The 144,179-nt window shown below is 41.6% G+C and overlaps 2 protein-coding genes across 2 annotated transcripts; one reads left to right on the plus strand and one right to left on the minus strand.

The window, feature by feature from the left end:
• Positions 1-13,004: 13,004 nt before the first annotated feature.
• On the minus strand, positions 13,005-83,735 carry LOC138820467 (lebercilin-like). Its single transcript, XM_070012153.1, has 12 exons — positions 83,618-83,735; positions 81,610-81,708; positions 79,504-79,621; positions 71,149-71,295; positions 70,099-70,253; positions 69,730-69,879; positions 68,817-68,898; positions 52,105-52,186; positions 42,874-42,933; positions 40,890-41,061; positions 13,636-13,690; positions 13,005-13,218 (listed from the first exon to the last, which is right to left on the minus strand). Exons 1-4 carry the CDS (start codon positions 83,705-83,707, stop codon positions 71,246-71,248), a joined length of 357 nt encoding a protein of 118 aa, XP_069868254.1. The 5' UTR covers positions 83,708-83,735; the 3' UTR covers positions 13,005-13,218; positions 13,636-13,690; positions 40,890-41,061; positions 42,874-42,933; positions 52,105-52,186; positions 68,817-68,898; positions 69,730-69,879; positions 70,099-70,253; positions 71,149-71,245.
• On the plus strand, positions 27,594-29,481 carry LOC138820483 (KH homology domain-containing protein 1-like). The gene is made up of 3 exons (XM_070012161.1): positions 27,594-27,678; positions 27,836-28,018; positions 29,369-29,481. The coding sequence occupies exons 1-3, from the start codon at positions 27,594-27,596 to the stop codon at positions 29,479-29,481; spliced, it is 381 nt and encodes a 126-aa protein (XP_069868262.1).
• Positions 83,736-144,179: the final 60,444 nt, after the last annotated feature.

Genomic DNA, 144,179 nt, shown 5'->3' on the forward strand with positions numbered 1-144,179 from the left:
ACAAGCCAATGGCCCCCCAGAGTCAAGTGATTTAATATTGCAATTATTAGTAGAAAGTAGGTATTGGAAACTTAATTTTCCCACATAACCCTATTCACTTCTCTGCTATTTCTTCTACTCACTCACAAGTTACCGTGAGGCTCATACACACTATGTTAGACCCAGAGGGTGAGTTGTTGAGCAGTCCCCAGATACATGTGCTGACAAGAAGAAAAACTAATCTGTGACTATCATTACCTGATAAAACTAGAATTGAATTCTGAACTTGGGCTCCGAAGAAAAAGTCTTAAGAGACCATATAATGCTCTGTAGGTGTAGACCTGGTAGTAGAAAAATACCAAACATATTTTCATTCTTTATTGTGATGACTGTAACTCTGCTGGGTTCATTGATATCTGGAGTTAACAATCACCTGGATTCATACACCTGTTATGGCTCTAAGGTAGACATTCATTGCAAAGACTCAGGTGTAATAATAATGTAAGATTATTATTTACACCCAGAAGTCTTGAAACAAGATCAGTTTTTGGATGTTTCTTCATATTGTCCAAAGTGGAGCGAGGGACAATATAAGAAGAAGCCTACAATTAGAGAGAAATCCATGATGTTTCCAATCTCTTTGCTTCTCCTGTGCATCAGCCACACTGCCGTGCCTTTCCTCTTCCAGCTCTGCTGCTTCACTACCTTCTCATAGCACAGGTTTCTGGCCTTTTTCTTGGCCAATAGCTGGCAAGGCTTTCCCCATACTCAGTTCTACACAATTTTCCTTTAAGGTTGCACATTTTAGCAATATACTTAGACTGGCTTCTGGCTTTCCCTTCTTTCAGAAATGACATGTCTCTTCTTCTATTCAGAGATCATCACTTTTCCCTTTCCAGGAACTTCCCATGGGAAGGTGGTGTTTCATAGTGAACAGAAGCAACAAGAGCTAAAATGGTTCTATTGAATAGATATCCATCATATAATTGGTACAGAAAGCTCCAAGTGACTATTAGAGCTCATGTGAATTCCTTTTGTGACTATGCTAACCTGAATTCCTCTTGTAATTTTGAATTTGTCAGTTACAATTACATAGCATTTTTGGCAGAATAACTACTGAATTAAAACAGAATATTGAACAGAACACACATAGAGCGCACTGTGGATGCTTCTGAAAACCTTCCTTCATGTTTCTTTGGTAAACTTGGCTGATGTTGACACCTTCATTGTTACAAATCCCAGTAGAAAGGTAGAATGATCAGTATGAGCAATTCTCTGCTTTGAAAAGATTGTCTATATACAGAATATGTTGATTGTGTGATGACAATACACAATCAATGCAATACACATAATTCTATATTTTGGAATGTGAGATAATTCTTTCACTTCTGAAAATTCCCCACTGTGAATATCATTCTGTAAATCTGACACAAAATTCAGATTCACCCATTGAGTCTTTTTTCTTTTTCTTTTTTTTTGGGGGGGGGTCTGGTCATGGGGCCTGAACTCTGGGCCTGAGCGCAGTCCCTCAGCTCTTCAGCTCAAGGCTAGCGCTCTACCACTTGAGCCACAGCGCCACTTTTGGCTTTTTTGTTTTTGCTTACGTGGTGCTGAGGTATCAAACCCAGGGCCTCATGCCTGCAAGGCAAGTGCTCTACCACTGAGCCACCTTCCCAGCCCCTCAGTCTTTTTTCTTTACAAAGACTATAGAAATTACTCTTATTTGATAAATGGATAACAAATATGAGGGGAACTCTATTTGTTTTAAGTTAGATATTCCTTAAGGTCTGGAGATTTCTTCAAAATTTTTGTGTTAAAATGATGGTTTCCTGAAAGGAAAGCGTCTAAGCAGGGAAAGCGTCTAAGCCTGGAGTTCAAGCCCCATGACGGTCAAAAAAACCCAAGAAAAACTAAAAAACAACAACAAAAAAGCCCCAAAACGATAGTTTCATGGACTCTATTCATTTAAGGAAATCTTACAAGTGACAGAATTTTTTCTTTTTACTTGATCACTACTAGAGGTGAATGCTTAGAAGTTATCCCTCTGCATTTGCTCTCAAACTTCACAACAATCAGCAGTCCAAACACTGCAAAGGTCAGAAACGTAATATTGTAGATGTACACACATCCACACTAAGAGCTACCAATATCAGAGATACTAATTTAGCATGAGTCTCATATGAAAATTTCTAACCAGATTGCCAAAATTCTGGATTAAAAAATGTAGTAATCTCACCAGTTCATTATAGATAATAAGTTAGAATTTTATTCATACACAAACAATTTTGAAATGGGTAGATTTCCATTATCTAAAAAGTTGGTACTTTGTTCTTCTATTCTTCACAGAATAGAATCACTCTCACTCCCTGTCCTCAAATTTTTCTCTCAATAATCGAAGCTACCATACAATGACTCCACTTACTATTTTCTGGACCTAAATTCTGTTGCATTCTTGCATCTAGTGTCTTCCGTTGGAATGCATGGACCAACACAAACTCAAATTCCCCTCTGTCTCCACCCTTCAAACAGCATTTCAATGCTACTGACTCAACTGAGTGTCCATCAGAAACTCCCTGTGGTAGGTCTCTTCCTCACTCTCAACCTGGGGCTGCAGTTACTGTGGTAAAGTCCCTGTGTCACCATTACTGTGTATCCTGAACTGTCAACACCCTGGATGAGCAGAACTGCAGCAAGATGACTTTAACAGCTTGGCTCATGGAGAGTGATCTAAGGAAGGACTTCCTGGACCACAGCCTGATGAGGCTGGGTGTCCCTTAAATGGACACATCAGTACCAGGCTTCCCATCTTCAGACCAGCAGGTCACTGACCACTACAGCCATACATGACAGGAGCATCATCTCCTCGCATTTGGAGATCCACTGTGCTGGTGTGGACACTGGACCTCTAGTAGGCCATGATTTGTATCATTTTATTTCCCCAGGGCAAACGGGGTGACACATGGAGAGGGCTCCCTGCCTCCCCAAGCAGTTGCACTGAGCTGCCCTGCCACACCAGTCCCCTCCCACCCTGTAATGAGCAGCTGCAGGGCCACCACCAAGGGCGCCAGGCTCCATCTGTGGAGGAGTCAGTGACAGTGGGTTTGTGTGCAGCTCGAGACACAAGCGAACACAGGTGAAATTCCTATGTGCTCAGGTTCATCATTCACAGTCCACCGCAATCCATGTGGAGAAGCTCAGTAATCATCATGGATTTGGACTTCTTACATAGATTCAAGATCTTCCCGAACATATCCCTGTCTTTAATGATGCATTTTCCCACAAATTGGAAACAGCCTTGGGATCCGGATATGTAGGGACCTCTACATGCCATTTCCTTCTTCCCACCCAGGAAGGCTGCTGTCCAATTTCACAGAGAGAACCTGGGGCGCAAGTAGGAACCTCCTGTAGTACAGCAATCTGTCTGAAAATAGCAACTGTGTCTCTAAGCAATGGGGCCCTGCTTCAGACACAGCTGCATCCACACATATTCTGGATCTCCTCCCACTTGCTTGGCCTTTGGTTTTCCCTCTACACCAGGAACTCTCCTCCTCCTTTCTCCTCCTTCTTCCTATAAGCATCTTCCCCCAGAACCATGTGCTCTGCATGCAGCTTCAGTCCGCAGGTGTCTTCCATGGGTGAGTGTAGAGCATGCTATGAGCTTAGTGGCCCTGAAATAAGCTACTGAAATGAACGAACACTGAACTTTTATTAAAACCAATACTTCAAGTTACATACCAAAAACTGAAAGAAGAGACTCAATGGAAGAAACATTGGTATTTTCCCAGATGGATGAAGGAAGGTTTTGGCATTACAGCTGGTGCTCTGGAGCTCTTAGGACATTTTTAGGAAAGGTGAGAACTGTGTTTACAGCAGCAGCAGAATTTGTCCTTCCAGACATGGGCTGGGGCCTGGCTGGGCTATGTCTGCAGGAGCTCAGCTCTCCTCTAAGGTAGCGGTGGTCTAATGTAGCTGAAGTGGGCAGAGCCCTACAGATCTCCAGAGCAGCCAGGGCAGCAGAGGCAAGTTCAGTCGGCCTCAGTGACATGGGCAAATCTACCTGGAGATGCAGATCGGCTGGAAACTGTGCAGCCTCCTCTTCATCCACAGCAGAGCATGCTGCTTCTCCACCAAGGTCAGCACAGCCAGCTCCAGATCCAGAGGTTCCCTCAGCTCCTCCCACAGGTGGAAGTTGCTCTATTAGAGGAGACAGAAGCATTGCCAGCTCAAGATCCACAGCAAGCATGTGATCTGGAGGCTCTTAAGCTGCTGTCACAGCTGGAGGTTGCTCTGTCACAGCCAATGTCAGCTCAAGATCCCCAGCAGCTGAACCACAGAGTGGAGGTTGTTTACTTCAGGACACAGGCAGAGCCTGCTCAGAATCCAGAGCAGCCCATATCACCTGCTGGTTCTTCTTCCACTGCCACATAAGGAGATTGCCCTGTCACTGCCAATGTCAGTGACAGATCCACAGCAGCTGAACCACAGTGTGGTTCTTCACCTGCCACACTTGGAGTTGGTCTCTCTCACTCGATGTGTGTTCACTGAGCTTCAGATCCATAGCATTAGAGGTCTGGAGTAGTGGGAGCCCAAAGCTGACCATTTTGTGGCTTGAAATCAATAAGGATGGAAAATGGAGTGGGAAGGTACTCAAGGGAGGGATGGCCTGGGGTGAGCCCCTACCCCATACCTCCATGTCCGCAAAGCCATTTTAGCTGTGTTCATAGCTCTATTTCATCTTTCCTTCTCCTTAGCCAGGACTCAAAATGTTGCAGTATGTCCAGAACCAGACCCTAACCAGGGAGGCCTTGGCTTTTCTTTCGCTGCTTGCCTGATACCATGCTCCTGTCTTGGGCAACCATGATGAATGATCCCTTCTCTCCTGATGGTGCTCAGGCTTCTTCAAGACAAGTGCTTGATGCTCCTAGTGTTCCATGCAGTCAGTTTTGTCATGAAGATTGACATACCTGGGAAACTGAGAAAGACATGAAATAATGTGGTTGATTTAAGGTATATTAAATAGGTCGTTTTCATTAGGTAGCCAATGAAGAGAACACTAAGTGCTATTCAGGCAGGAGAAGAAGTTTATTTACCGAACGGCTGCCCCCAACAATGCATGGTGGAGAGGCATGGCTGAAAAGGAAAGGGGTGGGGGACAACCCACCTCTGGGCCAGGACTTATCTAGGCCAGGGACAGGAAGAGGTGTGGCCAGGTGGGGGAAAGATGTGGCCACATTGGATCTGGATGTGACCTCAGGGTCTGGGACCCTCCTAAGGTCAGATGGGAGGCATGTGACCAGAGGTGGCCCATGATGTGACCTAGCAGGAGGGGAAGGTGACTGCTTCCAAGTCTGCCAGTTACCTAGGTAACAGATACTGGGTGGAAACTTAGCCAAGAAGGAGGGAGGTGACCCTGTTCAGACCTTACAGTTGAAGGTTGAATCTGTGGCCAGTTTAGTTCCCTCACGCCTTCTAGGCTTATGTGTGAGGAGATCATAAGAAAGTGTTCCACAGCTAAACCTAATCCAATACCACAAGCTCAGTAATCCCCAATTCCTCTGTGTTGGTCTGTGTTGTTTTGGCAAGCTTGTCCACCTGTTCATTATGTCTGTAATGCCATTTAACTTCCAGGAAAGTGCCACCTCTGAAGAAATCTCAGATTGTCACTCACATGAAAAACACTTCTAAACCACTTAACCTGGTAAACCAGTTCAAAACCACTTCATGTGGTAAACAACTTCAACTAAGCACTTGTGTTCTTATTAGCTTGCTGGGATTTCCATAACTATATCTTGCTTTTGTGGTATCATTTGTTTTTTTGGGAGGAATATTTTCATAAAAGGAAGGACACAGTACATTCATAAACTTTTATTCCTAGCTTGACTTCAAACTAGGATTCTCAGATCTCAGCTTCCTGAGGAGCTAGGATTACAAACTTAAACCACCAGCACCAAGTTTGTGCCAATAATGAGTACGAACTGAAGCCTGGGTTTCTTTACCCAAATTTGGCAATGTACCATTTGAGCCACACCTCCACTGCTTATCTCCATTCAACTCTATTTAACTACTTTTTGGTGGTTAAGTGGAGATAAGAACCAGATAGAGGCTTGAGAATGTGGCTTAGTGGTAGAGCTTGCCTACACAGAAAAAGACAGAAGTGGCACTGTGGCTCAAGAGGTAGAATGCTAGCCTTGAGCAAAAGAAGCTCAAGGACAGTGCTCAGGCCCTCAGTCCAAGCCTCAGGACTGACAAAAACAAAAAAAAGAACCAGATATACTTTACTTCCCAGGCTGATTTTGAATCTTGATCTTTACCTCTCAGTCTCTTGAGTACCTATGATTAGAGCTGAGAGCCACTCATCCTGTTTCTATAGATCTTAACTTTGCTGTGTAGCAGGAATTTCCCCATCCCCAATGTCTGACTATGTAGATAGCCCAGTCACAGGGACACCTTCTAATTTCCTGATGTAGTCTAACCTCTGCTTCTTCATGGGTTTTGTCCCCTGAGACAGGGGGTGTCTGTGCATTCAAGTTAGGGCCAGAAAGCCCATGGTGGTTATAACAAAAGAGTGAATATAGAAAAAAGTTAGCAGAAAAGATTGTAGTCTACCAATTTACAGCTTATGTATTTAACACTTGAGCTTCTTTTGTGACTTCACACTATTGAAGTTTACTAGCAGATTGTGCCAACTTCCACTTTCATGGTGCATTGAATCAATGAAAATGTTCTGGCTCATTGACCATACTGGGGTACATTTCCTTTCTATGGCAGTAAATAGTGAGAAGTACAAAGACAGAATTTTCCTTTGTTCTCAAATCTCTCCGTGATCATATAGGTGAGGAGGGAGGGCATTTGATTCCACATTAACTTGTGGATAATCAGGAGGCTGAGATCTGAGGATCACAGTTCAAAGCCAGCCTAGGCAGGAAAGTCCGCGAGACTCTTATTGTTAGGTTTTTAAAAAGAGGCACCAAGAAAGAACCATACCATGCATGTGGTATTCATGTAAGGGGTAGGTTTATTCATCATTCCGGCTGGCACCAGGCCCGGTTGGCACTCTACACGGCTGGGAAAGGCCTGGGAAAGAGCTGGGAAAGAACTGGGAAAAGAGAGCTGGGAGAGAGCTGGGAAAGAGAGAGCGCTGGGAAAGAGAGTGTCTGGGCCTGTGCTAGGCCTTATCTAGGGTATGGGCGGAGAAAGGTGTGGTCACAGCAAATTCAGATGTGACCTCTTCCAGGTGTGCCAGTTGCCTAGGTAACGCAGGTACTGGGTGGAGACTTTGCTGCGAGGAGGGTGGAGTCTGCTCACCATCCAGGAGCAGACCTTACACTTATCTCCAATAAACTACTCAAAAACCAGAAGTGGTGCTGTGGCTCAAGCCGTTGAGCGCTCGCCTTGAGCTGAAGAGTGCAGGGACAGTGCCACCCCCCAAAAAAGGAAAGCATCAATTTAGACTCCAAATAGAATTTGCTGTTTCCTATAATTTTACATAATCTTCCCTAGTTATAGTAAAGGCAAAATTCTCTCAAACTTAAATAGATAAAAGAATTACTTGGGCGGTGGGAAGGTGGCTCTGTGGTAGATTGCTTGCCTTGTGTGCATGAGGCCCTGGGTTCAATTCCTCAGCACCATATAAGCAGAAAAAGCCGGAAGCGCCACTGTGGCTCAAGTGGTAGAATGCTAGCCTTGAGCTGAAGAGCTGAGGGACAGCGCCCAGGCCCAGAGTTCAGGCCCAATGACCTGCAAAAAAAAAAAAAAAGAATAACTTGGCAGGAGAGTGCCAGTGCTCGCACCTCTAATCCTAGCTACTCAGTTGACTAAGACCTAAGAATCAACATGAAGCCAGCCCAGGTAGATAAATCAAGAAATTGTCATAATCAGTCAACCAACAAAAAGTAAGACACAGAGGTATGGCTCAAATGATAGAGCAACAGCAGGAGCTATAGCTCTGCTTCTGGCTTTTTGATGATAAATGGAGATAAGAATCTCACAGATTTTTCATTGCTGGCTGGTTTTGAACCTTAATCCTCAGATCTCAGCCTCCTGAGTAGCTATTATGATAGAAGTGAGCCATGTTACCAGACTAAATTTAAAGTTTTATAACAACAAACATGATTCTCCATAAATGTAGTGTGAAGATCATGATCAAAGGGACACGAGTGAGGGATTCATAATTGATACCATATTCTGAGGCTGGCATTTCAATGGAGACTTGAAGAGGAAATGTCACTAAAATTGTCCAGGCACAGCAGACCAGCAGTAGAGGATTTGCCTAGTAGGCAGAAGACAAGTATAGAGTCGGAAATGTACGGTCTGCCCCAGGCCATGCAGGCCCTGTGCAGACACCTTCCTACCTCTTGGCTAGGTTTCTGTGTTCCCTCGGTAATTGGCTTACCTAGAAGCAGTCACCTGCCCCTCCTGCTAGTTCACATCCTGGGTTGCCCCTGGTCACACTCCCACCTGACCACAGGAGAGTCCAAGGCCCTGAGGTCACATCCAGATCTAGTGTGGCCACACCTTTTCCCCACCTGGCCACACCTCTTCCTGTCCCTGGCCTACATAAGTCCATGCTTCTCCCATGCATCAGCAGTTTGGTAAACAAGCTTTTTTTCTTGCCTGAAAACTGTGGTATTCTTTTCATCTGGCTACCTAATGAAACCTACTTACAGGAACAGGGACATGGGGCCCTAAATTCGTGGTATTCACTACAAAAACTTATTATCTATTCATGGCATTCACTTCAAAGACTTACTACCTACCTATCAACAGCCATAGATCTAAATCATGATTATCCATGTCAATTCTCCTAAACAATTAAACATTTTGGCACTTGAAATAGTAAAGCATTAGAGACTACATTCAATTGGGGTGGGGTGGAGATGGAACACAGGGCCTCTGGCATTCTGGCCAAGAATTCTGAGCCACACCTCTACCCACTGGATGAGTATTCTAATTTGGTTTATTACGCAGAAAGTGCCCTCCATCAATGCCTTTCATGTTCCACAAAAATCAGCTCACCCCCACACCCAAGTGTCCTCCCTGCTCCTGCTGACCCCACCTGAGGGGACTCTGCAGATCTGTGAAGATGACCTACAGCTTAGGGACTGGTGTGGGCTGCAACACAACTAGAGCCAGCTGAGAGCTCCAAGTCCTACCACCACCACACCTTCTGCCACCACTTTCTGCAGGTGAAATTTATCTGGAGCTCACCCTGTTGGAGCCTAAGAGCTTTGTGGATGGTCTCTTATGAAAATGGTAGCATAGGCCTGCAATCCCAGCCCTAGGGAGACTGAGGTAGGAAGATTTAGAATTTAGAAAATTTACAATTCCAGGCAAGCCTGGACTATGAAATGGGACTCTGTCTCAAGAGACAAAGAGAAAAAGAGAGAAACTGACAAATAGAGAAAAATACTCCATGCTACCTAAAGTATTTTATTTTAAACTTAAAGAAAGAAAAAAATATATATATAAAAATAGCTGTGTCAGTAGACACCTTTGGCTCCCACTTATAATCCACTAATAAGGAGGCTGAGATCTAAGAATCTTGGTTGGAAGCCAGCCTGGGCTGAAAAAAATCAGTGAGACTCTTATCCCCAATTATGTGAAAAACCTGGAAGTGGAGCTCTGGCTCAAGTGGTAGTGCTAGCCTTGGGCAGAAATACTCTAGAAAACCAATCAGGCCCTGCACTCCAGCCCCAGGCCCTGAATCCACACACACAATAGTTGTGTAACTAGGCACCAGTGGCTCATGCCTTAATTCTATCTACTCAGAACACTGAGATCTGAAGACTGTGGGTTGATGACAGCCTGGGCAAGAAAAAATTGTGAAATTCTTATCTCTAATTAAGCAGCAAAAAGCTGGAAGTGCACCCTGAATTCAATCCCCAGTAACACACACACACACACACACACACACACACACACACACACACACACACACACACACACACACACACACACACACACACACACACACACACACACACGTCTAGAGCAATGGAGGGCAGTGTAAAAGCTCATTGGTGACACTTCTACAGGATAGCATCAAGGTGAGGTCATCCCCACTCAGCTCCTCTGGGTTCACCTTAGGTTTCTGCTCAGACACCAGGCCCAGAACCTGCTCATGGTTGCTATCTGCCAGACTCCAGCTCCAGGGCCAATTATAATATGGCCATATCTGAAGGATTGACCCCCACCCTATGTCCCAGGCCCATACAGACACCAGGCAAAATCTCAGGTATGTGTGAACTTGTTTGATATGTTGGCAGGGCAATCCACCTAAGCCCAGATGTAAACATTCCACTGTGGGCCCAACTGAAAACCCCCCACCCCTTGACCTGGTGGCTTTTTCATTCACCTCTGCCTCCTTGCTCAGACCTCCTATAAAAACCCAGCTCCTGTCCCAACTCTCAGGCACAACCTCCAAACCCACGGGAAAGTCTGTGTTGCTCACTGTATCTCAATAAATGGATCTTACCTGTTGATGATCGAGTCTGGTCTATTCCTTTTCCATTCTCCATTTTCCCAACAATGTCCTCTGATAGCACCTCCTCTCTATGAAGGAAACACAGGAGAAAAGCTGCGCAATTTCTTCCCATGTGGACACCAGCCACCTAAAGCACATGCTAAGACTTGGAGCAGCAGGCCAGATGGACCCTGGGTGAGGAAGACTGATGGGAGATCCAGGCTGGGACTCAGTTCCTTCCCTCTCCTCCCTCCCCTCCCCTCCCAGGATCAGGAGCTGCCCTTACTCCCTTCCCTCTCCCAAGGCTGCCTGGGACATTATGCCAAGTTCATGGTGGCCAGTCTCTGCAGCCTGTCTCCATGAAGACCTGGAGAATGGCCTGGGATGTCTGCAGCACATATATCTCAGTGCCAGCATGGAGGGCACAGACCACCCCCAGGGGAGAGAAGAGACTCAGTTCACACTTCCTAAAGGAGATGGCCTCAAAAAGGAACACCAGTGGCTGGGAATGTGGCTTAGTGATAGAGTGTTTGCTTCGCATGCATGAGGCCCTGGGTTTGATTCCTCAGAACCACATATACACATACACAGAAAAAGCCGGAAGTAGAGCTGTGGCTCAAGTGGTAGAGTGCTAGCCTTGAGCAAAAGAAGCTCAGTGACAGTACACAGGCCCAGAGTTCAAGCCCCAGGACTCCTCACCCCCCATGCTCCCCCCCAAAAAAAGAACACTGAGGAGGAAGATTAAGAGTACTGTACCTGGGGCTGGGAAGGTGGCTCAGTGGTAGAGTGCTTGCCTTCATGCATGAGGCCCTGGGTTCGATTCTTCAGCACCACATAAGCAAAAAGAAAAAAGCCAGAAGTGGCGCTGTGGCTCAAGTGGTAGAGTGCTAGCCTTGAGCTGAAGAGCTGAGAGACAGCGCCCAGGCCCAGAGTTCAGGCCCCACGACCGGACCCCCCCCCCCAAAAAAAAATAAAGAGTACTGCACCTAAATTCCACAGTACATCTTTCAGTGAGTGGAGAGCAACACATTCTGGCATGCTTCTAAGTGGACTTTAATTCTCAGGACTAGAGGGACGAAAATGGGCTAAGTCTAGCAGGCCAGCTTTGAGGGGGCAAGGTGGGCACTGCAGCTTGAAAGTCAACATCTAGCACTTGCTAGGCAGGCGCTCCTCAACTTGAGCATGTTGCTAGACCTAGGCCATTTTTGTGTATGCCGTACTGGGGAATGAACTCAGGACCACAGACTCTCAGTTGGCTTTCTCATTCAAAGCAAGTGCTCCACCACTTGACACTCAGATCCACTCCTAGCTTTTGGTAGTGAGTTGGGGATAAGAATATACGGCTCTTTCTCTATTTGTCTCTTCTTCCTTCCCCTCTGTCTCTACATACTTCCATCTCTTGAGGGCTCACCGTTTGCCCCCCATCCCCATAAACTCTTTTTCTGCCTGGAAAAAAAAAAGTATCCAGAATGTTCCTGCACAGTCTGGCCAGGAACCAGGATTCTCACATCTCAGCCTACTGAGTGGAAAAATCACAGGTGTGAGCCACCAGCGCCAGCATCAATCTATGGTTTCGACTCGCTAAATGTTTCTAAGGCCTTTTAGTGAGTTAAACTTTTTTTTTTCTCTCTCTTCTCATAAACACACACTCACCTCTTTGATATTTCCTTATACCAACTAAGGAACAATGGTATCTATGGGAGTCAAAAAATCCAAGCTATGAGACCCAAAAGGATTGGGAGTTTGGAATGCCTTCTCCCAACATACTCTCAGAACACTGAGTTTCCTGGAAAGGTCAATTAATCCCTGAATAATGGGGATTTGAATTTCTATCCTGGGTATGAGCTAACTCCCAAACTATGTGGGAGTCTGGGGACAGACTTAGGTTTATCCAAATTGTAAGCTGTTTACTGTTTAGCTCTCTTTCCCAGAAAAAGGATGTTATGTGCCACTTGAATACCAAATATTGTCATATGTTGAAGTTTATACCTTACTTTCTGCACATGCTTCCCTCTACAAGATCAGTCAAAACCTTGGTGAACAGAACCTTGGGATCTGAAGCTGGCAGATGGCTACAGGTCCCCTGATACCACAAACCTCAATTCCATAGTTACTGCCTTGCTCCCACTCATGGCGGGATGCGGCAGGTTGCAACAGCTATCACTTTAGCATAAGAAACAGATTTCAACTTTGAGTGGATATATCAATGACAGCACAATTTCCAGATGAAAGTTATGTAGTCCAGAACTTTGACCTTCAGTTCCATCCATAACTAATTGTTCTGCTGGGATCCCCTAAATGGGCTTTCTTGGGCTTTTTGTTTAGCTGGTACTGGGGCTTGAACTCAGCCTCTGATATCATAACTCAGCTTTTTTGTTCAAGGATGGTGACCTACAACTTAAGCCACAGCTCTGTCTCTGGGTATTTGATAGGTAAATGGAGAAAGGTTCATAGACTTTCCTGCTCAGTCTGCTTCAACCGTTGGTCCTCAGAACTTAGTCTCCTATGTAGCTGAAATGACAGGTGTATACTACCAGAGCTCAGCTTCTGTTTGATTCTTTATTCATATTCTGCTCAGGTCTCAAGACCTCTGGTGCTGTTAAGTTTCTGCAATTTCTCCCACACTTCCTTGGCCTCAAGAGTTCCCAGAAGGAGCAAGAAGGAGTGGGACTAAATTCTGAGAGATTGCTTCTGGCTTGGTCAGGCATTATGCTCCAACTACCAATACTGGGCAGAGTTATAGCTTCCCATTCTAAGTAGTGTTCATAGATGGTGCCCTGAGTGAAAAAGAAAAATAAAGAGAGTCATTGTGTAAGGTTTGGAGAACAGAAATTGAAAGTGTTCCATAAGATTCCCTCTGATATCTAAAACAATATTGCTAAAGTCTCTAGTGTTATATGGGCAGGACACACCTGTAATTCTAGCTTGTCAGGAGTAAAAGAAGCCCAGGTGGGCATAAGTGGGGAAGAGAGGAAGAGGAGGAGGAAGAGGAGGAGCCAATAGAAGGGCACAGGTGGGAGGGGGCTGGGCAGGAGCCCTTAAATGAAGGCACAGCGGAAGCTCCAGCTCAGGGTTCATCTTGCCAAAGCCTGCTGATACATGGCTACTCCCAAGAAGTTTAACACTCTTGTGCCTCTGCAGCAGGGAGAAGGGACTCCATTCCAGGTGCTCAGAAGCCCCTCCAAGGTGCCCACCTGGTTCCATTCCGAGTTCCTGAAGTGTCCCAGAACAGTTCGCCTGGAGGCCTGGCTGGTAGAAAGGATATTTGGTAAGCAAGGGAATGAATGGAGCTTGGGAGGCCCTCCTACTTACACCCCTCTGGCCTGGGCACGTAGCAGAGCCAGCCTCTCCTGCGCGCAGGGCCCTGGGATGTGTTCCCTGGTTACCTTACTTCCACCTTTCCCTCCACACTCTCCACTTCCTTTCTCCCCATGCAGGCAAGGATGGAGATCTTATCCCCCATGTCGAGTGTATAACCCACACCCTGCTCCATGTGAGTCGCTGGGCCCCTGAAGGTGATGCTGAGATCCTGGTGTTTGGGCGGCCTTATTACCAACATGATGTAGCTGAGATGATCATGAAATTGGCCAACCACTTCCACCAGCTCTCCTTGCAAAGTAAGCTGTCCTCAGGGACAGTGTCCCAGGCAAACTCCAGTCCCTGGGGGATGGGGGAGAGATCTGAGGCTTCCTGGCAGTCAGGGCAGTCGTCTGGCCTCCCAGCCAGTCTGCAAAAGGCTTTCTGGAATTCAAGGGATCTAGAAAGTCTTATCACCCTACCCTAGGTTCCAGCTGGGGTCCTGTACTGGGGTGGAGAGAGTTCAGGACACAGGTGCGGCCTCCTCACAGGGCTGTTCTTACAGGTCCAGAGGAGGCCTCAGCCTAGGAGAGTGAGGCTCAGCAAGTTCTGGAGGCTGACTTTGAGGCCAGGAGCCAGCCATCTCTGAATGTGGAGCAGGAGTAGGGGAGCTGAAGTCTTTGGAGGCTGCTTGGTTGTGCAGACACATCTCCAACCCCAGTGAGAGCCCCCAAGCAGGATCAAGTGGAAGTCTCTGAAGACTCATTCCCTCTGGTCCTCACAGCTGGGGGAAGAATGGTGTGTGGGCTGCTTTCCTTTCTCTGTGTTAAATGTTGGCAAGCAGGAATGTAAACAGTTCTAATAAACATAAGGGCATTTCTGAAGGTGTGTTCATGGGAAGGCATAAGGAAAGGGGAAGGGCTTCCTCCAGCACTGAGGGTTGTGTGAGCATCTCCTGAGACAGGTGGCATCTGTTCCCTACTGATAGCAAGTCACTGGCTGTCAGGTGCTTCCTCCATGCCCTTAACCAACAGCACCTGGCTTTGCCCTTGCTAGGTCTTTACAGACCTAGCAAGTCAGTCCTTACCTGGAAAGCTTCCCAAGCTGCCATGACTCTACAGAGGGTGAAGGGATGCAAAACCTGTTTACAGTTCTTCTTTTGGCTGTGGTCACCCTGGGTTTGCAAAGTCCCATGGAGTATATGGCAACAGAGCCGCCAGAATCTTCTATTTATTCTAGTACTGGGTTTGAACTCAGGGCCTGGGTGCTCCCCTTAGCTTTCCCATTCAAGTCTGGGACACTACTACTTGAGCCATAATTTCAACTTGAACACACCTGTACTTTTGAGTTTTCACTGGCTAATTGGAGATAAAAGCCATGAGGTCTTTTTTGCCTCAGGTGGCTTCAATCTGTGATCCTCAGATCTCAGCCTCCTGAGTAGTTAGGATCATATGTGGGAGCCACTGGGCATCAGGCTGCTACCACACACTTGCCAGAGGAGGGAACTGTAGGAGAGCTGGGCTGCACTGCAGTGATCCTCAAGTCTCACCCAGGTCACCTGAGGTCCTATGGGGCTTAAGATGAGTGAAACCTGGGCAGTGCAGGTGAGTCCTTTTGGGCACTGCAGCAAGTGATGAGGGACTTGTTGGGATGAGGCAGATTGGGGTCTACTGGGAGCACTTCTGTTCACCACAGTAATCTAGAAGCAGCAAACAATGGCCGATCTAAATTGTGATAGGAAATTTTGCATTAAAAAATCAAGGAGTCAAAGATACATAGCAGACAAAAAGAGAGCCCCTTCAATAACTTGTGTTGGGAAAACTAGGCATCTAGTGGATCTGTTATACACAAATACAACTCAAAGTGAATCAAAGTCCTCAATGTCAGACCTGAAACTTTGAAATTACTGCAAGAGGGAGTAGGAGAAACATAACTCTCAGAGGCACGGGCAGAAACTTTTTGAAAAGCCCAGGGGCACAGAAGATAGAGATTTGACATATGGGATTACATCAAACTAAAAAGTTTCTGCAGAACAAAGGACATAGTTACTAAATTAGCTAAACAGGAAAGAGAAAAGATCTTTACCAGCTAAACAGGAAAGAGAAAAGATCTTTACCAGCAATACATCTGGCAAAGGCCTAATACCCAAAATATACAGGGAGCCCCAGAAACTAACCCCCCCCCCAAAAAAGCTAATAATCATTCATGGGCAAAGGAGCTAGAAGAAGTAAGAATGACAAACACATGAGGAAATTCTCATCCCTCCCCGTAAAGGAAATGCAAATCAAAACAACTATGAGATTCCATCTTACCCCAGGCAGACTGGCCAACATTGTGAATTCAAATAACAAATGTAGGCTTTAGGCAGGGATGTGGGGGAAAAATGAACCTTATTGCACTGTTGGTGGGAATGTAAACTAGTACAACTACTCTGGACAGCAATTCGGGAGTTCCTCAAAAAACTAAACATAGATCTTCCCTATGAACCAGCCATACCACTCCTGGGCATCTACCCAGAACATCACAAACCAGGGTACCATAAAGACATTTGCACACTCACGTTCATTGCTACTTTATTCACAATAGCCAAGCTATGTGAACAGCCCAGATGCCTTACATTAGATGGATGAATTAAAAAAATAAATACCTATGCACAATGGAATTTCACACAGCAATTAGAATATGTCATTAGGGAAATGGATGGACCTAGAACAAATGTTAAGTAAGGTAAGCCAAGCTCAGAGACAAATGGCATAGGTTTTCTTTCATATGTGGAAGACCAATCTAAAGTACACCAGGATATAATCAATTATACAGGTCTCTAGGCATTCATATACACTGAGGCCAAAGGAAGATACTCTTAGGAGAGAAACAGAAAGGCAGAATGCCTATGTGTATCTGATGACATAGTATTTCTCAAAATGAGTTCCAGGAAGTAAAAACAGGAGTTTTTGCACTCTTTTTGTTTTGTTTGTTCATTTGTGTGTCTTTGGGAGGGTAAGGGAAGGAAATGGAAGGAAAAAAGGATGAAAAATGCAAAAATGGTACTCACTAGACACAATATTGAAAATAAACTATACAACTTCTGGATGGGGATGGAAGGGAAAAACTGAGAGTGAGGGAAGCGGTGACATTGTCAAAAAAGAAATGTACTCTTTAGGAGACATATGCAACTGTAATCCCTCTACACATCACCTTTATAATAACAAAAATTTAAAATAATAAAGGAGGCAGGGTGCTGGTGGCTCATGCCTGTAATCCTAGCTACTCAGGAGGCTGAGACCTGAGGATCACAGTTCAAAGCCAGCCTGGGCAGGAAAGTTCATGAGATTCTTATCTCTGATTAACCACAAGAAAGTAGAAGTGGCACTATAGCTTAGGTGGTAAAGCACTCATCTTGAGTTGAAGAGCGCAGAGACAGAGTTCAAGACCCATAACAACAATAATAATAACAACAACAAAGGAAAGCCAGGTGCCAGAAGCTTACACCTCTAATCCCAGCTACTCAGGCTGTTGATCTGAGAATGTCAGTTTGGAGGCAGCATGGGCAAGCATATGCATGAGACTCTTACATATAAATAACCACCAAATACAAGTGGAGTAGTGGCTCAAGTAGTCAAGTGCTAGACTTGAGGAAAGAAGCAGAGGGGAGTGCCACCCAGGCCCTAAGTTCAAACCCCCTACAAGCCCATGGAAGGACAGATGAATATATGATGGAAGAGGAGGTGATCACTGAGAAAGGGAGGGAAGAATGCAGTGGCTAGAAGCTGGGGGGAGAACCCTAATGCAGTGGATGCTGAGTGTGCGGAAAACATGGACACATGTCTGCAGATGCCATCTCAGGCTACTTCCTCACTACGGGGCCTGCTACAAATCATTCTTTTTTTAATGCCAGTTTGGGGGCATGAACTCGGGGCCTTGCACTCACACTTGGTTTTCTTATTCAAGCCTGGCACTCTATCACTTGAGCCACCACACCTCCACTTGTGGCATCTGGCTGTTTAACTGGAAATAAGTGTCTTTTGGATTTGTTGACCCAAATGGGATTTGAGCCATGATCCTCACATCCAAACTCCTGAGTTTCTAGGATTACAGGTGAGAACTTTTGAGAGAAATTAGATGATAAAGGCTGACACTGCTCAATCATGTTATGAGAAATGTAGCTTATAGCTGTGCCTCCTATCTAACAATGACTAGGCCTGGAGGAGTATGAGAGTCTGATAGAAAGGGAAATTCTCTAGTTGTTGGGTTTGTGATGTTTGTAGCACAGTGGGGAACAGCAGGCTTACAATGCATGAGGAACCAGAATGGATTTCTACTTCTAAGAATAGGGAAAATAACCCCCAAACCCATATTTTATATATATATATATATATATATATATATATATATATATATATAACTTTATAGCAAAAATATAATATTATTTGGGCTTTGTGTGTGTGTTCGTGTGTGTGTGTGTGTGTGTGTGTGTGTGTGTGTGTGTGTGTGTGTGTGTGTACATACATTCTGATACTGGGGCTCAAATTCAGGGCCTTCTGCTCTTCCTTGCTTTTTTCACTCAAGGATAGTGCTCTATGACTTGAGCCATATTCTCACTTCAGATTTTGGGAGGATAGTTGGAAATAAGACTCATATGGACTTTTCTGTCTAGGCTGGCTTCGAACCATGGTCTTCACATGTCAGTTTCCTAAGTAGCTAGAATTGCCCTGCTAGAATCAAATTTTCTTTTTTCTTTTTCTTTTCTTTCTTTCTTTCTTTTTTTTTTTAGTCAGTTGTGGGGCTTGAACTCTGGGTTTGGATGCTGTCCCTGAGCTCTTTAGCTCAAGGCAAGCACTCTATCACTTGAACCACAGCTCCATTTCTGGTTTTCTATTTAGAATCAAATGTTCAAGTACTGTTACATCAGAGGAGAACCAGAATAGTTACATGGGTTTTGTTTTCCTCTTAGCAGCACCTACAGGACCAGATTGTCAGATTTCCTTTTTAGAAGTTGAAAAACATCCCTGTCTGATCTGCAATGAAAATAAACAGCCCTGTGCACACAGCTGCATGCATCTGAGCATTATTATGTAGGAAGAGTATGGCAGAATACCACATTAAATATGAAAAATGATGGGGCTGGGAAGGTGGCTCAGTGGTAGAGTGCTTGCCTTGCATGCCTGAGGCCCTGGGTTCGATTCCTCAGCATCACATAAGCAAAAAGAAAAAAATCGGAAGTGGCATTGACTCAAGTGGTAGAGCGCTAGTCTTGAGCTGAAGAGCTGAGGGACAGCGCCCAGGCCCAGAGTTCAGGCCCCATGACCCATGACAGGACCCCCCCCCCCAAAAAAAAAGTCTCACAAACTTTCCTGCCTGGGCTGCCTTTGAATGGTGATCCTCAGATATCAGCATCCTGAGTAGCTAGAATTACAGGCATGAGCCACTGGTGCCCGGCAGAAATGATTTTTATCAAAAGCTCCTGACTAACACAGCAACTCAGTTCAGCTGGTGATAAGCCTCAAGGTTCTCAGTGGCTTTAGCAAAATTTGTGGTAATCTGCAAAACTGCCAGCTTGGTTGGTAAATTTAAGAGAGGGAGAGATGCTCTATTGCTTTTTAGCAAGAATATAAAGGGGTTAGAGCTGACTGCTGGTCAACCTTAGTGTGGAGTTTTCCTTTAGCAAAAGGTTTTGTCCTTTATCAGTAACTTTGTTCTGTTTTCTGATTTCACATTTTGTTCTCATGGATATCCTTCTTTTCCAAGGGAAAGGGGGCTCAAGGGAGAGAGTAAATTTCCAATAGCAAGAGAGATTGAGGCCAGACAATAGAGAACATTCTGCCGGTGAATAGCAACTTAGATATCACAGCTAGCACTGTCTACTCCCGGACTTTCTGTGGTTAGTGGAGATGAGACATGTAGAAGTAAATGCATCGTGGTTGTACGTCAAGTGTACACAAAGGTATTAATAGAAGGATGGTATTTGCAGGGGAGAATTCAGAAGGTGTAATTCCTCAGACCCCGGGCCTGGAAAGAGCTATCAGTGCCAGGCCAGTCCTTCACCCTGACAGCTGGAAGGGGAGGAGTCTGGAGGGTAGAGCCAAGGACTGCTCTCTGTTAGGGGGCCTGCTGCTCCGAATCTGCCCTCAGAGGACCCTATCTTTGTATACTATAAAATAAGATTATATGCATACATATGATACATATATTGCCTGGTTTTGTATCTTTTTCAGCTATTTCCTGTGAAAGTTGTCCACAAGACTCAAAAATCCAGAAGAAAAAAATAAAAAGAAAAGAGCAACTAACCCACAGTTAAACAAGACTGGGAAACTGGTACTTGGAGAGGTGAAGGGGAGGAGGCTATCAAATGAAGACAAGAGGAGAGAGAATGCACTCTTAATCCAAGAAAACTGAGCAGAGGCGATGGTTTGGAAGGAAAAGGGGAGAATGATTAAAGTGGTGACATTGATCAAAATGCATTGTTCTTATGAACAGATTGGTCAAATGGAAATCACTTTGTATACTTAAAGACAATAAAAATGTAATTTAAAATGTAGATTTGCCAGAAGTTAACTTCTTGTGTTCAAAATCCTCTGTGGATCAGCTCCTGAATTCTTTATTTTTTTTTTAATTTAATTTAATTTTATTTGTGAACATACTGTAGAGAGGAGTTACAATTACATGGGCAGGATAATGCGTACATTTCTTACCAAGCATTGGAGCCTCCTCCTTTGTTTACCCTTCACATCCCTTCCCAGCCTCCCCCCTCCCCCCCATCCCAATCCTATTCCTTCCCCCCCCCACCCCCCCGCCACCGCACCGATGTTGTAAAGCTCGTTTTGGACATGACAACTTGTGCTTCTCATTGTTGCAACAGGTCCACCTGTATCCTTAAACAATTGGGTTTTCCCCATCTCCTCCACTAGTTATACTGACATCAAATATAGTGAAAGCAGGGGTTATACTGTGGGGGAGGGACATACAAAGCAACAAAGAGATAATCTTATAAATGCGTTAGAAACACATGCATGAAAGAAAAAAACATTAAAATACACATCTAAGGGTTCATTTTCCTGACATCACATTATCTGACCTTTTCCGCTTGACTCATACATATGCTAGATATTACAAATAAGGGAAACCATGGGACCTATGTTTCTTTGGGCCTGGCTTACTTCACTTAATATAATTTTTTCCAAGTTTTTCCATTTCTTAACAAATGGGGTAATGTCATTCTTTCTGATGGAGGAATAGAATTCCATTGTGTATATATACCACATTTTCTTGATCCATTCATCTACTGAGGGGCATCTGGGTTGGTTCCATATCTTAGCTATGGTAAATATTGCTGCAATAAACATAGTTGTGCTGGTAGCTTTAGTGTGGTCTTGTTTGTAAACATTTGGGTAAATGCCCAAAAGTGGGATTGCTGGGTCATAGGGGAGTTCTATGTGAAGTCTTTTGAGGAACCTCCATACTGCTTTCCAAAGTGGTTGAACAAGTTTACATTCCCACCAACAATGAAGTAAGGTTCCTTTCTGTCCATATCAAGCACTGAAATAGAAACAGCAATAAGAGACCTCCCAGCTAAGAAAAGTCCAGGACCAGATGGTTTTACAGCGGAATTTTACAAGGCCTTCAAAGCAGAGCTCACACCAATACTCCTCCAACTCTTCAATGAAATTGAAAGAGAAAGCTCACTACCCAACACATTCTATGAAGCCATCATAACCCTCATCCCAAAACCAGGCAGGGACTTATCAAAGAAAGAGAACTATAGACCCATTTCTTTGATGAACATTGATGCAAAACTTCTCAACAAAATTTTGGCCAATCGACTTCAACAATTCATCCAAAAAATCATACACCACAATCAAACAGGATTCATTTCAGGGATGCAAAGCTGGTTCAATATACGCAAATCAATTAATATTATTCATCACATCAACAGGAGCAAGAATAAGAACCACATGGTTATCTCAATAGATGCAGAAAAAGCATTCGACAAGATCCAACACCCCTTTATGATGAAGGTTTTGGAAAAATTAGGAATCCATGGAACATTCCTCAATATAATAAAGGCTGTATATGACAAACCTACAGCCAGCATTATACTCAATGGTGAAAAACTAAAGCCATTTCCTCTTAACTCAGGAACAAGACAAGGATGCCCACTCTCTCCACTTCTCTTCAATCTAGTATTAGAATGCCTAGCTACAGCAATAAGACAAGATGCAGACATAAAGGGGATCCAAATAGGGAAAGAAAAAATAAAACTCTCCCTCTTTGCAGATGACATGATCTTGTATCTAAAGAATCCCATAGACTCCACTCCCAAATTACTCAAGCTGATTCAAAACTTTGGCAAAGTAGCAGGTTATAAAATTAACCCCCAAAAATCAATGGCTTTTCTGTATGCCAACAATGAGAAAAGTGTGGCTGAAATTAGGAAAGCAACTCCATTTGTAATAGCCCCACAAAAAATAAAATACCTAGGAATTAACTTAACTAAAGAAGTGAAGGACCTCTATGATGAAAACTTTAAAATCTTAAAAAAGGAAATCAACACAGAACTTAAAAAATGGCAAAACCTCCCATGCTCCTGGATTGGAAAGATTAACATCGTGAAAATGGCAATTCTTCCCAAGGTTATCTACAAATTCAACGTGATACCTATCAAAATTCCAACCTCATTCTTCAAGGAAATAGAAGAGGCAATCCAAAAATTCATATGGAAAAATAAAAGACCCCGAATAGCAAAAACGCTCCTCAACGGAAAGAACACTGCTGGAGGAATATCAATACCAAACTTCAAACTCTACTATAAAGCCATAGTAATCAAAACAGCTTGGTATTGGCATAAGAACAGACCTCAGGACCAATGGAATAGAATTGAAAACCCAGAAATGAACCTACAGACCTATAGCCATCTAATCTTCGATAAGGGAGCTAAAACAATAGAATGGAAGAAAGACAACCTCTTCAGTAAATGGTGCTGGCAAAATTGGTTAACTACATGTAGAAAATTAAAGCTAGATCCTTATATATCACCCTGCACCAGAATCAACTCCAAATGGATCAAAGACCTTGAAGTCAAAGCAGACACTCTGAAAACATTACAGGATGGAATAGGAGAAACCCTAGGTCTCCTTGGCTCAGGCCGAAATTTTCTGAATAGAGACCCGGAAGCACAACAAATCAAAGAAAGGTTGGACAAATGGGATTGCATAAGGTTGCAGAGCTTCTGCATGGCAAAGGACATAGCTAGCAAGATCAATAGAAAACCCACGGATTGGGAGAAGATCTTTACTAGCCATACAACGGACAAGGGTCTCTTATCTAAAATATACTTGGAACTCAAAAAACTAAACCCCCCAACAACAAATCCTCAAAGAAACAACTGCCCAATAAATAAGTGGGCGAAAGACTTAAAGAGAAACTTCTCTGAAGAAGAAAGGATGGTCAATAGACACATGAAGAAATGTTCAACATCCCTAGCCATAAAAGAAATGCAAATCAAAACAACATTGAGATATCACCTCACTCCAGTTAGAATGGCAAAAATCAAGAACTCTAACAACAACAGATGCTGGAGGGGATGTGGACAGAAAGGAACTTTACTTCATTGTTGGTGGGAATGTAAACTTGTTCAACCACTTTGGAAAGCAGTATGGAGGTTCCTCAAAAGACTTCACATAGAACTCCCCTATGACCTAGCTCCTGAATTCTTCTCTCAGTAAGACCAAGAACTTCCCATTTGTCTCCCCCATAGGGAGATGCATCTTAGAAAAATGGACTTTTATCTGTGTTTTTGTTTTGGTGTGACTATCATTAGTAAAACTGACACCTTTCTTCTTATAAGTAAAGATTTTAGCAACACTTGAGTTTGCTTGACATTCTCAGTGATTTCAGTAACAAATATATATATAATTACCAAAATAAATTACATTTATATTTACCAAAAATAGAATTTAAAAAGTGACAAACAATATTGGATGTTAATTGTCCCTTTGTGTGTATCTGTGCTAGTACTGGAGTTGAACTGGTGGTTTCTCTCTCACACCTTCTTTTCTCCCTTCCTTCCTGTTTGTGGACACACTGGAGCCTGAACTCTTGCTTGACTGTTTTTCTCAAGGCTGCCGTTTTACCAATGAGTCTCTGACCCACTTCCAGCCTTTTCCCTGTCAATTTATGGTAAGACTGGTCTGCTCAGACTCAGATCTCAGCCTCTTGAGTAGTAGGACTTAGATTTGTGAGTCACTAGCATCTAGGTATTTTTCTATTAATTTTACTTATTTATTTTGTGTTTATGTGGTACCAAGGAATCGAACCCAGGGCCTTATGCATGTTAGGTAAGCACTCCATCACTAAGCCACATTCCCATCCTCAGCATCTGGTATTAATTATACTTCTCAAGGGAAATAAGAAACCTCTTGTTTATTGAATGGACTGAAAGAACAAAATGGCAATACAGTGCTTGTGCAAGTGCCAATATTCCTCAGATATAATCTCGTGGTAGACTTGACTGGGGCATGAATTCTACCACTGGCCACACCCCAATCTATGGTGGTTTTGTTTTATTTTTATTTTTCAAAAGAGGAAGAGACTTTATTATTTCAGTAAAGGTTTTGTTTTACCAAAACCATAAAAGGTAGGTCCAGGTATTTCTCATATATCTCCTGCCCTCCACTCCCTTCATATACTTATAATCAATGCCTTCCAGCTCAGGGGAATATCTGTTGTAACTGATGAACCTACACTGACAACAGTTGCTAAAAATCCATGGCCTACATTTTGTACCTTTTGTACATAATATCGGTCTTGACAAGTATCATGACAGTATTAATGGACATTTTTGTTGTCCTACAAATTCTGAATTGTGTCTATTCATCTTTCCAAACCCTAAATCTTCGCAGCCCTGATCTTTTTATTTTATCCATAATTTTACCTTTTTTAAAATAGTTGGAAACATACAGAACTGACCCTCTTCCGGTGAATTTTCTTTCACATAGAAATAGGCATTTAAGGCTCTTCCATGTCTTTTATTGGTGAGACAGCTCATTTCAATGGCAAATATTATTGTCTGGTTATATCCATTCACTGATACCTTGCTTTCTTTTAGTTTCTGACAATTGAAAATAAAGTTACGGGGCTGGGAAGGCAGCTCAGTGGTAGAGTGCTTGCCTTGCATGCACATGAGGTCCTGGGTTTGATTCCTCAGCACCACATAAGCAGAAGAAAGTTGCATCACACATTGATGTGAAAATGCTTATGTAAATATACATTTCTGAGTCCTGTAGGCAAATATCCACATCTACAATTGCTGGATAGTATGGTCAGAATATTCTTGGATGTGGTGCAGTCATAGAGCTATAGAAGCTTCAGAATTGACACATTCAATCCAGGATAGGATATGACCAGATAGTGGAGAAAGAAGAGAGAAGAGAAAACAGAACAGGACAACAGGACAGGACAAGACACGCAGGACAGGACAAGATGGGAGAGCATGGGAGAGGATAGTATGGTCAGCACAGAAATGAGGGACAAAGGGGGAACAAATGCAGCAGTGACACAAATAACTATTGAAAATGGGTGGGGACTCATGGGTGGGTACAGGAAGGAAAAACAGGGCGAGAGTTAGAAAATGGGTGACACTGATCAAAAAGAAATGTTAATTGGACATATGTAACACTAACCCCTCTCTACAGCACATTTATAAACAAACAAGTAAATAAATAAGTAGAAAAATCCTAAGAAATTCACAACAGTAAGGTAACAAACAGAACACCAAATATGAGCAAGGATATGGAGCATTAGCAACTCTTATTCCTTGCTGGTGGGAATGCAAAATGGGACAGCCACTTTGGAAAATGGAAATTAAAATAAGGCAAAGAATATTAGTAACATCAAATGCCAACGAGTAGGGTAAAGTACTAGAAAGTCAGTTTGGCCACTTTTTACAAAACTAAAAAGTATTCAGCATATAAACCTTCATGTTTTGAGGCAGAATTTGAGACTAGCTTCAAGCTCACCATCTTCCTTCCTCTGTCTCCTACAACAGGGATTGAAGGTATTAAAGGCATGCAAGCCCATGTCTGGAAACAACTTTGCTTTTTTCCCTACCACCATGGATTATCAGGCATTCAGACTTGCTCTACTTGCTTGCTAAGCTGTCACTCTACCACTAGAAATGTGACTTCTCCAGCTCAGCTGTTACTGATTATTTTGGAGATGTAGGCTCCCTAAGTTTTCTGACAGCACTATTTTGATGATCTTTCTTTCAGGTCTCAGGCTCCTAAGTAGATAAGATTTCCTGGCTGAGTTAGTGGTCAGGTTCAAAAGTCGTTTCAGCAGGGTGGGCTATATTTCACTCTATTACTGAAGAATTACTGGCATTTTTACTGTCCTTAGAAAAGCTATTAAATTCCTGTCATCAGTGAATAATTAGAATCAACAGAAAGAAAAAATATCAATTCCAAAAATAAATTCAGATACTCTTCAAAACTCAGCTATACCCAAGCACCTCTTCATTTGCATATAAAATAGTATGCATACTGAAGATAAGAAAACAAAGAACCTCTTCTTAATTGGTTTGATCGTTTTAGATGACTCTGTATTCTTTACCTCATCTATGGTGTATACACTTGCACATCTGAGGAAAGGTAGGACCAGAGCACAGAATCAGTGGAAAGCAGGTGAAAAAATACAGCAGAAGGGCCCCATCAACGGCACTGGACATTGGTGACAGTGAACTAATCAATGCAAGGGTGGAGATGGGATGGAGGGAATGAGAGAGAATAAGGGAATAGGTGATATGAAGCAAAAGGAAAGAAATGTACATGCAACCCTGTTTGTAAAGAAAAAAGTGTCATTGTTAAAAGTAATAGGGTTCATAAGCAATATAAATTAAGATAATGATGACTATCATTGTGAAGATTAAAAAGTGTTTGAGACTGTAAAGTAAATAAATAATTCAGCGTTCAACTGCCTGAAAATTGCTGTATTAGCCTTTGCATTGGTAGAACCTAAGGAATTAATCTTTTAGAAGAGACCAATGATTAAAGCAGAGGAAAAGCTATCTAGACCTTGATCAAAAGGACCCCACTTGGAAACCACGAACTGACCTTTCTCAGTGAGGTAGAGAAACAAATCAACCATGGAAAGAGACCTGAAGCTCAAACCTTCAGGTAAAGAAACAGAAGCAATTTCCCCTTTCCCTTGTCCTCTCCCGTCCTCTCTGCTTTCCCATCATGTCCGGTCCTGTTGTCTTGTCTTGTGCCATCCCCACTTTTCTTCTTCCCATATCCTCCCTTATCCTATTCTATTCTATCCTGGATTGAATGCTCAGTGCTGACACTTCTCTAGCTCTAGGACTGCACCACATCCCAAACCATTTGCTTTTATTAACTCTTAATTTGAGATAGTTTATAGATAATTGTGCCCCAGCTCTCTCCATTCTCAATCACCTCTGTTCCATATTCTGTGTGGTTGGGATAGAAAACTCAATGAGGCCCATTCTGACCCCATTTTTGTTCTAGCATATGCACCCCCCAAACCTCAGTCATGCTCACTCTGTCGGAGTGAAGACAAGCTTGCATTCCTAGGCACCAGATACATGGGTTGTGTTAACTAGTTTATCATGAAGGTTTGGATCTAGACTGGTGGAATCCAGGGTTGGATTAATCTGTGATTGAGTGGATTATCTTTGAAGGTTTTAAGGGCTGGTTCAGCCTCTCTAGGGTGAGTCCAGGGTAGGGAAGGGTGGATTATCTGAGTGAGGATATAAAACCCAGAGCTTCAGAACTTCTTCATCTCTACAACCAGCTTCTTGGACTTGCTCTTTGCTGAGTAAAGTCAGGACATGAGCTTTCTCGGCATGAGAGAGTGGTGGACCAAGCCTGAAAATTTCAATGCCCCATTGGTCTTTTACTTGGAAGAGGAGCTGGAGCAGATAATATTCGGTAGGTGGCCCTTATGTCATCTCCTGTCTCTTCACATTCATCAGTCTCTCCCCATGTTTCCTCTTGGATCTGTGCCAAGCCTCCACCCTCACATTCACCTGACTCCCAGTTCTGTGGGTGGTTTTCCTGATCTTCCTCTCTCCTTTTCTGTTCCTAGGGCAGGGGGACAGATACCTCCGCTGCATAGAGGAGCACAGCCACACCCTCATTCAGCTGGAGTCCTGGTTCACAGTCACAGGCCACACTCGAGTCACTGTGGTGGGCCCACCTCTGGCCAGGCAGTGGCTGATGGGCATAATATGGCTTTTGGAGCACAGGAACTTTCACTATCAAGCTGGAGGTAAGTGTCTGTGGTCAAATTCCAGTTGAGGCCTTGAGGCCAAGCTTGTTGCGCATACATGCCATCTTTTTTTTCCCTTAATTTTTTATACAGAGGGTTACAGTTACATGAGTAAGGTAATGAGTACACTTCCTATTGAGCATTGTTACACCCTCCATTCTTTTCCCCCTACCATCCATTCCCTCCCTATCTTCCCCAGGTTTTTTTTTTAAATTGTGATTAAGTGATTACATAATTTCCCAAATTTCATAGTATTGTGGAATAATGATGCTCATTTAAAGTCATTCTAACTTTCCTGGAGTAAATTGTCTATCAGAGTCTATAACATATAACGGTGTACACATATATACCATACATGTGATCAATAGCATGGGGATATTTAGTAGTAGTTTGACCAGATGAGTGGAAGATTTTGTTTCTTAAGTGCTGTTAATTTTGTCGTATCACCTAACATTTTGGATCTAACATCCACTTATCAGGGAGACCATGTACCGTTTGTCTCTTTGCTCTTGGCTTACCTCACTCAACATGATTCCTTCTAGCTCCATCCATTTCCCTGCAAATGCCATTATTTTGTCATTTCTAATGGCTGCATAATATTCCATTGTATATAGATACCACAATTTTTGGATCCATTCATCTGTGGTGGGGCATCTGGGTTGTTTCCATATCCTAGCTATTGTGAACAGTGCTGCAATAAACATGTAGGTGCATATGTCCTTGTATATTGGTTCCTGTTGTTCAGGGTAGATGCCTAGAAGTGGTATGACTGGGTCATAAGGGAGGTCAATCTTTAGCTTTCTAAGGACCCTCCAGACTGCTTTCCAAAGTGGTTGTATAAGTGTACATTCCCACCAGCAGTGTAATAGGGTTCCTCTTTCTCCACATCCCCTCCAGCATTTGTCGCTGGCTGATTTGTGGATGTGGGACATTCTAACTGGGGTAATGTGGTATCTCAGGGTTGTCTTTATTTGCATTTCCTTCACCACTAGGGATGATGAACATTTCCTCATGTGTTTGCCATTTTTATTTCTTCATCTGAGAAGTCCCTCTTTAGTTCCCTTGCCCATTTAGTTATTGGTTTCATACATGCCATCTTATAGACTTAGACTGCTCAGGAATCTGAGAATCCAGATGTTCCCACAGCCCCTTGCAGTGCAGGACCCCAGAGTCAACCATATTTTGAATTAAGTCATTGAGGGAGGAAAAGGAAATGGGGGCATATGAATAATGAATAGGTTCCCATAGAGGAGTGTGTGCGCTGGGATGACTCTTACTTCTCCCCTCCTTCCCGTGTCCCCACAGGATTCTTGTGCTCCTAGACTCTCTACTTTTCTTCTTCCTTCCAAGGCTACCAGATGCTGCAAAGTATCCGGAGCCAGCCCCTAACCAAGAAGGACTTGGCTGCCAGTCTCAGTGTGCAGCTTGACTCCGTGGTGGTGAAAGGCTATCAGAATGAGTGATCTAGCTCTCTGCTTTCCTCAGGATTCCTTCAATTGAGTGCTTCATTGTCTTGGGCTCCCATGTCCTTCATTATCCCAGGAAGACCGACCTCCTCTGCAGAGCTAAGTGAAGACATGGCAGACACTGGTGGACATTGACATTTTCGCCTGTTATCTACCTGAGGCCTTCTAGACACATATCTGAAGGAGTCTTCTGAAGAATGTGTTCTGCTGGTGAATGATATCCAATAAAACTGGTTATGCAGTCTGCAATGCCTCTATCTGCCTCCCTCTCTTCCTCTCCCCCTTTTTTCTTTGTAAGCTTATCTAGCCATTCATTTTCTCCATAATCCCTCCCAACTTTTAGGAAACACAGCCTCTTTCAAGAGATCTCAGATTTCACATAGAACTCCCCTATGACCCAGCAATCCCACTTTTGGGCATTTACCCAAATGTTTACAAACAAGACCACACTAAAGCTACCAGCACAACTATGTTTATTGCAGCATTATTTACCATAGCTAAGATATGGAACCAACCCAGATGCCCCTCTGTAGATGAATGGATCAAGAAAATGTGGTATATATACACAATGGAATTCTATGCCTCCATCAGAAAGAATGACATTGCCCCATTTGTTAGGAAATGGAAAAACTTGGAAAAAATTATATTAAGTGAAGTAAGCCAGGCCCAAAGAAACATAGGTCCCATGGTTTCCCTTATTTGTAATATCTAGTATATGTATGAGTCAAGCGGAAAAGGTCAGATAATGTGATGTCAGGAAAATGAACCCTTAGATGTGTATTTTAATGTTTTTTTCTTTCATGCATGTGTTTCTAACGCATTTATAAGATTATCTCTTTGTTGCTTTGTATGTCCCTCCCCCACAGTATAACCCCTGCTTTCACTATATTTGATGTCAGTATAACTTGTGGAGGAGATGGGGAAAAACCAGTTGTTTAAGGATACAGGTGGACCCGTTGCAACAATGAGAAGTACAAGTTGTCATGTCCAAAATGAGCTTTACAACTTCGGTGTGTGGGGGGGGGAAGGGGGGGGAAGGAGAAGGATTGGGATTGGGGGGGAGGGGGGAGGCTGGGAAGGGATGTGAAGGGTAAACAAAGGAGGAGGCTGCAATGCTTGGTAAGAAATGTACGCATTATACTGCCCATGTAATTGTAACTCCTCTGTACAGTATGTTCACAAATAAAATTAAATTAAATTAAAAAGAAAAAAGAGATCTCAGATGTTCACATTTGTACTTTGTTTAATCATGTTTCAGTTTGAAAGTGATAATATAGTGATCTCAAAGCAGGAATCATGGTTTGCATTTGTCTCCTGAAACCAGTGTGCTCTAAAAACAGGGTGTCATCTGGAAAAAATGTCACTTTGCCTGCTATCTTTAAGCCTCCTGTTCAAGAGATACAGTGATTCTGTATATATCAACTTTAATACAAATAACAAATAAGAGCACTTGGTGGATCATGCCTATAATCCTAGCTTCTCAGAGGCTAAGCTGGTCTATGAAGCCAGCTCATGCAGCATTATTTGGAAGACTCTTCTCTCCAATTAACCAGTAAAGAGTTCAATAGGGAAGTATGGTTCAAGTGGTAGAGGGCCAGTCTTCAGCAAAAATACCTGAGACAGAGGCTAGGCTATGAGTTAAAGCCCCAATACTGCCCTTGTTCCCCTCTAAAAAATGCTTAGGTAGTCAGCAAACTAGCAGGTCATCAGACCACTGATGAGCCTGGGGGAACTGGCAGAACTGTAGCATGAAATACTGCATTTGAGATGGGGGAAGTCACTATTCCCACCTGGGTGTCTTAAGCAATGTGTGTCCAGGATTTCGTATGTTCGCATGTGAAGACAATGAATGAACACAAGGAATACACCATACACCATCCACTCTGCCCAGGCTTTCTTCTCATCAGCACCTCATGTCTAAAATGTCAGAATACATCAAGAGTCCCTAGGCTACTGTATGATAACAAAGTTAGGAGTCTTTTACTCTTTCTTTGAGCTGCATTTATGGCTTTCGTATGTGGACATTACCAAAGTTTTCAACTCAGGTCTTTGAGATCTTATATGAGCCAGAAACCTTGATGCAGCTTTTTTGTTGATTAAGTGAAGAGTGTCACAGAATTCTCTACCTCGCCTGCCTTCTGACCTTGATTCTCAAATCTTCCCCTTGTGAGTTAGCCAGGATTAAAGGCAAGCACTGCAGGGCCCACATTCACAGGACACTTTACTTTTGCTTACTAAGCATGTTTTAGTCTGATTTTTCTCTTCTAAACCCTTCCTCCCACTTTCCCCTAAACTTCATAAGATTACTTGAAAACTTTTCAGATTAAAAAGATGTTCTTTGCTGAGGGGAAGTCAGTCACCAGAGAAGATTCTAATAATGGAGGAAATGCTCCCAGGGAAACAGAACTATTCCATCTTTGAGAGTATTAAACCCACATAGAGGCAATTAGAGATGACAAAGGGAGATAAAAATTTTGTAGCCAGCCCTGGATACAGACAGAGAGACTATTCTCTCCAAAAAAAAAAAAAAAAAACCATAAAAACAAAAATCAATCAGGTGTGTAACCCTAAAAATTTAAGAGGCTGAACTGTGAAATCTCTGCATTTGAAGCCAGAAGCTCAATGAACCTGGGATAAGAAAGACACAAAAGTCATGTGACCATCTATTAGGAACATCAGTTTATTATCTCTTTTTTGTTTTATTAAGAATCTAAAATGTATTGGGAACCCACTGTCAAGAACAGTTCTGTGGCGAGTCTTCCAGGTAGAAGGGTAGGGGCTGCGCACCTTCACGCAGGCTCAGACACCCTTTGCAAAGGATGCTACGGATATAGGCAGTGGTGGACTTCCTCTTTCTATAGCCACTTAAACATATTACCTATGAGATGGAAAGAATCTAGGGGTGGGGTCATGTGCAGGCTATAACTGCGAACTTCCTGCTTGGCTCTGTTCTGATGAGAGTCCACAGTGGGCTGGGGATGCGGCTTAGCAGTAGAGTTCTTGCCTAGCATGCATGAAGCCCTGGGTTTGAATTTTCAACACCACATACACAGAAATAGCCAGAAGTGGTGCTGTGGATCAACTGGTAGAGAGCTTCAGCAAAAGATGCACAGGGATAGTGTTCAGGCTCTGAGCTCAAGCCCCAGGACTGGCACAAAAAATTAAGAAAAAGAAGATGGAAAAAGGCATCAAAGTTTTTCCACAATGACATAAGACGGTATCTACATAATAATTTTAATTATATGTATATCACATTTTATATCATAGCATTACCAATGAGATCATTTGGGAGAGAGAAAAGGAGGAACTTCATTTTTTATTTTATGTATTTGAATTAACACTTTAACATATGCTATTTTGGTAAATGAATGAAAGAAATACCAATCCAACTATTTCCAAGGAATCATTATATTTTAAAGATAAAATGAAAGTGCATAACTTAATTTTAGATAACTAAATTCCATAGAGAAGAACCACTAAACATATCAAAGGTCAAAATTCAGTATATGGCTCTAAGATAAGTACAACATTAATTCATGTGTAAAATATACTGGTAATAACTCCACTGAGGGGACCCCAGCTCTTGGATGTAATCCAGCATTAGTGCCGTGGTAATATACCACATCTACAAGATCCTGGCTTGGAGTCTATTAGACTTGCTGCTGAAAATACTGTGATGGGGATGGGCATTTTACCTTTCACAGCTTTAAAGAGGGAATCAAATGATGGCAACCATTAAGAAGGGTATTTAAAGCAAGTAATTTCAGGATGAAAACAAGGAAAAAGAATTTTCACAGCAAGAAATACAGTTTTAGAACTTCTTATACTGGTGGCACATAGAAACAGATCATTTAGCTTGATCAAATTGCTCTGAATTATCTAGATCCAATTTTATAAGTGATAGACACCAGTGACCACTAAGCAATGCGGATAGAAGCCTCCAGTAGTGGTCCCTATGGAGGACCACTCATTCCCCCTCACCTTGTTCCTTCAGGTTGTCATAGTAATAAGCCACAGTCTCCTTCCTAGGGCAACTGTGTCACATGGTAACCAGGCACCTGCATCTACAAACCTAGTGCTAACCAACACAAGCCCAGCTAATACTTAGTAATTACTTATAGACTACTTCCCAAAGAGACTGGAAATATTTTGAGCTAAGTGCCCCACCTGCAATGGTCAGCCTGAGGTGAACATGGTGCCCGGCCTGCACCTGCAGATGAGTGCGTGGAGGCAGTGCCACACAGAACAGCCTCATGTCGGGAGTGATGTCTGCCCTCCACACCATCTGGCACTTCCTGTACTATAGAACAATGGAGCAAGTGTTGCCAGGCCAACAAGAAAGCACAGGATGCCTTCCTTGTGGCATTACAACAAACTGAGCATTTGCACTCTAATATTTACTGCATATACATTTATTTTTTATTTTTTTAATTTTATTTGTGAACACACTGTACAGAGGGGTTACAATTACATGGGCAGGATAATGCGTACATTTCTTACCAAGCATTGCATCCTCCTCCTTTTGTTTACCCTTCACGTCCCTTCCCAGCCTCCCCCCTCCCCCCCAATCCCAATCCTCCTTCCCCCCCTTCCCCCCGCCCCCCCCCGCACCGACGTTGTAAAGCTCGTTTTGGACATGACAACTTGTACTTCTCATTGTTGCAACAGGTCCACCTGTATCCTTAAACAACTGGTTTTTCCCCATCTCCTTCTCAAGTTATACTGACATCAAATATAGTGAAAGCAGGGGTTATACTGTGGGGGAGGGACATACAAAGCAACAAAGAGATAATCTTATAAATGCGTTAGAAACACATGCATGAAAGAAAAAAACATTAAAATACATATCTAAGGGTTCATTTTCCTGACATCACATTATCTGACCTTTTCCGCTTGACTCATGCATATACTACATATTGCAAATAAGGGAAACCATGGGACCTATGTTTCTTTGGGCCTGGCTTACTTCACTTAATATAATTTTTTCCAAGTTTTTCCATTTCCTAACAAATGGGGCAATGTCATTCTTTCTGATGGAGGCATAGAATTCCATTGTGTATATATACCACATTTTCTTGATCCATTCATCTACTGAGGGGCATCTGGGTTGGTTCCATATCTTAGCTATGGTAAATAATGCTGCAATAAACATAGTTGTGCTGGTAGCTTTAGTGTGGTCTTGTTTGTAAACATTTGGGTAAATGCCCAAAAGTGGGATTGCTGGGTCATAGGGGAGTTCTATGTGAAGTCTTTTGAGGAACCTCCATACTGCTTTCCAAAGTGGTTGAACAAGTTTACATTCCCACCAACAATGAAGTAAGGTTCCTTTCTGTCCATATCAAGCACTGAAATAGAAACAGCAATAAGAGACCTCCCAGCTAAGAAAAGTCCAGGACCAGATGGTTTTACAGTGGAATTTTACAAGGCCTTCAAAGCAGAGCTCACACCAATACTCCTCCAACTCTTCAATGAAATTGAAAGAGAAAGCTCACTACCCAACACATTCTATGAAGCCATCATAACCCTCATCCCAAAACCAGGCAGGGACTTATCAAAGAAAGAGAACTATAGACCCATTTCTTTGATGAACATTGATGCAAAACTTCTCAACAAAATTTTGGCCAATCGACTTCAACAATTCATCCAAAAAATCATACACCACAATCAAACAGGATTCATTTCAGGGATGCAAAGCTGGTTCAATATACGCAAATCAATTAATATTATTCATCACATCAACAGGAGCAAGAATAAGAACCACATGGTTATCTCAATAGATGCAGAAAAGGCATTTGACAAGATCCAACACCCCTTCATGATGAAGGTTTTGGAAAAATTAGGAATCCATGGAACATTCCTCAATACAATAAAGGCTGTATATGACAAACCTACAGCCAGCATTATACTCAATGGTGAAAAACTAAAGCCATTTCCTCTTAACACAGGAACAAGACAAGGATGCCCACTCTCTCCACTTCTCTTCAATCTAGTATTAGAATGCCTAGCTACAGCAATAAGACAAGATGCAGACATAAAGGGGATCCAAATAGGGAAAGAAGAAATAAAACTCTCCCTCTCTGCATATACATTTTTTAAAGGAACAAAGAAACAAAAATTAAAGGAAATGAATGGTATTGCCTTTTAAGAATAAACTGAAAAACTTGTTTGCTTGAGCAGAAAAATATTAAATGTGTCTTTAACAGAAAAAATAAAAACAGATACGTATCTAAGGCATACATATAAATTATTTATGCACTTTTAGTTGAAATGGTTGTGAAGGAATGAACGCTTGTTTAGCACTATTAGGATTCTTCACTAAAGGTATTACTTAATGACTTTGTGAAATCTAAATATTAGATAGTATCATCTGAAATTCAACCTCTACCAGAAAACAAAAATTAAAAAAACCCTTTCACAGACACCAATGTTCCCCTCAGGACTTCCATGGCATCTTTACTTGCCACTGCTCTGCCACTGCCATCCCAGCATCAGGAACATCAATGAGTACAACAAAAGAGAGCACAGCACACCTGTATCTTTCCTGGGAATAAATGAATCCTGCTTCCTCAGGGGATGGGCAAGATACTTCCAGGAAGTATTCTCTCTTTTCTTAAGGATAATCTCCATTTTTCCCCATTCTCAACAACCCACACTGAAAAGAAAGTTCCAGCTGTATCAATACTAAATATACGATTTTATTGTAAAAGTCTCTTCAAACAATCAGAATGTTCTGATTTTATGCATTGATATGATTCTTTGTTAGAAAAGTATGATTTTGTTTAAATATTCACAAGAATTATATGATATTATTCCAACTTATTTTAGAATGGTCCCCAGTAAATACAGAATTCATTTAGTAAAGTACCTGAGAATCTTTGATAGTTAAAAACCTTTCAGATTTTGTTCCTTTTGAATGATTAAAATAGTTTAGTATTTAAAATATATATGGGTATTGCTGGGCACCTGTGGCTCATGCCTGTAATCCTAGCTATTTAGGAGGCTGAGATCTGAGGATCAAGGTTCAAAGCCAGGCCAGACAGCAAAGTCCATGAGACTCCATAGAGCTCAATGGTCCAAGCCCCAGAACTGGCACACAAAACAGTATGTGTGTATATTATGTATGTGTATGTGTATGTCTGTATATACATTTTAGTATTTATATATACTTTTTATTATCTCTATATAGGTACATATATGTGTATATATATATACAAATAGATGGATATACACATATGTGTATATATGTATGCATATATTATGTACATACATATATGTAGAGTTCTATATATTGATTTTAACTTGAATCATTTAACTTTTTTTTTCTGGTTGGTCACGGAGCTTGAACTCTGGGCCTGGGAGGGGCTTTGAGCCGAGATCCTCAGATCTCAGCCCCCTGAGTAGATAGGATTATAGGCGTGAGCCACCGGCATCCAGCCTGAACACCCTTTTATTTGTTTTTTGTTTTGTTTTATTTTGTCAGTCATGAGGCTTGAACTATGGGCCTGAGCATTGTCCCTCAGCTCTTCAGCTCAAGGCTAGTGCTCTAAAACTTGAGCCACAGCACCACTTTCAGTTTTCGGGTGATTTATTAGAGATAAGAGTTCATGGCTTTTTTTTTTTTTTTCCTGGGCTGGCTTTGAACTGCGTTTCTCAGACCTCAGCCTCCTGAGTAGCTATTTTCTTCAGAAATAATGTATCTGTTTCTCCCTACTGCAAACTCAGAATGTAGCAACAATCTAACATCTCAAAGTAGATTCAATTAAAAGTAAATTCAAAGAAATTCAATTAAATGGTCACTGATTTGAAGCAGAATGCTGTCTTTGAATCTGCAGCAGGCATTCTGACCTAGTGAAATGTTTTGGGTGGGTGACTGGAAACCTGAGACCAGGAGTTGCCCATGTATATGCTGCCTCATTCTTAACTTAGTGGCTATCAATAAAGCCATTTCAACATATCATCTAAGAAAACACACCTAGCTAGGGCTGGAGTGCAGAGATGAGAGAGAAGGAAGGAAGAAGAAAAAGGAGGAAGGAATTGTTTGGTTTTGGTTTTGTTTTTATTGGTGCCAGTCCTGGAGCTTGAACTCAGGCCCTAGGCATTGTTCCTGAGATTTTTTTCTCAAGGCTGGTACTCTACCACTTGAGCCCCAGCACCACTTCCAGCTTTTTCTGAGTAGTTTTTATTAGATAGTAGTCTCACAGATTCTCCTGCCCAGGCTGGCTTCAAACCATGATTCTCATATCCCAGCCTCTAGAGTAGCTAGGATCATAGGCGTGAGCCATCAGCTACCAGAAGCAACTGTTTCTTAATGGTGACAAAAAGGGAAAATAAGGAGATGAGAGAAACAGGGACAAAGAATCGAGACCAAAAGAGCATATATTTATATTAATGTATTTGTTTCTACAGAAAACATCATATAGAAAAACTGCTTTAACGCATCTATGAGGAAGTAAGATAACTGGTGTGTGTGTGTGTGTGTGTGTGTGTGTGTGTGTGTGTGTGTGTGTGTGTGTGTGTGCAAGTGCACATGTTAAAGCATGTATGCATGTAAACAATATGTTGGTTTTGGTAGATTACCAGAAAAGTATTCCTGAACCTCATGGCTTAGCCCTGTGATTAAAAAATTTTTTTGTTACAATCAATTCACACAGCTGTGAGAACTATGAAAGACCGCTGAGCCCAGGGCCTCAAGCTTGTTTGGGCTGGCATGCTATCACTTGAGAAATACATTCAATCTAGCATTTTGCCTGGTTAATTAGAGCTAGAATCTCAGAGATGTTTTTTTCTACCCAGGCTAGTATTGAACTGTGAGTCTCTAGATCTCAGCCTATGTAGTTAGTATCACAAGGTGTGAGCCACTGGTGCCCAGCTAAAAAATATTTTTAACATACTATTTCAAAATCTTTTTAAAAAAAACCCAAAACTAGGAAACATTTTCTGAGAGAAGAGCTGAAAATCCAGCCGTTTAAGAATACATATCTTGGGCTGGGAAGGTGGCTCAGTGGTAGAGCACTTGCCTTGCATACCTGAGGCCCTGGGTTCCATTCCTCAGCACCACATAAGCAAAAAGAAGAAAAAGCTGGAAGTGGCGCTGTGGCTCAAGTGGTAGAGTACTAGCCTTGAGCTGAAGAGCTGAGGGACAGAGCCCAGGTCCAGAGTTCAGACCCCACGACTGGACCCCCCCCAAAAACATAAATATACATATCTTTCATTTTTCTATTTCTCTCCCTATGAACTGAGGAATAAATATTTAACTGCTCATAAACTGCCAATCCACAGTCTGATACCTTAAAAGAAAGGAACAAGTGGTCAAGGCAGGATAGCAGTACTTAGCACGTGGGTGCCTGGTGTGCATGAGTGGGCTGCATGAGTACAGGCCATGTCCAGGTAGTACTTAGTGCCTGGTGTGTGTGTGTGTGTGTGTGTGTGTGTGTGTGTGTGTGTGTGTGTGTGTGTGTGTGTGTGTGTGTGTGTGTGTGTGTGTGTGTGTGTGTGTGTGTGTGTGTGTGTGTGTGTGTGTGTGTGTGTGTGTGTGTGTGTGTGTGTGTGTGTGTGTTATGTATATATGCAGGCCACGCCCAATCCAACTCATTTTTTCTCATCTTTTGTCAGGAGCATCTGTGTATAACCAGATACTTCCCAGGTATGATGGATATAATGGCTAATATAAGGATAACCTCTGCCCCTGGGGAGCTAAACATTCTGGAAGAGAAAACACAAGAAATATCTTTGCAAATACCTTTTCTAAGTTTCACCATGTTAATATAGTCACTTGACACTGAGAAGTTACATTATTTCAACCTTTTCTTTTCACTATTGCCAACCAAGCCTTTCTCATTTGTACTGAGTTCTGCTTAGCTGTTCATGTGTGCTGTTGTCCACTTTTTCTGTTCTGACCAAGAAATACAGAGTATCATGGCTGCCCTGTGACCCGGCCAGCTACCCATTTTCCTCTGTGGGTTGAACCCCAGCAGGGGCATGGATACATGTATTCCCAGGCACTGAGAAAGGACATAATCCACAACTCTGTTTAAGACAGTGGCTAGTCTCCAAAGACAAACTTCTGAAATCAGTGCATCACCTCAGCAACCTGACCCTTCATTGAACACAACAGAATACCCTTCCCTCCAATGTCAGCCTTGAGGTGTGCTGTGGTCACGTTGTACTGGGTTTCCCTAATGCATATTCACACAGGACTCCCTGGAGATTATTGACCCTCCCGGGACTCTCATCCTTGCAATAGTTTGGGGACACTCCCTTGTGAGAAGTCCCTGCCATGGCAGCTGTTGGGGCAACTCCACGTATGGCTCTGGCTGGACTGGACAGCTACAATGTGAGGAAGGTTAGTGACATGGGATTCCAAAGCACAACCAATGCTGGCCCAGGGAATTCAACTACAGAGAAATCATGACAGTGCCAATGACTACTGGGCACTTTTCAGCTGTGATGAAGACCCACCTATGAGGGTGACTCCACCATATGCTAACAGTAAAGAGAAATAAAACCTTCTTAAGGGAAGGATGTATTTCTAAAAAGAGCTTTAAGGATTTGCAGTTGGTGAATGATGAAAATAGAAAAAAAAAAGATCAATGCTGGCCAAATTCAGAACCAAAGGTACTTCTTCACTAACACAGCAAAGCAAGGTGCACACAAGTCAGCTCAAGTCTGGAGTTCCAGCCTGTTTTACAAAGGCAATTGAAAAGTTCTTTATGAAGAACATTTTTCAAAGAATATATTTAAAAGTGCTAAGATTATATCGTTGTTGCTTTTGTGTGTGTGTGTGTGTGTGTGTGTGTGTGTGTGTGTGTGTGTTGCTTCTCCTAACCGTAAAGTATCATAAAAGGAGCAAATGATAAAATGCTAGAGTCAGCTTCATATGGCTGGGAATCAGAGGAACAATGGGGCGCTGCTTCTGGAGTTTACTGCTGGTGTCTTTTCTCTGATAGACCTAGAATCCCTCAAAACTGCTAATTGGCTGGCTAGGGTTTAGGCATGAGTAGAAGCAGCTGAAGGAGGCAGTATGAAGCTGTGGTCCAGGCCTTATTACAGGCAAGAAGCAAGTGAGTGGGAGTCTCCCAGTGAACACTGTGCTGGACGAGGCCAGCCACCATTTCTCCAGACACTTTTTTTTTTTTTTTGGTTGGTCATGGGGTTGAACTCTGGGCCTGAGTGCTGTCCTTCAGCTTTTCAGCTCAAGGGGAGCACTGTGCCACGGGGGCCATAGCACCACTTCCAGTTTCCTGGTGTTTTATTGGAGATAAGAGTTTCACGGACTTTCCTGCCCGGGCTGGCTTTGAGCTATGATCCTAAGATCTCAGCTTCCTAAGTAGCTAAGATTACAGGCATGAGCCAATGGTGCCCAGCTCCAGAGACTTTTTTGTAGGTGCTAAGCAGAAGAGACTTACCAGAGCTGGGCCCACAAACATTATCCATTCTGATTACATCTACTTGCTCAAGCTTGGAAGAGTGAGACCACAATTCCATGTGCTAGCAGAATTCACCCTGGTGAGGCTGGCTCACACCTGGAATCCTTGCTTCTCAGGTGATTAAGACCTGGAGGAGTTGATTTGAAGCCACCTGAGGAGGAGGAAGAGAAGGGAAGCCCTCAAAAACTGCTTCCAGTTAATCAGCAAAATGCTACATGGGAGGTGTGGCTCAAGTTGCAGAGCAGAGCACTAGCAAGAAAACCAAGCAAGAACATGAGGCCCTGAATTCAAGCCTCAGTACTGGCACTAAAGAAAAAGAAAAAACAAAAAGAAAAAACAAAATAACAATAATAGGATATAAAATAATATAGTTACGTAGCATCTAGACTGTACACCAACTGATAAATAGGAAACACAATTAAAGGCAAGAAGACATTTTCATTAATAAGATCTCACCAATATGTATAAGATATGAATAATCCTTCATGATTGTTTCTGCTTTAAAGGAACCATCCTGATGATCAATGATTATTAATTCTAACTGATATTCTTAAACAGAAAGCAAAGGTAGAATTAGGAAGAAGTAAAATTTCTCCAAAACTTGTACAAAGCTCTTTTTAGAGTGATCAGTAGTTTTTCTTAGGCTACTGTTTTACAGCGCCCCAAGCAATAACCCAGTTCTTCAAAGAACATTATCACAATTTTCATTACACATTTGTCTGTTTAATATCTACTCAATACCTCTTGTGTCATAAACTTTAGGGACTACTTTAGAGCATTATTTGGTATCAACAGCACCTGCTAAATTTATTTCTGTTTTGTACACCCTGCACTGAACACATCACTTCCATGTGAAACTGTCCCTGCATCCCAGCCATCTTACTGTGTGATGTCAAGACTTGAGAAGAAGGGGCTGGGAAGGTGGCTCAGTGGTAGAGCGCTTGCCTTGCATGCCTTAGGCCCTGGGTTCGATTCCTCAGCACCACATAAGCAAAAAGAAAAAAGCCATAAGTGGCGCTGTGGCTCAAGTGGTAGAGTGCTAGCCTTGAGCTGAAGAGCTGAGGGACAGACAGTGCCCAGGTCCAGAGTTCAGACCCCACGACTGGACCCCAAAAAAAACAAAACAAAACAAAAAAAGACTTGGGAAGCAGACAAGCACAGATTCCTCAGCCCGGGCTGCAGCAGGCAGAGGCAGTGCAAGCCGACAGAGTGTTCAGTCCTGCTGTGAGTCAGAGGAACCCACTGGCTCACATATGGCTCTGCTAACCACAGACAGAGAAAAATTCTCCAAAATTCCCAGCTGCCAAATTTCTCATTAAACACTGTGTGGTTCCCAATTATTGGACCACAACAGTGGTTGAAGGATGTACTTGAAGTTAGGCACTCATATGTTCAATTTTCTAGCAGGACTGTAAGGCGGTAAAAGCCAGGTCTCTCTGGATCTGGGTCATTAATAGATCCCGGAAATCTAAGATAGTGCTTTGGATAAAAGAGGTTATTTATACAAACATGAGAGAATCTCCCTGACTGGTTTCAAAGGGCATCTGACCACCATTTATAGTTTAAATATAGAAAGCCACAGCAATATAGTCTCTCTAACTCAAACCTATGTTCTGAAAACACATTCTTACAAAGTTATTGCGATTCATTTTTGCCATAAACCCTTTTAAAACAAAAAGCACATAAAGTCTTTTGAGTTGAGATTTTAAAGGTTGGCAAGGTAAGAACATCCTTTCCAGGCAGCCACCAGCCTGCCTGAGCCCCAAATAATGCCATACCACAACCCAGTGTGGGACTCTGGGAAAATTACTGACACTCCCTGCTTCTCTATAAAGCAGGAATAACCTCGCACAGTTGTGGTAAGTAGCAAATGCATAAACACAGGAAGGGAAAAACTGGCACATAGCTAACATTTTTTGAGTGTTACTTTTTCTTTCCTCCTGATTTTTAAAGAAATGCTTACCTTTGATTTTGTGTATATGACGACTGTGACTAAAAAGAGTCTGTTTGGAACCAGTTGTAGCTGTAAAGGTGAATAAATCACAATATAATTAACATATATTAAATCAAGTAACCAAGTGTTTAAAATTTATAGGGAGAAGAAATAGATCTCATTAGGTTAAAAATTTCTAAGTAAACAGTGGTCTTAACATGTTTTAAAAAAACCTTCATTAATAGCTGAACATTATTTTCAAATTAAAACAAACTTCCATGTGTTTGACTAAAAACAAAATATCACAGACAAGGTATTTTTTATCTTGTCTATTAAAATCTTCTAGCAAATTAGAGAGAATACATCATGTATGTTATGGAAATCTGCATACTTATTAATTCCACTCCTTAACCCAAGGAAATTGACTCATCAAAGTTGTTTAATGTATCAACAATAAAAGTTAAGGTAAAACTAAGACTCTGTTCTGCTGTAACTACTGATCAAATCAGTACTGCTTCTGCACTTATTACCTGCATACAGGCAACCATACATAAAACTGGACAAGGCATTCTAAGTCCCTTGATTTACTAAAAATGTCCACAAAAAAAATTTCACCAAGTATAGCAAGATGCTCTGCTAGAATGATATTGGCAGTGTGGCTAAAGGCATAAGAGAAAGGACTACAAAGAACAAATATAATACATCTGTACTGCTTCACATGGTGTTAACAGTTTAAGACAATTAGTATCCAGTTCCATCTTAAAACAGTTTGATTAAAAAGTGATAGTTTGGGACTGGGAAGGTGGCTCAGTGGAAGAGGGCTTGCCTTGCATCCATGAAGCCCTGGGTTTGATTCCTCAGCACCACATAAGCAGAAAAAGCTGGAAGTGGCACTGTGGCTCAAGTGGTAGAGTGCTACCCTTGAGCTGAAGAGCTAAGGGACAGTGCCCAGGCCCAGAGCTCATGCCCCATGATGGACAAAAAAAAAAAAAAAAGTGATAGTTCCATTAAATAACTGAATAGCTAAATGAATTGTGGTTTGGTCATATGACATGAAAAGAAAAAAAAGTTTTATACAATATTTGATCACATAGGAAAGAATTCATACTATATGTTGTAATGCCAGTACTATAAAAGTAGGATAACATGGAAATAGGTACTATGTAAATCAAATTGGAAGGAGTAAGTCAAAAATGTCAATATACATCTAAGATTGGTAGAATTATAAATGTTTTTATTATTTGATTTTATAGTTGTTTGTATTTTCCAAGTTTTCTATCATGAATATATTTTTTTACTCAGTGCACAGTGTTGCAGAGTTCCAGTTGTTCCACTAACTCAACAAGGTGGTATTCTTTTCCACTTTATTCATGCTTGTGGGTCCTCATCAACACAGCCCTCCACTAAAGCTCTGGGATATGAAAGAATTCTCTCTGCAAGCATTAAGTATTTAATGTTTTGTCCATTGTTTGTACACATTAAGAGTCATAGGGTTTTTCCCCCCAATTATAAGCTGAAGTTGATTGGCACCTGAAAGACAAGTAGAAGTTTCCAAGATTTTTTTCAGCCACAAAACCTTCTGCTTACAGTGTGCTTAGGAGCAATCACAGATATAAAAAAAAGAATGTCTTAGAATGAGGATACTAGTGAAGCCTGAGACTACACCTTACTACTTCCACTTCCTTCTCTTCCCATACAACTCTGCACAGCAGATAAACAAGGGAAGCCTCAGAGATGTAATAACCAGGCCAAAGTTGTGAATAAGTAGCAGCAGACACAAGAGAAGAATGCTTACTATAAAACCATAGTTAACAAAACCCAGCACCACAAGAACTGAATTTATGACAAAAGTAAGAGAAGCGTCATTATTTGAGATGTGCTGAAATATATTTCATTAAGAGATTGTCATTTTTCTTCTAGAAGTCTCATAGGTATGTAAATAAAACATGCACATGATAATCTAAAGCTTTCTGTGAATTCAGCTTGGATTATAATTGTCTAACTTGATTATGACCAGAAAATCTGGATTTAAGCTCCGTGTCAGTGCTTATCTTCAATAATTACCAGAAAACTAGAAGTGGTACAGAGGTTCAAAATGTTAGAATGCTAGCCTTGAAAAAGGAGCTCATGGTAGTGCCCAGCCCCAGAGTTAAAGCCCCATGACTGACCAAAAACAAAAGACTTTGCTATTATCAGTAACAATATAATTTGTTATAATTTATGCATGTATGTTGTCTATCTCCTCAGCTAGTCCAAGCACTCTCTATTACCAGAAATAGTGCAGGTCCTCCATTTATACTCGAGAGTAAATGAATAAATAAACTTTGATTCAATTATCAAAAAAATAGGCTCCGTGATAGCACTGTCATCTCATACTGTTTGTTCCTTCTCTCTCAACCATCATGAGAATACAAAAGAAATTCCAGAAATTCTTTAGAAAAACTAGAGTACTGTAATACAAACATTACTTGTTAGAACAAAATAATGTCATCTGTCACAGAATGTATCTTGATTTCAACATCTGCAAAACAAGCTTATGTAACATCCTTCTGGATACAGTGGAAAACATGGGGTAAATGCAAGGTGAAGTAAAATAACTGAGCAAGCACATGGGCTGAGAGAATATTTTGGCATCCAAACACATGGTCTGATTGAATGATGTATGTCTATTTGAAGAGATTAGGTCCTTAGTGGAACACAAAAGGAGTCTGTCCCCCTGTGTGTTCCAAACAGTTATTAGAATGGCAAAAGGCAGGCAGGTCACACTTAGAAATAACTTAGCAACATAAGACTTCCAGGAGCCAAATCTTAGAGGCATCTAATAAAAACAAACACATATTCCAACCCCACAGGATCCAAGACATAAGGGTGCTAGTCAGATCAATGTGCCAAGCTCTATTTCAGGTTTAACTGAGATGATAGTTAAGTACAATGCATTGCAGGCAGGGGAAAGGGGAAATAAAGGTTCTGGAAGTTACACATGATGGGAAGTGCTCAGTCCATCTGTAATTAGCCTGCAAGCAATGGTTGCTTCATTGCATTTAATGCAGTGTTTCATAAACTACACACATACAGAATCTCTGCTCTAGTCAAAGAAGGGAATGCTAACAATCTAGCTTGCTGGCTGCCTTTCTTTAACTTTCTTTTACCAACAGGAAGGAGAAGTCTATTTCCCAATGTATAATAATACAGTTCATTCTGAGAAGACTCAGGGCACACTTTCTGGGATGAGACTGTCCTGAATGGCTCAGTACAGGAAAGGCTCCATTCATCAACAACTCACATTTATACAAACTGCAGGGGAGTTTCAGTGGTGGATTACTCACTGCAATTACTCAAGCTTTTGGCAGATGAACAGTATTTATAAATATGTCACTGAAGCAACTCTTTTAAGAACAATGGTTAGAATAAGGGGCCTATGAAATTCTATTATTCTCTTAGGTTTAGGCAAGTAAGACAACTTTTCCAGTCAAAAAGCCTCAGATATTTGCAGACATTTTTGTAACACAATAATGTGTAAGCATGAGTCTGGTTCACTATGTATGACACATTTACAACACTGACCACTTAAGACTCTCCTTTCTTCATGACAGTCTGAGCAATGATTTGGCGGGGAGAGGAGGGAGGGAGAAGTCAGAAAAGATTAAAAATATAGCAGAGGGGCTAGGAAGGTGGCTCAGTGGTAGAGCGCTTGCCTTGCACGCATGAATCCCTGGGTGTGATTCCTCAGCACTACATAAGCAAAAAGAAAAAAGCCGGAAGTGGTGCTGTAGTGGTAGAGTGCTAGCCTTGAGCTGAAGAGCTGAGGGACAGCACCCAGGCCCAGAGTTCAGGCCCCACGACCGGACCCCCTCCCCCCAAAAAATAGCAGAATACTTTATTGATTTAATTGAAACATCCTTTCAATCCAGAAGGGCTTTTATTTTTTTTCTAAGTCTGGAGAACAGATATGAGGCAGCTTCCTCTCTGAATCTTAAACCAACCCATTTCTCCATGTCTCTCTTTCCACTGAACTTTCCTCCACTTCTCTGATCCCTTTTCCCCCCAATAAATTGGGTAATTTCTTTCTTTCTCCCAGCCCTTGCCCCCTGAAGTGCTGGAGATGACACAGAGGGCTTCAGGAATCCAGGGAAGAGCTCTAGTACTGAGCCATGCTCCCTCAGTTCATTTCTTTGGCAGACATATAAACGCCAAGTTTTGTCAAGGATATAAGTTAGGCTAAAGTAAATCAACTTCATTAGATTTTACTCAAAAAAATATACATGTTAATAATGGAAAGAATGACACTTAATTACCATTCTTTGGTAAAGAATTGCTAATGAATATATTAGCACTTGAAAATAAACATAATTGCAAATTTAAGCTGGCTGAAACCAGGAATATGTACATTCATGTACATATTCAAGGTAATTACCAGTGTTACAACCCAGAAAGAATTTCACAGGCACTCTCTTTCAGGATAGCAACAACTCTTGGGATTGTAAGGTATCTTTATAAACATGTTATATACCATTATGACCAAAATAAACAAAGAAAGATTGTCAGTTTGCAAACAATTTAAAACAGGATAATAAATTAAATCAGCATATATAAGTGATCAAATTCAAATTCATCCTTTTTTGACATAACCTGTTCTACAAAAAAATAGTTTAAGTCCAAGTTCTTCTCCTCTTCTGCCTGGGTGCTTTCAAAGTTTTGTCTTCTAATCACCATAAATTATATAAATATCTCCACTTACCATGACTAAGAACAAATGACCATTGTTTTCTTTTTCCTATTTTACTATCATAATTTTATTACTGAGATAGTTCTTGTTTTTTTGTCAGTTGTGGGGCTTGAACTCTGGGCTTGGGCGCTGTCCCTGCACTCTTCAGCTCAAGGCGAGCGCTCTACCACTTGAGCACCACTTCCAGTTTTCTAGTGGTTTATTGGAGATAAGAGTCTCACGGACTTTCCTGCCCTGGCTGGCTTTGACCGTGATCCTCAGATCTCAGCCTCCTGAGTACCTAGGATTAGAGACGTGAGCTACCGGCACCCAGCTTGAAATAGTTCTTTTTTTATTTTTAGTACTACTATGGATTGAACTGGGGGCCTTGTACTTAAAGTAAGGCACTCTACTTTTTTTTGTGTGAGTACATTTTTTTCATTGTGAAAATACTGTACAGAGGGGTTACAATTACATGGGTAAGATAATGAGTACATTTCTTATCAAGCATTGTAGCCTCCTACTTTGTGGCACTCTACTATTGAGTCATGGCTCCAACCCTGAAAGTGTCCTTATCCCACTTCCCCAGAGCCCTGCTCTCTCCCTGTCCCTTTCAACATGCCAGATCACCATGCATGAGTTCTAAAGTCCTTTTTAAGAATAAACAACTAGGGCTGGGAAGGTGGCTTGGTGGTAGAGTGCTTGCCTTGCATGCAGGAGGCCCTGAGTTCGATTCCTGAGCACCACATAAGCAGAAAAAGCCGGAAATGGTACTGTGGCTCAAGTGGTAGAATGCTCGCCTTGAACTGAAGAGCTGTGGGGCAGCACCCAGGCCCAGAGTTCAGGCCCCACGACCGGCAAAAACAAAACAAAACAAAACAAAAAGAATAAACAACTACAACACTCAGGAAGGTTTCTCCCTCTAGCATTACTAACATTCGGCACTAGAGAGTTCTTTGTGGGTAGAGTCTGTCCTGTGAAAGAAAAGTACTGAGCACCAGAGTAAGGACGCTGTAGCTTAGTTGTGACAACTGAGAAACAGCCCTTAGCACCATCAACCCCAACCAATACACTAGTGCTCGGGGGGAGGGGGGGAGGGGGAAATAAACTTCTCAAAAGAAGAAGCCAGGCATGGTGGTGTACACCTGTAATCCCAGCACTCAGGAGGCTAAGGCAGAAGGATGGCAAGTTCAAGGCCAGGCTAGGCTACACAGCCAGGTCCTGCTCACAGGATCAAAGGCTGAGATGGGGCTCAACAGTATATGGCTTGCCTGATTCTTTAGCTGGATATTTTAATAGTGAAGATCTGCTATTTGTCCCCTCATATGATCTCAAATTCTTTGTTGAGCACTAATAACTGATCTGCACCTATGGGAATGCTGAAGGTTTCAAGTTGAAAGCATGTTCTTCCACTAAAAAATATGCATAAAAGCCAGGTGCTGAGATACCACCTTACCCCAGTCAGAATGCCCCCATCCTCAAGTCAGCCAACGACAAATGCTGAAGAGGATGCAGAGAAAGAAGAACCCTATTACACTGCTGCTGGAATATACACTTATACAACCACTTTGTAAAGCAGTCTGGAGGGTCCTCAGAAAGCTAAATATTGACCTTCCTAATGACCCAGGCATCTATCCTGAACAACAGGAACCAGTAAACAAGGACACATGCACCTCCTGTTATTGCAGCAGTGTTCACAATAGCCAGGATATGGAAACAACCCAGATGTCCCCCACAGATGAATGGATCCAAAAATTGTGGTATCTATACACAATGGAATATTATGCAGCCATTAGAAAGGACAAAATAATGGTATTTGCAGGGAAATGGATGGAGCTAGAAGAAATCATATTGAACGAGGTAAGCCAACTGCAAAGAGACAAACGGCACATGGTCCCCCTGATAAGTGGATGTTAAATCCAAAATGTTAGCTGATACAACAAAATTAACAGGACTTAAGAAACAAATGACTTTCACTCATCTGGCTGAATCACTACTAAAAAGCCCCATGCTGCTGATCACATGTATGGTATATATGAGCACACCGGAGGGAAACCAGGATGACGACACAAAACTAGAGGGAATCAGGGAAAAATATACACCAGTGGAACCCATCAGCTGCACTGGACATTGACCAAAATGAACTAAGCAACACAATGGCAGCGATGGGAAGGAGGGAACAAGTGGTAAAGAGGGAACAGCTGATGCTATGCAAAACAAAAGCAATGTACATATCACCCAATGTGGAAGAAATAACTGTATTGCAAAGCTCATAGCACTCATAAATGTTATAGACTATGATAGACAATTTGTTCCATGAAAGTTAGAATGTGTTTGGGACTTTAACTAAGCATCACTATCCCACAATACTGTGAAAGTTGGGAAATTATGTAACCACCTAATCACAAAAAAATTTTGGAAAAAATAGACAAATTATTTTGTTTCCCTCTATTTTAACATATTTATAAAGTGCTTCAAATCTCAAATTCCTTGTGTAACTAGACAATTGTGATAAAGCTGAAAAAAGCAGACAAATCTAGAATGTGGTGTATATACTTTTCAAGACAACTAAATATTTTTAAAAATCCAGTATTAACCAAAATTAAAATGATAGAAATTTTTACAGCTTAAGCAATGAATAAAACATTTTAAAAATCCTAAAACAACAACAACAACAACAAAAAAAACCAGTGCTACTCTGCTGGCTGACACATGTTCCAGGCAGCAAGTCCTCACAGGAGACCTTCTCTTTCCTCTCCCCATCACCTTGTAAACTAGATCAAGATGGACGAGACACTATAGTCCAACATCTCTCTTTGTCATCTCTCTTCCCATTTCACTGATCAAACACCCTGGAAAACCCAGGCCATACACAGAGGTCTCTGTCCAACTTTCTGCCTTTTATGGACCCACCACCCTGTCTTCCATTTCAGTGTGAACATGGAAATGTCTGAGTGGCTCCAAGATCCTAGTATCTATAAAGGGTTTGGGACATGGGGTTCAAAGCTAGCTTATCATTCTTGATTTCAGCTTCCACTTGGCATTTTATTAAAACCTTGGGATACCCTTGTGAATTAATCTGTCGATTTTTAAAATGGGGTTGTATGAGATGAAGCTTTCTGAGGATTACTTCTCTTTTATTTCTAGAGAGTTAGGAAGAAAACAAAAAGTACTCTACTAATTTCACCTCTCCTGTGGGACACACTGTGGAACCTGGCATACTTCCTGATCACAGCAGAACACATGATCTTTACTGCTGGATTGTGAAGACACACAACAATGGAGGAAAAGGAAAGGTAGTCATTTACAAATTTTACTTGGGATCCTATCTCCTGTTGGCACTGGATCAGTGAAAGGAAGACAGTGAAGACATAAAAGGGGTTGGTTCAAATCATAGGTTATTTCAAAAGAATTTCCAAACACTAAGGTTAAAATGTGTTAACTTTAGACATAGATAACAGTGTTTATCTATTTGTAGCAAGTTTTCTCATCATCTCTCATATTCCCTGTGCACTCCTAGCCCACGAATCACCACACAGGTTAGGAAACTGAGATTCAGAGGGGAAAACTGGCCCAAAGATCACAGGATTTTTTTTGTTAGTAAGTTTTTTTATTGTAAAAATACTGCTCAGAGGGGTTACAGTTACATGAGCAAGGTAATGAGTACATTTCCTAACAAGCATTGTTGCCTCCTCCTTTGTTTTTCCCCTACCATCCTTTCCCTCCCACCTCCTCAACTACACTCCCACCTAGCCCACTCCCCCACCTAAATTGTAAAGTTTTTTTTCAACAGTGTCTTGTACATCTCATTGTTGCAATGGGTCCACCTGTATTCCTATTTAAACATTTTGTTTTTTTCCTTCCCCTCCCCAAATTATGCCAACATCAAATACAGTGAAAACAGAGTTATACCATGGGGGAGAAACATAAAAAGCAACAAAAAAATCAAATGGTACATTATAAATACGTTAGGAACAATAGCAAGAAAGACAAGAACACTGTGTTCCTATCTTGGTGTTCATTTAGCTTAACATCATCTTATCTGGCCATTTGTACATAGCTTTTGACCTTTTCTGCTTGTCCCAGACATATACTAGTTATTGCAAATAAGGGAAACCATGGAACCTATATTTCTTTGGGCCTGGCTTTGGGCCAAGTCTTTCCATTTCCTAACAAATGATGCAATGTCATTTTTCTGATGGGGGCATAGAATTCCATTGTGTGTATGTATATATATATATATATATATATATATATATGTGTGTGTGTGTGTGTGTGTGTATGTATGTATATGTATGTATATGTATATATGTATGTATACATACATACATATATACATACATACACACACATATATATATAGGATCAAGATCACAGGATTAACAGGCCAACTCTAGATTAAGGCTCAACTCTAGATTTAAGCCCCAGTCACACAGATGTGCACACACATATGCGTGCGGCTCATGTACACACACACACACACACACACACACACACACAGTGCTGATGCATCACACATCAGTATTGCCAGTTTAGCACCAGCTCCACTTACTTACCTTTTGGAGCAATGAGCTTCACTGCCATGCTGCCAACCAGGCATTCCTTCAGCATGGATTCATAATTGACCCAACAGTGAACCTGGGATGAAGATAAATGACAGACAAACAACGTAACTCCACAGGCCACTCCTACTGACCTGTGAGCAAACCCAAAAGAAACCTTCTTAAGCCACTTTGAAGTTGATTCAATTAGCCAGAAAGGAGAAGAAAATGGCAAGCATGAGACAGTGGAGGGCTGCATCTGCAAAGACTGTATGCACACTCAAAGTCTGATCCTTTTCTCTGGTGTCCAGTTATCTTCATTAGAATACTAAAATGATATTTTTGAATGTAATGATGATGAATTGGGCAATGGGTAAAACCACTGGCTAAATTTTAGTATTCACCAAAGCAGTAGCCCAAAACTATACTAGCATCATTATATTTGTTACCATCATAAACTTATGGATAGAATTTAAGAATACTCTTTGCAAAGTTGAAAAAAAGTAATTTACTGTAATCTGATCCTTTAATATGTGTCTTTTCCATAATCTCTGTGACAAAATAGAAACACTCTTAAATTATGATGGTCATCTTGAGGAAAGATGCATAAATAATCTATTGGTTTGCAAATGAATGGAGCTTTCTCCAATTGGTAAATAAGCCAGTTTTTCAGACTTGTATTTAAACAACATTTTCTTTAAAATGAAGTAAGATTATTCATTCAAGGGTAACAACTGGTAGTACTTGTCAGACACTGCTGAGGGGAATTAAATTTAAACATTTCTGAAAGTCACCTTCTCAATAAGCATTAAACATCTTAAAATATATAGCTACTTCACTCAGACCTGGGAATTTGTCTGAGAAGATATCTACATACACAGAAAGATGCAAGTTACCAGGCTATTCATACCATAGCACCGTTTAAATTAACAAAATACTAGAAAAATCTAAATGTGAAAATATCAATAAAGGAAAACCTTAATATACTATTTAGTCTAATATCTAAACAAAAACAAAATCAGGTCAAATGATATTGACATAAAAATCTTTGATATATTAAATACATAAAAAAACAGGCACATTTCCTAGGATAAAATGACACTTCACTTTCCAAATATCTATGCAGAATCACTGAGATGTGAATCAGTGCCTCTGGAAGCAGAGGGATGGGAGGGGAGCAGGGAGACGGAGGAAGGTGTTGAAGAAGGCCAAGGAACTCATGGAACTATAACTATACCTCATGGGACTGCTCTGAAGCAGCCGGCACTTACATTCTTCCAAAGCAGAATTGCTGCTCTGACATGCAGTGAGTCTGGCCCCTGGGGCCTGTGGAGAAGCCCATGAGAGGAGCGGAGAGATTGACAGGACCAACAGAGGAGCAGAGAGGTGGAGAGACTGGGAAGTTGGTGGAGAGGCAGGTGGAGAGGCAGGTGGAGGAGCTGAGAAGCCTATAGAGAGCTGTGGGAAGGAGGGAAAGGAAAAAAAATCCACCCCTTGAAGGATGCAGCTGCTTCTAATTCTGAGGTAGCTGCATAAATGACTACTAAAACACCTTTGCTACCTTTAATCATGCCTCCATGGATTTTCTCACTTGCAGGGTATTACATTTGGAGGCCCCAGCAAGATAATCCATCTGGACAGCATCAGACTGTGGCCCCTGGGAAAGCCCCTTGGTAGGTGAGTGTCTCAGCCCTCAGGGGTGAGAGCCTCCCTCGAGTATCTTATTCCTAAGGACCAACGTGGACAGGAGTCATTTGGAAACCCTCCAGGGGTGAGTCTGGGTAGGCCTGCATCTGGGGAGACTCAATGAAAAACTGGACGCAACACTACTTCCTGAGTCTGAGGCCGGGATGAGACGTCACTCATGCCTCCTGGGGCTTCCTTGAGAAGCCACCTGAGACTGCTTTGAGAAGTTATCTGGAGCTCTCTTGAGAAGCCATTCGGGGCTTCCTCAAGAGTTATGTGGGACATGTGGGTTAGGTATCTGTGGCTACTTGACGGTTGGTTTGTTACTATTTCTATCTGTGTCCTGTATACTCTTCCACTTATTCCTTTTTTCCAGGATGGGACAAGGAGCCTCTGTGTCTTCACCCCTGGAATGTACGATTAATAACTTTTTTTCTTTTAAACAAAAGGCATCACAGCTTGGATATTCCTGTAATCCTTATCATCTCAAGACCCTCTACAAAGTAGAGTGGCCATCTTTTCATGTTGGATGGCCATATGAAGGAACTTTTGACCTCCCCACAGCATACAGGGTTCAGCAAGTGATTTTGGGAAATCCTGATCAGGTCCCCTATATTACAGTTTGGATTGACTTGATAACTAACAAGCCTCCTTGGCTGGGTAAGTATTTAAAACAATGCCCTAAAGTTCTTGTATACAAAACTGTAACTGAAAGAACTTTTCCCTTGATGTTACAGGATCTCCCAGAAGACCCACTGGTGTACTCTCTCTTTTATTCTGTGCTATCAGTGCCTCCGATGTTTAGTCCCCCCATACCAGGAGTGATTCCTTGTACCAACCTGAGGGTATGCCAATGGATCAGACCACAGCCCCCTTACTACCTCTGAGACCAGTGCCAATCCCTAGGGGAGACTATGGGCAGGCCCCCTTTCTGATGTACGTTCCTTTTACAACTAGCAACCTGTATAACTGGAAACAACAAAATCCATTCTTTTCTGACAAACCCCAGAGGCTCATCTCATTATTGGAGACAATACTCTTTACACACCAGCCCACTTTGGAGGATTGTCAACTTCTACAGGTGCTTTTCACCTCAGAGGAAAGAGAGCACATCCAGCAGTCCTGATGGTTCCCCTACTGATGATCCAGTCTGTCTGGAATGAGCCTTTCCCCTGAGTCGCTCAAGCTGGGACGACAACAGCAATGGAGGTAGGGAGGTACTTGCCAATTATCGCTAGACTCTGTTAGCAGGGATACAGGCAGTGGCTAGGAAGCCAACTAATTTATCTAAGGTGAGACTGTACAGCTCCCCAGTGAATCCCCTACTGTGTTCCTGGAATGGCTCTTTGATGCCTACAGGACCTATACACCTATACCTATAGATCCTCAGGTCCTAGAGAGTCTAAGAGCCCTAAATATGGCCTTCATTACCCAGTTTGGCCCCAGGTATTAGAAGAAAACTTCAGAGGTTAGAAAGTTTTGAGGGAAAGGTATTATCTGAGCTGATGGTGGCTGCCCAGCAGGTACAATGGTCATATCATTTGCAAATGGCAGTAGGGAACCCCTGAGACTAGACCAATGTGCTTATTTAAGCAAGCAAAACAGACACTGGTAAAAGGAATGTCCAAGGAGGAAAAAGATGGAGGCTCAGATTTTAAACCTAGAAGAGGATGCAGAATGATGGGGTCAGGGCTCTGTCCTCAACCCTCCAGAGCCCATGGCAACATTGCAAATAGGGGGCAAAAAGATAAAATTCCTCGTGGATACTGGAGCTGCTTATTCACTATTGAAAAAACCAGAAGGACCAATGACTAAACAAAGACTAAATGTCAACGGACCACTGGAAAGACTGAATCCTATCCATGGTCCCTGGCTAGAAAAACCAATCTGGAAAAAGAAATGAAAAAAAAAAAAAAAGAATCCTGATGGAGGCATAGAATTCCATTGTGTATATATACCACATTTTCTTGATCCATTCATCTAATGACATTGCTCCATTTGTTAGGAAATGGAAAAACTTGGAAAAAATTATATTAAGTGAAGTAAGCCAGGCCCAAAGAAACATAGGTCCCATGGTTTCCCTTATTTGCAATATCTAGTATATGTATGAGTCAAACAGAAAAGGTCAGATAATGTGATGTCAGGAAAATGAACCCTTAGATATGTATTTTAATGTTTTTTTCTTTCATGCATGTGTTTCTAAAGCATTTATAAGATTATCTCTTTGTTGCTTTGTATGTCCCTCCCCCACAGTATAACCCCTGCTTTCACTATATTTGATGTCAGTATAACTTGTGGTGGAGATGGGGAAAAACCAGTTGTTTAAGGATACAGGTGGACCTGTTGCAACAATGAGAAGTACAAGTTGTCATGTCCAAAACGAGCTTTACAATGTCGGGGGGGGGAGGGGAAGGGGAGCGGAAGGAGAAGGATTGGGATTGGGGGGGAGGGGGGAGGCTGGGAAGGGATGTGAAGGGTAAACAAAGGAGGAGGCTCCAATGCTTGGTAAGAAATGTACGCATTATCCTGCCCATGTAATTGTAACCCCTCTGTACAGTATGTTCACAAATAAAATAAAATTAAATTAAAAAAAAAGAATCCTTTCTCATCATTCCAGATTGCCTTATCCACTCCTAGGATGAGATTTATCAAAAAAATTAAAAGCCAAAATTTCCTTTCAAAGGAAAATGTGATATGGTCATTAGAGAAAGGTCCCTCAGTCTGTTGGTAACCTGTCCCTTGGAGAAGAATATATGTTGCTTCCCCCAGAAGAAAACAAAGAGCCTCAACCTTTACTGACTTACTTTCAAAACAAGGTTCCTGGGGTTTAGGCAGAGACTAACCCACCTGGGCTGCCAGTCCACTGGCCTCCCATCATGTCCAATTAACCAGTCAGGCAATGCTAATCAGAGTGAGACAATATCCCATGTATCAGCAGAGGCAAAGAAGGGGATTGCAGTTCACATTAAATGCCTGAGGAAAAATGGAATTCTTATCCTCTGTCACTCGCCTTGGAATACACCCCTTCTACCTGTGCATAAACCAGGCACCAATGACTATAGACCGGTGTAGGATTTGAGAGAAGTAAACAAGCGAGTGGAGCCCACCCACCCTATGGTACCTAATCCTTATATTCTTCTAAGCATGTTACCTCCAGAACAGCACATTACACCATCTTGGATTTAAAGGATGCTTTCTTCAGCCTGCCATTAGCCAAGGTAAGTCAGCTCATATTTGCCTTTCAATGGACAGACCCAAAGGGGGATTTTCTGGACAACTGACTTGGACCAGAATGCCATAAGGGTTTAAAAACTCCCCCACTTTATTTGATGAAGCCTTGAGCCAGGATCTTTTAAATTTTAGACAGTTACATCCTGAGACTACTCTATTACAATATGTTGATGACCTGTTACTGGCAGCTCAGACATATGAAGAGTGTTGGCAGGCCACAGAGGACCTTCTCATCACCTTGTACCAACTGGGATATCAAGTTTCTGTATAAAGGCCCAATTGTGTACCCAAAACCAACCTATTTGGGTTACCAACTGGAGAAAGGAAAGTGTATGCTCTCCTTCAACAGGATAGTGGCCATTTTGAGGATATCAATACCTCAGGTCAGGGAGCTGTGGGCTACTGCAGACTATGGATCCTCAGGTTTGTTGAGATTGTTAAACCACTCTATTCTAGCACATCAGGGGAGAAGGGCCCTTGGGATGAGGATAGGATGCCTTTGAAATGTTACAACAGGCTTTAATTTCAGCTCCAGCCTTGGCCTTGCAGGAGCTCCTTTTCAGCTCTTTGTGGAGAAACCAGAGGTATTGCCAAGGGAGTCCTGATCCAGACTTTGGGGCCTTGGAAAAGACCAATAGCCTACCTCTGTAAAAGACTGAATGCAGTGGCAACTGGCTGTCCATCTTATTTGAGAGCAATAGCCGCAACAACTAAACTGTAAAAGAGGCTGATAAACTAACTCTTGGACAAAACCTGCAGGTAACTGTGCTGCACTCAGTAGAAGCCTTGTTAGGAGCCATGCCTGCAAGGTGGCTAACAAATGCCTGAGTTGCACAGTATCTGGCCCAGTTACTGGATCAATCAAGAATCACCTTCATAAAGGTAAACATGTTCAACCCAGCTACTCTTCTCCCTGATGATGATCCCAGTGAGCCCATTCATGACTGTACTGAAATCCTGCAGAACATCAGTGGACTTCCGGAAGGCCTGACATTCCCCTGGCATCTCCTGATGAGGTACTGTACACAGACGGAAGTAGTTTTGTCAAAGATGGAATTTGGTATGCAGGGGCAGCCAGGTGTCAGCAGATAAAGTAATTTGGACAAAGGCCCTAAATCATGAGACCTCAGCTCAGAGAGCTGAATGGTTCTCACTCAAGCCTTGAGGTGGGCAAAAGGAAAAACAGTTAATATTTACACAGACAGCCAGTATGCTTTTGCTACAGCTCATGTTCACAGGGCCCTATACAAGGAAAAGAGGACTCTTAACTTCTGGAGGAAAATTTAAAAAAAAAATTGAGAAGACATTGGCTCCATTTGGCTTCCCCAAAAGGTGGCCATTATTCAGTGCAAGGGTCATCAAAAAGAAGAGACCCCTGAGGTTCAGGGAAACAATCCAGCTGATCAGGCAGCTGGTAAGGCTGCCCTCAAACCATTGGGACCTCTAGAGCTACTAGTTGTTATTAAGTCCTTGTCAGGGCTGCCAGAAAGTCCTAATTATTCAAAAGAAGATTTAGAACTTGAAAAGACCTTTCCTACTGAGACACTTCCCTCCAGATGCAGAAAGCTGCAAGATGGATGTATATTCGTCCCTCAAGCCCTGGTGCAGACCTTGGTTATACTGACACATCAGAACACTCATTTGGGGGAAACTCAACTGAGTCCATTATTGCAAAAACATTTCCTCATCCCCCATTTAAAAGACCTAGTCTCTGGTGTGATAGCCAGATGTGTAAGTTGCCAATAGGTAAGTGCTGGAAAGACAGAACATGTAGAAAGGGCGCTTAAACAAGGAACGTCATCTGGTGCATTTGGGGAAGTTAACTTCATGGAGGTAAAGCCTGGAAAGTATGGGTATCGTTATCTGTTAGTACTAGTAGAAAGTTTTTCAGGCTGGGTTGAGGCATTCCTGACAAATCTGAAACCACTCAGGTAACAGTTTAAAAAATTAGTCCATGATATAATTCCTCAGTCTGGCTTATCCTTAGCAGTGGGGTTGACAATGGCTTGGCTTTCACGTCCCAAGTTACTCAATTATTGGCTAAGGCCCTAGAAATAAATTGGAAGTTACACTGCATTTATAGACTTCAGAGTTCAAGACAGGTGGAAAGAAGGAATAGGACCTTAAAGGAAACTTTAAATAAATTACAGAGACTGACCCTGACTGGATAAGCCTCCTCCCATTTGCTCTCTTCTGAGGAAGATACACCCCTTATGTTAGGGACTCACCACCTTGTAAAAATTCATGGCAGACCACCCCCTTTGGTTCCTAATCCTGGGGAAACTACATTAACAGAAATGTCTAACCACAACATTGTAGAGTCTCTGCAGGCTTTGCAGCATGGTCTTTTGCGTGACTATCCTTTGGTAGCTGAGGCCCACCGACCTTCTAAGGAAAACTACACCCACTCTTTCTTGCCTGGACAGCTGGTGTGGGTAAAAAGACATCATGCTCCTGAATTGGAGTCCAAGTGACAAGGACCTTACTCGGTAGTGCTAACTACACTACAGGAAAACAGCATTGGATCCATTACTCTCAAGTGAAACATGCAGTGGAACAATATCCAGAGAGAGCAGCAAGATGGACTCTTCAGAGATACTCAAAGGATCCCCTAAAGATAAGACTTACCAAGTGTTAATGCGTTTCTATGTTACTTCTCCTTGTTTTAATGTGATACCATGGGTGAGCTTTTCTACCAACACCTTTGTGCAGGCGGCCTGTTATTTGTTGGATTTGCCATATTCTAAGTCTATTCTATGGAAGGGAGAAGGGAAGAGCTTAGAATCTGGCCTAAAAGAGGGGTGTAAAAATCAATTATTTGATTGGACTGGAAAACCAGTGTGAAATGTGAGAACCAGCCATGCTCCACCCCCTTCCCCACTGCTGGCAGGGCCGGGTGTCAAAGGAGGGCTACTGTATATGGAGGGACAGGAGTTCTAGGGAAAGAGAGGGAAAAAAGGGCCTGCAGAGTAAAGAGAAGGGATAGACAAAATAGCAGAAAGGGAAGAGCCAAACATACTTCATGGACCTGTAGGAGAGGTGCCTGAGGCCCAAGGTGAGTCTAGCCCAAGGGGCCTGTAGAGGCCCATGAGAGACGCCTGAAGCCCACGGTGCATCTGTCATATGGGGCCCAGAGCCAACGGAGAGGCCCCGAAAGGAGCAGAGAGGACAGTAGGGCCAGAAGGCCGGCAGGACCAGGAGAAATGCGGAGAGGCTGGCAGAGGAGCGAAGAGGCAGAGAGGCAGGAAGAGGCACAGAGGACAAGAGGCTGTTAGAGGGACTGGTGGAGGAGTTGAGAGGCTTGCTGAGAGCTGTGGGAAGGAGGGAAAGGAGGGGGGAAAGGAAGAAAAAAACTCACCCCCTGGAGGTTGCAGCTGCTCCTAATTCTGAGGCAGCTCAGGATAGGGCAGCTGCATAATCCACTAATATTCCTTTGTTACCTTTAACATCTGTGGATTTTCTCGCTTGCAGGGTAATACAGCAGGGCCTGCCAGGGTTGCAGAGCCTGGGGGAATTGAAGGGCCAGCAGGGGTTGTGGGGCCTGCTGGGGCTGCAGGGCTTGCCAGGCATGCTAGGGCTGCAGAGCCTACTGGGCTGCACAATCAAAAGACAGATGCAAAAGACAGATACAAAATGCTTGGCTCACCAAACAGGAAGCTTTTGATGCTGGAACTTAATTTGCACCGCCACAATGGGATCTGATTGGGACTAACAGGAGCCATCTAGTAGTAGTCAGGTAGAAAATCTTATCCCCAGATATTCAGAGCCATCCTCCCCTTCCTCCAAGGAAAGACTCAAGTATTTCTCATCTATTTTAGGCATGACCTCAAAACAACCATTCATCTATGTGCCTTCTTGACACACTTATGAATCACCTATTATAACTGAGTACTCACTGTGTGTCCACTACTGAGTACTACTCGGTATTCACTGAGTATTCACTCTGAGGTCCAAAATGCTCAAGAGCAACAAGGAAGCTCCATGGACCTGTGGGCTCCAGACACCACATCAAGTATTCACAAATGAGCAGAACTGGGTTAAAGCCCTCATGCAGCAGCTTTGGGTATTTTATGTTCACGTTTGAGTTCCCAAGTACTGACAAAGCCGAAGAAGGGTGACTGGTCTGGAACTGCACAAAGATGAACTCATCCCCAATGAGAAAGGCTTCTCAGCCATCAATCAGGAGGCTGGGTTAGCATAGAAATAAGACAGACATGGGCTGGGAAGGTGGCTCAGTGGTAGAGTGCTTGCCTTGCATGCATGAGGCCCTGGGTTCAATTCCTCAGCACCATATAAGCAGAAAGAGTCAGAAGTGGTGTTGTAGCTCAAGTAGTAGAGCGCTAGCCTTGAGCTGAAGAGCTGAGGGACAGTGCCCAGGCTCAGAGTTTAGGCTCCACGACCAACAAAAAAAAAGAAAGAAAGAAAAGAAAAGAAATAAGAGAGACAAGACACAGCTAAGCCAACTCCATACTCGCTGCAGCCAAGGGTGCCATCCAACAAACCCACAGGCAGCTACCAGAGGCCCTGCCAGGAACCCAGGCTGCAAGCACCATCAATCACATAGACAGTCCCCCTGAGGACAAGCCTAGAGAATGATTCTGTTTGTCATACTCTCTACCTTGAACCTTCCTTGCCCAGGTGAGGAAATCACAACATCACTTTCTCAGCAAGACTGCCACGTGGATCTCATAAGCACAAAGACTGACCATCAGGAAAGAAAATAATCCCAACTTCCCAGAGGAGGAAATGCATGACAAGGCCTGAACATGTTTAAATGAGACACATCTCATACTAATGTTGATCCTGCCATCAATCCCAATGTTCCCTCCCGGGAACTTTATTGAAGAATCTAGAGCAGGCTTCCTCAATTAGAAGGAACATCCAGGACTCTGGCACATGACCTGAGCCCCTCCAGCTTGACCTTGGCACTTCATCTCTCCTCCCCTCCATCCACGCAGAAGCAGGACCTGGGAACTGGGAGAGACATGCTGTCCTCTATTCTCCCACTCCCCAATGTGTAACTCTGATCTCTCCACTTCCTCCTCTCCTCAATGTGTGACTGCAATGTGAGTCTGGCTTTGCCATCTGAAAAATGGCCAATAGGACTAGATGACAACCACAGATTCCAGCTGTCTCCACTTGCAATTCTATAGGGATATAGAAGGTGTGCGGTACCTGTTAGCCTGCTGGAAGTCATAAAGCTGCAACTGAGGGAGGGCAGCAAGCTTACCTGTTGCCTAGGCTTGAAGAGCGACTGAAATCTCAAAGTCCCTCTTGAGGGCTGAGTGCTTCCTGGAGAAAGTCACAAAAGAGCTCAGCCTCCATAAAGGGCACATCTGGGTGGACCAGAGGTAGACATCTCAAGAGCAAAGTGTGTCCCAAGCAACTATTCAGAAGCCTTCCTTGAACTCTTTTTTTTTTTTTTTTTTGGCTGGTCATGGGGCCTGAACTCTGGGCCTGGGCACGGTCTCTCAGCAATTCAGCTCAAGGCTAGGGCTCTACTACTGGAGCCACAGTGCCACTTCCAGCTTTTTCTGCTTATGTGGTGCTGAGGAATCAAACCCAGGGCCTCATGCATGCAAGGCAAACAGTCTACCACTGAGCTACCTTCCCAGTCTCCTTTGAACTCTTAACTCACAGAAAATAAGGGGCCTATATTCTGATGTCATTCAATTCCTTTGAATGGTTCCTAAGTGCTTCCTTACAAATTTCTATAAACCCACCAGCTCATTCTCACTCCAAATCTCCACAAGCAAGGCCATTAGGACTCAGTAAGTGGTGGGAAATTAGGATACTTCCACACAACAGTGTTACCTATACCATAATACTTCATATGTTCCTATAAACCACTTCTCATCTACATAAATTATTCTTTTAATGCCATTTGAAAATAACACTTGCAAATAGACTAGATACTATAATGGGCAAAAAAGGCAATTGAAACACTAAATGTGTATTACCAAATTCATATTATCAGTGTTTACATGACTCACATCAAAATGGTGACATCTTAAAATGTATTCCTTTTAAGAGATAGATTTATCAATAAATTATTATATGTCTTTAATACTCTGGTTAGTATAATTAAATGTTAGTCTAGTAATTAGCTTATTATAGGATCTTTCTCCATTAGCTTTTATTAATAAAAGCATCAAAATTCAGTCATTAACAGGCCAGTTATTAATTACATGATATGAGTTTTAGGATGAAAACTTGTAATAATTAGTTTGATTTATAGCAAAGTTATATGACACAGTAAAACCAGCTACTTTATATTTTGGCCTTGTGTGAACTTCCCATAGTGAAAAAGGAGATATTTTAGTGATGAAAAGTACAATAAACTCTACTTTGGAACTTACTTTTCAAAAGGAAGAGAGAAAAATGTTTCTACAAAATTAAGGGCTAGCACTGATCCTAGGAAAGGCTTCTTGAAATCAAGGATGCCATGGACTTTCTAAGTAAAATCTTCATCCCCACCATGGACAAAAGACATACCTGCCCTGAGCCAGCTTTCTATCTATACCTGCCTCCCTCCTGGATCACTAATCTACTCAAACACCTAACAGCTGCATACTTTCTCATAATCCCTCACCTTAGAAATAACCCAAGAGTTCATAGTAGTCCTTAAAATCCCCAGTAAAATAACCTCTGAAAATAATCTAGACTGTTTTCCTGATTGAAGAAGCAGAGAAGCCAGATTATCACCCTACTACTTTGAGCCATAGCTCCACTTCCTCTGGATTTTTAATCACAATGCAAACATAATCAACTTGTGACAATCTCAAATATTAGCTTGATCATTTAGTGAAGGCAAAAAAAGAATCCACCAAGTTAGGCATTGGTGGCTCATGCCTATAATCCTAGCTACCTAGAAGGCCCTGAGTTCAAGCCTCAAGACTGACAAAAAAAATCCAGCAAAGTAAATACCCAGTATTGATTGGATAAATACTTTGGCTGAATGTGTACCAACATGTATCTCTTAGTAACTCGCTCCCCAATTCAATTCCTGCCGGGGTTCCAAACTTTAGGAGCAGATTGGGGTTCAGGTAATGCCATAGGGTGTTTCAGCACTCTCCTGCTCTCTATGACCACATGATGCCATCTGCTCTGTTACAATGCAACAGGCTGAGGCTTCTGACTCTTGAGCTTCCCACACTCTTAAAACTGTATTATAATTGACACAGATAGTGTCTGTGGTGTTCTGTTCAACAACGCAGTCTACAGTAAGATGGCAGCAATGGTGAACAAAATTGTTCTCAATTCCCAAGGATGCTGCTACTTAATTTCCCCAGGCCATTTCTTCTTATAAGTGTCCCATGATCCTCACACAGAAACAAACAAAAACAAAAAGTCAAAACAGCTCAAATCTCCATCCCACAACCTGTAATATATCAGTACACATTAACTACTTCCTCAATTCAAAGCAAAATTGTATAAAATACAACACTGTCTACATTGTACAGATGCTTTCTTTGAATATGAGGAAATGAACTTCTTAGTTTAAACACAGTGATCTTTAAATGGTTTCAAATTGTATAATCCAAAGGCAGTAGACCATTGCTTCTTCTGTAAACATTTCTGAATCTGTTCTGGACCTTGGTGGGGGAGGGGTCAAAGTCTGCATCTACTTTTGTGCTCTGAGTGCTGCAGCACACCCTCCAGAAGCTCTGCTGCTGCTGCTGCCATCAGGCACACGTTCTTATACACTTTAGCATATTCCTCACTCATGTTGACATCAGGGCGCCTTACTTTTCTGGGCTTCCCCAATCCTGTGCTATATGGTTCATTATAATCCTGGACAGCCATGTCAGTGAACTGGTACTGGGCTTCTGTGTGGAATACCCTGATCTCTGAGACCACAGCATCTGAATGGTTTGGGGAATGTCAGTGTCACAGTCCACACCTTTCTCTCTGATGTCATCAATAAGGATGCTGATCACAATGAACATCCTCACATGGCCAATCCAAGCACTACAGTGAACCACAACAGGACCTGCATCCATGTGGACCTCTTCCAGCAAGTCTAACATGCCTCCGGAGTCACTGGGCATCCCAGGATCCAGCTAAGTGTCATGCCAGATCACTCTCTTGTCCAATTGTGACAGCTGGAGTTCTCCAAGTATGTAGTCATGAGCCACACATTTTTTTGAGTCTCTAAACACACACGACCCTCTATTCTCAGAGCACACTGAGTCAGTCTTACACACGTTTGCTCTTCTCTCTCTCCACTTCCTTGCTTGTCACAACAGGCACCAGGAGTTTCTCCTGGAACACCATCCACTGGAAGTGTTTCAGTGTGTTTTGCAGGCAGCCTTGCATGGCACTGTAACTCTTTTGGGGCTTTGAATTGTCGCACTTGGTCAAATTCAGGCATGAGGATGCTCACGTTGATGTCATCAGGAACCCACCTACTGGTGTCCCTTTGTGTAGGATGGCTTGGTATCATCAAAGGGCAGGAACTTTATGTATCTATTTTTGTTCTTATGTTGCCTCTCACCCTCTTTTTGGCCCTAGACAAGTTTGCATTCCTATTGCTGTAGTGCCTCAAATTCTTACCCCTCCATATACATTGTAGTAGTTCCTGTGTTCTGAATCTTGCTGTGGACTCCAGTTCTCATAATAGAAAGCATAAAGTCTCCAGGGTTACTTTTTCTGGGCCTTGCCAAAAAGCTGCCATCAACTCTCGTTGTCAGCGGGAGATTTCTGCCTCCATACCAGTAATGTTTGGGTTAAACCACCTTCAAGGTCCTCTGGACCTCATTCACATCAGGCTGGCCTAGGGAGGCCCACTTGGGACCATACATAGGGAGTGGGGGGGGGGCAGAACCAACTGGGTACATGCAGACCCTCCTTGATGCCTGTGGGATCGTGGGCTTTGTGCAACTGTCCTAATAAGCCCAGTGCTCCTCCTCTCCCACTAAACAACTCAACTCTTACAGAACATTTAGCATACCTAAGTCCAAGGGAAGATAATAATGTAGCTCATTATATTTCTATAAACTTATTCTCTGGCAGAGAACCAGATCTCTAATATTCTCATTTTGCCAGAGCTAGAGAAGTAGGAAAGACTTCATGAAGACATGCCCTACAGAGATGACTCATGAGGAATAATTGTAGTTTGCAAAAGTACAAATGCTATCTGGGAGTGGGTAGAAGAAAGAGGGGGGATGGGAGGTGGGAGAAAGGGGAGAGAGAGAGTTCCTGAGGGCCTGGAAGCTGACCCTGATCATTTTTGCTCCAGTCTAACAGCTACCACTTCATCTGCAGCTCCACTTCTGGCCTCTCTGCTGGTTACTCAGAGTTAAGAAATTTCTGAAATTCCTGCTGGGTAGGCTTCAAACTATGATCCTCAGATCTCAGCTCTCCTCAGTTGCTAGGATTACAGGTGTGAACCACTAGACCCAGCAAAGAAATTATTTTATAAAGTGCAATGAACGAAAAATGCAGATTGGTATGGTATACTAGAATATTTATCTTCTGGAGGGTAGGGAGAGAGTACAGAACTCAAGGGAAAGAGGGTAAGAAAGTGCAGCAGACACTGATGGAAGTGAACTGTACAAACTTGAGAGTGGAGATGGGAGGACTAGGAGAGAGTGAGGGAAGGAAAGACACTGTATGAAAAGAAATGTACTCATGACCTGACTCATCTAACTGGACTCTCTCTGTACACCTTTGTAGAAACCATTAAAAAAAGGATACAGACGGTTCAGAAAGGATAACCCTCATCAGTAAATAAATCACCTAGACCCATTCCCTGTGGCATATATATGTGTATACAAATATATATGTATATATATATATATATATATGTATATCTCCACCTCAGTGTCTGTATCATCTTTTCCCCCAAAGGATAGGGTCAATTGGGCAAGGTGTAGTGCCACAGGCCTCTAATCCCAGTTACTAGGGAAACAAGTACTGAAGATCACAAGCATACTTAGGACATTCCAGAAAAAGGGGAGACAGAGAGAAAGAAAACTATCACCAGGAAGTTATAAAGTCTCATCCAGTCAGGACTTAAACATTTTATGTCCCAACCTCTAGCAGGAGACTGAGTTGCCCCAGATGAATGTGAATCAAAATGTAGCTCTTAGATACAACTTTCCCCAGGAACCAACAAAAATATGCCAATTATATTATTCTGTGCTTTACAGATATTCTAACCCAACTGCCTCCTTTCCCTATAGGTCAGGCAGTATGTGCCCTTTGTCCATGCTCACCAAAGGCCATGTTAGTAAGGCCTTGATACTATTGCTCTTGGAAACCTCTACATCCTGAGCAATTAAAAAGTAACAAGAAAACAATTTAGAAACCAGACCTTTGGGACAACACTGCATTACATCAGCACCTAAGTAGTTTCTTTTTTGTAGCTCCCTTCTTTACCCTTATGCACAACTTCACCCAGGGCCTCTGAGCTAAATTTCTCATATATACATATGCATACATACAGACTACACACATATATATACACATTTATATGTATATGTATATATACATATATGTACCTACACACATTTATGTAATCATAACAAATAACATTGGCCCCCACAAAAGAAGCAAGGTTTCCTGGAGCTGAATTCCAGGTCTGAACAAGAAACGTCTAGCTGCAAACTGAAAAAGGTCAAAATGTAGAGATATTTTTCTATGAAACCAGTCGAAATAAGAATCATACCCCTCAGTTTTCAAAGCCAGGTCCTTTCACAGGAATTATGCATAGAGATGCAGAATATCATAAAGGTACATAAAGATTTCTTTTGTCTTAGCTCATGAATTGTAAAGTGAGGAACAACCCTTCCCTCCAGAATAAACTACTGAGCCAAGTCATACACTGTATGGTGGAGGACTTAAATACTCAATGCATATTTGTTTAGATTAATTCATATTCTTTTTTTTTTTTTGGTCGGTTGTGGGGTTTGAACTCTGGGTCTGGGCGCTGTCCCTCAGCTCTTCAGCTCAAGGCAAGCGCTCTACCACTTGAGCTACAGCGCCACTTCTGGTTTTCTGGTGGTTTATTGGAGATAAGAGTCACAGTCTTTCCTGCCCAGGCTGGCTTTGAAGCGCGATCCTCAGATCTCAGCCTCCTGAGTAGCTAGGATTACAGGCGTGAGCCACCAGCGCCCGGCTAGATTAATTCATATTCATGAAAATGAAACTTATCTTTCAGCCCGTCTTCCTTATATGGAATTTACCATTAAATAAATCATAGTACAAGTTAATCAAAAAATACCTATTCCATTGTGTGCGGCACTAAAAAAGTTACTAAGGAAAAATGGACATGAGCAAACATACCTGCATCAGTACTGAAACAAATCAATAGTCAAACCCGTGTGCAGCTGTCAGTTGCTGAAAACACCGCATTACACACAACTCTATACCCATTTTATCTTTTAACAGGGCTCAATAGCTAGCTCTATAGTAAAACCATCAATTACTCTAAGATCTCCCAGCATTGATTGGGGACATGAAGGTTAACAATACATTTTGGAGCTAATTGCCTCTCTGAATCATTTTTCTCATTAGAGGACTTGTCCATTTTCCACCCATTATAATCAAAGCCAGACTACAATCCCTCAGGCATCTCCATACCTGGAGAGCCCAATGCCAATCCACAATGGCTGAGCACACACTCAATAGTCTACATCTCATTGTGGATTCTATTTGAATGAAAGGAAAAGCTAGAGACCAAGACACACAGAGACCAGAACAGCAGCCACAGACAGTGCTGAGGACTGAAATGGCACTTACTTACTGTTTATTAGAAAAAATAAAAAACATTCCTTAGTTCCGAGCTGCAAGCATGGATCTCTCACCTGGGCCAGGCTGCCCCTCTCGCTGCCCTGCATGCCCTCTTCATTCACTGGTTCAGCATCTTGCATGATGGTTGACATTGCCCTATCCACGAAAGTAAGAAAAAGGATGACATCTCTGCTCTCTGAAATTTCTCATGAGTATTTTTCTCCCTTCTAAGAAACATACATCCCAGCCCCTTCCTCACACACAGTGTCTGTTCTAGTGCTTCAGAACTGCAATTCTGGGGGAAGAGAGTCACACAGTGTTATTTCGGCTCTAGCTTATTTATAAAGTATTCTAAACCCAAGGGAAAAAATATTTAGATTGGAAGACACAGAAAAAAAGCTTCTGTTCTCACTCATTTCTGTTAAGGATAAGGTGAAATGTTAAGGGTAAGGTGAAATCAGAAGCCTGACTCTAGCTGAAGAAGACATATCCTTTTGGGGTTTGCTACCCTGGCTTTTGAGTCCCTCTGTGTACTTGTTAGGAAGACCAGAAGATTCTTGTAATCCATTATATTGCAGAAATAGCCCCTCATTCAGGACAAATAACCTTCTAGACTTAGCAGAGAAAAAGAATTTAAAATGTTCCCTATTGCTTCTCCTTCTGAAAGTTATCAGAAGGTAAGAAATTCCTCCTTATCCCTAGCCTCAATTTCCCTAGGTGACCCTGAATGCCGGTTTACTAGAACACTGTTTGGTTTTTGTTAGACTCACTTCCAGCCCCATAATAGAAAGCTTTCCTTCAAGCCCATCTGATCAGTGTTAACACTTTCTCCCCTTGGACAGTAGTCTAGATCATTGGGATTGGAGTTCAAACACAGCAATTTTTCTTCTAAAATGCAGCAACATCTGATTCACTCATGCTTCTGAGACCCACACTAAGCATAAACCATGATTGTGAGCTTAGTCATCTGCAGTGGCTGATCTGTACCTCATCATATCAATGGCTCTCATTGGGGGATGAAGATTCAAGCCCAGGAGTTGAAGACCACCTCGGTAACATAGGAAGACCGAGTCTCAAAGATGAACACAGTTGTAGCACACTTCTCTACCAGAGGCTCTGGGGTTTTGATCCACAGTACTATAAAATAAAAATAACCCTAATGCATATGAAATTTTTACTAAGAATCATCACTTTTAATGCTGAAATCCCAATTTCCAATTTTTCTTTTGAATCACCAAACTTTAATCTACAAAAATATATAAAACTACCAGGTTTCTGTAGAGGAAGACCACGCTTTGTTGCCTAGCTCTGTGAAGTAACCTTGGCAGTAGGAAGCAATTTCAGGCCATTTCTTACCTTGACCCAAGGACATCAAAGACATGATGCCAGCTCCCATTGATTTTGCTAAGCTTCTCATCCATCTTGAAAGCTCTTGTCTTAATGCTGGCCCTTATCAACTTCTCACCCATTTGCTTCTTTTCACTTAGCAAGAATATATCCTCCATGCTGTCCTGGGAAGACATGAACACAGGAAGCTCCATTATTACGCCATTTCTTTTTTTGTGCAAGTATGAGAACTTGAACTCAGGGCCTGAGCACTCTTCTTGAGCTTTGTCTGTTAAAGTTGGTGCTCTGTCACTTGAGACAAAGCTACATTTCTATGGTTTTTGATGGCTAAATGGAGATTATTATCTGGAATGGCTTGGAACTTCAGTCTTCAGATCTCAGCCTTCTGAGTAGCTAGGATCACAGGATTGAGCCAGTAGTGTCCAGCTCAAAAACATTTCTTCCTTATTTACAAACATGTGGGTGGTCTCTTAATAATTTTTGTAATTGAAAATTTCTCATTATACCTGTTGGTTAACACAATCCCACAGGGAAAGACTAAAAAGTCAAGAAAGACCAACTAAGCAAATTTACAATATGCGTTAGTTGTTACTTTCTTAATGCAACAGCCTCTATGATTTTTCTCATGGATATCTTGTATGCTAATTTACTTGTGAGTCCACCAGTGGATATAACTCAGATTTCAATTAACTACAAGAACACCATTCTTGTTATTTGTATTGCTGAGCTACATTACATCTAAGGCCTAGTGACCATCTAAAATCTTCAGCTTCGCTATGGTTGACCTTGGGCAATAACTAGACTCCTTCAGTGGTGTGAAACACCAAGATACTTCAGGAGACAAAATCCCCTCTTCCTACCAGACTTGCCAACCCAGAGAAAGCAACTGTTCCCAATACATGCCCACCTATGAGTGGCTCACACCTCTCATCTCTCTGGAATCTTCTCTTTTCCCTCAGAAAGATGAAAAGTAGTTCAAAAGTCTCTACATCTGTTATAGGAAACAGCACTGTAACATGAAATTCTTAGGCATGAGGAAGGTGTCTTAACTACCCCCACCTGGATCCCCTTCTGAACTTCTTGATTGTTTCTTCAATGATGCTGTCTGATGTCTGGAGAACTGTTTTTCATCTGCACCAGACATCCACACAACTCCTCAATCCATGAATTGAGTCAGTCTTGAATATCCTCTGTGCTGATAGTCACCTGCATAGAAAAATGCATCTGGCTGTTGAGGATAGCCAACAAAAAAAAGTGCCCTTCCCTCCTAGTAACAGACTGTGAATTTCATTCATTGTAGTCAGCATCTTTAAGGACTTACATCTGTGTTTCTTTCTCTTAGAACTCTAGGATCTAGCATCATCAGATATTTTCATACCTTTGCTGAATGAACAACTTTAGCTGGCCAACAGGACTGACTTTTACCCATTGCACAACTATTACTACCAGGTTATATCAAACATTATAAACAAGAAAAGCTAAATATATTAAGCACCACATAAATTTATTGTTTTAATTTTTTGAATATTCATTTGCAAATGCTGAAAACCTGCTAATTTAATTCAGACTCAAACCTTTTCCCTTTTAAAAATTAATCAAATTCTTACATCATTAAGGCTGATGTCTCACTTACTGAAAAGCTATAATTCACATTAGGCTATGCATCAAACATTTATAATATAATGTATCAGGAAAATTACAGCCACATACATGATGGAGTATTAATACATAGCAAGACAGAAGAAACCCTAACCCAATGCCCATCTCTCATTTGATCCCATGCTCTTATGGTACAGGATAGACTTTGCCTGTAAATCATGGAAATGACAACTCAATCCAATCTGCTCCATACAGACTGACCCCAAAATTCCCAATGCTTCAATGATTAACAAACATCTCTAGCCAGCACACTTCAGTATAGGATCCTCCTCCTCACAAGGTTAAATGGGCTGATTTAATCCGTTTGAAAGTAAATACGCAAATCAGCCTAGATATAAAGTTCAAATGTATTTTGAGGTCCTAAAAATCTTGAAATACTTCCAGCTAAAAGGGGGCCATTTTAACACTCACTTCATTGATAGGGAAACAAAAGACATTTCCTTGTTATATATGAAACTTCTGAAGTCTCTGAGTAAAACAAGAGTACCAAATGCAGCACCACCTATATGGCCAAACCCATTTAAAAGATTTGGAAATTTGTCTCTAGAAAGCGAAGTTTTTGTTTCCATCTCATTGACACATATTTTAGCTTTTAGGTTTTCAGACCCCAGAATTCCTAATTAATCTCACAATGGCTCTATGGTCTGCTGTATATTAACTTTCCTTCCTTTCCAACTCCATCACCAGAACCAGAGCACACCCTCCTCAGATGGACATCACTAGCACTACTCATAAATCCCTCATGACAAGTCATTAAAACAGTTACCATTTGCAGCCCAAAATACATTAATGGTAGTATTAATAACTTTCCAATCAGGAGACTTAACAGCAGTCCCTAAAGTAAACTGGTCCATTTCTACTGACCTCTTTCTGCCTCTCTCTTCTCTCCTTCGTATTTCTCCCTGTGTGCATGTGTGTGTGTGAACCTGTCCCTCCCCGTGTGTGTGTGTGTTTGTGTGTGTATGCGTGTAAATGCTTTCAAAAATTATATACACAGTGTTTCATCATTTCTTTGTGCTGGGAATCAGTTCCCTTTTGCATCTGTAAGCAGAGACACTGTCTTTGTTCTGGGCTGTCTTTCCAAGGATATTTGTGTGTGATCAACCTTGGCTAACAGTGCCTCCCTCAGAGCACAGGGCAGATTTGCTTACCATTCAGTATAACCAAGATGTCTCTCTGGAGAACAAAGGGCAGGTGTACTTTCTGAAAGATCCAAGCTTTGTATGAGATCTTTGTAAGAGAGCCCAGTGTGGTGAGGGCACCGCTTCTCTGGGAGGAACAGGAGCTTCTTCAGCTGTGCAACCAGTGCCTGCAGCTGATGTGTACATCAACTTTCTAGCTGCACTTCCAGAAGTGAAGGCTTCCATGTTTTCTGCCTCTGACCTTGGGGGTCTCATGTTACCTGCCCAGCCCCTCAACTGGCAGGTTAATTTATGTCGTTACAAGCACAGTGGAACTTCAGTCTCTTTACAGTTCTTGATACTTTAAAATATCAATTCGTTCAATAAAATTGATCAGGAATAATTTACTGGTACTTAAAGTTGCAGGTTTTAAGAAGTTCACTGGAGTACAATTTCTCTTGCTTTGAACAGGGTATGTTTATGTCAGCCTGTACATTGAGTATCACCCCGGCAAAGAAGAGGAACTCATGAGAGCAGCATGAGCAGATAGCACTCGATATATTCAATCAGGTTAGGGACTGAAAGTAATCTAAGGAATTGGATTAATACAGTGGAAGAATGTGTATAGATTGAGCCACATGACATTTATAAAAAGAAAGCCAATAGTTGAATAATTTTTTGTGAAATATAGGCAGATGTTCACAAGTAGCAGCTGTTTATTTAATTTGCTTTTGAATCCTTTAAAACTAGTGATGGTTTCAAATTGTTGGCCTGCTCTTTGCCTTCTCCTGCTGGCAAGTGCTTACTAAGTCATGATTAATTTTAATAATGATGAGAATTGACTTCCGGAAAGAAGTAATGATCAAAAGGAATGCTGGAGTCTGCCACTAATGTGCTGAATGTTTTTAAATGGTTAGCTTAGCTTCAAAGTTCTTGTTCTTTGTACATTTCTGGATTGCTACACATCCAGCCTGCATCGCTGTGCTGAATCTGCATATCATGTAGGGATGAAGCTGATTAGTACACAGAAAAGTCATTTTACCAGAATAAAAGTAGAGATTCCTGTGGCTGTCTCAAAAGATAATTGAATTAGTAACTTTATGCTATTTGCCTCAGTATTAGCTTTTACTCTGCTTAAAAGCTATAAAGAATATGTAGCTTTAATTACTATATTTACTGAGATATTATGCTGTAATCTTTTACAATATTCAGAGGAATGAAATTTGACCATATCTAGCATATCTTATTCTGTATTATAGTAATAATTAATTAGGTGATAGTACTGGATTCACTACAAGATACCTTAATGCAGTTGAGTTGTATATATTTATTGGTTTACATTGTTTCTGATCAGCTGTATCTTGGTTATTTGTATTCTATTTTCTCATTTATGTTAGCAGGGTTTTATATGATCAGGTTGCCAGAAATATAATCTGTTTTGTATTTAAAAGTCCTTAGATGCATCTAAGTATAGAACTTTCTTTCCTGTTAATATTCTTTGTGGATTGGAGAAAAATCATATTTACACATTGTCATAATGGCATTCTCCTGGCAAGGCTCTTACTGATTTTGTTATTGTTGGTTGTGTGGCTTGAACTCAGGGCCTGGGAACAATCCCCGAACTTCTTTTGCTCACTAAGCACTCGACCACTTATAGCCACAGCTCTACTTCCAGTTTTTAGGTCATTAAATGGAGAGTATCATGGCCTTCCTTGCCCAGGCTGGCTTTGAACTGTGACCCTCCTGAGTAGCTAGGATTACAGGTGTTACTGTTTCTTTAAGGCAGCTTCCCATTGTCATTTGTGATTTGTTATTATCCAGCAATCCAAGCCTGTTAGAAAAGTTTAGAAACTTTTGCCTGAAAGCTCCTCTACATATTTTTTCCTCTTATATGTGCTCTGTAACATTTGATGTTGAACTTGTTCTAAGAAGAATCATCAGTAAAATGCAGTCTTGTTGATATGAGGAAGACTAGTTTGGGAGAAGTCATGGCATCAGCTGTTTTGTTAAAACAACACTTTGTTTACAGTGTGTTGCACTCCCCTGGGCTATAATGAGACCAAAAATTTAAATTATTTGTGACTCTTACTCTCTATGGAAGTAAACAATTTTGTTTGGGGGAGGGTCCGGTTGTGGGGCCTGAACTCTGGACCTGGGCGCTGTCCCTCAGCTCTTCAGCTCAAGGCTAGCGCTCTACCACTTGAGCCACAGTGCCACTTTCAGCTTTTTTTCTTTTTGCTTATGTGGTGCTGAGGAATGGAACTCAGGGCCTCATGCATGCAAGGTATGTGCTCTACCACTGAGCCACCTTCCCAGTCCCCAATTTTTTTATTCTGGAGATTGTGGTGAAGCCTCTTGAGTACTTTCATTGTAAAACTTTTTCTGTATTGTGCTGATCCTGTGATTTGAACTCAGTGAGTTGGCACCATCTCTGAGCTTTTGTGCTTAAGATTAGTGTCCTAGCTCTCTCTGCTCTTTTCTAGCTCTTTCTCAGCTCTTTCCTTCTCTTCTCTTTCCCAGCAAGGTCCCTTCTCTTTCCTAGCTCTTTCCCACCTTTCCCAGATGCTCTCTTTTCTAGCTCTTTTCTCTCTTTTGTAGCTCTTTTCTCTCTTTTTCCCAGCTCTCTCTTCTCTTTTCTAGCTCTTTCTCAGGTCTTTCCCAGGCCTTTCCCAACCACGTGGAGGGCCAAGATGGCCTGGTGCTAGCCAGAACGATGAATAAACCTACCCCTTACCTGAAAAAAAAAAAAAGGTTAGTGCCCTGTACTTTAGTCTCAGTTTCACATCTGACTTCTTTTGGTGATTAATTGATGATAAGAGTCTCATGGACTTTCCTGCCCCAGGCTGGCTTTGATCCAGGCTACTTGAACCCTAGTCCTGAAAGTCTGTTTGGTTGAAAAAACATCTTAAAAGAACATGGTAAAATTTCCAAAGTATGCTGATATCTTGAAAACATATTGGGTTGAAAATCTTTCTTTAATGAGATGTAATTTCTTTGATGCAATTTCATCTTGTCATTTGGAATGAAGTCTTAACACTCAGCCATTGAGATACAAAATGTGCATTAGTAAGGAGAGGAATTATACTGGGAGCCATAGCAAGGGGACAATCCACACAAACACAAAGGCATCTCAGATCCCTGAGATGCTAGCAGTGTTGCAGGTGAGTAGCTTTAGAGATGAGATTGAGAGTGAGTGGTGTAAACTGTGGGTACTGGCAGAGGAATGAGTCACCGCTGTCATTCCTGAGCAGCTCAGCCTTGCATCCCAGCCCATAAAGTAAAGGTCCAGACTCACCACCACAGAAATTTGCTCCCTTTATTTCCACTCAACAGTCAATGAGAAAAGTACAGCTCAATGAAAATATGAATAAAAATAAGAAGGGGTAAAAGTAGAAAACAAATATGTCTTTCAGGGAAGTCAAACTTCCCAAAGTACTGGCTTAAGAGGTAAAATTATAAAAATCAAAACAATGTTAGAGACATCTCTACTTTTGTTTGCATTCAGAAGAGCCCCCAATATTCTCTCAAACTAGCAATGTAGGTCAATATGATCTACTTTTTTTAAATTGTGAAAATACTGTACAGAGGGGTTACAATTACATGGGCAAGATAATGAGTACATTTCTTATCAAGCATTGTAGCCTCCTCCTTTGTTTCCCCTTCCCATCCCTTCCCATTCTCTCCCCCCCACCCTCCCAATGATCTACTTTTTAATTGCACTGTAACTTAGCTGCAAAAATCATTCTTCATTAAGAAATGTGTAATATAAAAAGGCTACATGTTTATAATACTGTATTAAAATACTTTAATATTCTTATATTTTTCAAATTACATAGTCATCTCAGTGTTTCCTCTTCACCCAATCAACATCTTTTAACACAGGCTTATTATTTGAATCTTTTCATCTTTCTTTTTGTCAACCTCTTCTGTTTTTTGTTTTTTTTTGGGGGGTCTGGTCGTGGGGCCTACACTCTGGGCCTGGGCACTGTCCCTCAGCTCTTCAGCTCAAGGCTAGAGCTCTACCACTTGAGCCACAGTGCCACTTCCGGCTTTTTTCTTTTTGCTTATGTGGTGCTGGGGAATCGAACCCAGGGTCTTATGTATGCAAGGCAAGCGCTTTACCACTGAGCCACCTTCCCAGCCCTCAATCTCTTCTGTTGCTCATTCTACAGGAAATAAAAGTTCACAGTTGAGATTTTTATAGTACTCTTGTTAAAATAGGAAAACCTGATTCCTACCTCTCACAAAGTAATATTTTAAAATATAATTTGGGTATTTTAAGTATAGTGAGGATGTACATAATACTTCATTTCTATACTAAATACTCTTGGATTAGGGAACGATATTTAATACATCTCACATTTAAGATTCACTTTTATGGGAAAAAACTTATTCTTCAATAGTAGCTGGGCCTCTGTTGTTTAACAATAAATATCATGCTGTACATGATGTTCTAATGAGTTGTAGGATGGATGGATGAAGACTTTTATACTTAACCCTCTAGATGTCATATCCTGAGAAAGACATGACATTCTTTATGTAATATTCTGAAAGCAGATACAGTAACTTAAATCTAACAGAAAACATCAAACTCCAAATGCAGAATATGCTATTTTTAAACATGTATCTGAAACCATCAAAAATGTTACTCTCACAGGATAAAAATAAAAGCAAAGAAACTGCTCTCAACTACAGACTGGAAATATATAAAAATGAGATACAATTTATGATGTTTTCTAGAAGGGAGAAAATAAAGTATTGGGTTTACAATATGGATATAATAGCTAAATGTGGTTTATCAAAGTTAAACTTCCTGAATTTGAAAATTATACTGGAATGATGGTAAGTAAATAGTTTTGTGGCTATTCTTGTCACTTTTCTATAATTTTGAATGAAAAATAATAAAAAATGAAAAATATCAAATATGTAGGAACACTACAAATCTCCTCATCTCAGTAACTTGCAGGCATTCTCAGATGTCAGATAATTCTAGACAGACTCCAAAAACAAAAAGGTCAGGCCAGGTATTGGTGGCTCATGCCTATGATCCTAGCTACTCAGGAGGCTGAGATCTGAGGATCACATTAAGAGTTCTAGCTTTGAGCAAAGAAGTCCTAAGTTAAGCCCCAGGAGTGGCAAGCACACACACACAAATACACACACACACACACACACACACACACACACACACACACACACACACACACACACACACACACACACACACACACACACACACACACACACACACACACACACACACACACACACACCACAAAAAGTCACTTAAAAGGACAAAGTGGGGGCTGGGAAGGTGGCTCAGTGGTAGAGTTCTTGCCTTGTATACATGAGGCCCTGGTTTCAATTCCTCAGCACCACATAAGCAGAAAAAGCCGGAAGTCGTGCTGTAGCTCAAGTGGTAGAGCACTAGCCTTGAGCTAGAGTTGAAGGACAACGCTCAGGCCCCACGACCAACAACAACAAAAAGGACAAGGTGATGGTCTTCTCCTGTTTTATTCCTTTTCCTGTTGCCTAGAAGGAATTGGGCATTAATACTTAATTTTCTTTTCTATAGTAGTGTGACATATGAAAACCATCCTGCTTCACACAGTAGCCAAGGGTGGTAATATAAAAACATAGCTTCTATTTTAAGAGTTATACTGTGTTTATACATAAATGACTACACACACATACATGTATATACATCTATGCAATTATGGATCATAATTTTATGTTCCATGAACTTCAGCTCAAAACAAAAGATTTTTCTTTAAGCAGGATGTAGTATAGTTCTACACCACATACATTATACATCCATACTTTATACATTAATTATGCACATGATAACTGGTAGTCCTACAGTACTCCCTGTGTAACTAATACATCCATCAGGGTAGAATCTGGAATCTCTTGCTCATGCCTGTAAGACTTTTTATCCAGACAGAAATAATCTTAGTCCTGAACTTCATTTCCATTATCTAAAAACTATGTGTATTGGTTCACTGAATTTCCACATTAATTTTGAACATATTAAAGATTTAGTTTATGAGTAAAATCAAAGAACAATTATATGAAAATATACACAAGACAAGATAATTCTTTGATGTTTCAGCTTAAGCTGGTCTGTGGACTACAGTTTCAAGAACAAGCTCCAAATGGAAGCTGTCCTCCAATTATTTCTTCAAGTTTCAGTTAAGACAAAAAATGTTTTTCCCCTTTGGTGGGGGAGGGAGGGGGAGCGGGGAGGATTGGGTGAGGGGGCAGGGGGAGGATGGGAAGGGATGGGAAGGGGAAACAAAGGAGGAGGCTACAATGCTTGATAAGAAATGTACTCATTATCTTGCCCATGTAATTGTAAGCCCTCTGTACAGTATTTGCACAATAAAAAAAAGAAAAAATGTTTTTCCCTTTTAGCTAAGTTGTGTCTTTATGGAACTAAACTTGTAATTTTTCTTCTCTCCTTAAAAACTTTGTTCAAATATTTGTGACTCTTGATATACTGCTTCCTACAACTGCACTTGCCTTTTCTTGTTTTGCTCAACCAATGTACAGTTCAGTAGGAAGACATCAACAGGCCCTGACCTTTCCTTTACCAAGGTACTCACAGCTTGTGTAAATAAACTCTATTACTCACCATTCTCCAGCTTTTCCTCCTCCTGCTTTACAACGGGCTCTCCTTGATTCTTCTTTCTCCACAAGTGAAGGCAGAAACCTGGCTTCCTGCGTTCCTCTTGCTCTTGGGACTCCAGGTTCTATGGTGAATTTTTAAATGCAAATCCATGTATAGAAAAAAAGGAAATACCAAGTTAGAAATTAAAGCCAATTTTCAGTGAGTAAAGCAACAAATCGCAAGTCCTTTTGCTATGAATGGTATTTCTATTTAAAAATTTAAAAACGCATTTGTGAACTATATCAGAACCAGTATAGTGTAAATAAAACCACCTACCTACATAAAATTCTGAAAATAAGTTGCAGAAGAGCTGTTTCTTGAGCCAAATATCATAATCTGGTTAATCAAGTTAATTAGAAATGACTGAAGAAGAGAAGCCAAAGAAACATGTAACACAGCTGGTGACAGCTGAACTGAGTTGTTCAAGTTTATGTTATGTCCAAAGTCTCCAAGTAATAAAGTTCTATAATATTTAAATCAAATAAGAATGCTACATACTTAAAATTCCATAAGGAATAAGGAATTTTACATTTATTATGACTCCTTGCAAATATCTCTGGTGTGATTTTCCTTAATAAAAATAACGCATGGATTGTTAGTAAAGACTGGATAGTATGTAATTGTCCCCTGGTATCCGTTTTCATTTTCTTCCTTTTAGAAACAATCCCCTGTGTGTTAAGCAGGGCACAAAGCTACTCAGATGGAGACACTGTCAGCCACCCCTGCAGCTAGACAGGACCAGGGTGAGGTGGGTGGAAGTGCAGGTGCAACTCCAGATCACATTTCTAAGCACAGCTTGCCCGCTGCTTCCTCATTCCCTTTGTTCACTGGAAGATGAGACCACTCCAACCACAAACATGAGGGCTACAGTCCCAAATGGAAGATCAGCAAAACAGCTCACCAGCTCTGGACTACACACTGATTTTATCCACTACAAGAAGAAGAAGCATCTTCTCTTATCTCAGCCCCCATATTGGTGTCTTTCTAATTGCAGCATAAACTGGACTCTGGGCTGCCACTGGCTGAGGACTTTTTCATGCAGGTTTCTGAGGAGCTTTAGAAATATCATGGTTACTTACCACCCTTTATATAGCACATGAGGAAATTGAGGCTGCAACAATTCACACCACTGAATGTTAGCACCAGGATTCAATGAAAAAGCAGAGCCAACTCTTAAGACCACACTCTTTCAACCAGGGTGCTGGCTCTGACTCTTCTAGTACAAAAAAGCAAATATTTTGAGCCTTTTAGAGTTAAGAATTACTCTCTGTTATTTTACACAATACTCTTTTGAAGAAACATACCACCATGATTAAGATTTTTGTTTCTTTTATACTGTGTGTGTGTGTTTGTGTGTGTGTGTGCGCGCGCGCACACGCGCATGTGTATGTGTGTGCTGGTACTGGGGCTTGAATACAGGGACTGGGTGCTGTCACTTCGCTTTTTCTGCTTAAGGCTGGCACAATACAACCTGAGGAACATTTGACTCAGCTCAATAACACTCATTTTTGTGTCTGGGATTTACTAGCAGATATATGAGTTGGGAGCAATTCTTGCTATAATTGGCCCTAAACTTTTACAAAGTTTATGTTTAAAAATTGTGCAATTCTCACAAGGATTGTACTTTGCTAAAAACAGAGCAAGGCTATATGCATAATATAAAATATTTATGCGTGAAATGATATCTGTGATTTCCTGAAAAACACACTTCTAAAACTAAGAAAAATAGAAGAAATTGGCAAAAAGAGTACCTGTTAAATCTAGGTAATGTTTAAATGGAAGTTCATTACATCCTTCACTCTATTGAGTATGTTTATATATTTTCATAAGGATTTCAAAATCACAGTAAAAATTTTAAGTTATACAAAACATGGTTTTAAGAACCTTTCCTTATGAGTTAAAACTTACAAAAATTGAAAGACTTCTGAAAAACTAAAATTGTAAAACAGTAATTTATGTATTTCTATGAGAATCTTCATTCTACTTTAAAATATTAATAAAGATAATATTTATAACCAATTCTATACTATAGTTATAATATTGGTGCCTTAATAATAATAGCTACCATACCATTCTTTCTTGGAGCAAGTTCTTTTTCTTTCTTTGGCAAGGACTTGAGCAGATGACTAGAATATATGTTTTTTTAATCTCCAGTTCTCTCTCCTTTTCCTAAAAATAAACCAAATACAATGTAAGCAAGTAGAATCTCAGATTACAATAAATCACTTTCACTTAGTCAACTGACTGACAACTTCCTTGCCAAATGGAAATATACTGAGTTCAACTTCCCTATGTAACTACCAAACCACACAAAAGAATGTCTCCAGTACCCTTGGGTTAGGAGAGTAATTGACCTCCTACTAAAGAAAGGCTTGCCACTTGCAGGGGAGGGGTGATGGAGAGGTCCATGGAGAAAAGAGAGCAAATAAGAATAAAATAGATTTTAGTTTTTGTCCCTACTCCTGCCTGATAAAGCTATTAATTCTGTAACTATCACCCAGGGCTAGTCAGAGACAAAGAATGAGTTGAATCTCTTAATGAGAGTTCTCAGGGATTGAGGATTTAAAAATGAGGCTGGGTGAGGTGAGTCATATCTGATTCCAGCCAGCTACACAAGAAGGCACAGCCCAGAGGACCATAGTCTGAGGCTGGCTTCAGGGAAAAACCTGAGACCCTACTGGAAAAACACCTTAAACAAAAGTATGAAGGTCTCAGGCCAAACCATAGTTCTACACACCCCACCCCCACAGAAATTGGCCATGCCATTTAATATTGGTGTGCTTTAAGCATTTGGAGGCTTTGACTTTTTCTGAGAAATTAACAGAAAAAAAAAATCTATATTGTCCAGGTATAGTTGCATATACCTGTAATCCCAGCTACTCAGAAAGCAGAGGATTAAAGTTTATGGGGGCAAAATAGTTGGCAAGACCCTATCTCATACCTATAATTGCAGCTAGATGGGAAGCTGAAGAAAAGGGCCCCAGCAAAAGTGTGAGGCTCTGTGTAAAAGTTTACAACACGGGAGCTGAGGTGTGATTCAAGTATTTAAGTGTGCTTGCTAACTGGGTGCCAGTGGCTCAGGCCTGTAATCCTAGCTACTCAGGAGGCTGAGATCCAAGGATCCAATTTTGAAGCCAGCTCAGGCAGAAAAGTCTCCATAAGACTTTTATCTCCAATAAACTATTCAGAAAAAGCGGGAAGTGGTGCTCAAGTGGCAGAGCCCTAGCCTTGAGCACAAAGAGGCTCAGGGACAACCCAGAGCCAGTAAAAAAAAAAAGAAAAATGTGCTTGCCTGGAAAGTACTTGACCCTGAGTTCAAAACCTTATTCTGCCCCCCCAAAAAAGCTATATAAGATAATGAATGATTCTGTATAAAATTTCAAACATCAATGACTTCTAGATAAAATTAAGACTATATACCTGCCTGACCATAATTAACTGATATCAATATTCTTTTTCTAACAATAATGAAAATGAAGAACATGCTTAAAACAACTTTAAAAATATTCATTTCTGAGGAAGAACATCACATTATTCATTCATCAACACAAACCCGAGTTCCTATGAGGTTTTTTGTTTGTTTGTTTGTTAGTGCTGGGGTTTAAATCCAGAGCCTGTGTCTCTGAACTTTTTTGCTCAACTCTAGTGCACTATCATTCCACATCATGCCATACTTCCACTTGTCGCTATTTGCTGGAAATAAGACTAAGATAGATATAAGAATAAGTAAGAATAAGATAAAAATCTCATGGACTTTCGCACACAAGTTGGCTTTGAAACATGGTCCTCAGATCTCAGCCCCTTAAGTAGCTAGTAGTAGTAGGCGTGAGCCGCTGGCCCCCGCTAGTTTCTACAATTTCCTCCAGAATTTTCCCTTACATTTGTCTTCTTGCTACATAATACTTTGTTTTGTATAGTGATTATATTAACACATCTTTTCTTCCTAATTTCCAAAGATATTAGAATTTTGTAAACTGTATTATATAAACTTTCAAATGTGAACTGCATTTTAAAATACTGGATTTCCATGTTACTTACATGGTGGGAAAAGTGATGTAATTTAACTTCAAAAGTTTACCTTTAGTTTGCAGTTCACCTGTTCTAGCTTCTTTTGTAGGACTTTGTTTTCTTCCTGAGCCTCAGGAACCCTTTCCTTCTCAGCAAGCATTTCATGTATGAATCTTATAGTACTCAGGTCAAAGTTTTCTGTAAGTTGCTATATGTACAAAAAATAGTTTAAAGAAGTGAAGCCATTAGTAAAATATATTATGCAGTGCCAAAAAGATGTTTTAGATAATGGTGTACAAGAATTACAATCCGAGCTGGCCTTTCTGGTCATGAACTTAAAGTAACCCAGAAAATATGTTTACCAACAATCTAACAAGACACCTGTTTTTCATATGTAAATAAATTCTTAGGCATTTGTCTGAAGCACATGTCATTTAAATTGGGCATAAAAGACAGCAAAAAGATGTGATGAGAAACAGAGGCTTTTGGAAACCATGATGTGAGTATAATTTAACATCATGACAGTTAAAACTATGTAACTATTTGTTATTATTACCCCACCTCTGGTCCTCAGCTCTACTCAGACCTGAGCTCCTCCCTGCCCTAGAGTTCCTGACACTCCTTTCTCCACCCAGACCTTCCTGCTCACATACCTACCTCCCTACCAGCCCCAGATCTACCTGCCACCTAGATAGGGGCAGATGCCTTGCTCCCTCTCCTGGGAGATATAGCCCCTCTAATAAACCTTATAATAATCTTTCTCCTGTGTCTGCCTGCCTCTGAATGGTCCCACGGGATGGTCATGAAGGATTCTTATGTTTGAGCAAGAAATAGTTGAATGCCCACCTAATGTCCATACCTTTCTACCTTCTAACTAGACAAGAAAGTTATAGTATTGCCTTTGTTATCTGCTACTTGTATTTATAGTAGCCTCTGACTGGTTATGCCCAACCAGTCCACTATGCTGTCCCCTACCCAGTTGACAAAAGCCCTGTGCATCCCCTCCCTGTCTCCAGTTCGTTATTCCTCCTTCCCTTTAATGGGCCACAACTGGGCTTATTCTCTAAATGGAACTTTTCTGGCTTGTGGCCAGGGTGTGTTCTCCTGTGTTATTCATGTTAACTGACCTTGTCACCTTTTCAGCCTTTTGCCTAACTTTTCCCAAAGTTTCTTTCAACAGGATAACAGCCCCCAGCCCAGGACACCCCCTGGGAACAAGACAAGGCCATCTTGTTACTACAGGAAACCAGAGACTTGCCTTACACTGCCCTGCCTTGCCCAGCTCAGGCAGACCTGGACCCTAAAGATCCCAGCTTCAGTGACTCCTTAACACCCCCCCAGGCCAGTAGACAAAAGAGACTCTTATTGGCTCTGGAACCTTTAAATATTTCTGCTACCTGCCTCCTCAGGTTCCTTGATCCTAAAGTGGGAAAAGTCTTACTACCCCCTCCAGGATACGGTGTGTCAGGTACCATGCTTGTCTCTAATCCAAGAGAAAAAAGGCAATCTCAGGTCTTTGATAGCTCCTTCTGGGAATCAATGCCTAACTGGATTATTTCTCTCTCGGGCCTGCTAGCGGCCATTTTTGCCTTTTACTAATTGCGTTTTAGATAACTAGTATCATAGAAAAGCTGAGGACCGGGCTGGGAAGGTGGCTCAGTGGTAGAGCGCTTGCCTTGCATGCCTGAGGCCCTGGGTTCAATTCCTCAGCACCACATAAGCAAAAAGAAAAAAGCCAGAGGTGGCACTGTGGCTCAAGTGTAGAGCGCTAGCCTTGGGCTGAAGAGCTCAGGGACAGCGCCCAGGCCCAGAGTTCAGGCCCCACGACTGGACCAAAAAAAAAAAAAAAGAAAAGAAAAGATGAGGACCCTTTCCAACCAAAATGTCAAGCAAATGCTTCTTGGATGGTACCTGTCCAAGAAACAAATCAGGGACCCCTGACTCCTTTACCCCTTTACATCAGGAAGTAACTCCAGAAGAAATGACCTCCTCCCATACTCCAAGCCTGGCACCCCTAGTTATTATTATTAAACAACAAAGCTGGGAGTGTTAGTATTATCCCCATCTCCAGTCCTCAGCTCCTCTCAAACCTGAGCTCCTCCTTGCCCTAAAGTTTCTACCATATAGCTGGCCACCCCCTCTCTCTACCCAGACCTACCTGCTCACACACCTAACTCCCTACCAGCCCCACCAGCCCCACACCTACCTGCCACCTGGAAAGGGGCAGAAGCCATGTGCTCCCTCTCTGTAATAGACCATATAATAATCTTTCTCCTGGGCCTGACTGCCTCTGCATGGTCCCCTGAGATGGTTGTAAAGAATTCTCACACTATTCAAGGTACAGAATACATTGAAAAGAATTGCTAGAAAACAACAGCAGCAATTTCCATGATCCAAGAGGTTTATCAAAGAATTTTAAATATTTTCTTCTAAAATCAGTTGTCAAAGTACCATTCTTAACTTCTGAACAAAAATAATGCCTCTTACTTAGGAACTATTATCAAATCACAAAGAAAAAAATAAAAATAAAAGAGTTGAAATTTCAGTACTATATGCTCATCACTGCCAACAATGCCATGGGTAATTTGAGACTTTCACATATTTTCTTCAGTCAGAATCATACATGCCTAAGGAGGTCCAGAGAGAAACTTCTCTCAGAATCAGCCATGTTCTCATACTTGCTCTTCTCAAGGGCCCTACCTCCTCCATCCCAATAATGTCTGAGCACATGAGGCTGAGGAGACAAGGAGAGAGCACTACACTTCGGGTGCTGATTTCTACCCCACTCTCTCTGGGCAGCACCTGGCCCACACCACTGTCTGCTCAGAGGACAAATACTTCAGGCCTCTCCTGACCTCTCCTGGGGGAGATAGGGAGGGAGGGAGGGAGAGAAGAAGGGAAGGAGGGTGGCGAGTTGTTTCTAATCCTCAGCAACATCAGTGAGATTATAGGGACCAAAAGGAAAAAAGAAAAGAGCAGAAGAAAACAACATACAAAACTCATGTTTTTGTTTTACATACCTATGAATTTTCAAAGAAAGAAATCATGAAAGCAATCCCCATTCACAAGAATTACAGATGGAAAGACTACTGAGGAACACACTAAACTAGGGAAGTGAAAGGCTATATAATAAAAATTGCAAAATGTTGATGAAAGAAACTGAAGATACTAAAGGTAGAACTCCTCTTCATGTGGATTAGAATACTGTTCTATATCCATAATGCACAAAGTGATCTAAAGATTGAATTTAATCTCTATAGAAATTCCAATCACATTCTACACAGAAGCAGAAAGCAACATTAACCTCATATGAAAGCATAAAAGAGAGGAGTTCCGGGAAGATGGCGGAGGAGAAGCTGGAATCTGAACAAGCTCTCGCATAGAAAGCAGTTTTAGAGTTCCAGTGAACAGTCCTAAGCCAGAGAATCACACCAAGTGTGCCATCACAGGACAGAGAGTTAGATAAGAAAGGGGAAGCCAAGGAAACGCATCAGCTGCCGCTGCGGCGGCAGGGTCGCGGCGGCGACCACCACCGCGGGGTCATACCTGAGACACAGAGAGTCGGGGACAAAGGAGCCAGACGCAGCGGACGAGCGGATTCTACTCAACACCAACAAGAACCGACAAGGAGCGAACATCTTCATCCTGCTGTTTGCAGACCAGAGACGACCCAGGATCCAAGACTCAGCGTGAGTACAAGCCCGACATCCTCACTCCTCAGGGAGCAGAGGAGGGAAGGCCACCCCTCCCCCCCCAGCACCGGTGATCTCCATCTTGGATACCGACAAAGTTCGGAGGAGCTGCTAGCTCCAGCTCAGGCCTTGGAATAAAATGAGTCATTTAGCAGGTCACAAGAACTTAACGGCGAAGTGACCTGCCAGACTCAGCTCCATCCAGGGAAAAGTCACCCAGCTCAGGCGCCAGCCATTGGAGTGGCTTCCCTCACTGGGTAACCAGAGCCAGAGGCTGCCCCTCCCTCTAGCAGCCTTAACAATCAATTGAAAAACAGAAACCCTGAGAATGGCTCCAGGCTGGGCGCTGTGAGCTTTATCACAAAATAGCCCCAGGGAAAAGCTACTGTTTGTTGAAAGGCCTCAACTCTACCCAGAACCTAGCCTCATCACCACATCCCCCTCTTTTGTGATTCTCAAAGCAGACCACCCTCCCAGAAAACTAACCTGGGAGGGGGATCTCAAAATCTTGGGTAAAGCAGAGCATTTTTCTGCCTCTTCCAACCAACGGACTTAAGAAACCAATCAAGCCACAGGACCTCAAGCTGACCAGAGACTCCAACAAGAGACTGGTTACAGACAAAAGGGAGATACAGGATTCTTCCCACTCCTCCCCCCCCCCAAAAAAAAATCAAAAGACCTTTTTTTCTTTTTTTTTCTTCTTCTTCTTTTCTTTTTTTTTGCTTGTTTTTTGTTTTTTTTGTTACCTTATATATATATATATTTTTTCCCTTCTAAAACTTTTATTAATCTTTAATTTTTGCCTCTTCTGAAAAAATAATTGTTTTCCAGTAACTTTTTTTTTCTCATCTTATAATTTTTATTTTAGGAATACATGAATGAGCGTTTTCCTTTCTTTTCTTGTCTTCTTTCTCTTTTTCTTTCTTTCTTAATTATCTTTTTGTTTTTTACCTAGCTCTACTGAACTTCTGATCTTTTCTTCTCCCTTTCCCAACCTTAAAGTTTTTCACATCTCCTCTATGTCCCTCCCCTTCCCTGAACATATTCACATTCCTCTCTAAATAGACGGTCTTTTAACCTCTATAATAACATTAATTTTTACGTTTCTATTCTTTTTCTGGTCTCTCTTTATTCCCCCCTTTCCATCTCTTCTTTTTTTCTCTCTCTCTACTTGCATCCTACCCAACCCATTTCCTGCATTGTGATTAGGACATAGTTAACTCTCCCTGTGCCTCCCCACACCAATCTATTCCTATTTTTTACCCACATCTCTCCCTAATCCTAATAATTTCTGGTTTTCCAAATTCTTTTCTGCGGTTCGAAGTCCTTTAACATATAGTTGTTTGATGTTGAATAGATGTATCTGTTGAACTAGATTGTATCTGTAGACTATTGACTGTACAAATGCAAACTTTGGTTGATGGTTGCCTTAAGATAGTGTTCTAGCACAAAACTGGTGCAATCTTCATCTCAAATGGGCCGAGTAAGCCGGAAAAACACAAGAAAAATGGCAAATTCGGGTATCTCAATTCCCAACCTTGATAATCAGGGATTAGAACAGATAAAGAATAATCCAGAGGAGAGTTCCCAAATAGCTCTACAAACACTACTAGCAAACATGATAAATGAGAAGTTTGACAATGTACAAAGGACTCTCTATGAGCGTGATAGGGAGAGAGAGGAGGCATCCCAGAAGTTTATACAGGAATATCATAAGCGTGAGGAAGCTACTCAAAAACTGATACAGGATTTGCGTGAACAACTTGAGAATACTCAAAGAGAAAGGGAGGAATGGCGTGAGCAGGCAGAGAACACTCAAAGAGAACTGCAGGAATCCCACGAACGGGAAGAAAGAGAACTGCAGGAATCTAATCAAAGAGTAATTCAGGAATTGAGAGACCAGGTAGAGAATACACAAAGATCACTAAAGGCATTCATGGAATCCATTAACAAAGAGCTGAAGGAAGTCAGGGAGACCACAAAGGGAATGCTGAATGGAACCCAACAGAAGGAATGGGAGTCCAAAGAAACCATAAACAATCAACTAAGTGATTTGAGAACAAACACTGAACACCAAATTAAGGAAGTAAAGAAATTCATACAAGACCTAAAACAGAGCTTCAACAAAGAACTTGAAGCCATCAAAGATGACCAATTAGAAGGAAAAGAGATTAAAAAAAACAAAGTAGAGAGTCTTGACAGCAGGTTAGACCATGCAGAAGATCGAATCTCAGGGATTGAAGACAGCCTAGATATTATAGAGAAAGAACATACAACCATCCAAGACAAGTCCAAGAAATATGATAGGTCTATCCAACACCTGGAAGACACCATCAGAAGGCCCAATCTAAGGATAATGGGTGTAGAGGAGCACCTAGAAACAGAAGTTAATGGTCTAGGAAATTTGTTTAACAGGATCCTAGCAGAGAACTTCCCAAACATACAAAAAGATAGGCCTATTCAGATACAAGAAGCTTTTAGAACCCCAAATAGACCAGACCAGAATAGGGCATTCCACCGTCACATTATAATCCACACAGGATCAACCCAGACCAAGGAAAAGATCCTTAAAGCTGTCAAGGAGAAAAGGTGAATCACCTATAAAGGGAAACCAATTAGAATTACCTCAGATTTCTCAGCAGAGACAATCAAAGCAAGAAGAGCCTGGAATGACATATGCCATGCCCTAAAAACAAACAACTATCAACCAAGAATACTGTACCCAACTAAATTCTCCTTCATAACTGAAGGCCAAATAAAAACCTTCCATCGCAAAGAAAAATTGAAACAATACATCTCCACCAAACCAGCCCTACAAAAGATTCTTAAAGATGTCCTACACATAGAAAACCAACAAGAACGCAACAAAGGCCAAGAAACTGCACCCAAACTGAGAATCCAAGAACCTTAGGAAGAACCCAGTTTTCGCAGCCCCCAAGAAGGTGGATAACATGGCAGGAACTCCCAAATACCTCTCAGTCCTATCTCTTAACGTTAACGGACTGAACTCTCCAATTAAGCGACATAGACTGTCTAGTTGGATTAAAAAACAAGACCCTTCTATCTGCTGCCTGCAGGAGTCACATCTTGCCCATAAAAACAAACACATTTTCAATGTTAAAGGCTGGAACAAAATCTACCAAGCAAACGGCTCTCATAAACAGGCGGGAGTTGCAATCCTAATATCAGATAAAATAGACTTCAAATTAAAATTCGTGAGAAGAGATAAAGAAGGTCGCTACATACTAATTAAAGGATCTCTCCTTCAGGAGGATATTACAATTCTAAATATCTATTCGCCAAACAATGGAGCACCCAAATTTATCAAATAAACACTACTTTCCCTCAAATCCCATATAGATCCAAAGACAGTAATTGTTGGGGATTTTAACACACCACTCTCCCCACTAGATAGATCAACTCGGCAAAAACTCAACAGAGAAACCGCAGATCTAAACAGCTGCATAGATCAACTAGACTTAACAGACATTTACCGAACATTTCACCCAGCAGCATCAGAATACATACACGTTCTTCTCAGCAGCACATGGAACGTTTTCTAAAATAGACCACATTTTAGGCCACAAAGCAAACTTGTCTAAATTCAGAAACATTGAAGTTATACCTTGCATTCTCTCTGACCACAAGGGAATAAAATTAGAACTCAACACCAAAAGCCACCAAAGAAAATCCGGTATCACATGGAGGCTGAACAACACACTGCTGAATCATGAGTGGGTCATGGAAGAGATTAGAAAGGAAATTCAAATGTTCATGCTATTCAACAAAAATGAACACACAAATTACCAGCTCCTCTGGGACACAGCAAAGGCAGTACTCAGAGGCAAGTTTATAGCTCTGAGCTCCTACATCAACAAATTGGAGAGATTGGAAACTAACAATTTAATGACACATCTAAACCTCCTTGAAAAAGAGCAGCAAGATAAACCCCAATCCAGTAGACGGAAAGAAATAATCAAAATTAAATCAGAATTAAATGAATTAGAATCCAAAAAAACTATAGAAAGAATCAACAAAACAAAGAGTTGGTTCTTCGAAAAACTTAACAAAATTGATAGACCCTTAGCAAACCTTATCAGAAAAAGGAGAGAACACACCCAAATTAATAAACTCAGAGATGAGAATGGTAACATCACCACGGAAACAACCAAGATTCAGAACATTATAAGGGAATACTTCTCAAAACTTTATGCTAATAAGTTTGAGAACTTGACAGAAATGGACCTTTTCCTAGCAAATATTGACATGCCAAAACTAAACCAAGATGAGTTAAACCAGCTTAACAGGCCCATATCAAGCATTGAAATAGAAACAGCAATAAGAGACCTCCCAGCTAAGAAAAGTCCAGGACCAGATGGTTTTACAGCGGAATTTTACAAGGCCTTCAAAGCAGAGCTCACACCAATACTCCTCCAACTCTTCAATGAAATTGAAAGAGAAAGCTCACTACCCAACACATTCTATGAAGCCATCATAACCCTCATCCCAAAACCAGGCAGGGACTCATCAAAGAAAGAGAACAATAGACCCATTTCTTTGATGAACATTGATGCAAAACTTCTCAACAAAATTTTGGCCAATCGACGTCAACAATTCATCCAAAAAATCATACACCATGATCAAACAGGATTCATTTCAGGGATGCAAAGCTGGTTCAATATACGCAAATCAATTAATATTATTCATCACATCAACAGGAGCAAGAATAAGAACCACATGGTTATCTCAATAGATGCAGAAAAAGCATTTGACAAGATCCAACACCCCTTTATGATGAAGGTTTTGGAAAAATTAGGAATCCATGGAACATTCCTCAATACAATAAAGGCTTTATATGACAAACCTACAGCCAGCATTATGCTTAATGGTGAAAAACTAAAGCCATTTCCTCTTAACTCAGGAACAAGACAAGGATGCCCACTCTCTCCACTTCTCTTCAATCTAGTATTAGAATGCCTAGCTACAGCAATAAGACAAGATGCAGACATAAAGGGGATCCAAATAGGGAAAGAAGAAATAAAACTCTCCCTCTTTGCAGATGACATGATCTTGTATTTAAAGAATCCCATAGACTCCACTCCCAAATTACTCAAGCTGATTCAAAACTTTGGCAAAGTAGCAGGTTATAAAATTAACCCCCCAAAATCAATGGCTTTTCTGTATGCCAACAATGAGAAAAGTGTGGCTGAAATTAGGAAAGCAACTCCATTTGTAATAGCCCCACAAAAAATAAAATACCTAGGAATTAACTTAACCAAAGAAGTGAAGGACCTCTATGATGAAAACTTTAAAATCTTGAAAAAGGAAATCAACACAGAACTTAAAAAATGGCAAAACCTCCCATGCTCCTGGATTGGCAAGATTAACATCGTGAAAATGGCAATACTTCCCAAGGCTATCTACATATTCAACGCGATACCTATCAAAATTCCAACCTCATTCTTCAAGGAAATAGAAGAGGCAATCCAAAAATTCATATGGAACAATAAAAGACCCCGAATAGCAAAAACGCTCCTCAACGGAAAGAACACTGCTGGAGGAATATCAATACCAAACTTCAAACTCTACTATAAAGCCATAGTAATCAAAACAGCTTGGTATTGGCATAAGAACAGACCTCAGGACCAATGGAATAGAATTGAAAACCCAGAAATGAACCTACAGACCTATAGCCATCTAATCTTCGATAAGGAAGCTAAAACAATAGAATGGAAGAAAGACAGCCTCTTCAGTAAATGGTGCTGGCAAAATTGGTTAACTACATGTAGAAAACTAAAGCTAGATCCTTATATATCACCCTGCACCAGAATCAACTCCAAATGGATCAAAGACCTTGAACTCAAAGCAGACACTCTGAAAACATTACAGGATGGAATAGGAGAAACCCTAGGTCTCCTTGGCTCAGGCCGAAATTTTCTGAATAGAGACCCGGAAGCACAACAAATCAAAGAAAGGTTGGACAAATGGGATTGCATAAGATTGCAGAGCTTCTGCAGGGCAAATGACATAGCTAGCAAGATCAATAGAAAGCCCACCGATTGGGAGAAGATCTTTACTAGCCATACAACGGACAAGGGTCTCATATCTAAAATATACTTGGAACTCAAAAAATTAAACCACCCAAAAACAAATCCTCAAAGAAACAACTGCCCAATAAATAAGTGGGCGAAAGACTTAAAGAGAAGCTTCTCTGAAGAAGAAAGAAGGATGGCCAATAGACACATGAAGAAATGTTCAACATCCCTAGCCATAAAAGAAATGCAAATCAAAACAACATTGAGATATCACCTCACTCCAGTTAGAACAGCAAAAATCAAGAACTCTAACAACAACAGATGCTGGAGGGGATGTGGACAGAAAGGAACCTTACTTCATTGTTGGTGGGAATGTAAACTTGTTCAACCACTTTGGAAAGCAGTATGGAGGTTCCTCAAAAGACTTCACATAGATCTCCCCTATGATCCAGCAATCCCACTTTTGGGCATTTACCCAAATGTTTACAAACAAGACCACACTAAAGCTACCAGCACAACTATGTTTATTGCAGCATTATTTACCATAGCTAAGATATGGAACCAACCCAGATGCCCCTCAGTAGATGAATGGATCAAGAAAATGTGGTATATATACACAATGGAATTCTATTCCTCCATCAGAAAGAATGACATTTCCCCATTTGTTAGGAAATGGAAAGGTTTGGAAAAAATTATATTAAATGAAGTAAGCCAGGCCCAAAGAAGCATAGGTCCCATGGTGTCCCTTATTTGCAATATCTAGTATAGGTATGAGTCAAGCGGAAAAGGTCAGATAATGTGATGTTAGGAAAACGAACCCTTAAATATGTATTTTAATGTTTTCGTTTCTTTCATGCATGTGTTTCTAACGCATTTATAAGATTATTTCTTTGTTGCTTTGTATGTCCCTTCCCCACAGTGTAACCCCCGCTTTCACTATATTTGATGTCAGTATAACATGTGGGGGAGATGGGGACAAACAAGTCGTTTAAGGATTCAGGTGGACCTGTTGCAACAATGAGAAGTACAAAATGTCATGTCAAAACCAGCTTTACAATGTCGGTGTGGGGGGGGAGGGGGGTATAATTGGGTGGGGGGAGGGGGAGGCGGGGAAGGGAGGTGAAGGGTAAACAAAGGAGGAGGCTGCAATGCTTGGTAAGAAATGTATGCATTATCCTGCCCATGTAATTGTAGCCCCTCTGTACAGTATGTTCTCAAATAAAATAAAATAAAATTAAAAAAAAAAAGAAATAAAACTATTTGCCTAACAGATGAGAGGCACACACACACAAAAAAAAAATAAAAATAATAATTTAAAAAAAAAAAAGAAAGCATAAAAGACCACAAATAACTAAAGGGACTATGACCAAAAAGCAGAGCCAGAGCTATCACTATTTCTGATTTCAAAACATATTAGAGTCATAATAACAAAAACATGATAGTAAGCATGAATATGAACCCATAAACCAGTGAGACAGAAGAGAGAATGTAGAAAAAAGTTCATGCACCTACATCTACAGCCAGCTGATTTGTCTCAAAGTTGCTAAAACATACATGAGAAAAAAGCCAGCTTCATCAATACATGGTGCCAGGAACACTGGATATGCAAATGCAGAAGACTGAAACTTGACCTGTATCTCTTATTCTGTATAAAAAAATCAAGTCAAAATTAATATAGGAGATGAAAGTCGAAAATTTCAGAAAATTAGTAGTGAAACACTTCCAGATAGGCATAGGGAATGATTTTCTTGATTTGAGGCCAAAGCAAAAGTAACAAAAGCAAATAATGACAAATGGAGTGCAAGCATTCTCTTTTCATTTCCTGGCTGTCAAAGTGAGCTGCTGTGTGTTGCTCTGTTGTGCCCTTCCTACCATGATGGACTGAGACTGTGGCCCAAATAAATCCTTCCTCCTTTTATTAAGGTGTTCCACTTTGTTATTTTGACCCAGGGACAAAAAGCTGGCATAGAATGTTGGGATTGAGTCATAGGGGAGCTCTATGTGGAGAGCTCTCCTATGACCCAGCAATCCCACTTTTGGGCATGTACCCAAATGATCACAAACAAGGTCATACTAAGGCTACCAGCACAATTATGTTTATTGCAGCATTATTTACCATAGCTAAGATATGGAACCAACCCAGATGCCCCTCAGTAGATGAACGGATCAAGAAAATGAGATATATATACACAATGGAATTCTATGCCTCCATCAGAAAGAATGACATTGCCCCATTTGTTAGGAAATGGAAAGACTTGGAAAAAATTATATTAAGTGAAGTAAGCCAGGCCCAAAGAAACATAGGTCCCATGGTTTCCCTTATTTGCAATAACTAGTATATGTCTGAGATAAGCAGAAACAGTCAGATAAGTTGATGTTAGGTGAAATGAACCCCAAGATAAGTATGCAGATCTTTTTTTCTTTCTTGAGATTGTTTCTGACGTATTTATAAGATGATTTCTTTGTTGCTTTGTATGTCCCTCCCCCATGGTATAACCCCAGCATTCACTGTATTTGATGCTGGTATAATTTGTGGAGGGGAAGGGAAAAAAACAAATTGTTTAAATAGGGATACAGGTGGACCAATCGCAACAATGAGATGTGCAAGTCGTTATCTTGAAAAACGAATTTTACAACTTTGGCCATGAGGAGGGGGGGATGGGAAAGGATGGAAAGGGGAAACGAAGGAGGAGCCAACAATGCTTGATAAGAAATGTACTCATTATCTTGTTCATGTAATTGTAACCCCTCTATACGGTATTTTCACAATTAAAAAAAAAAGAATGCTGGGACTGAAGACGTGGGCAATTGCTTTGAGTAAACCTGTGGTCTTGAAACCTTTGGAAACTGGTGATTAGAAAAGTTGGGAGAAGCATGCTGAAAAAGAAAGCTTACCTGATCATGGAGGTAGCCGGGAGATAGCTCTGTTGGGAGTTCAGAATGCCAGCAGAAATGCAATGAAGACTGTCCATGTGATTTCAGATGGCATTAAGGACCGTATTGGAAATTGGGCTAGAAGCCATTTATGTCACAATAAGTTACTAAGCTTATAGAGGCTCTTGGAGAGACTGAATGCATTTTGCCTTGTGAGATGGACATATACCTCTTGAGGACCAGTGGTTAATGTCCTGATTTAGATAGGTTTTGGTGTTAAGATGGCAAGGGATGGACACTGACTGCCAACTTGGTTGGATTGAGAAGTGCCTGGAGATTCATAAAGCACATACCATGGTGCGTCAGCAATGGTGTTTCCAAAGAGGATGAACTAAGGGGGAAGACCTTCCCTCAAAGTGGGTGGCATCACACTATTGGCTAGGGGCCTAAGTGGAATAAAAGGGGAAACAAGAAGAAACCCAGCTCAGGTAAGCAATCTCTCTCTGCTTTCTGACCTCCAGAGGTGAGCTGCTGGGCTATGCGAAGCCCTCTCTGCCCTGATGGACTGAAATGCAGGAAAATCAATCTCTCCTCTTTTAAAAATATTGACAAATAGATTTCATCAAGCAAAAATGTTTCTGTACAGCAAGGAAAAAGAATCAAGAGAGTAAAAAGACAACCAAAGACAGTAAGCCACTTGGTAGATAATTAAAATCCAAATATATTTTTTTAATTCAGAAAGTTTTAAACACCAAATAATTCAACTAAAAATGGACAAGTGATCTGAGTTCAGAAGACAACTTCTCAGAAGAAGAAATAAAAATGACTAACAAATATGAAAATATTATCATTATGCACCAAGGAAATGTAAATCAAAATATTATCTTACTCCACCTAAAATGGCGGCTATTATTAAAAAAAAAAAAGTAGCCAGGCATCAGTGCCTCACTCCTATACTCCTAGCTACTCAGGAGGCTGAGATCTGAGGATCACGGTTCAAAGCCAGCCTGGGCAGGAAAGTCCGTAAGACTTACCTCCAATAAACCACTCTCAGAAAACCAGAAATGGTGCTGTGGCTCAAGTGGTAAAGCACTAGCCTTGAGATGAAGAGCTGAGGGATATCATTCAGGCCCATGACCAATTAAAAAAAAAAAAAAGCAACACCTGGGCGCCAGTGGATTGTGCTTGTCATCCTAGGTACTCAAGAGTCTAAAACCAGCCCAGGATGAAAATCCTGCTGGACTCTTATCTCCAATTTACCAGCTAAATGCCAGACATAGGGCTATGGTTCAAGTGGTAAAGTGCTAGTCTTGAGTAAAAAAAAAGCTAAGAGAGTATTTTCCAAATGACCAATGCATGATGTTACAAAATCATGACCTAGTAAAACATCCATTCAAAGGAGATAAAAGAATTGCCATGCAACTGAATACAAAAAGTTTCAGATTCCATTTTGTAACTTAACTGTTGAGATATGTAACTGAAGTATTTGCATAATAGCAACGAACATTCAGTTATATGAAAAGACTTTTTAAAGAGGCCTCTATTTTTAAACTACTATATATATATCTCTGAGGTTCAATTTCTAGCCTGTTTATCAGCCACAACAACAGGCCATGTCACATGTCACAGAAGCAGATCAAGGCCCTCATTCTCCTCCATCAACCCAGGCACCAAGGAAATTTACAAATGTATTAATGAGCCATTTCTGTCTGAAATATTTTTGGTTTGGAAAATTCAGATATTTTTCATGAAGGATTTTATAATTTTTAATAAGTTGATTGATAAGAAATATTTGTTTGTTAAAAATATTTTTAGATGTTCTCAATTTTAATTTCTAGTGTGGTAAACATTAACAGATAAATCCACAAGCAAAATCTTTGTATAGGGAGAGTTCTCAACAATTTTTGAGAATATAAACGAATCTTGAGATCAAAAGTTTAAAACCCAATGCATTACATAACTAAAAAAATTAGCTCATGTCTAATCCCAGCTACTTGGCCATGTGGAGGTCAGAAAGTTTATACTCTGATGCCAGCGAAGGCAAAAAGTAAACAAGCCCATACAAATGGATAGTCCTAGCTCAATAGGTAATGTGAGTAGATCACATCCAGGCTGCCTGAGCAAAAACCACAAAGCTCTGTCTGATAGATCGCCAAAAGCAAAAAGTGCTGAGTGCATGGCTCAAGTATTACAGTGCTTACCTAACAAGTACAAGGCCTAAGTTAAACTCTAGTACTGAAAAAAATTTTTTCTGCTTTTACACTTAAGTTGTCCCATTTTGAGGTTTTAAGTATTAAATACTGAGCTAATCATAGATTAATTAATATTAAGTAATTAATTAATTAATTAATATTAAAAATATATTAAAATGGGACTCCTTTGGCCTAACTCAAATTAGTGGAAGTGTGCTTTTATACAATAGGGTAACTATAGCTAACAACATATACTGTATATTTCTTTTTTTTTTTTTTTTTTTTTGGTCAGTTGTGGGGCTTAAACTCTGGACCTGGGCCCTGTCTCTCAGCTCTTCAGCTCAAGGCGAGCGCTCTACCACTTGAGCTACAGCGCCACTTCCGGTTTTCTGATGGTTTATTGGAGATAGGGGTCTCACAGTCTTTCCTGCCCGGGCTGGCTTTGAACCGTGATCCTCAGATCTCAGCCTCCTGAGTAGCTAGGATTACAGGCGTGAGCCACCAGCGCCCGGCTTATACTGTATATTTCAAACCACATGAAGATGTTTAAACTTTTCACCATAAAAATATGTGAAGGGACAAACATGTTTAATCTCATTTAAATATCAAGCAATATATACATGTACTGAAATGTATGATCATGCCCCATTAACATATGTACTTTTATGTTATATATCACTTAATAAGTTTTTATAGATAAAAAGTAAAATAACCCAGGCACCACTGGTTCACACCTGTAAGCCTAGCTACTCAGGAAGCTGAGATCTGAGGATCATGATTGAAAGCCAGCTCCGGCAGGAAAGTCCATGAAACACTTATCTCCAACTAACCACCAGAAGAATGGGAAATGCCACTGTGGCTCAAGTGGTAGAGTGCTCCCCTTGAGCTGAAGAGCTGAGGGATAGCACACAAGGCCTAGAATTCAAGTCACATGACTGAAAAAAACAAAATTAATGAATTAGAAAAAAGGAAGGTGTGCCGCCATATTTTATAAACAAATAAAACGGCCTGCCCCAAGTTCTAGCATAAGGACCAACTCACATGAAAGAAAATGTTCTCCAAGATAAACAGGTGAAAAGTCCCACCAAACCCCAACATGCACACGGTCATCCTGAGAAAACATAGTAGGAACCCAAAGAAAGAACTACTAGAATGTTCTTGAAAGTCCAGGAGATAATTGGGACTTTCATTTGAAGTGAAACACTACAATTGCCTTTTTCCCTTAACCAATTAATGTTACTGGCTCTGACCTCCTCAACTAGAAGAAGAAAAAATAATAATTTAGAGTTGGATGAAATAAAATTTGAAAAATGGCATGAGTCACAAAAGCACAAAAATTAATTTCTCAACAAAACAACAAACTCAACAGTAAATATTTCCAATTTTGGATCGATTAAAGAGCTTGTGAAGGATACAATTTCATGCAGTAGTTAAACCAGATTTTGCTTAGGAAGAGTGAGAGGGAAGCTAAAGAGCACAGAATACTTGGCCTGAGTTGGGGTGCACAGCTCCCCACTGGAGGGCACTAGCAGGGTGTGGCAGGGCAAGACATCACTGATTTAAGAGAACAGGGTTCATAACTGCACATTTATGTTGATTCCAATACAATTTCAATTACAGCAGCAAGGAAGCAGTTTAGATCTATAAATAAAATTTTGAGGCAAAGAGCTTACAATATCCAATATTCTTCATTTTTAAAAAGTGGTACATATTAATTGTACAGAGGTTTCACTGTGATAATTCTATAGTACGTACAAAGGATTTTGATCACATTTGTTGGCTTCCATTTCTCTTATTCCTTCTCCTTTTGTAATAATTTTAAGACGCATTATGGATAATTCATTCTCAAAATAAAATAATTTTAGTAACTTTCAATCTTCTGTCTTCATATTTGCATATAATATATTCTGATCACATTCACCACCCTCCACTATTCTCACCTTCACATAAACCCAGTACTCTTTAAAATTTGAAAGTAAACATCTAACGCCAAGTCATTCTGTTGTGAGCAATAAAGCACTCATAATTATTAATAAAACTAATTTTTAGGGGGCCAGGAAGCTGGCTCAGTGGTAGACTGCTTGCCTCAAATGCATGAGGCCCTGGGTTCAATTCCTCACCACCACATAGACAGAAAAAGCCAGAAGTGGCACTGTGGCGCTAACCTTGAGCTAAAGAGCTCAGGGGCAGAGCACAGGCCCAGACAGACAAGCGCCACGACAGACAAAAAAAATTAATATTTAGAATAGAAGTATAAAAAATTGAAAACAAAACTTTAAAGGTAATCCTTTTTTATTAAACTAATCCTTTAACCTACAAAAAGTGAGATCATTTTGAAAATAAAGGAGATTAAAAGAAAGGCAATTACGAGGGGGGGGGAGAAGTATGGGAAGGGATGGGAAGGGGAACAACGAGGAGGCTACAATGCTTGATAAGAAATGTACTCATTATCTTGCCCATGTAATAGTAACTCCATTGTACGGTATTCTCACCATAAAAAAAAATTGGAAACTACATACCAAGCACTAATACCTTTAATCCCATCTATTTAGGAGGCTGACATCTGAGAATCATAGTTTGAAGCCAGCCAAGGCAGGAAAGTCTACAAGACTTTTATCTCCAATTAACCAACAAAATGCTAGAAGTAGAACTGTGGATCAAGTGGTAGAGTTCCAACCTTGAGTTAAAAAGGTAAGCAAGAACACAAAACAGAGTTCAAACCCTAGTACCAACTTAAAAAAAAAAAAAAAAGAAGAAAGAAGACATAAAAGGAAAGAGGGAGGTAGGGTAGGAGGGAAGGAAGTGGGGGAAGAAAGGAAGACAGGAAAGAAGGAAGAAATAGAGGAAGGAAGATAGGAAGAAAGGAACTAGAAAACCACACTGTGAAGAATTAGAAATTTAATATCATAAAAATGTCAATTCTCTATAATCTAGATTTAATGTAATCTCTATAAAAATTCCAGGAAACTGTTTGTATAAATGGCCAAGCTTATTCTAAAATTGATAAGCAAAGTAGAGGACACAGAGTAAGTAGCTCAAATTTACCTAGCGTTAAGTCTACCTAGGGAGCCTAGAATCAAGAGCATGTGATGTGGTCATGACAGGGCAGACACATAGATCACCAGGCCTGAACAGACTCTAAAAATCAGATCACAAATATTTCTAATATTGGCCTTGCACTTAAAAGTTGATCAGTGGTAGAACCTCTATAACATGATTATCTTTGCACTGAAATAGAGGACAATGGTAACAAAATTTAGAGAATAAACCAGGCAGTTTTCTGACCACGGGTCTACAGTGTGTTTAATAAAGTCACTGCCCCTGGACATGGGTTACTTTACAGAGTGAGCACTGACTTATTTACAGTTCTGAACTTCCTTTGGGCTTCAGCAGGCCTTATTCCCACACTTTTTGGCTACCTTTGCTTTCCAAACTACTCATCGAAGCTCTAGAATCAAACTCAAGCTTATGTTTGATACCAAGCATCACCTAATGTAAGTCTTGATATAGGACTTCTTCCCTTTCTCTCTCTATCAGTTTTTACTTTGGAGTAGGGACACTCTCCAAAACCAAAGCACAGATGCTAACATCTATAATCCCAGCTACCCAAGAGGCTGAGATCTCAGAATTGAGGTTTAAAACCTGCTAGACTCTTACCTCCAAGTGACCAGAAAAAAGATGGAAATGGAGGTATAGCTCAAGTGGTAGAGCATCACCCATGAGTGAAAAAGCCAAGTGACAGGACAAGGCCCAGAATGTAAGCCCCAGTTCTTATACATACACGTGTACATGCACACACACACACACACACACACACACACACTTACACACACACACACACACACACACACACACAGAGCATTATTCACATGGAGTTTCTTACATAGGTCCTGAAAAGTCAATTTTATGGATTGTTATAGCATCATTTTCAATTTTGGAGGAAAAATCAGAAAACCAGGTAAAGTAATTCCCCCAATGACTAAAATCTGAAATTAAACAATCATCAGTCAAGCTGTGGCTTATCAATGTCCAAATTCCTTGGCATCTTGATCTCAAATGTACAACCTTATATTTTCCTACTTTCTTCCTCAGGAAAATAATAATACCAAATACCAAACTGCCACATGTTATTTAATCAGAACACATGACATGCCCACAAGAACAAAATTAGAAGTCACAATCTTTACCTTAATTTCTCTCTTGAAAGTGAGAGAAGGGATGGGTTAGGAGAGATGGGTGACAATGTTGTCAGACACTCTGTACTCATAACTGTTTTGTAGAGTGGGAACTTCTTTGTACAACTACTTAAAGATAATAAAAAATAAAATTTAAAAATTTCTCTCTTGGTTGATCAACTTGGTTGATGCTAACATCTTCATCATATCTTCTTCAGGCAGGTTTCTGGCTTCTGAGCTCTTTTCCAGTTCTTATAAGGAAACTTTTTTTCCTATATAGTTCACCTTCTCTGTGTTTCAGTCTCTTCTCTGTGGCATGCTCTTTCTCTTGAGATTTTCTTAACTCTTCTTTGAGTACTTTAATCTCATCTTCATGACAAAATGTAAATCCTCCAGCACTTTCATTTTTATCTTCAAACTTACTCAGGGCTTTCTCCTGTATGTACCGAAGCTTTTTAAATGCTTTATTTCTTTTAGCAGTTAAGCTAAATTGAGCTGAAGTTCACAGACTTCATTCTGCAGTTCTACGGTAAGAATGAGTTTTGTAAAAAGATCAGGATCTTTCCACAGTGTCTCTCCTCTATTGAGACTCTGGACACAAAATTTCATTCTGCCACTATTTTTGTTTGGTACAGCCTTAGGGCTTTGTTTCCTAGGGGCTCAAAAAACCCACTAATAGTGTAAAATGAAAGCTATGCTGAATGTAATAAGGAAACAATAATGATGCAAAATAAAAGCTATATTAAGTGTACTGTTAGTTATTCATCTAACATACTTGGGCTCATAACATTTTTTAGTTATTTTTCCTCTTAAAGGATTTAACAACACATAAATACCGACTTTTATTTTTAGAGGTCTTAATGTTTTTCTTTTCTTTTTTATTCGGGAAAGGCGGGGTGGGAGGGTCCAGTAGTGGGTCTGAACTCTAGGCCTGGGCGCTGTCCCTCAGCTCTTCAGCTCAAGGCCAGTGCTCTACCACCTGAACCACAGCGCCACTTCCGGCTTTTTTTCTTTTTGCTTATGTGGTGCTGAGGAATTGAACCCAGGGCCTCATGCATGCAAGGCAAGCGCTCTACCACTGAGCCACCTTCCCAGCCCAGTCTTAATGTTTTTCAATTAAGAACAGCCTGGTATTTTCAAAGAAAGTTTGAGAACATTTTGGCTCCTCAAGGATGGTATTCCAATAGTTTATACAGAATTATTCTACCCTGTCTTAGAATATGACAGTATCAGGCTCTAATTTCTTTTGACTTTTTTTTTTAGTCAGCCATGGGGCTTGAACTCTGGGCCTGGGGCCCAGCTCTTCAGCTCAAGCCATAGCACCACTTCTGGCTTTTTCTGTGTATGTGGTGCTGAGGAATCAAACCCAGGGCCTCATGCATGTGCAGCAAGCACTTTACCACTGAGCCACCTTCCCAGCCCTTCTTTTTACTTTATAGACAAGATGGCAAGCCAAATTCAAATATGAGCATCATCAGTATTAGTACAGTTCAATAAAAACACTATAGCAAATGTGGTATCTAAGTCTTCTGTGCCCAGACAGTTGGGATTGTCGTTTGGTTAAATGTGAAAATATGTTTCATCTAAAATCAACTAGAATTCCTTTCCTTTATTTGGGGAAACAGGAAGACAGCATATCATGTAGTAAAATGATCTGAGAATCTGATTTGCCACTATCAATACAATTCAATTAAAACATTCCAATTCATTTTCTTGTCCCATTAAATGCAGACGACCACTTCAATAGGTGACTTTGAGAGTAAATTAAGTAAGCACATAAAAAAAAGAAACCTCTGTAGAACATTCTGTGGAATACTTATTCACTGGACACTATGTGGAAAATGAACTACACAACTTGTGGGTGGGGACAGGAGGGAATACTGGGAGAGAGTAAGGCAAGGAGTGACATTGTCCAAACAGAAATGTACTCTTTACCTGATTTATGTAACTGTGACCTCTCTGTACATCACCTTTAAAATAATTTAGAATTTGTAAAAATAGTACTTATTATATAATTAAGAACTTATATCTTATCAGTCCTGAAAACCAGGAGTACAAGTATGCTTCTAAATACTTTCTTGGGGAATTTTTGTGTGATGTTCAAATTAAAACATCTGACATAGTTTGAGAGAAAGAAAAAAAGTCACATTCTAATTTTGGGGTTTTGTTTTTGTTTTTGTTTTGTCGGTTGTGGAGCCTGAACTCTGGACCTGGGCGCTATCCCTCAGCTCTTTAGCTTAAGTCTAGCGCTCTACCACTTGAGCCACAGTGCCATTGCCGGGTTTTCTGCTTATGTGGTGCTGAGGAATCAAACCTAGGGCCTCATGCATGCAAGGCAAGCACTCTACCACGGAGCCACCTTCCCAGCCTACATTCTAAATAATAGGTATACAAAATCTTTAAAGACTACATATGAACTTGTAAGATTTCATACAAATTTGGAAGGTTTTAAAGCTTCAACATAAAATCACCTGTTCTTTTTTTTGTTGGTGGTGGTGGTGGTAGGGCTTGCTCTGAACCTGAGCACTGTCTCTGCTCTCTTCAGCTCAAGGCGAGCACTCTACCACTTGAGCCACAATGCCACCTCTGGTTTTCTAGTGGTTTATTGTAGATAAGAGTCTCATGGACTTTCTTGCCCTGGCTAGCTTTGAACCATGATCCTCAGATCTCAGCCTCATGAATCGTTAGGATTACAGGCCTGAGCCACCAGCACCCAGCCAATCATCTGTTCTTTAAGAGAGCTATCTGAATCTGACAAAAGTAAGAACAATGAACTATAATCTCCAAGGTAACTTGCTGTATGTTTGTTTGGGTTTCCAGGAGGAAATGCATCCCAGAGTAAAAAGGAAATGAAGGAAAGCTAGAAAATCTAACTTTTCCTTTAGAGGAACCAGCCATGGACACCTGATTCATAACATAACCAAGAAATAGCAAAAAAAATCCTCTTTACCATTATTGTTAATGTTATATGGAATATGTACAATTCTGCTTATTCCTTTTTTATGTGTATACTGAGGGTTGAACTCGGGGCCTGGGTACTAGTTTTATCACTCAAGGTTGGTGCTCTACTACTTTAGGCACAGTTCTACTTCTGGTTTTTGATGGTTCATTGGAGATAGGAGTCTCATAGTCTTTCCTGCCCAGACTGACTTTGAACCTTGATCCTTAGACTACAGGACTAGAGGTGTGAGCCACCAGTGTCTAGCTGTGTCTTTTTCAAGAGTCTACTGGGTGCACTAACTTAAAAGTGCAAAGCAACTGTGCTCACTTTAGCCTCTGGGGTTAGAGCAGAAAATGGGAAAAGAAGTCCAAATGCCTCATCTCTGAGACCTCACTAGTTCCCACCTACAACAAGAAAATGGTGCATTCATTAACCGCTTGGGAAGGACAGAACAGATCAGGGAGGAGAGTCAGCAAAGGAGAACAAAGGTTTCTACTACAGTTTTATTTTCAGTACTAGCATTCAACTCAGGATAAATGCTGAGCCAGGCTCCCAAATCTTTTGCTTTAGTTTCTTCTCAGAAAAGGCTTGATGCTTTTACTCCCTTGGGGAGCCTCGGACATTCTTCTTCCTCACTGTAATTGAGAGGCCTGAGACTGCCTGATCTTTGTCTTCTTTTAGATTTTCCTTTTCCTGACATAAACACAAAAGGATGTTCTTTTCAGTTTAGAGGCTTGTCAATATGCATGAAGAGTTAGGAATTGTTTATTTTAAAAATATTCCATCTTGGTTTTTGTGCTCCTTTATCAAAGATTAGCTGGCCATTTCTGGGTTTTCAATTCTATTCCATTGATCCTCATGCCTATTCATGGTTTTATAACTATGGCTTTGTAATAGAATTTAACATTTGTTATTCATAGTCCTCCATCATTGTTCTTCCTGCTAAGGATTGTTTTAATGTTTGGGGTCTTCTATTATTCCATACAAATTTTTGGATTGCTGCTTCTATTTCATTAAAGAATAGCATGAATTTGTTGATAGCTTTTGACAGTATTGCCATTTTCACAGTGTTAATCCTCCCAATCCAGTTTTTTCACTTCTTTAATTTGCTTTATTTCCTTTGTCAGATTTTTAAAGTTTTCATTATAAAGGGCCTTCACATCTAATAGCTCAGGAACTGTATACATGTGACCTTATAAAATGATGCTAATAAAAATGAACTGCAAGATATGGAAACAAGAGATGGTAGTTTTTTTTCTCTTAGTGTACTGTATGCAGTTATTTCTTTTTCCTTTTGTGTTTTATTTTCCTTTTGGTGTACACCCTGTTGTCACTGCTTTTAATTTTGATACCCCTTGTATATAAGTAAATTTAAGGAAGGGAAGGGGAAATCACAGAAGGTGAGACAAAGGGTGAAACAATGCAACAGTGATAGTCACAAATTTCCAACGTGTTGGAAATTTAAATTTACAACTTGAGGGGTGAGGAGTCGGTGGGAGGGAAAGCAAAAGAAAACAAGGGAGGGCAAAACAGCTTGGTACTAGAACAAGAACAGCCCTCAGGGCCAATGGAATAGAATTGAAAACCCAGAAATGAACGCACAGACGTATAGCCATCTAATCTTCAATAAGGGAGCTAAAAAAATAGAATGGAAGAAAGACAGCCTCTTCAGTAAATGGTGCTAGCAAAATTGGTTAACTACTTGTAGAAAACTAAAGCTAGATCCTTATCTATCACCCTGCACCAGAATCAACTCCAAATGGATCAAAGACCTCAGGGTTAATTCAGACACCCTGAAAACATTACAGGATGGAATAGGAGAAACCCTAGGTCTCCTTGGCACAGGCCAAAATTTTCTTAATAGAGACCCAGAAACACAACAAATCAAAGAAAGTTTGGACAAATAGGATTGCATGAAATTGCAGAGCTTCTGGATGGCAAAGGACATAGCCAGCAAGATCAATAGAAAGTCTGTCCACAGATTGGGAGAAGATCTTTTTTTGGGGGGAGGGAGGGTCATGTCGTGGGGCCTGAATTCTGGGCTCTTCAGCTCAAGGCTAGCGCTCTACCACTTGAGCCACAGCACCACTTCCAGCTTTTTTCTTTTTGCTTATGTGGTGCTGAGGAATCAAACCCAGGGCTTCATGCATGCAAGGCTAACGCTCTACCACTGCGCCACCTTCCCAGCCCTAGGAGAAGATCTTCACTAGCTATACAACGGACAAGGATCTCATATCTAAAATATACTTGGAACTCAAAAAATTAAATCCCCCAACGACAAATCCTCAAAGAAACAACTGCCCAGTAAATAAGTGGGCTAAAGACTTAAAGAGAAACTTCTCTGAACAGGAAAGAAGAATGGCCAATAGACACATGAAGAAATGCTCAACCTCCCTAGCCATAAAAGAAATGCAAATCAAAACAACATTGAGATACCACCTCACCCCAGTTAGAATGGCTATAATCAAGAACCCAATTAACAACAGATGCTAGAGGGAATGTGGACAGAAGGGAATCTTACTACATTGTTGGTGGGAGTGTAAATTTGTTCAACAACTTTGGAAAGCAGTATGGAGCTCCCCTATGACCCAGCAATCCTACTTTTGGGCATTTACCCAAATGATCACAAACAAGACCATACTAAAGCTACCAGCACAAGTATGTTTATTGCAGCATTATTTACCATAGCTAAGATATGGAACCAACCCAGATGCCCTTCAGTAGATGAATGTATCAAGAAAATGTGATACACACACACACACACACACACACACACACACACACACACACACACACACATATACACACAATGGAATTCTATGCCTCCATCAGAAAGAATGACATTGCCCCACTTGTTAGGAAATGGAAAGACTTGGAAAAAATTATGATAAGTGAAGTAAGCCAGGCCCAAAGAAACATAGGCCCCATGGTTTCCCTTATTTGTAATAACTAGTATATGTCTGAGACAAGCAGAAAAGGTCAGATATGTTGATGTTAGGTGAAATGAACCCCAAGGTAAGTATTCAAATGTTTTTCACTTTCATGCCATTGTTTCTATCATATATATAAGATGATTTCTTTGTTGCTTTGTATGTCCCTCCCCCACGGTATAACCCCTGCTTTCACTGTATTTGATGTTGATATAATTTGCAGAGGGGAAGGGAAAAAACAAACTGTTTAAATAGGGATACAGGTGGACCCATTGCAACAACGAGTTGTACAAGATGTTATGTCGAAAACGAACTTTACAACTTTGGCAGGGGGCGGGGAGGGGAGAAAGGGAGGATATGGGTATGTGGGATGGGGCGGGATATGGGAAGGGATAGGAAGAGGAAACAAAGGAGGAAGCAAGAATGCTTGATATGAAATGTACTCATTATTTTCCCCATGTAATTTTAACTCCTCTGTACAGTATTTTCATAATAAAAAATTTTTAAAAAAGTAAAAGTTTGAAGCCATATGCTCTGCACTGACTGCCCCATCTCACCACTACCTGGACAAAAGGTCATAATATTTAGGAAGTTCCTGGCCTCCCTCTAGTGTTTGAAGATAAGCTGACAGTTAAAATCTACAATAGTGTATGCTTTACGTGTTTTGTATATGGTCATTTTTGGGTCTTGAGCATAGAATCTTGCACTCTCATTCAAGCAAATCCTCATTCCAGTTGGTGTTGGTTAATGTAGACGTCTCCCAGACATTTCTGCCCAGTGTGGCTTTCAACGTAGATGCTCAGATCTGAGTCTACTGAGTAGCAAGAATTACCTGCACGAGCCCCGGTGCTCTGAATCCACACTACTCTTCTTCCTTCATTAAGTGTGTGACTGCCCATCCTCCAAACTTATTACCACACTCCTCCTTCAAAGCAGAATGAAATGACTTGAAAATCATTCAGATCACAGAGAAGTTCCTCCAGGAGGGGAACTTAACTTTACAGGGAAGGTTGTAAAACATACAAGAAATCTTGCCAGAGAAATAGGACTTTCAATCCTGGAGAAGAACGAAACCCATCTATTGAGGGCATGCTGTAATCTCACCACTGGGAACATGAGGCAGAAGAATCAATAAGAGGCAAAACCAAAAACAAGCCAGGTGCTTGTGAGTCAAGTCTGTAATCCTAGCAATTGAAGAGGCTGAGAGCTGAGGATACTAATTTTAAGGCAGCCCTAGTAGGAAAATCAGAGAAATTATTTTCTCCACTTAAACTAACAAAATGCTCGACATGGATGTGGCTCAATATGGGGGAAACTAAGCTGGGGGGGGGGGGGAGAGCTAAAGGACACCATTCAGTCCTTGAGTAAAAGTCTTCACATTCAATCCTTGAGTAAAAGTCTTAGCACTGGCACACAGAGACACACACTACCACACACACACACACACAAATACACACACATTAAATCAAAATATAACAAAAAACATGAGGAGGAGGAGGAGAATCAGAAGGAAGAGGATAGATACATTGATCATATGATTTGAGCAGTGATAACACGTACCAACCACAAATATGTTCAAAATTTCATATTTTCATTAGAATAGCAAATTCAATGTATATGATCTCCTGGGCTGTTTTCAACACACAGACAATTCAGAGAATATATTATACTTAGAGAATATATTATACTTAAATGGCTTATAAAAGCTACCATGAATTTAAACTTTCTTATCTGTATTTTATCTGTATTTGTATGATATCCTATTGGCCCTTGTAACTTTTTTGTGACATTTGTCTTTCTAGTACCAGAATAATTTCACCATTTCTAAAAGAAGAAAAGGCTTAAAATGTTGCAAACACATAATCTAATACAAGCTTTTTTTGTGTATGTTAGTCCTGGGACTTGAACTCAGGTCCTGGGCACTGTCCCTGAATATTTTGACTAGTGCCTACCACTTCAGCCAGGGTTCCACATCCAGCTTTTTTGGTGGTTAGGTGGAGATAAGTATCTCACAGACTTTCCTGCCCAGGTTGGATTTGAACTACCATCTTCTAATCTCAGCCTCCTGAGTAGCTGGCCTACAGGCAGGAGCACATAGGCTCAGGTATTATATGCTTTTAGAAATAGACTAAATGTGTATATTGAAGTCTTTTTTGTATATATATATTTATATTCTTTAGAGGACAAGGAGAAAGAGGAATAATAGGAAGAAGAAGAAAAAGAGGATTTGTATCATACACTGTTCCAAATGCAACAACTTCAAGAGAAAATACTAAGTGAGAAATAAGGTGAAAATTATATGCATTTTATCATTAGTGACAAACACATAAATGTTTGGCCAGGTGTGCTGGCTCAGGCCTGTAATTCTAGCTACTCTAGAAGCAGAGATCATGAGAATCACAATTTGTGGCCAGTTTAGGCAGAGAGTTAGCAAGACCACATATCAGAACCTGGAAGCTGGAAGTGGTAGTGCTCAATTAAATGCAAGGGATACGAAATCGTGAGGCTATCAGTCCAGGAAGGCCAGGGCATAAATATAAGGCCTAATAGGCAAACTTACAAAATCACACAAGGATGGAGTTTAAGTGTTAGAATGCCTGCCTAGGAAACTCAGGGCCCTGAGTCCAAATCCCACAATGAGACTGACAGATAAACAGATAATATATATGGGTATGTTTGCTAATCTTTCCAGTTATACAGCCAGCCCAGTGGAGGTGGAGGGAGACACAGGATTATTATGAGTTCTAGGACAGTTTAGGGATGTATATATGTAAGTGTGTGTGTGTGTGTGTGTGTGTGTGTGTGTGTGTGTGTATACACATTCATACCTAAACACACACATACATATATGTTTATACAGAGGAAGAAACCACTGTATTTTCTGAGATGCTTATATTACACAATCAACATATTTTATAAAGGCAAATGCAAATGTTAGTTTATACATTTGTAAACTAGATGGTCTCAAATTAAGTCTTTTCTTCTTTTTGATATAATGAGAGTGCCACTATACTAGAAACACAAACTTCATAAAGACAATAATCTATTATAAAGATCTGAATTAAAACATAGATGAGAAAAAAAATATAGGTTGGTGGGAATGTATAGTAATACAACCACTTTAGAAAGCAGTCTGGTGGTACCTCAGAAAGCTAAATACAGACCTCCCTTATGATCCAGCCATACCACTCTTAGGCATCTACCCTGAGCAATAAGAACCAGGATACAAGGACACATGCCATGTTCATTGCTGCACTGTTCACAATAGCTAAGATACAGAAACAACACAGGTGCCCCGCTACAGATGAATGGATCCAAAAATTGTGGTACCTGTATACAATGGAATATTACACAACCATTAGAAAGGACAAAATAATGGCATTTGCAGGGAAATGGTTGGAACTAGAACAAATCATATATATATATATATATATATATATATATACATATGTGTGTGTGTGTGTGTGTGCACGTGTGTATACATCTGAGGAAAGCTAGGAGGAAGGCATAGAATCAGAGGGAAGCAGGGGAAAATATACAACAGATGGGTCCATCAGTTGCACTAGACATCGATGACAATGAACTAAGCAACTCCAGAGCAGTGATGGGAGGGAGGGAATTAGAGGGAAAGACAGAACAGCTTACACTAAGCAAAAGGAAAGAAATGAGCCGGGCGCTGGTGGCTCACGCCTGTAATCCTAGCTACTCAGGAGGCTGAGATCTGAGGATCGCGGTTCAAAGCCAGCCCAGGCAGGAAAGACTGTGAGACTCCTATCTCCAATAAACCACCAGAAAACCAGAAGTGGCGCTGTAGCTCAAGTGGTAGAGCACTCGCCTTGAGCTGAAGAGCTGAGGGACAGTGCCCAGGCCCAGAGTTCAAGCCCCATCTGACAAAAAAAAAAAAAAAAAAGGAAAGAAATGTACATATCACCCGATGTGGAAGAAATAGTTGTATTGTCAAAGCTTATAGAATTCACAAACTTTATAGACTATGATAATGACAATTTGCCTTGTGAAGGTTAAAATGTGTTTGTGATTTTAACTAAGTATCACTATCCCACAATACTGTGAAATTTGATCTCAATAAAAATTATTTTTAAAATATATAGGTAAGAAAGTTTGAATGCTTGAAGGTTATGTAGCTCATTTAAGTATATTGTGATAAATTGTATAACTGGTGATTTGTCTCTCTGCCTAATGTGTTGGAAACATTTAGGGAAATGAAATGCATTAGATTTGCTCTGTGAATGAAAAATTTGTGAAAATGTGAAGATATGCATTATATTAACACTTTGGTAAGTTCCTAAAATCTATCTTACTAGCTGTGGACACAATTACTACATTTTAAAGATTAAGGATTGAGTGACCAATATATCAACAAATTGCCAATAGTTAGCTGTCTTCCGCTACTCACAAAATTATTGTTAATAAAGGAATTAGACATATGGTAGAGTGCCTGTCTACCAAGTACAAAGATCTGAGTTCAAATCTCAGTTCTGAAAATCATAAAAGTCCTATTAATAAGGACTAGACATCAAATTAGAAAGAAACTGTAAGTTAGGTCATAAATTATTCTAGAAATATATATTAAGTGCCTACAATGTGCAGATATGGTTGTAAGAGCTAGGGGTACTGATGAAAGGAAAACACAAATTTCTAGACTTGTTTAGGTACTAGTAGCTTACCCCTTTAATCCTACTCAGGGAGCTGAGATCTGAGGTTCAAAGCCATTTCAGGGAAGATACTCTTTTCTCAGATTAACAAACAGAAAGCAGGAAGTAGAACTGTGGCTCAAGTGGTAAATTGCCAACCTTAAGCAGATGGAAAAAGCCACCCACCCCAGTAATGTGGCCTTCTGCTATTGGTTTCTGAGTATCTACTTTGTGCCAATGAAACAATAGGAAATGAGAGGCCAAAATATTCCTATTTGTGAGATTTTAAAGCTTTTTCTGGAACTAAGGGCCTGAGCTCTCACTTGGCTATTGGCCTCAACACTATGTTGTACCACTAGAGCCACAGTTCTGTTTCTGGCTTTTTGTTGATAACTAGAGATAAGAGTGTCACAGACTTTTCTTACCTGGCTGGTTTTGAATCTTAAACCTCGGATCTCAGCCTCCTGTGTAGCTATTAAATCAGGAGTGAGCCATGTGCCATGCCACCAGATTGAATGTAAAGTTTTACATAAACACGATCACCCATAAATATAGTATGCTGACCATGGTCAAAGGGAGAAGAATGAGGGATTATTAACATATCATATGGGATAGTTGTAGAGAGAGGCTGGAATTTCAATGGAGACTTGAATTGGAAAAGCCACTAGAATCGTCAAGTCACTGCACTCTAGTGGTAGAGGACTTGCCTAGAACATAGGAACAGGGACATGGGACTTAATTTTCTGGCCATTCCCTTCAAAGATTAATTACAGTCATAGAACTAAATCATGATTATCCATGCCAGTTCTCCTAAACAATTAAATATTTTGGCACTTCAGACAGTAAAGCACTGGAGGCTATATTCCATTATGGTGGGGTAGAGACAGAACTCAAGTCTTCTGACATTCTGGCAAAGCATTCTGAGCCACACTTCCACTCACATGGATGAGTATTCTAATTTGGTTTATTACACAGAAAGCAACTCCATCAATGCCTTTCATGTTCCACAAAAATCACCTCCTTACCCCCACACCAGTGTCGTCCCTGCTCCTGCTGACCCCACCTGAAGGGACTCTGCAGATCTGTGAAGATGACCTACAGCTTAGGGACTGGTGTGGGCTGCAGCACAACAAGAGCCAGCTGAGAGCTCCAAGTCCTACCACCACCACACCTTCTGCCACCGCTTTCTGCAGGTGCCATCTGCCACGGGATCACCTGCAGGTGAAATTTATCTGGCGCCCAACACGTTGGAGCCTGAGAGCTTTGTGGGTGGTCCCTCGTGAAAAGGGTAGCACAGGCCTGCAATCCCAGCCCTTGGGAGGCTGAGGTAGGAAGATTTAGAATTCCAGGCAAGCCTGCACTATGAAGTGAGATTCTGTCTCTAGAGACAAAGAGAAAAGGAAAGTGAGAGCCAAAGAGAAACAGACACGATAAATAGACCCAGAGAGAAAAATACTGAGTGCTGCCCAAAGTATTTTCTTCTAACTCAAATAACAAAAATATTTTTTAAAAATAGCTATGTCACCAGGCACCTGTGGCTCAGACCTGTAATCCTAGCTACTCAGGAGGCTGAGATCTGAGGATCTTGGTTGGAAGCCAGCCTGGGCCAAAAAAAAAATCTGTGAGACTCTTATCCTCAATTAAGTGAAAAACCTGGAAGTGGAGCTCTGGCTCAAGTGGTAGTGCTAGCCTTGGGCAGAATGCCCTGCATTCCAGCGCCAGGCCCTGCATCCACACACACAGTACTTGTGTCACTAGGCACCAGTGGCTCATGCCTTAATTCTATCTACTCAGAACACTGAGATCTGAGGGTTGTGGGTTGATGACAGCCTGGGCTGGAAAAAATTGTTAAATTCTTATCTCTAATTAAGCAGCAAAAAGCTGGAAGTGGAGCGGTAGCTAAAGTGGTAAAGTATCAACCTTGACAAAAAAAGCTAAGGGATACACGTAGGCCCTGAGTCCAAGCCCCAATAACAGCACACACACACACACACACACACACACACACACACACACACACACACACACACACACACACACACACACACACACACACACACACACACACGTGCACACACAGGCACACATGCTCTCACACACAAATTCTTGTGTCTAATCTTAGAGCAACAGAGGACAGTGTCAATGGTGACACTTCTGGAGGAAAGCATCAAGGCGAGGCAGGAGAAGCCATCTGCCATCCCCACCCAGCTCTTCTAGGTTTCTGCTCAGAACCTGCTCATGGTTCACCATCTGCCAGACTCCAGCTCCAGGACCAATTATAATATGACCATGTCCTCTGACAATGCCTCCCTCTCCATGAAGGAAACACAGGAGAAAAGCGGCACAATTTCTTCCTATGAGGACTGCAGCCATCTAATGTGGGACTGGCAGATGCTAAGACTTGGAGCAGCAGGCCAGATGCACCCTGGGTGAGGAAAGCTGATGAGAGATCCAGGCTGGGGCTCAGTCAATTCCTTCCCTCTCCTCAGGAGCTGCCCTTCCTCCCTGAGTCCATTCCCTCTCCCCAGGCTGCCTGGGACATTATGCCAAGCTCATGGTGGCCAATCCCTGCAGCCTGTCTCCATGAAGACCTGAACAATGGTCTGGGATGCCTGCAGCACATGTAGCTCAGGGCCAGTATGGAGGGTACAGATGCCCAAGGGATGGATGGCACTTAGCTCTTACTTCCTATACAGCTGGCCTCAAAGAGGAGCACCGAGGAGGAAGACCTAAGAGTACCATACCCAAGTTCCAGAGTGCATCCCTCAGAGAGGGGAGAGAGACCCATGCTGGCATGCTACATCTTCTAAGTGGACTTTAATTCTCAGGAGTAGAGAGACAAAAATGGGAACAATGTAGAAGGCTGGCTTTGTGGGGGGCAATTGTGGCTTGAAATTTAACATCTTATACGTGCTAGGCAGGCACTCCTCTACTTGAGCCATGCTGATTGACCCAGGAAGGCAATTTGTGAGGCGTGTGTGTGTGTGTGTGTGTGTGTGTGTGTGTGTGTGTGTGTGTGTGTGTGTGTTTGGTGTGTGTTTGTCAATATTGGCGCATGAACTCAGCACCTCATGCTCTTTCCATGCTTCCTCATTGAAAGAAGGTGCTCTACCACTTGAGACACAACTTCACTCCTGGCTTTTGCTGGCTAATTGGAGATAAAGATGTCCAGGAATTTCCTGCTCAGTCTGTCTTTCAACCATGATGCTCAGATCTGAGTTTCCTGAGTAGCTAAATTATAGGCATGAGCCACCAGTACCCAGTATTACTCTATGTTTTCAAATTTCGGAAATATTTTTATGGCCAATTCTGAATTTTCAAGAGAGTGAAAGACCTCTCTCTCCCCCGTTTCTTCCCATAAACATACATGCCTTCTTGAATAACATTTGTGACAGTGCCTGTGTATCACTGTAGTATGAGAGACATTTCAGACCAGACATTTTCATGAAACTATTAGTTGATAACACCAATGGTACATTAAATTATATATCTTACCAGATATATGACACCAAATGACACCAAAATATCCAGAAGAGATGTTTATGTAGTCCAGAACCTTGAGCCTCAGTTTTTTCCTCAATTAATTGTTCTGCTGGAATGCCCTTAATGTGTATGGGTTTTGCCTTTCTTTGCCTTTTCTTGGGGGGATGGAGGAGGCTGGAAATAGGCCTTAAACACAGGACTGCCATCAAAAATCAGCTTTTTTTTTTTGTCAGTTGTGGGGTCTGAACTCTGGGCCTGGGCGCTGTCCCTCAGCTCTTCAGCTCAAGACTAGCACTCTACCACTTGAGCCACAGCACCACATCCAGCTTTTTTTCCCCGCTTATGTGGTGCTGAGGAATCGAACCCAGGGCCTTATGCATACAAGGCAAGCGCTCTACCACTGAGCCACCTTCCCAGCCCCACAACTCAGCTTTTTTGCTCAAGGCTAGCAATGTACGTACCACTTGAGTCACAACTCCATTTCTGGCTTTTCTGTAGTAATTGGAAATAAGAGTCTCATGGACTTTCATGCCTAGGCTTCTACAAACCTTGATCCTTAGGACACAGCTTTCTGAGTATCTAGCATTACAGATTTGAAACCCCAACACAAAAGTGATTTCTTCATCCAAATGGTGATCAGGTCTCCAGACCTCTGGCCCTGCAATTTCTCCCACACTTCCTTGGCCTCTAGAGCTTCTACAGGGAACACAGGAGGAGTGGGACTGAATTCTGAGAACTCTCTCTGGCTTGGTGTGACCTTAAGCTCTAACTACTAATACCTGATAGAGTTGTAGCTTCCTGTTCTTAAGTAGTGTTCATAAATGATGCACTGAGTAGAGGAGAAAAATAAAGAAAAAAAAAGTTCTGTATTTTACAGAACAGAGACATTAAAAGTGCTCCACAAAATTCCCTCTGGTGTCCAAAACACATGGTCCACAGCTGAATTACTAACAGCTTAATATAAGCGAGGCATGGTATACCACACCTGTAAACCTACTTTCTCAGGATTAAGAAAGAAACATGGTTGGGTAAAAGGAAAAAGGCAAAGTAGGAGGAGGAACAACAGTCTGCGGTCCAATGAGAAGGGCAGGAGCTATTAAAATATGGCACAGGGGGAGCCCAGCTCAGTCTCCAGCTCACCAAAGCTCTTTACCTGCAGGGAGACTCCAACATGGCAGCCATTGTGTCTCTGCAGCAGGGAGAAGGGACTCCATTGCAGGTGCTCAGAAGCCTCTCAAGGTACCCACCTGGTTTCAGTACAAGTCCCTGATGAGTCCCAGAGTGGTTTCCTGCAGGCCTGGCTGGCAGAAAGGATATGTGGTGAGCTTGGGAATGGGTGGGGGTAGGGTCCTCCTTCCCACACCCCTCTGGCTCTGGCAGATAGCAGAGCCAGCCTCCCTGTGCCCACAGCCCACGGTACATCCCCACTGCCCCAGCCCATCTTTCCCTCCCCAAACTCTCAGAGCCCCTCCACCTTCTCCATCTCCTTCTCCCCATGCAGGCAAGGATGGAGACCTCATTCCCCATGGTGAGTGTGACCCATACCCTGCTCCATGTGAAACCCTGGGGCCTGGAGGTGATGCTGCTCCTGGTGTTTCGGTGGCCTTGCTACCATCGGGATGTAAGTGAGATGATCATGAAACTGGCCAGCCACTTCCACCAGCTCATCCTGCAAAGTAAGCTGTGCTCAAGGAGGGTGACCCAGGCAAACTCCAGTCCCTCGGGGAGATCTGAGGCTTCCTGGCAGTCAGAGAAGTCTCTGGTCTTCCAGCCAGTCTGCAAAAGGCTTTCAGGAATTCAAGGGATCTAGAAAGTCTCATGAACCTTGTATTCTGGGATAGCAGCTCCCACCCTAGCTTCCAGCTGAGGTCACTGTACTGGGGTAGACAGGGTTTAGGACACAGGTACGGCCTCCTCACACTGTTCTTGCAGGTCCAGAGGAGGCGTTGGCCAAAGAGGCTGAATCCCAACCACTTCAGGAGGCTGATTTTGAGGCTCTGAACCTGGAGGAGGAGGAGGGGAGCTGAGGTCTCTGGAGGCTGCTCAGCTGTTCAGACATCTCCAATCCCAGTGAGAGCCTCGTGGGTTCAAGTGGAAATCTCTAAAGACTCATGCCTTCTGGTCCTGGCAGCTGGGGAAAGAATGATGTGCAATCTGCTTTTGTTTTTCCTCTGTTATAGATGCTGGTGAGCAAGAATGTAAACAGTTCTAATAAACACCAGGGCATTCCCCAAGGTGTGTTGATGGGAAAGCATAAGGAAAGGGAAGGGCTTTCTCCAGCACTGAGGGTTGTGTGAGCATCTCCTTGGGGCACCTGGAGCCTCAGCAATAGTCACTGGCTCTCAGGTGCTTTCTCCATGCCCTTTAACCAAGAGCATCTGATTACAGGCATGAGCCACCGGTGCCCAGCCAAATTTTCTGATTTTTGAGCTTAGAATATCTATAGCACAGTGGGGAAGAGTGGGCATAGAACACACAAGGCACTGGATTGGATTCCTACCCCTAGCTAGAGGAAAAGAATCTACAGGATAACAAGCCTAGCAGACCTTCACAGCTAAAAACAAAACTATAAAATTATTTAACATGTGTGTGTGCATCTGTGTGCGTCTGTGTGCGTGTGTGTGTGTGTGTGTATATATACCGATACTGAAGATTGAGCACTGGGGCTTGAACTCAAGTCCTTGTGCTTTCACCGTGCTTTTTCTATCAACGCTGGTGCTCTATCATTTGAGCGGCAAGTCCACTTCCAGATTTGTTGCCTCTGCTGCAATTACACATAGGCATCTGGATTTTGAGAATACTACTCTATTTATGATAGCATATCTCAATTTAGAGTGCTTTCATATTACATTTCAGTAGATTATTGACTATATTTGTGTTCTGGAAAGATCTTCAGTGGCAAACTAGGATGGAGCAATAAATGGCCCCCTATGTTGACATTAAGTGTGTTCCAGAAACAACTCTGGACGTTGACAATCTTTAGCATGGTAAGTTGCAGGATGGCTCGAGGTATACAGCTGAAGTGGTACAACACCAACCTAGCAAGTTCAAAATCAGAACCAGTACTCACCCCACCACCTGCAGCATGAAAAACCTTTAGGATGGGGGGAAAATACAATTGCTCTATGAATCCTACAAGGCCAAAGGCAGGACATTGGATGCAGAACAGTTTATTTCCTAGCTGTTAAATCTCTAGTATTCACTGTCTATCAGGTGAATGGCAACACTGCACAAGTATGGATAAGAAGTACCATTTGCTTAGGTAAAAGCTGAGTTCCTTTGGAGCAGCTCTTCTTCACTGTCCCCAATCTCAGTAATCACTTGAGGGACCTTCTCTGCTCAGTTTACAGGAACTCTCGGAAAATGGGAGATATTTGGCAGGGCATCAATGGTTCAAGCCTTCATCCTAGCTCTTCAGAGGCTGAATCCTGGAGGATTATAACTGGTGAATAGCCAGGGCAGGAAAGTCTTTGTGTGCCATTCCACCTTCAAATAACCAGCAAAAATCAAGGCTTATGTGGCGCAGCATCAGCGACCAAGCAAGCCCAAGGAAGGCAAGGCCTGAATTTGTTACCAGCAAAGAACGGAGTTTGCCTGGACCTAGTCCATGACCACATGAATACAATTCCCATCAAGGGAGATCAGAAATCGGATCCCTACAAACGTTTCTACATGTCTCATTCCTGTTTGAGGAGCGCACAGGAAGGAGTGGCAGACACAGGGGCACACCTTCCCCAGCACACGTGGCACCCGGTCCGTGTCTGCGAGACTGTTCAGCAGGCCGGGCGGCCATGCTCTCTAAGGATGGCCTGGGTCACACTGGAGTGGCTATGGCGGCCCTTCCGGGCCAGACGCCCCCATCCTACTGTGGAGCCGCAGCCCTGCGAGCTGTCCGCACGCGGGCTCAGGTTTCTTCATCCCTGCAGGTCCTCCCGCCACCCCACTTACAGAGCTCAGGGGGCCTGGTCCTCCAGCAAGCCCGGATTCGGCCAGAAGACGCTCCAGCAGGGCCTGGGGAGCACCATGCACTTCCGATGGTGGTGTGGCCACTTCCGGCCGTGGGCACCTGGCGCTTAGGAAGTGGGGCCTGGGGCCTAGGGGGTCACACAGGCCTGCAGGGCTCTGTTCAGCTTCCTCTAGCCCAGCACCGCCCTTGTCCTTACTATCCGGAAGGAGTCTACTGTGTTAACCCTCACTGAGTACTCACTGGTGCTTGAAATAGAGCAAGAGTGATTCACAGAGTACCTAGCCACAGGGTGGGAAGGAGCCTCGATCCTCCAGGATTCAGATTATTGTAGAAAGGGGGTTGGTCTATCAGTGCTGTAGCACAAAGCCAGGTCTTCAGGCCAAGTCCACTATGCTCCCATGCCTGGAGCTCAGTCCAAGTTGTCCTCAGTTCCTGCATTACTCCGAAGAGAATAAGTCTAAGCAACTGCTTGAAAGAATTAAAAAAGTCCAAAACTCTGAGTTCTCTGTCTTCACTTACACAACCCTCCCTTCCCCAACCTGTACCCGTCCATGAACATCCACTCAACCAATGGGGAATTGGGATCTGAAGGTATGGTGTAGAAGTACAGCAATTATCTAGCAAGCCAGAGCTCTTGGATTCAACCTGAATGACCACCCATGGTGAGTTTAAACAGAGTCCTTTAACTTCCAATGGACTCTTTTCATGCTACAATAGAAAAACCAATCTATGTTAGTGGGGATTGTCAAGTTTCAGTTTTGCAAGTAGATCAAACTACACTATCGAACCCTGTTTTTATAACACAAACATCTCAATGTCGTATTCTTTGGACTTTGAACCTAAATTTTAGAAAACAATAAAAAAGTATGTGTGCCAGGGTTCAAGTGTGATAGTGCTGTCTCAAAATATGAGGTCTTGAGTTCAGCTTCTACCACAATCTCACTGAAAAAAAATGCTTCTTTTCTAGAATACAATGGATTCACACACAAAAAAAATGTATAAACTCAGATATACAGAGAGACATGAGAGAGAGTGAGATAGTGTTTTATGTCTATAGCACAAACAGGTCTTGAATTCAGGGTCTTGAAATCTGGTTCAGCTTTTTCTCTCAAGGCTAGGACTCTACAGCTGAACCACACTCCAGTTCAGCTTTTTTTGCAAGTTAATTGGGAATAGATTGTCAAGGATTTTTTTGTTCACCTGCCAACTTCCAACTCCTAAATAACTACGATTATAGAGCTCATCCAAGGGTGACTGGCTTTAGATGTATTTATTTTAAAGACAAATCAAAGAGGATTTTCTGATTTCAATATTTGGGCAAGTAGATCCCAAAAAGAAATTATTTTAGGCAGCTGATTGTGGCTTACATCTGTAATGCTACCTACACAGGAAGGTGGGATTTGAAGATTGCTGTTCAAAGCACGCCTAGATAGGAATAAGTGTCCATGGGACATTTATTTCCAATTAACCACCAGGAAGGCAGAAGTAGAGGTGTGGTTCAAGTAGAGTACCAGCCTTGAGCCAAAAACATAATGGGCAATGTCCATCCCTGAAATCAAACTCCATACTAGCACAAAAAAGAAACAAAAATCAGATAGATTTAAGGGGGGGAGGGGGAAGAAACTTCACTGTAAACTAACTGAGGACTGACCCTGTGTGTCAGGACCTCTTCCTTCTGCAGAAGCCAGAGCAGTAGTAACACTGCCATTTGATGCCACACTGGGAAAGGGCAGGGTGGGAGTCAGTGAGGGAACTCCATCCAAGACAGAAGGTATAGGTTGGGACCAGCTCATTCACACACACTCACCAGAAAGTACATGTGGAAATTTAATACTTGAGAAGTAGTCAGATTTTTATAAACAATCCATCAGTGCTGTGGGACAAACACAAGCCTAGCTCCTGTCTTCAGTATGCTTTCCAGAATCTCCTTGTGCCTCCTCCTGTGTCTGAGAAAGGCCCCCATTTTCAGCACCTCCTCTTCCCTTCCAGCACCCCCTAATGCTGGTGGCTTTGCTGTTCTCTCTTTTGTTCCAAGGCCAAAGGCACAGCTACCTCACTGCATGGAAGAGCACAGCCATGCCCTCATTCAGCTGGAGCCAGAGTTCATAGGCACAGGCCAGACTCCACCTGTCCATTGCTGTCATTTGTCCACACAGGGCCAGGCAGTTGCTCATACACAGGGTTTGGTATTTGGAGCACCAAGACACTTACTGTCAAGGCCAAGGTAGATGTCTGTGACTGAATTGGGTATGAAGGTTTCAGGACAGCCCTGGTATTCTTGAAGACTGGTTAAATTTTTGAAGACACACTCTGTTGGTGGGAACCCAGAACTGAGCACTTTGTGGCATGAAGTTGTTTAGGAAAAAGGGATTGGGGAGATATTCATGAGTCCCTAGGCAGGGATGGGCTGGGTGTCTCCTTATCCCCTAGTGATCCATAGGCATCTTGGCTTACTTGTAGGCTCTGTTTGATCAGTTCTTCCCTCTGACCAGGCCTGCAAAGGCTGCAGAGTGTCTGGAGCCAATGCCTGAGTAAATCGTAGTCAGTTGTATCAATATGCATCTGGAAACCTGGCACCTGTGTTTGCCTGTCAGCACGAGTTGGCATCTGTCTTTCCATCTTCCTCTGGTTTCCATGGCTCAATGGCTCAATTCCTTGTTGGTCTTTGGTTTCATTTCTGTTTACTCTATATGCTGTAAAGGCTGCGCTCCCCTAGGAAGCTGAGATGGGAGGTGAGTCTTGCTCAGCCCATGATGAAAAAGTCTTGGAAGACACTGACAGGTTTGCCCATGGGGACCCATTGGCTCCCTCATGCATTCTGGGCATGTACTGAGGAAACCCTCAGTAATCTTTCATGCCTGTGTTGTTTTACAAGCTTACAAGCTCATTCATTCTTCCTGTAATGCCACCCAACACCCCTGGAAAAACAACCCCTCAAGAAATCTCAGATTTTCATTTTACCACATCAGTTAAGCACATAATTTTTACATTGCTTTTGGGGCATCAAAATGATTTCATGAAATAAATACCACAGATACCTGCAGCAGAAAACACAGTTATGTAGATAGCTGAGTGCAGAACTGGATGACTTTTCCACATCTCGTGAGCTATGAAATCATATTGTGGAAATTAAATGGTTAATTTAGAAAGTACTTTGTTTTTATCTATCTATCTTTTGGTGGCTCTGTTGCTTGAACTCAGGTTCTAGGCACTGAGCTACTTTGTTCACGGCTAGTGTGTTCCAATTTAAGATGCAGTACTCCAATTTCCCAGTAAAATACGACAGCACTCAGTCAATCTGGCTGGAAGTTTATTATTTAACCACATGGCATCTGCCCTCAGCTCGCACAGCTGCAGAACAGCCCTGTTTGCTTTTCATGGAGGATTTTCATAAGGAGGGTTTTCATGTGGGTGATGTTTACCAAAGCAAGCAAGCAAAGATACATAGAAACAATAGCTTTGAGTCACAGGAGCATAGGCAAAAGAATCTTGCCTTGGTCAGCATGACCGATACTATCACTGCTACTGACACTATTGATACTTGATTACAAAATGTCAAAACAAGTCCTTGGATTACAGAAGTAATCCTGGGGTGGGGAGAGTCTATTTTACAGTAATGATATTTTTTAAAAATTTTGGTCAGTTGTTGGTTTAGAACTCTGAGCCTGTGGGCTGTCCCTCAGCTCTTCAGCTCAAGGCAAGAACTCTACCAACTTGAGCCATAGCACCACTTCTGGTTTTCTGGTGCGTTTTTTTTTTTTGGAGATAAAAGTCAGACCAACTTTCCTGCCTGGGCTGGCTTTGAACTGTGATCCTCAGATCTCAGCCTCCTGAGTAGCTAGGATTACTGGCATAAGCCACTGGTGCCCAGCAGAAATGATTTTCTTTATAAGCTCCGGACTAACACAGCAACTCAGTTCACTTGGTAATAAGTCTCAAGTTTGTTAGTGGCTTCAGCAAAGTTTGTGGTAATCTGCAAAGCTACCAGCTTACTTGGTAAACTTGAGAGATGGAGAGACATTCTTTTGCTTTATAGCAAGGATGTAAAGGGTTAGAGCTGACTACTGGTCAACCTTAGTGTGGAGTTTTCCTTTACCAAGGAGTTTGTCCTTTATCAGTAACTTTGTTCTGTTTTCTGATTTCACATTTTGTTCTCATGGATATCCTTCTTTTGCAAGGGAAAGGGGGCTCAAGGGAGAGAGTAAATTTCCAACAGCAGGAGAGATTGAGGCCAGACAATAGGAGACCATACTGCCAGTGAATAGCAACTTAGATATCACAGCTAGCACTGTCTACTCCCGGACTTTCTGTGGTTAGTGGAGATGAGACATGTAGAAGTAAATGCATCGTGGTTGTACGTCAAGTGTACACAAAGGTATTAATAGAAGGATGGTATTTGCAGGGGAGAATTCAGAAGGTGTAATTCCTCAGACCCCGGCCCTGGAAAGAGCTGTCAGTGCTAGGCCAGTCCTTCACCCTGACAGCTGGAAGGGGAGGAGTCTGGAGAGTGGAGCCAAGGGCTGCTCTCTGTTAGGGGGCCTACTGCTCCCAATCTGCCCTCAGAGGACCCTATCTTTGTATACTATAAAATAAGATTATATGCATATATATGATACATATCTTTCCTGGTTTTGTATCCTTTTCAGCTCTTCCCTATGAAAGATGTCCACCAGACTCAAAAATCCAGAAGAAAAAAAAAAAAAGGAAAAGAGGAACTAACCCACAGTTAAGCAAAGAGAAGACTGGGAAACTGGTACTTGGGGAGCTGAAGGGGAGGAGGCGATCAAATGAAGAGAAGAGGAGAGAGAGAATAATGCACTCTTAATGCACTCAATAATGCACTCAATGCATATCCAAGAAAACTGAGAAGAGGGGATAGTTTGGAAGGAAAAGGGGAGAATGATTAAAGTGGTGACATTGATCAAAATGCATTGTTCTTATGAACAGATTTGTCAAATGTAAATTCCTTTGTATACCAAAAGACAATAAAAATGTAATTTAAAATGTAGATTTGCCAGAAGTTAACTTCTTGTGTTCAAAGTCCTCTGTGGATCAGCTCCTGAATTCTTCCCTCAGTGAGACCAAGAACTTCCCATTTGTCTCCCCCACAGGGAGATGCATCTTGGAAAAATGGAGTTTTATCTGTGTTTTGGTTTTGGTTTGACCATCATTAGTAAAAATGACACCTTTCTTCTTATCAGGAAAGATTTTAGGAACAACTGAGTTTGCTTGACATTCTCAGTGATTTCTGTAACTCAAATATGTTTATAATTACCAAAATAAATTACATTTATAATTACCAAAACATAGAATTAAAAAAGTGAGAAAACAATATTGGATGTTAATTGTACCTTTGTGTGTATCTGTGCTAGTACTGGAGTTGAACTGGGGGTTTCTCTCTCACACCTTCTTTTCCCCCTTCCTTCCTGTTTGTCGACACACTGGAGCCTGAACTCTTGCTTGACTGTTTTTCTCAAGGCTGCCATTTTACCATTGAATCTCTGACCCACTCCCAGCCTTTTCCCTGTCAATTTATGGTCAGATTGGTCTTCCCAGACTCACATCTCAGCCTCTTGAGTAGTGGACTTAGGTATTAGATGTGTGAGCCACTAGCATCTGAGAATCAAACCCAGGGCCTTATATGCATGCTAGGTAAGCACTCAACCACTAAGCCACATTCCCATCCCCAGCATCTGGTATTAATTATACTTCTCACTGGAAATAAGAACCCTCATTTATTGTATGGGTTGATAAAAGAAAATGGCAACACAGTGTTTGTGCAAGTGCCAATATTCCTCAGACATAATTTCCTGGTAGACTTGAGTGTGCCAAGTGTTCTACCACTGGCCACACACCAACTCATGATGGTCATTTTTCTCCCTTTTTCAAAAGAGAAATAGACGCCTAACTCTGGTGGCTCAGGCCTGTTGATCTGGCTACTCAGGATGCTGAGATCTGAGTATTGCTGTTCAAAGTCAGCTGAAGCAGGAAAGTCCAGGAAACTCTTACGTAACTCCAATAAAAACCCACCAGAAATCTGTAAGTGGAGCTGTGGCTCAAGTGGTAGAGAACTCGTTTTGAGCTGAAGAGCTGAAGGACAACACCCAGTCACAGAGGTCAAGCTCCATGACCAACAAAAAGAGGGTGGTGGAGGGAAGAGAGAAAGAGCTTTTATTATTTCAGTGACAGTTTTATTTTACTTATACCCTAAAAGGTATTTCCCAAATATCTCCTGCCCTCCCCTCAACTCATCTACTTTTAATCAATGCCTTCCATCTCAGGGGAACATCTGTTATAACTGATGGCATACTTTTTCTTTTCTTTGTCTGTCGTGGGGCCTGAACTCTAGGTCTGGGCACTGTCCCTCAGCTCTTCAGCTCAAAGCTAGTGCTCTACCACTTGAGCCATAGCACCACTTGTGGCTTTTTCTGCTTATGTGGTGCTGAGGAATCGAACCCAGGGCCTCATGGATGCAAGGCAAGCATTCTACCACTGAGCCACCTTCCCGGCCCCTCCTTTTGTACCTTTTGTACATCATATGGGTCTTGACAAGTATTATGACAGTATGATTGGATGTTTTTGTTATCCTACAAATTCTGTATTGTGGCTTCTCTTTCTTAACCATAAATCTTGGCAGCTCTGATCTTTTTAATATTATCCACAGGGATGAAATAGTTAGAAACATACAGATCTTTCCCTCTTCAAGTGGATTTTCTTTCACATAGAAATAGGCATTTAATTCACAGACAGGACCACACTAAAGCTACCAGCATGACTATGTTTATTGCAGCATTATTTACCATAGCTATGATCTGGAACCAACCCAGATGCCCCTCAGTAGATGAATGGATCAAGAAAATGTGGTATATATACACAATGGAATTTTATGCCTGTATCATAAAGAATGACATTGAACCATTTGTTAGGAAATGGAAAGGCTTGGAAAAAATTATATTAAGTGAAGTAAGCCAAGCCCAAAGAAACAAAGGTCCTATGGTTTCCCTTATTTACAATATCTAGTATATGTATGAGTCAAGCGGAAAAGGTCAGATAATATGAGGTCAGGAAAATGAACCCTTAGATATGTATTTAAATGTTTTTTTCATGCATTTCTTTTTTTATATTGAAATATTAATTTTTAGGAAAATAGAACATACAACTTAATTAGGTTTTCCATTTCATCAATTTAAGTGCTTAATCTTGTTTTTCATTTTTCTTTTTCATTTGTTTCTAACGCATTTATAAGATTATTTCTTTGTTGCTTTGTATGTCCCTCCCCCACAGTATAACCCCTGCTTTCATTATATTTGATGTTGGTATAATTTGTGGAGGAGATGGGGAGAAACAAGTCATTTAAGGATACTGGTGGACTCGTTGCAACTATTAGTAGTATAAGTTGTCATGTCGAAAATGAACTTTACGGGGGCTGGGAAGATGGCTCAGTGGTAGAGCGCTTGCCTTGCATGCATGAGGCCCTGGGTTCAATTCCTCAGCACCACATAAGCAAAAAACAAAAAAGCCGGAAGTGGTGCTGTGGCTCAAGTGGTAGAGCACTAGCCTTGAGCTGAAGAGCTGAGGGACAGCGCCCAGGCCCAGAGTTCAGGCCCCATGACCGGACCCAAAAAAAAAAAAAAAAAAAAAAAAAAAGAAAATGAACTTTACAACTTTGGTGCGGGGGGGGGGGGGAGGATGGGGGGGAGTTGGAGGGGGCTGGGAAGGGATATGAAGGGTAAACAAAGGAGGAACCTGCAATGCTTGATAAATGTACTCATTATCTTGCCCATGTAATTGTAACCCCTCTGTACAGTATGTTCACAAAAAGTAAAAATTCAAATTAAAAAAAAAGAACTCCCCTATATCCCAGCAATTCCACTTTTGAGCATTTACCCAAATGATCACAAACAAGACCTTATTAAGGCTATGTTTATTGCAGCATTATTTACCATAGCTAAGATATGGAACCAACCCAGATGCCCCTCAGTAGATGAATGGATCAAGAAAATGTGGTGTATATACACAATGGAATTCTATGCCTCCACCAGCAAGAATGACATTGCCCCATTTGTTAGGAAATGGAAAGACTTGAAAAAAATTATATTAAGTGAAGTAATCCAGGCCCAAAGAAACATAGGTCCCATGGTTTCCCTTATTTGCAATAACTAGTATATATCTGAGACAAGCAGAAAAAGTCAGATAAGTTGATGTTAGGCAAAATGAACCCCAAGATAAGGGTTCAAATGTTTTTTTTCTTTCTTGCGATTGTTTCTAACATATTTATAAGATGATTTCTTTGTTTCTTTGTATGCCCCTCCCCCACAATATAACCCCTGTTTTCACTGTATTTGATGTTGTTATAATTTGTGGAGGGGAAGGGACAAAAGAAATTGTTTAAATAGGGATACAGGTGGAACAATCTCAACAATGAGATGTACAAGACATAATGTCAAAAAATGAACTTTACAACTTTGGCTGGGGTGGGGGAGGGGTAGTGGGGGCAGGGAGGTCGGGGGGATATGGGAAGAGATGGGAAGAGGAAACAAAGGAGGAGGAAACACTGCTTGGTAAGAAATATACTCATTACCTTGCTCACATAATTACAACTCCTCTATATGGTATTTTTATAATAAAAAAATCTCTTTAGAAAGCTCACACAATTATGTGTAGTACTTCTGAGTATCTTATAATGCTACAGTAGCTTATATATTTTTTTTTTTCCCCTGCACTTGCTAGGCAGCTTCTCTATTTCCTGAACCATGTCCCAGCTCTTGGCTTTCAAGGATCCTGAGAAGTGTTCTTGATTCCAAGCATAGCAGCATTGTGCAATGGTAGAACCTCACCAGAGTGTGGGCTGGTGACATGTGGCTATGTTTGGGGTTTGCCTTCCCAATGGACATGGGCCTTCGCCCTGCCTCCTCCTCCTCCCGGCCTTGTGTGAGAAGTGCTGCTCTGACAGTCTTCTGCCATGGTGTCCTACCCTGTTCTGTCCCTCAGGAGCAAGGCAAGCAGTCACAGGCAAAAAGCCCAAAACTATGACACTAAACAGCCTTTCCCTATCTCAATTTGATTATGTTGAGTGTTTCTTATAGCAGTGAAAGTGAAAAGCCACCTAACACAGGTGAAACAGGTAAGCTGAAGTGCAGGTGGACAGTGCAGGTGTACCATATATTCCTTGAAAGGGATTATAGATGGTTTTCAAAATCTAATCTGTAGAACAGCAATTTTTCACACTGTGAATATCTACTTTAAAACACTAAGCAGTACAAACTCTATCCCAACTCTATTTACTATTTATATGTCTTTTGGGCTGCGGGGAGCCACCCTGTATCAGAAAGTAGCAGTGAGCCTGTGGCCTCCATCTTCGGGGCCCGGCCTGTGTCACAAGGAGATGCTGGGCCCCATGAGGGAGTCGCCCAAAGCACAGTGAGATGTCTGTCCATCCTCCTGGAGGCCACAGCATGTACTCTGCCTCTTGTGCAAGAGGACCAGTGGGGAGGATCAGAGAGGAGGATCATAGGGAGGGCCTGCGGGGGGGGGCAGGGGGGAGGATGTGTGTGTGTGTGGAGAACCAGGTGGGAGGATCAGAGGGAAAGTGGGGGACCTTAAAGCATACAGTGGCATTCTGCACCCTCAGCCATGTTTATCATCCTCAGTTGCTAGTTTAACTATAGACGTTATTTTATCTTAAGTTTGCTGCATTTATTGGCACAAAGGGTATTTTCTAGACTCCCTAGAATTGTGTGTATATAGTATTAGGTCATCTGTGACTTGTGAATGTATAGTTTGTATTTCCTTTTGTTTGTGGCTGCTAATAATTTCCTGCTGATGCCCTGCTGCTGACTTCTGCCCCCTTACCTCTATCCACTCTGTCCATGGCCATGGCCACCTCAGAACCCCACTTCATCTTCATTGGGTGTGGGAGTCTAACTCAGGTACCTGCAGCACTGGGCCTCCCCTGTCTCCACACCTGGGACCAGGTGTGGCTCAGCTTGGCCACTGTGCAGAGAATATAATGATGGCTCCCTTGATATGGCAGGAGCTAATCTATTATTAGAGAACCCCCGATCCCCTTGGGCCCAACCCTGTCCCAACAGCTCTTGTGCCAGGTGCCATGACTACCAGGACAGCAGTGGTGGGGACAAGGGCAGTGGGATGGCGTCCAGACCATTTTCATACAAGATTTTCTTTCAGAGTCCACCCCACCCTGTGGGGAAAGGCTCAGTTATGCCCTCCTAAAATCAGCCTGGCTTTGTGTGTCTAGGATGGATTAAAGATCTCCAGAAGAGAAGCCCGCCTTCTGCTCTCAACATTGTGCATCGCTTCAGGGGGTTGGAGTGACCCCACACCCTGCTGTGTGATTCTTCTTCATCCTGCTCTGGAGGGCAGCAGCCCATCTGGCAGATGCAGAGTCAGCTGCTCCTTAGACTCCAGTGCCCCTCTGACCACAGGGTCCACAACCAAGGGCCTCCTCCTAGGGCCTCCTGCACAGGGACTCTGCCAGGGGATCCAAGATCCCCATATGGCCCGGGGCCCTGGTCGAGCTCTAGGCCCCATCTGTCCCCTGGCCCCAGGCATTCGCTCCCCGCCCCTCAGCCCTTTCCTCCAGGCTGGCTGCGGCCTCCCCCGCCATGCTAGGCCATGGCTTCCAACTGCAGGGCCTCTCGCGCCTGTGGAACCCCGTGTGCGTAGACGGTTTGAGTGTTGCTACTGAAGTGAGTCACAACAACTTTTATTAAAATACTATCATTACAAATCAAATATGAAATAAATGAGGGGAAAGTGCAGTCTCGGCAGTCCAAGGGGAGGGCGGGTTCTCCGGGAGGGGCGGGCACGGGGCTCTGAGGAGGGCGGGGTGGGGTGGGGGTCAGGGAGAGGCTGTGACATCTGCGGGTCTCAGCTTGGACACTTGGACGGGTGGTGGATGAGTCTGGGGGTGCGGCCTCCTCCACGGGGTCAGCAGGGCCGCTGGACCTCAGCGTCCCAGATCACAACGACGCCGGGCCCTTGTGGTAGATGATGGGGCACTAGATTTCCAAGTCCGAGTTGCTGTCGAGGTCCAGGCAGTCGTCCAGATCCAGGTCCAGGTCCAGGTTGTCGTCGTAGGGGGTCCTGGAGGCTACCTTGTCGCACACCAGGCCCAGGTTGTGCTTGGCCAGCGCCAGGTCGAGCATGGCCAGCTCCACCTCCAAGGCCTGCTCGGCCTCCAGGAGGTCCCTGGCCTCGGAGCAGGCCGGGGCTCGCTGGTCCATCGGGGCCAGTGCGTGGTCCTCAGCGTCGTGGCCTGCCTTCGGGGGCTCCGTGTCCTCGGCGTCGGTGTCGCTCTGAGGTTCTTCTTCCTCCACCAAGACCGGGAGCTGCTGCGCCCAGGGCCTGGGCACTGCCAGGAAGGACCTCAGGGCCACTTTGGGCTGCAGTGGCTTCTCAGGTGCCTCCGCCAAGGTCCCTTCCCTGAACATCAGACCCCCAATGCTGGGGTTCCCGGCAGGGCTGCGGGCGGTCACTGGGCGTCCCTGGATATCGGGCCTCTGGGCCAGGCCGCAGGCAGTCACTGGACGCCCCTGGATATCGAGTCTCTGGGCCGGGCCATGGAGGGTCACTGGGCGCTCCTGGATATCGAGTCTCTGGGCCGGGCCATGGAGGGTCACTTGGCGCCCCTGGATATCGAGTCTCTGGGCCGGGCCATGGAGGGTCACTTGGCGCCCCTGGATATCGAGTCTCTGGGCGGGACCATGGAGGGTCACTGGGCGCCCCTGGATATGGAGTCTCTGGGCCAGGCCGCAGTCAGTCACTGGGCACCCCTGGATATTGGGCCCCTGGGCCGGGCCGCAGACAATCACTGGGTGTCCCTGGATACCAGGCCCCTGGGCCGGGCTGCAGTCAGTCACTGGGTGCCCCTGGATACCGGGCCTCTGGGCCGGGCCACGGGCGGTCACTGGGAGTCCCTGGATACTGAGCCCCTGGGCCAGGCTGTAGTCAGTCACTGGGCACCCCTGGATACCGGGCCCCTGGGCCGGGCCGCGGACAATCACTGGGTGTCCCTGGATACCAGGCCCCTGGGCCGGGCCGCGGACAGTCACTGGGCATCCCAGGATACCGAGTCCCTGGGGAGGGTCCCGGACAGTCAATGGGCATCTCCGGATACTGGGCCCCAGGACAGACATTGGGCATCCCTGGATCCCATAAATCCAGGAAAAGTCACGGGTGGTCAGGGTGTGCTCCTGGACCGCAAGCATACTGGCTGGGCGATGAGCAGTCTGGGTGTCCCCCTGGCCTTCAGGGGTCTGCTCCTGGCTGGCAGGGGCCACCTTCGTGCTCCTCCAGCGAAAGGGCCAGAAGCGCCAGGGTCCACGCCGAGGTCTCTGCCCGGGTCTTGGCTCGGCTCTGGGCTCAGGGCGGGGGTGGGGCGGGGGCTGAGGATGGGATCTTGGCTGGTATCCGGATACGGAGTGGGGTGTCACCCGGGTTGTGGTCCTGCGTCGCAGAGCACGGACCAGCCTCCCTCCCCACCATCCATTGACATCTGAGCCAGGGGACGAAGGGAGCTCACAGGACATGTTGCCTGCTCCTCTGTCGCCTGACAAGTGAGCCAGGGTCTGCGGCGAGCGTGGCTGTTGGACCCTGGGTTCCAGGTTCCATTCGTGCATTGTGAGGCCAGTGAGGTCATCTCCGTGTCCGTGTGGGCCCTCCCCTCCCCCACGCCATGAGCCCCGCCTGTCACGTGCTGACAGCAGGATGTCTGCAGCCCTGTCCTCCACGCCTGGGTGGCCCCGTGCGGCAGTGCTCAGCCTCCGGGACCTGGGTGGACTCAAACCCCTCCTTTGCTGCTTGGTAGTTACCTTGGATGAGTCATTTTGTCTCTTGGGGCCTGCCCAGCCCCACCCGTTCCAGGTGACATGTGTCCTGGGATGGCCTGGCATGTTGTCACTGTGCGTGGCCGTGAACCCCAGCGGCGGCCATGGCGGTCACCACCGCATAGGTTTCCAGTGGGACCCGCACAGTCAGGATGGGACAGGGCAGCTGCATTCTCCCACAGGGACACCCAGGAGTGTAACAGATATACACACTTATGTATAGATACATGCACAAATATATATATATATGTATATATACACATAAATTTGTGGTGCACACATGCATACACACATTTACATAGCCATACGTACACATGGCCTTGTGATGCACACATACATGCATACACACCGTTTCCTGGCCTTGTTATCATGGCACACAGCTAAACCTCTGGTTTGGACCTCTCTCCTCGGCTCAAGCTCCTTTCTGGCTTCTGCACTGAATGAACATTTGTCTCCTAAACAGAATCTCAACCTTCCTTCACAAGTCACCTCTATGTACAACTTCCCACCCACATTCACGAAAACTTGGGTTCTGGTGGCTTCAGGCCATTCCTTCTCAAATCACTTACCTTTTGACTCTCATATTTATGTATATGTATTATTTAAATACTGTGGCTTCCACTTAGGATTTTTCTCTCAACCTTTATGTTTATGTCATGCCTTTAGCTTAGCTTTTTATTGACTATTTTGCAGATGGTGTCTCATGAAGTTTTTGGTCCATGCCGCTTAGAACTTCTGTCCTCATTATAGGCATGAGCTCCAGAACTGGTTGCTACTCGCATCTCTTATGCTATGGTTTCCTGGAGTTCTCTCCATTTCAAACTTTTCCTTTTAATTCTTTATGATTCAGAAAACAGGCTAATTTATGCTGTTCCTTATTATATTTGACCTTTTTTTTTTTTTTTTGGTTAGTCATGGGGCTTGAACTCTGGCCTGAATGCTGACCCTCAGCTCTTCAGCTCAAGGCTAGCACCCTACCACTTAAGCCACTGCACCACTTCCAGTTTTCTGAATAGTTTATTGAAGATAAGTCTCAGGGACTTTCCTGCCCCGGCTGGCTTTGAACTGTGATCATCAGATCTCAGCCTCCTGAGTAGCTAGGATTATAGGCATGAACCACTGGTGCTCCGCTTGTTTTGTTTTTTAACCACCAAAAAAGCCAAAGTGGAGCCATATCTCAAATGGAAGTGTGCTAGATTTAAGCAAAAAGGTTCAGGATCAGCACCTGGGTTCAAGCCCCAGGACAGACAGAAAAAAAAAGAAAAAAAAATAATGCATTATCCCATGTAACTTATACCTAAGTATTTTTTCTTTCCACTTTATTTTATGATAATGTCCCATTTTTTATGACTTAACACATCGTTATTATTCTGATGCTCACCACACAAGTGTGCAACAAATATTTAATATATCCCTAAAGCTGACATTCTGCTAGAGAAAACAGGAAGATCATGGCCCCACATGTCAAAACTCTTCTGGAAAATGTATACTTGCAGCCAGATAAAGAACCATGTCGACAGAAAACTGTAAGACATCAGGGAATGAAATCTGTAGCAAGACTCCACAGAGGTGAATGTGATGCTGAGGCTGACTGAGGTCCTCAACTTTTATTTTTTAAATCAAGGTAAACAGCCATGATAACAAACTTTGCCTACTCTCATGCTTGCATGTTTCTATATCTTAGAAAAATGTCTATTTCAAAATCTCCCTCTAAGTAATCATGAATAATGATAGAATATCAGCTGTGGGATATCACTTGCTGCGATTATGGAAAATTTCAAATAAAAGTTGTATTACAGTAACAAATTTCAACAGACAGAGCATCAGGAATGATACAAGTGCTATTGCAGCTAGAATACAATCAAATCAACCTAGAGGTCTAGCAAAAAGTTTAAACAAATTAAGGCATTTTCACAATGATTTTATTTTATACCTTTGAACATTTAATTCAGAGACAGAATATTATTTTCTAAACTTTCACACAGAAGAGGCGCTGTGGCTCAAGAGGTAGAGTGCTCAACTTGAGCTGAAGAGCTCAGGGACAGTGCCCAGGCCCAGAGTTCAAGCCCCAGGACTGACAAAACAAAAACAAAAACAAAACAAAAACAAAAAAAAAAACAAAAAAACCCGCTAAACTTTCACACACTGGTATCTAATCTTAGGCAATATTTATATGGAAACTATAATTTCTGTCTTGGGATTCAAGAGGGTAAATGTAATAGGATGAAGGGATGAAAGTCAGTTGTCTATTTAATGATGAAATAGAGAAAAGCATGCACTATGAGATACTTCTAGTATTTTCCATTATTTCCATTTGTTTCTTTTTTTTTCTCTTTTTGGTCTCCCATCCATGAAGTAGATTTTGATTACATAGAAATCTGTGTAATTTTTGAAACCATCCATTATAAACATTGGTAAGTCAATATACTCAATATATTTCTCTTTCAAGCAAATTTTTGCTTAAGTAGAAATGTAATACAATTCAGTTTCACAGCATGGATAGTTAACTGAATTGGGCCTGGGCATTTTCTCTCAGCTTTTCAGCTCAAGTCTAGTGCTCTATCACTTCAGCCACAGTTCCACTTCTGGCTTTTTTCTGATTATGTGTGGCTGAGGAATCAAATCTACTGCCTCAAGTATGGGAGGCAAGCATTCTACCACTGAGCCAACTTCCAAGCCCAGACAAGATGCTTTTTATGAAGTTTTTAACATATTTAAAATATAACTATGTGATTTTTTTCTTTCTTTTGTGTGTTCTTCCCCCATGGTATAACCTGTTTTTCATTGTATTTGAGGTCAGTGCCCTCCATCTTGTATATACATTTTTATATTTTGGGATAGAAAGGGAAATAAAATTCTGAAATAAGGATACAGGTTGACCCATTATAACAATGAGATGTACAAGACACTATGTTGAAAACAAAAATTACAAGTTGGGAGGGGAGGCATGAGTTGGGACGTGGGGAGGGAAGGGATGTTAGGGGAAAAACAAAGGAGGAGGTTAACAATGCTCAATAGGAATTGTACTCATTTCCTTACTCATGTAACTCTAACCCCTCTATACAGTATTTCTACAATAAAACACCTAAATCAATTCACCAAGTATAGGAAGATGCTCTGCTGTAATCATATTGGCAGTAGGACTAAAGGTAGTAATAGAAAGGACTACAGAGAACAAATATACACGTCTGCTTCATGTGGTGTTAACAGTTTAAGACAATTAGTATTCAGTTCCATTAAAAGGTATAGTTCCATTAAATAACTGAATAGTATTGTCATATGACAGAACGAAAACAAAAAATGATTTTACAGAGTATTTAATCACACAGGAAAGAGCTCATACAATATATTTTTTTAAGTAACATATTTTATTGTAAAGATGCATACAGAGGGGTTACAGTTACATGAGTAAGGCAATGAGGGCATTACTTTTCAATCATTGTTACCCCTTCCCTTGTTGTTGTCCCTTCCCTTCCCCCCAATTTCTCTTCTCCATCCCCCCAACTCTCTCCCTTGTCCCCCAAAGTTGGCAAGTTCCTTTCCAATACACTGTCCTGTGAGTCTCATTGCTGCAATGGGTCACATCCTGTGTCCTTGTTTCAGTGTTTTGTTATTCCCCTTCCCCTCCGCAGATTAGACAAATGTATATACAAGAATCAGGGTACCCCTTGCTGACCTGTTTGATTTTGAAGCCCAAGAACTCTATCACCATTCTCTGATGATTTCCAGAGTTAGCATACATTTTCCTAAAACTTCAATCCATAGCCATTTGAAGCAAAGTATCATCTCCAAAGGCAATGACAACGCCAAGTCCTATATCCTTCCCTGTCTCAGAGAAAAAAAGGTAATTCTAATAGCCAATTGCTAATAATTGAAACAATGTTCTTATATGTCGCCATCCTCTTACACCTGCGCCAATTTTGTTTTTCCCCCTCTGCTAGGCAACAAACTGAAAGACAAATGTGTTCCTCCATCATTTTAGTCAGGAAGTGAATGATACAGCAGTCCTGTTTGGTGTGAATAGAAATGTTTGCCAAATGCTTAGGGAATGGGACATAGAGATGGATTTCAAGTCAGTCGTCAATAAGAGCACAAAATGTTCCATGAGCCACACAGCACCACTGCCTCACACCTATAATTCCAAAGACTCAGGAGGTTGAAAGTATAAAAAGCATGGTTTGAAACCAGACTGGGCAGACAAGTCCAGATAGTTCTATCTCCAAAACAATTTGGGAAAAGCCAGGTTGGAGAGCCACAAGTAGTAGAGCACCAGCTAGCAAGTATGAGAGAGACCCTGAGCTCAAAGCCCAGTACCACTCAAAGAAAGAATGTTCAGGAGGCTGTTTATAAATTATATTTTTTCTGGACTCACACTGATAACACTTGCATTTCTTAATCACAAGCTAAATGAAAGGAGAATGGCTCTCTTTCTCTATTCGAGTCAATGTGAAAATCAATTTTTATATGGTTTCAAAATGAGTGATTTAAAACTTATAATTGTATTTCAACCTACTGAAGTAGATTTACATTTAAATTAATGATGCCTTAAAATGTCTAATATGCTTTACATTAGATATGGCACATCAAAATACATTTTTAATGGACTTATATGTGATGAATGAGAAATAAACATGGTTTTGCTTTATGGTCACTTCTGATTAAACCCCTTAAAGATTTACATTTAAAAAACTTATGTGTAGTTATACTGACTTCAGCCCAAATATATGATACATGGTATAGTAATTGAAAATTATTTTATTTTTGTTTTTCTGCACTGATTTTCAAGTTTTCTTTATTAGAAATCACTACAGTATTGTTAATATATATTTCTAAGATACATTTATAATGCTATGGTTTTAAGAATCCTAACACCTAAATCTTCAGTTCCCTCTTTAATCAGGTCTTAATTTCTTTTGTTAAAGTAATAGTTTACTGTCAGAGATCATACATATATGTGATAGATGACATCATAAATACATGATATATGATACATATCACAGCTCACATCTAAATAATAAATCAAGAAATAGCTTACAACTTAATCATCTATGGTTTCTTATGGGACCTTACTTCAAGAAGTAAAAACAACTTGAAGACAAAATCTACACAGTATTTTAAAATTGAGAACTGACCCTCAGGTTATTTACTTTGGATAGTTTTTAAGCATGCATGCTTATTAGGCTAAAAAACAGACTAGAAATCAAGTACAGGAACAGAAAAAAAAAAAGAAATTGTGAATCAACAATGCATGGTCTCTGTTAACAGCATGAATCTGAATGCATGAGTCTAAGACTGAGCTTTATTATATTCCATTGATATAAATTATATATGAGGAAAATGGCAGCAAGCTCATACAATATATAATGCCAGTATTATAAAAGTAGAATAATATGGAAATAGGTACTTTGATAATCCCCACCACAAAATTACTGAGTTACTTTTCATGGGCAGAAAGTTCCTTCTATTGTCTAGCCTCAGTCTCTCCTGCAGCAGGAAACTTCCTTTCTCCCTTGAACTGCTTTCCCTTGCGAAAGAAGGATATCCTTGGGCCTAAAAGGGAGGGATCACATCAGAAGTGAACACAGAACTAAACTCTCCTGTGGCTACCTGGCAAAGCCTGGGAACACAGCCCTGTCCCCCCTGCTAGCAAACTACAAATCTGAATCCCCCAACTTTCCACCATCAGTCCTGAGAGTGGGATTCTTGGTGGCAATCACCTTTCCTTGTCAAAAGGCTGTCTGAATCCAACCAAGCCACAGGGAAAGTGGACTATTGCAAGCTAAACAAGATTTTATCAAGAAACTACTTAGAGGACTACTAGAGACTCAGCCTCCTCCAAACAAACCAAAAAACTCACTCTTTGGGTTTTTTGTTTGTTTTTGTGTGTTTTCCTTTTGGTTTTGCTATTTTACTTTAATCTTCTATTTTTCACTTTTATTTAGTTATTTCTTCAATTTTTTAATTTCCTAATTTTAATTCTTTTCTTTTCACTCTCTTCTCTTTCTCTCTACAATGCACTACTACTCTGTCAGAGCCAACCTGTCTAGTTCTACACACAAAGTAAAGCGACTACTAGGCCTTCTCTGTTTGTGAATATAATATAGGAATTAGATTAATCAACTTTCTACTACTCTTTAAATAGTACTTTTTCTAATATAAGTATTACTCTCATATATATATATATATATATATATATATATATATAATTTCTTTTCTTACTTTCATCTAGATTTGTAAGCTATTCCTTATATAATATTTCTTCAAATTCTTTCTATCCCTTTCACTCTGAAACAAGGTCTTAGCTCCCTGGCCTCTATTCTCTTCTTACTACACTAAGCTATTCTTACCCTTTTACTGTCATTATGCCCAATTTTTCTTCTTAGTTTACTTAAACTCATATCCCTCCAATCCTAACTCCTCCTTCTCTATTTTCATCAGTCCACTGATGGCTATTTATATATGAGCCAATTTACAGTGCTATTTTGACTGAGTACAGGGGCCCATCTTGTTAACCCTAAGGTTCAGAATACTTAACAGCTAAACCCACATCACCTAATGAGTTACAACTACACATAATCTCCACCCCTAAACCACAACATCCTTCTGAACAAAGAAAAAAAGAGTTAAACAGGAAGCACCTACCCATAATTTTGAAACCCAAAGTTCTATACATCTACATGGCACTGGTTGGCTCCTGTTCTAAAAGGGTGTCCTCTTGTATCATAGTGGCTCTTGTCTGCAAATGGGTAGAACTAACTTCAGAAATACAAGAAACATGGCCAGTCAACTAACCTCAACTCCAACTCCACACAAACAGGCAATAGAGCAATGGATAATGCTCAAAATATTTTAAAAGCATTCTGCTGAATGCAAAGATGGACACTCTGCACAGGGCTATATGAGAACATGATGAGGCCAACCAAAAAGTAATAGATGAATTCATGGTCTCCACAAATAAAAAGATAAAGACACCTAGCAGAAGGAGGAGTCCAATGAAAAGATGGACACCCAGTTAAAAGAGTTGAAAAGAGAAGACCAAAAACCAACTCCAGAAGGTAAGGCAGTCCATACAAGACCAAAAAGAAAACCTCAATAAATAGCTGTTAGCCATTAAGAATGACCAGCAAGAATGAAGGGAAGTAAACAGCAAAGTAAAAAGCCTTAAAAGTGAATGGAGGAGGCAGAAGACAGATTCTCTGAAGCAGAATATAGTTTAGACTCCATAGAGAAAGAGCACACAGATAATCATAACAAAACCAAGAAGCATGATACATCTTTGCAGGAGCTACAAGATACCATCAGCAAGCCTAATTTGAGGCTAATAGGTACTGAGGAGGGCATGGAGAGGGAAACCAATGGATTAGGAAATATATTCAGCAGAATCCTAGCAGATAACTTCACAACTATACAAAAGGATAGGCTCATCCAGATACAAGAAGCTTTTAGAACCCCAGATAGACCAGACCAGAACAGGACATGCCACCACCACATTATAACACATACAGGATCAATAGAAACCAAAAAAAGAATTCGTAAAGCTGTCAGGGAGAAGAGAACAATCATCTATAAAGGTAAATCAATCAGAATAACCACAACTTTCTCAGCAGAGACCATGAAAGCAAGGAGGGCCTAAAATGAGGTATGCCGTGACCGAAAGACAAATAACTGAGGCTGGGAAGTTGGCTCAGTGGTAGAGCGCTTGCCTTTCATGCCTGAGGCCCTGGGTTCAATTCCTCAGCACCATATAAGCAAAAAGCAAAAAGCCGGAAGTGGCGCTGTGGCTCAAGGGGTAGAGCATTACCCTTGAGCTAAAGAGTTCAGGCCCCACGACTGGACCACCCCCCCCCCCCGCAAAAAAAACAAATAACTACCAACCAAGAATAATTTACCCAGCTAAGCTCTCATTTATAGCGGAGGGACAAATCCAAACCTTCCACAGCAAGGAAAAACTTAAACATGCTACCAAACCAGCATTACAAAAAATCCTCAAAGACATTCTACACACTACGTATCAAAACCCAACAAGAACATGACATTGGCAGTGAAATGTCCCCCAGAGAAGTATGTAATTACAGCAAGAACAGTCAAGGCACAGGGCCCCCTCCAAAAAGAAAAATGGATAAAAAGTAAGGAACAAACACCTCTCAATCCTAACTCTCAAGCATCAATGGATTTAACTCCCCAATTAAACAACATAGACTGACCATTTGTATTAAAAAGCAAGATCCAAGATCCATCTTTTTGTTGTCTTCAAGAGACACATCTTGATCCTAAAACCAAAAATATACTGAAAATAAAAGGCTGGAATAAAATCTATCAAGCAAATGGTCCCCATAAGTAGGTGGGAGCTGCAATCCTCAAATCAGATAAAATAGATTTCAAATTAAAACTAATCAGAAGACACAAAGAAGAGCATTACATACTAATAAAGGGAATGCTCCTACATGAGGAGATAACAATCCTAAACATCTATACATTGAATGCTGGAGCACCCACTTTCATCAAACAAACATTATTCAATCTAAAAACACACATAGACCCAACACAGTGATTGTTGGTGACTTTAACATATCACCGTCACTCCTCAATAGATCTACAGAGCAAAAACTCAACAAAGAAACTACAGAGCTAACCAAGACTTAACAGACATCTACAGAATATTCCATCCAACACCACCAGAATTTACATCCTTCTTGGCAGCACACAGATTATTCTCTAAAATAGACCATGTTTTAGGGCACAAAGCAAGTTTGTTCAAATTTAGAAAGATTGGAATTATTTCATGCATTCTTTTAGCCTATAATGGAATAAAATTAGAGCTCTATTGTGCCAAAAAGCCACAATAGAAAATCCTGTAATACATGGAGACTCAACAACATTGTTTAATCATCAATGGGTCATGAAAGAGCTCAGATTGGAAATTCAAACATTTATGATATTTAACAAAAAGGAGCACACAAAATACCAGCTCCTCTGGGACATAGCAAAAGTATTACTCAGAAGAAATCTATAGCTCTGAGTGCCTATGTCAACAAATTGTGGAGAAAACTCAAAGCAACCATTTAATGTTACACTTTAAGCTCCTTGAAAAACAGCAACAAGCCAAGCCCCAATCCAGCAGACAGAAGTAACTATTTAAAATTAAAATAGTTAAATGAATTAGAAACAAAAAAAAAACACAGAAAGAATCAACAAGACAAAGACTTAGTTTGTCTAAAAAAAAATCAACAAAATTGACAGACTCACCAAAAAACCTCACACAAAAAAAGAAACTAGCAAGATTCAGAATATCATAAGGGAATACTTTGCAGACCTTAATACTAATGAATTCAAGAATATGGAAGAAAATATTCCCAAACAAAATCAAAAAGAATTAAGCTTACTAACTAGACCCATATCAAGTAATGAAATAAAAACAGCAATAAGAGACCTCACTTCCAAGAAAAGCCCAGGACCAGATGGATTCACAGCTGAATTCTGTAAGGCCTTCAAAGGAGAACTCACTCCTATTCTCCTCAAACTCTTCAATGAAATCAGAAATGAAAGCTCACTACCAAACTCATTCTATGAAGCCACCATAACCCTCATCCCAAAACCAAAGACTCATCAAAGAAAGAGAACTATAGACCTATTTCTCTGATGAACACTGATGTCAAACTTCTCAATAAAATTGTGGCCAATTGACTTCAACAACTAATCAAAAAATTATACACTATGATCAAAGAGTATTGATTCCAGGGATGCAAAGCTAGTTCACTATATGCAAATCAATTAATATAATTCAACACATCAACAGAAACAAGGACTAGAACCACATGATTATCTCGATAGATACAGAAAAAGCATTTGACAGATCCAACTCCTCTTTATGATGAATGCTCTAGTGAAACTAGGAATCCATGGAGTATTCCTCAATATAATCAAGGCTGTATATGACAAACCTACAGCAGTATAATACTCAATGGTGAAAAGTTAAAGCCATTTCCTCTAAAATCAGGAATGAAACAAGGCTGTCCACTCTCTCCACTCCTCTTCAATCTAGTATTAGAATTCCTCGCTACGGCAATCAGGCAAGAGGCAAACATAAAGGAGCTCCCAAATAGGAAAAGAAGAAATAAAACTCACTCTTTGCAGATGACATGATCCTATGCCTACAGAATCCAATAGTTCTCCACTCCCAAGTTATTGGCACTGATCCAAAACTTTGGCCAAGTAGCAGAGTATAAAATCAATCACAAAACTCAGCAGCTTTTCTCTACTCCAGCAATGAGGAGAGGCTGAAATGAGGAAAGCAACTCCATTTGCAATATCCAAAACAAAAAACAACAACAAAAAAACCACCTAGGAGTCAACTTAACAAAAGAAGTGAAGGACGTCCATAGAAAATCTTCAAAAATTTGGAAAAAAGACTTCAGGAAATGGAATAACCTTCTATGTTCCTGGTTTGGGAGGATTAACATTGTGAAAATGGCAATTTGCCAAAGGCTATATACAAATTCAATGCAATACCTATCAAGAAGAAGCAATCCAATATTCATATGGAACAACAAAAGACCCTGAATAGCAAAAACAATCCTTAGCAGGAAGAACAATGCTGGATGAATTTCAATACCGAACTTCAAACTCTATTACAAAGCTATAGTACTCAAAACAGCTTGGTACTGGCATAAGAACAGACCTGAGGACCAATAGAATAGATTTGAAAACTCAGAAATGAATCCACAGACCTACAGCCACCTAATCTTTGACAAGGGAACCAAAATATTGGATGGAAGAACAAGACCCTTTTCAACAAATGCTGCTGGCAAAATTGGCTAAACAAATGTAGAAAACTATACTTAAA

The sequence above is a fragment of the Dipodomys merriami genome, unplaced genomic scaffold (genome assembly GCF_024711535.1).
Source record: "Dipodomys merriami isolate MVZ:Mamm:240054 unplaced genomic scaffold, mDipMer1.0.p SCAF_89, whole genome shotgun sequence".
In the NCBI taxonomy this organism is placed as follows: domain Eukaryota; kingdom Metazoa; phylum Chordata; class Mammalia; order Rodentia; family Heteromyidae; genus Dipodomys; species Dipodomys merriami.

Bases quoted from the DNA above. Each gene is read 5' to 3' on its own strand.
- LOC138820483 (XM_070012161.1), top strand. From the start codon at position 27,594: ATGAGAGAGTGGTGGACCAAGCCTGAAAATTTCAATGCCCCATTGGTC. The intron at 27,679-27,835 runs GTAGGTGGCCCT...TTCTGTTCCTAG, and splicing joins GCTGGAGCAGATAATATTCG to GGCAGGGGGACAGATACCTC. The intron at 28,019-29,368 runs GTAAGTGTCTGT...CTTCCTTCCAAG, and splicing joins CTTTCACTATCAAGCTGGAG to GCTACCAGATGCTGCAAAGT.
- LOC138820467 (XM_070012153.1), bottom strand. From the start codon at position 83,707: ATGCTTGCTGAGAAGGAAAGGGTTCCTGAGGCTCAGGAAGAAAACAAA. The intron at 79,622-81,609 runs GTATGGTAGCTA...AATTCACCATAG, and splicing joins ACTTGCTCCAAGAAAGAATG to AACCTGGAGTCCCAAGAGCA. The intron at 71,296-79,503 runs GTGAGTAATAGA...TTTTCTATGCAG, and splicing joins GGAGGAAAAGCTGGAGAATG to GTGACTATCAGCACAGAGGA.